Source organism: Pantherophis guttatus, chromosome 3, assembly GCF_059756535.1.
Source record: "Pantherophis guttatus breed Tessera chromosome 3, ASM5975653v1, whole genome shotgun sequence".
Lineage (NCBI taxonomy): Eukaryota > Metazoa > Chordata > Lepidosauria > Squamata > Colubridae > Pantherophis > Pantherophis guttatus.
Window position 1 is genome coordinate 75,179,044 of NC_142065.1, and position 125,535 is coordinate 75,304,578.

Genomic DNA, 125,535 nt, shown 5'->3' on the forward strand with positions numbered 1-125,535 from the left:
AACCTTGAGCCGGTGAGATTTGATCCGCTGATCTGCTGAACTAGCAGTCAGCTGAAGTAGCTGCAGTACAGCACTCTAACCACTGCGCCACCTCGGCGACATGGGAAGGATACTGCAAAATCTCCATTCCCACCCCACTGCAGGGGAAGGATATTGCAAAATCTCTATTCCCACCCCACTCTGGGGCCAGCCAGAGGTGGTATTTGCTGGTTCTCTAAACTACTCAAAATTTCCACTACAGGTTCTCCAAATTGTTCAAAATTTCTGCTACCGGTTCTCCAGAACCTGCCAGAACCAGCTGGATTTCACCCCTGGTTCCAAGTATATTTCACCCTCCTATCTTTGTACAAAGGCCTGAAGTCATGGCCCTGCCAATTGGCCTGGGGACCCAATAGGGGAGTACATCATTAGAGATGGTTGCTGGACTAACTTGCTAATCTCACCTCCCCACTGCACATCTCACTTCCCCTCTGCTCAGCTTTGAAATTTCATATTTAATGCAATACTTCATTGTACTTTCAATTTAATTTTATTGTTTAATTCCTTTACTATTGTTATTTTTTACATTTTTATTATTTTCCCCCATTTTATTGTTGTAAGCCACCCAGAATACCCCTACGGCAAGATGGACAGCAAATAAGATAAATAAATTAATTAATTTCATAAGATTAATTTTAAATCAATTTTTGAATACCAAGGAAAGTGCAAATTAGTAAGAAGAGATTTATCATTGCTTCTCTATTTGTGTTGTGCTAAATAATTATTTCATAATTATGTTAGTTTTAATGTATTGTCTGCATTAATATGCCCTCTTTTTGTGGTTTTTTGTCATTTTTAATTTATGAATGAATTTGATTGATTCTTTGTTGGTTAGTAAATACGTTTATGAAGAACTTTTTCATTGTTTCCCTTGTATTTCATTTAAATCGCACTAGCACTTAGACTTTTATACTACTTCACAGTGCTTTACAGCCTTCTCTAAGCAGTTTACAGAGTCCACATATTGCCCCCAACAATCTGGGTCCTCATTTTATCGACCTCAGAAGGATGGAAGGCAGAGTCAACTTTGAGCCACTCAGTATTGAACTCTTGGAATGGCAGTGAGTTAGCCCCACAGTACTGCATTCTAATCACTGTGCCACCAAAGGCTCATAAATATCTCTTTTGAAAGCAAAGGTCCGCTTAGACTAAACTAAACAATGGATTTTGATTCAAATTTATTTTTATAGTTGTGCTTTCAGTCGATTTCCAGGTCAAATTAAAAAGTTTCATTTTCTAAAAGTTTAGATGTATTGCATTCTGAAACTTTTCTTAGCATGGTTATATGCAAATTGTACAAGTGTTCATAGACAAAAGAAAAATAATTTAAAAATAATTTCTCCAGTTTTAGCTTCCAAAGAACTTTCACTATTTTAGTACAAATATATCTGCACACACTTTTACAAAGGGGTTAGATCAGAGGTGGGTTTCAGCAGGTTCTGACCAGTTCTGGAGAACCGGTAGCGGAAATTTTGAGTAGTTTGGAGAACCGGTAGTAAAAATTCTGACTGGCCCTGCCCCCATCTATTCTCTGCCTCCCAAGTCCCAGCTGATCAGGAGGAAATGGGGATTTTGCAGTATCCTTTCCCTGGATTGGGGAGGGAATGGAGATTTTACAGTATCCTTCCCCTGCCATGCCCACCAAGCCACGCCCACCAAGCCATGCCATGCCCACACAGCCACAGCCACAGAACCGGTAGTAAAAAAATTTGAAACCCACCACTGGGTTAGATGTCTCAATGCTCTTTGTTTCACAGTCACTATGTGTGTCTAATATTGTACCGATATTCTAGCCCAGCACTGCAGATCAAAATAGAAGCACTGAAGATCCCAAATCTTTCATCCTTAATAATTTTTAACTACGAGTCATCTTGCTATCTTCGGGGCTCCATGTTTGTGTTAGTTTGCAGCAACATTATGGTTCTAGTGACCAATCAAATCTGCAGAAAATTGGTAGCAATTATAACAGAAATAAAATGTATATGGAGTAGTTATCAAATCTGAATAAAATCTAAACGGAGCCAGATATGCATATACCTCACATGCATCCACATTTCTTTCTCATTGCTGTCTGGTTGATCTTCTTTTATAACAGTCCCAAAATTTGTCAACCTTCATCTGCAAATTTTTTGCATTATAACTTTGTAACTATTACCATATAAGTCATTCAAATTTTCCTAAAACAATAGAATGTTTGGATATTGTGATGTTACTCATTGAAGTCAAGAAGAACTTCTGGGTTATGTTCATTAATTAAAATGACAAATATAAATTACACAAATATTAGGATCTGGCACTTTGTGCATTTAAATATTTGCTTTAGCATTAAGAGTTCATGAACCTGGATTTTTTAAAAATGTATTTAGGTGTCTCTAGTGATCAACTGAACATTTGCTGCATAATTTAAGATAGGATTTTAATAACCCCTAATAGAACTTCCATTAAGTACTGCAGTTGAACATAAATGTCTTCAAAGAAACATTATGTCTTTCATTTAGCTACAGTGGAGAAAAATGTTCTGCACATATAGATAGTCCTCAATTTATGACCACAACTGAGCCCTGGATTTCTGTTGCTAAACAAGTGAATTTTTGCCTCATTTTACAACCTTTCTTGCCACAGTTGTTAAGTGAATCACTGCAGTTGTTAAGTTAGTAAAATGGCTTTAAAGTGACTCTGTCTTCCCCATTGACTTTGCTTGTCAGAAGGTTGTAAAAAGTGATCACATGACCCCAGTCATAAATAAGAACCAGTTGCTAAGCATCCAAATTTTGATCAGGTGACTATGGGGATGCCGCAATGGTTGTAAATGTGAAAAATGGCCATAAGTCACTTTTTTCAGTGCCATTTTAACTTTAAATGATCACTAAACAAATGGCTGTAAGTCAAGGGAGACAGGAAGATTGCATGTTGGCTGGTAACACCATTCTCTTCTTTCAGGGCCTACACTTGACATTAGTTACCATTAGTCACGACCAGTGGTGAAATCCAATTTTTTTACTACCGGTTTTATGGACATGGCTTGGTGGGCATGGCATGGAAAGGATACTGCAAAATCTCCATTCCCACCCCACTCCAGAGGAAGGATACTGCAAAATCCCCATTCCCTCCCCATTCCTGGGGGAAGGAAATTGCAAAATCTCCATTCCCACCCTACTCTGGGGCCAGCCAGAGGTGGTATTTGCCGGTACACCAAACTACTCAAAATTTCCACTACCGGTTCTCCAAACTGCCCAAAATTTCCACTACCAATTCTCCAGAACCTGCTGGATTACAACCTTGGTCACGACAGCTCTTGAAAAATGGGCTTGGGTAGAGAGCACGTTTTGTTGTTTTCAACCATTTAGTTGTGTCTGACTCTTGGCGACTTTATAGGCTAGTGTTCTCCATGCTACCTTCTCCAGCACAGCTTCTTTGAATTGTTGGATGTTCAAGTTCGCATCAGATTTGATGCTATCAAGCCAGCGTGATCTTTGCTTGCCATTTTTTCTTTTTCCGCTAACCATTCCTAGCATCATTGCTTTCTCTAATGAATTCACATGTATAACGTGGCCAAAGTAAATCAAGTAAACGGTATCAAAAAGAAAAAAAATTGGAAAGACAGAACAAAGAACAAAGAAGGAAGGCTAAAAAGCTAAAAAGAGCTGGGAAGATACCCACAGAGAAACAGATTGCCAAGAAGTCAACAGCAGGTCTTCAAACATTGGCAAATCTCTTCAAAATGGCCAGTGCCTCAATTTATGAGCAGTTTGAAGTGCTGGCAAGGGCTAAAGATCCGGATATCTCTAAACAGCCGAGAAATCTTTCATTCTTATTTTTCTTTCAAATCAGCTGACCATAATCATTCTACTTTATTAATAGCTGTGCTGGGACCAAAGGACTTAAGGGAATACTTAAAATTACATTAACTCTGTACATGCACTGTGCAACTGATGAAAAACATGTGCAAAACATTATAGATGTTTGCAGCGCAACATTAAATAAAATTGCCGGAGCAGATGTCGATGGGAAAATTTGTTTTAACTCTTGGTTACAGCTTTCAGACAGATGAAGGACTGTTTGTGCTTCTTCAGTGAACTTAGTGGCCAAATAATACAAACAATAATTTATATTATTATTATTATTATTATTATATTATTGGAATATTGCATTCAGTTTTGGTCGCCATGATGTAAAAAAGATGTGGAGACTCTAGAAAGAGTGCAGAGAAGAGCAACAAAGATGATTAGGGGACTGGAGGCTAAAACATATGAAGAACAGTTGCAGAAACTGGGTATGTCCAGTTTAATGAAAAGAAGGACTAGGGGAGACATGATAGCAGTGTTCCAATATCTCAGGGGTTGCCACAAAGAAGAGGGAGTCAAACTATTCTTCAAAGCATCTGAGGGTAAAACAAGAAGCAATGGGTGGAAACTAATCAAGGAGAGAAGCAACTTAGAATTGAGGAGAAATTTCCTGACAGAACAATTAATAAGTGGAACAACTTGTCTGCAGAAGTTGTGAATGCTCCAACACTGGAAATTTTTAAGAAGATGTTGGATAACCATTTGTCTGAAGTGGTGTAGGGTTTCCTGCCTGGGCAAGGAGTTGGACTAGAAGACCTCCAAGGTCCCTTCCAATTCTTTTATTCTATTTCTATTTCTATTTCTATTTCTATTTCTATTTCTATTTCTGTTTCTGTTTCTGTTTCTGTTTCTGTTTCTGTTTCTATTTCTATTTCTATTTCTATTATACTACTGTTAACTCCCTGTTTTCTCTTTAGGATTTATTTTCGGGGTGGGTGGGTGGGCTTGAAAACAATAATCTCAACCCTACATGGCATGGGACTGAGTTATTTCACAATCTCTCCCCAATTACATTTTTTAGTCCCTCGAGATCTAATAGAGAGGGCATATTGTGGGTTATTTAGAGTGGTACATTTAGTGAGTCCCAGATGGCAGGCCTTCCTAGGCATGGCACTCACCATGGCCCAGGTCTAAAAAATGCATATTGTAATATTGACTTATATAATTCAATATAACACAGTTGAAACAAGACCTGAATGGGTCTTCTACCCATTACTTCTTTTCCCTGCCTTAGGGTGCTAGGCAGAATAAATTGGGCCTCTCTTTTCTGTACAGCCCTTCACGTATCTTTAACAGGTGTTGTCAGGTCTTAGGGAAACCTAAGCCTTAACAGAATAACAGAGATGGAAGGGGCTTTGGAGGTCTTGTCGTCCTGGCCATGGCACCCACATTATGAATATCTTCCCTCCTAAAGTGAGGTTGGCACTAGCATTCCTGATTTTCAAGAGGCCCCTCAAGATTTGTTCCTGTCAGAGAACAAATCTTGAGGGGAAGAGAACTGGCAAATTAGTAAGGTGACTCTATTATTATTAACATCTCCTTACCCATTGTTTTTTTTTTAAAGTTGCATTATATATAGTTTTTAATTTGTTTAATACTTGTTATTTGTAAAGTGTTGATTTTTTAAAACTCTGTTGTACACCGCCCAGAATCACTTGTTTTGTGACATGGGCAACTATATAAATTTGGAAAATAAAATCAGAACCCAGGAGTAGACCAAAGCAAACCTTTGAAGGGTTGCTTTGGGTTGTTGAAAGTTTGTGCAAAGCAGCCTTTTGAAGCTGCTCTCAGAGCAATGTGATCCCTCACTTCTGAAGTCTCCTGTGGCATAGCTGGAAATAGAGGCTTTTACATATGCACAAGTCCCTCCAGTTATTGATGTGCTAGTTAAGTCTGCAATGGAGTGCAGAGAACCTCAGCAAGGTAATGTATATCACCTCCATACATCAAGTTATCTCTGTCAAGTGAAACCTCCCGTTGTGGTGAATTGCAGCCACCTCACAGACTTCAAATAAAAAGGACATCTAAAAAGGAACATAAAAAAAACGTGACTATTGTACGCATTCATCCAAGTTCGACTATCATTTAGGATTTAATACCACTTTAAATTAGCATCTAATTAGAGTTAAATTAAATTCACAATATCATAACTAGAAATCACACTTTTGTAGACTGTTATAAAAAAACAGATGGCATGGAAATTAGTTTGGACATTCAGCACAGCAGTAACGAAACATGTAGATTCTGGAGAAGAAATTGTGTACTTTGAAATTTGTAAATGGATGTGGTTTTGAAAGATTTTTAATCGGTGCACACATAACTGAACCCATGCATTATGAGACATGTGTCCTCACATTGGCCTCCTCAAATCAATTACTTTTTAAGATTGGCAGCTGCTGATGCTCCACCATCCTGATAAGAAACCTGTTGTTACTTACTCTAATGTTTCTTCTGGAAAAAAAATGAATCAACTCTAATCAGATGCTGTCCTATATGGGGTCTCCTTAGGCCATTGTGGAATATTAAAATGACGGTGCATGTAATTGAATTGCTACTATTCCAATCTGATATAGCCAAGGCAAAGTGAATGGAAACAGCCAACTGCTATTGCGCAAAGTTCTAACATTTTGAGAAGCATTATAGATAGACCCATAAAAAAAAGGAATAGATCAGAACCTTTTCAGTTATAAATGTGCTGCCCCAATGAAAGAAGAACCCTGATCAGGAATTTCAGTTTGCCATGATTAAAAAAAATAAATCCAAAGTTTATGTGCCAATGAAAATATTTCTTTTTTATTCTTCTGAGCCATGCCCAAGAAATACTTTATGATTTTGCAAAAAGCAATGACATTTATTTCAGTGTGATGCTTAGACAGTGTTTTCTTTGGAATTCAGGAAGAGATGCTGAGAAATGTCCCTTATAGATTCCTGGCAATATTGCTAGTTAAAAAACAGTAAAAAGTTAAATCAGGAACGAATTCCCTAAATATATTGCTAATATAAGATACAAACACAACAAAACCCCAAATATGGAAATATGAATTAGTAAGAAGGGGAATGGATTACAAGTAATTCCTGTAATAGAATTGGAGAATGATTCTTCAATCATTTAGCTAAAGTTGTGTAAAGGACATCTGGCCACTAAGTCTTTCTATTCAGTGAAGGAATCCAGATTAAGGTATCTTCAGCAAATGTCCTTCTAAAATCCTGAACATAAGGGGAGCATTTTCCCCATATCTTTTCTCTGAATTTTTTTTTTAAAATAGAGTTGCCAAATATCGAAGACAGGTTAAGCAATGTTGGACAACTGTCCCCCCTTTCCCCCCCAAACAGGATGCACCCAATTTAAGTTGTAAGTTTTGGATTCAACCAGATATATAAAACTTTCTTCTCTTGGCAGTATTCTGGAAGAATTTTTATGAGGCTAAAATGCATATTTGATGTTATGAATCACTGGTTAAGAATTAATTCTTTCACCAGATATCTCGGTTTTGTAAACCCATTATGAAAGATTTTGAATCCCAAATGAAGAGCAAAGATAACAAGAAAAATTATTAGTTTACTGTATATAATAATATTATGCTTCCCTAATGGATGTTTATATTAAAGTTGAATAATAGATTTTATTTTTCAGAAGAATTATTGTACATAGTCCAATTGTTGGAGTCATTTATTTGCATCTTTTTTTAAAGCATAAATTAATGCAAACCTAATGTGCAAAGTCTTCCAGTAGCAAAACACATCAGATATCTCATCATTTGTTTTGCATACAACTATAAGGGGTAAGAAGGCTCATATTCTGATCAGGATTTGCCCTTTATTTACCTTTACAAATCTTCCAGAAAATTGTTACGGCATAAAAGATATCCTGTTTCCCCCAAAATAAGACATCCCCTGATAATAAGCCCAATCGGACTTTTGAACGCATGGCAATAAGTCCAAGCACTTATTTCAGGTTTCAAAAATAAATAAATAAATAAATAAGATAGGGTCTTATTTTCGGGGAAACACAGTATCTCACTTTGACTGTTAAAAGTAACTTCCAGAAACATATTTAAAGAAAAAAAAAATGTAATTGCAAGGCTTCCCAGTGCACGTGTATGTGATTACAAATATAACCACACAGTGTGTGCAACAAAAGAGCAAAAATGTAGAATTACTCTTTTCTAGTGTTTACTATTACTATAAGTAGCATCGCTGATAATACAATTTATAAAAATTTGTATAATGCTTCCAAGTGTTTGATTCCCCGTCCCCCAAAACATAATCTTGTGTAAAGCCTGCTTTACTTATGGTGCTGTATCTGAAATATTATTACACTCACATAAGAGTTTCTGCATATCTCAACTGATTTATTATCTTACTGGAAAAAAGATTCAGTATTGCAGATTTTGATAGTGGCTTGTGATTTCCATCTTGTGGATAAAACATAGCATGCAGATAATACGCCAGTCTTTTTCTTGTAATGATTTTGATTAAAAACCAGGATTATATTTGGTTTCATGGAAAATCAAACAGTTGGGAGCCACAATGATGATCATTAGTTGGGGGTGCTCAATTTGAATATTCATAAGCTTTAAGAAAAAAAAAATCCTTTCAGCAGATTATAATGCTTCATTTGAAGGCAAGAAAAATCTTATGAACTTTGTACATTAAAGCCCTCTTATTCTACCACCTCTTACAATATTAGACAACACAGTATCAGCAGTAGAGAGTTTCTGGGTTTTCTAATCCTAAAAATGGACACCTAGCATTAAAACCATAATTTAAAAGGCACATCAAAGAATGTTCTTCCTGCATCAACTCAGAAAATTCAGATTGCCCCAGGAGCTGTTGATACAGTTTTACAGAGGAATTATTGAGCCTGTCCTTTATACTTCTATAACTATCTAGTTTGGTACAGCAACCGAACAGGACAGACTTCAACAGATAGGACGGCAGAAAAAACACTTGTAACCACCCTGACTTCCATTGAGGACCTGTGTACTGCATGGGTCAGAAAGAGGGATGAGAAAATATTTACCCCTCACATCCTGGACATAAAATGTTTCAACTTCTCCCCTCAGGATCCGCTATAGAGCACTGCATGCCAAAACAACTAGACACAAAGACACTTTTTTAACTTGTGCCATCACTCTGCCAAACACCTTATTACCACAGTACTGCCTTATGTCGAAATATATTTATCCATGCAGTAGGGCTATATTACTATTACTATATCTTTTCTACTTCTACTGCGAACCAGTAGTAAAGGTAAGTAGAACTCCCCCCTGATGCAAATGTGAGTAGATAGATAAGTATCACTTTGGTGGGAAGGTGACAGTGTTCCATGCACCATGACGTATAGTCATGCTGGCCACATGACCATGGAAATGTCTTCCGATAAAACTGGCTCCCTCAGCTAAGAAATGGAGATGAGCACTGCCCCCTAGAGTTGGAAATAACTGGACAGAGGAAAGCTTTACTTTTACCTTTATTAAGGGCATGGGTAGACAAAACATTAAAAAGGGAGGGAGAAAGCTTACAATCTAGATCAGGGGTGTCCAACCTTGACAGCTTTAAGACCTGTAGACTTTAACTCCCAGAATTTCCCAGCCAGCCATGAGAATTGAAATTGAAGTCCACAAATCTTAAAGTTGCCAAGGTGGACACCCCTGATTTAGCTAGTAAGCGGAGACCATCAAAACTGTGAAAAACCAAACCTTGGAGTACCATTCAACAGGAACAGAAAAATTTCCCTCAGATAAAAGAAAGACAGAGTCACTCCATTTTGTCTTCCACCAAAGCTCTTTCTGCCAGGTGCCTAAAATCAAATAGCAATAGTAATAACACTTAGACTTATATACCGAATCAAGATGCTTTACAGCCCTCTCTAAGTGGTTTACAGAGTCAACATATTGTCCCCAACAATCTGGATCCTTATTTTATCAACCTTGGAAAGATGGAATGCTGACTCAACCTTGAGCCGCTCAGAATTGAACTCCTGGAGTGAGCAGTGAGTTAGACCTGTAATACTGCATTCTAGCCACTGCACCACCATGGCTTTTATGGTGCCATAACAGAGGTGGGTTTCAGCAGGTTCTGACCAGTTCTGGAGAACCGGTAATGGAAATTTTGAATAGTTCAGAGAACTGGTAGTAAAAATTCTGACTTCCCCCACCCCCATCTATTCTCTGCCTCCGAAGTCCCAGCTGATCTGGAGGAAATGGTGATTTTGCAGTAACCTTCCCCTGGATTGGGGAGGGAATGGAGATTTTACAGTATCCTTCCCCTGCCATGCCCACCAAGCCATGCCATGCCCCCATGCCATGCCCACCCACAGAACTGGTAGTAAAAATTTTTGAAACCCACTACTGTGCCATAAGTATCGAGGCCCAACCCATCATGAGTAGCTGACTGAAGGAACATATTCTGAATTATGTTCTCAATTCTTCTTTTCTTTTTCCTGTTTCCGTATGTGCCTCTTAAAAAAGTACAGAAGGAACAAGCATGATTTCAAAAGTAATCTTCAGTCAAGATCTTCCGAAAGAGAAAAACGTCTCTTATGAATGGATATTCACAAACAGTAGCTTTCATATAAACACTTCTGTCTTCAGCCAGACTTAATTTGAAAACAACATTTGCAGACCTTACGTATTTTTTTTCTCTTTGAGGAAGATTCAGTGTGATATTTTATGATGAAAGCTTTGAGAGGTGGATTAGATGAAGAGAGACAATGTTCTGTTAAAGACTAGCCAGTTTCTCACGAGTGATAATTCCCTAACCTTGATGGATGGAATGAAGGTTTGATTTTATTTATTGAATCCGCCTCTCATTCTGAAAAGATTTTCATTTTAGCACATCACCTACCATATTGACAAAAAGGCAAAGGAAGTTGCTACTTCTCTCCTGATGAGTAAATTGATACAGATATATATATATATATTTGCAATAAAATAGTTGGTGATCTTTCCAACAGTGTGGGGGAAGACAGTAAAAGTTGTGGGAGAAAATGCTTCAGAGGCACTGAAGGGCCAATGCATCATAAACCATTAAGCCTTTTCTATTTCAAAGTTAATGGAAAATATTTCAGAATAACTCAATGCCTAAAATCTTAGGTAAGAAAGGTATCCTTTTATTTCTCCAGGGCTCAAGAAAAGCATTGGAAGTAATGGATAGGATGAAAATAATGGAAGTAAGGTTTAGTGTCAATTTTTCAAACATTACCAAAATAATATTACCCAACTTGTGAAATAGGAGTATATCATTTTTTTAAAAAAATCCTTAATATTTCCAGTGTTTGTTTTCAAGGACCATCTAGACATGCCAGGAGCAAAATAATATCCCTGCTTTTTACAGGCCTTCAAGACAGTGAAAAACAAGTGAGAATATATCCATAAATACAAGCAATGAGTATTCAAAAGCTGCAGTGAGTTTGGAAACTGCCAGAGGAGAATGAAAAGTATTACTCTCTGGGTCTTAGTTGTTGTTGCTTGGAGAGTATAGTGGCTGATCTATAAAATTTGTATGAAAATCAAATAATGATAAAGCTACCAGTTCTCCAATATACACAAGCAACCAATAATATAATACCAGATTTTCTTTTCACTTTGGAGAAAAGGGGTATCTCCTACGGATATTTTGTGATTCTTGTACTTTCCTGTGCCAATGATGAAGGCTGTAGTATGTTTGATGAGGATGGTAGTGATAGCGGGGGCAATGATAGAAAATGGCTATTCTTCAAATGGTATTTTTCCCCCAGATTGCTAGAAAATTTGCCAGCTAGTCAGTCAGCCTGTCATGTTCTAAGGCAGAGGTCTTCAAACTTGACAGCTTTAAGACTTGTGGACTTCAACTCCCAGAATGCTATGCTGGCTGGAGCTAGGCTGGCTGGAGAATTCTGGGAGTTGAAGTCCACAAGTCTTAAAGCTGCCAAGTTTGAAGACCTCTGTTCTAAGGCTTGCTAAGCAAACACTGAACGTCACCTCATCGTCACAAAGATCCACGAAGATCTAGGAATGAACTTTGCAAAGCAAACAACTGGATGACCGGCCTTCCATTTGTATACTTCCTATATTTTCCCAGTTTTTCCCATTTTTTATTTAACCACCAAAAAGCTCTTTTGAGGAAGAACTGTTCAGGCTGCACAAATCCTTCTGATGAAAGCTGAACATCTAAAAGCATCTTGCATCAGACAATGCATAATGACATCTCTGATGTAAAAAGTTGCCTACCAGTGTAAGACAGGTAATGTTAGATGAGAATGGTATCAAAGTGGTACAAATCAAAATAGCATCTGATGTTTAATTATTTAGTCACATCTATACATCACTAATTGGTGCTTTTGAAGAATGTACAGATGCATTTTAACCATCCCAATACCTAAGACACTTTTGGTTTGTTCATGCTTCATCTATATATTTGAGTAAGTACTCTTTATGCCATTGATGATAAAGATAGAGTGCTGCTATTTGGATAAATTTTTAATTACATGCCTTGTTTGTTAGATACAAACTGGATTTTGTTTCCTTGATATACTGTAATTCCATCAGTTTAATCTGTAAAAATTTGCTAAAGTAGACAGTTATAATGCAGTTGCCAAGTGTTCACCTGAATTATGCCTAATATAGATTTTAAGACATTGCAATAGAAATTTCTGCTGTGGTATCCATGCTTCATTCCTTACTAATATAGGATTTGATTTTCAAAATGTATAAACTTCAATGTGTACTCCAGTCCGAAAATTTACAATTTTGATAGGCTTACCAAATGCAGCTACAAAACACAATAAATGTACAGAAATATATTGTGCAAAAGAAAGTCCAGTGAAAATCAACAATTAACTATATCAAACAACTAAAACAAGAGTCTATCAACCATTCCAGACAAAAACTTGGGGATAGAAAAATATTTTAAAGGCTCATTTAAACAGGACCACAGTGAAGGTTGTATGAATTTTGCACCCAGTAGTGTTCCTGAAGGCAGGTACCGAAATAGAAAAGGACCACTTCTTGGATTCCATTAGATAATGTTATTTAATCTGTGGAATCTGGAACATGCTAATTCTGTTGACCATGTTAAACAGGCAGAAATTCAGAAATCCTTTTGTTGCAGTAGAACCAACCAACCAATACATAGAAATTTTGCCCAAGAGAATTATTGTCTAATGAAACAATTCATAAACTTGTAATCACAAATTATATTCTCCAGATAGCATCACAAAATCCTTTTTTTTTTATCATAATGATGATCTAAATCAGGGGTGTCAAACTCGCATCATCATGTCATTGTCATGTGACGTATTGCAACTTTTCCCCCTTCGCTAAACCAGGTGTGGGCATGGCCAGTGTGTGACAGATCCAGCCCACGGGCTGCAAGTTTGACACCCCTAATCTAACTAGTGTGACTTTCAGACAGGCTACATCTGAATATTATTGGATTTTAGACAATATTTAAAAGCTTGGCAATAGCAACAGCACTTAGACTTATATACCACACCATAGTCCTTTACAGCACTCTCTGGCCAGTTTGCAATGTCAACATATTGCCCCCAACAATCTGGATCCTCATTTTACCAACCTCAGAAGGATGGAAGGCTGAGGATGGAAGGCCACTGTCAGACTTCGATGCTATCTCAAAATAAATAAATTTCCAAACTGCCAATCTTTAAGGAAATCTTTTCTTTAATTGAGCACAGCCACCAGATCATGATTCGATGCGGACAAGACTGACCTTTTGCCCCTCAATCCCTCCCTTTCCGATCCCCAAATCTCTGCTTTTCATTGGCTATCTTCCAAGTCATTCTTCAGACTTCTTGTCTCGTCATTTCCCAGGAATGTCTCCCCCCTTCATTTCCACGACAACCCGACTTCAAAGGGATTTAGCAGGCAAAAATTCAGAGCTTATCTCTCTCTCTCCTCTGATCTCTATGCCAGCGTCGAAGCGCTGACAGCCACTGTGCTCCATTAGGACTGAATTGCAGATCTGGGTAGAGCCTACAATACTGCATTTTAACCAGTGTGCCACCAGGGCTCCTTACCAAATAAAAAAAAAAACTTTAAATATATGTGATGACAATTACTAAAATCTACGTTAGTTAGAAGAAAGAATCATATGTTATGCCAATGTTTTTTTCTCAGTATTTCAAAATTTGGGATACTTTGGTGAGGCATTGTTTTACTGCTTGACTAAGTGTAAACTAACATCCTTTGGGATACCGATTCATCTTTAGCTCTTATTCATCTAAAGTATTAATGTCTTTTCTTCATTAAATCCAGATGAATTATGACATATCGAGAAGATACATGAAGAGATGTTATGCATACATCTGGGAAATACAATTTTGCTTTACTATACCATTGGCTTAATGTCAAATTTTAAAATTGGTAACTGCTAAAGAAATATTGATTGCCCTTTATCTGTATAGATCAGTTATGGCTAACCTTTTCTGTACTGAGTCTCCCCCACACAAGCACCGCCCCCGCGCATGTGCGGCAGAGACCCGATGACCAGTTTGCTGGCGGGAGTCACGCACACATGGATGGCACAGCTGAACTGGAATGACAGCTCGTGTGACCACAGAGAGGATGCTGCGTTCGCCATCACAGGTATAGACAGTAGATTCTCCTTTTTTTAAAAAAAAATAAAATCCAACGTTAGGAAGACAAGCCAGGAATATGAATCCTGGTGAGTGGGATAGGCTGTGTGACAGAATTTTCTAAATTTGGATTCATATCTGAGATTATGATGTGGTACAGGAGTGTAAATACAAGCCTGTGTTGAGAGGGCCATCATGTGGCAACTGAATAAAATATTTTTCTATAGAATCAAAGTTCAAGCTGTGTAATAGACATAAGGATTAAGGATTTAACATCTCTATGGTACAAAACTTGAGTGTGATAAGTCTCCAATAATTTGTTCTGTATATATGAAAGATAAAAGCTAAAACAGTTTAAAAGATAATTAAAGGACATCAAGCAACAAATAATTGCAAAATCCACTGAAGGAGTACATCTCACTCAGCTCTGATGATTTTTACCTGAGGACTCACAGAAACGAACTGCAGGCTTATATTTATTTAAAGCATGTTGTTTGCATTTTATCTGCTCTGTGATTCTGAAGACTAGATTTATATGTAGAGAGTGCATTATATACATTGCTTGCTGATCAATAATTGCCAAAAGAAAACATAGTAATTCAAAACAGTGGATTGTAAGACACACCATAAAGTTTTATACTAGGTAACTTGATACTTGATACAATAAAAGTGAAAAACCAAAGACTCATTCCCTCAGAAAACTTGGCCATGGTATCAAGAAACTTCCGAAACTGGTTACCAAATTATAATAATTTGATGACACTAGAAAAATATTGTATGCATGATTGAGGAATAACTGAAGAATAACCATATGAGTAAATTTAATTTTATATACATTTAAATTTAAATGTAAATGAAATGAAATTTTTGCTTGTTATCCAAGTTGAGGACCATGTTTGGGCTTTAATGATGTATGGGAAGAATGCATTCAATCAGTCAAAATTAAGTGTGGTCCCCAGATCACAAAGTAAGCAATTTATAAACTAAAATTTGTGACCTATGGGACAAAAAAAAAATCTACTATGGCAGCAAAATATATATACTTCAAGTTTACTTAAACATACATACTGCTGAGTTTACTTAAACATAACAGAATCTATTGTGGATTTATTCTCATTAGAGCCAGAATATACATCAAGAGCTAATGAGGAAAGTTTTAAAGAAGATATCCAAGCTTAAAATGAGAAGTTTTATAATTATCATAGTTATTAAGCAGTAGACCAGCTTGCCTCTTAGAATCATAAGGGAGCCATGACAGACATTTGCCTGGGATGGTATGAAGATTCCTGCCCTGGGGAAGAGGGTTGGACTAGAAGACCTCCAAGGCAGTGTTGGGATTCAGCCAGTTCAGGAAGGTTTGGGCAAACTGGTTGTTAAATTGCTGGCTGGCCACTCCCGCCCCTTACAGGAATCCCCACATGAATGTTTTGGCTCCCAGGAGGCTGCAGGGAGGCCTACTAGGCCCAAAATGGGACATGTGTGTGTGTGCAGCGCAGCCCCCCAGCACCTCATTTTTGCTCCCAGGAGGCTGCAGGGAGGCCTACTATGGGGCCCAAAATGGGGCACGAGGGGTGCCCCTCGTGGCCCGTTTTTGCTCCCAGGAGGCCGAGTGCTGCCTGTCACACCCCCTGGCCATGCTCACCATGACTACGTGCACACAGCCAGTCATTAGGACAGAGAACTGGTTGTTAAATTATTTGAATCCCACCACTACTCCAAGGTCCTTTTCCAATCCCATGATCCTTTGATTCCAAGTAAATGATCATACTAGTCTTATTAAAGGTGTATCCTTTCAGGATTGCTTTCCTTTTTTGCTTGATTATTCTCTGAGTGTATTTTATAGAAAACATGAAGCACATTGGAGATCTTTGCTAGTGTGTCATTTTGCAATACATATGAATGACCCAGGAAGGAATGGAGGAATGATAGGAAGGAGGGAGGGCAGGGTATGGTCAAAGAGTAACGAGGCTTTCTTTTCCATATTGTCAATTGCCATTTTCTCTTGCAGTGCTACATATATATTTATATATATATATATATATATATATGTATGTATGTATGTATGTATGTATGTATGTATATATGTATATATGTATATATGTATATATGTATGTTTTTCTTCTAGCCAGGTTATATACCTAGCCAGGTATATATGTATGTATATATGTATGTATGTATGTATATATCAATTTTCTTACATATATATATATCTTCTGGATATGCATGATGAAATGTGTGGTTTTGAGTCCACGCAATTACCATAAGGACCATTCTTGTTAAAGAAAAAGAAATGGTTTGAGAAGGTAATTACTGCCGATCGGAAAAATGACTGCCAAATTCACAATGCTCAGAGTCGATCGAATAAAGGGTGCAACTATTTTATACAAGTACACTTGTTCTTTCTCGGTGAAGAATAACTACTTTGTTCTTTTCTGTACGCTGCTTCCTGTATAAAAAAAAGTAAGCACTCTTGGAAAAGGATGTGTGATTATCCAAGCCATGGATCAAAGTTGTGTGATTCTTGAATGTTCTGCTGTATGTTCAAGGATCAGGAACACGTTGTCTCTTAATTATTACATTGGAGGGATAGGAGGCAGAAGTGGATGAATAAGCCTGAGATCAGCACAAGGAAAGGGAAAGGAGATAGCTATGGGCCTCATTCCAAGAGGTCATCTAAACAAGTTAAAGCAGAAGAAATGCATCGTGTACCTGATAAAAATGATGCTGGTGTACGGAAATATAAAAATGTAACATAATGGCCTCAATAGCACCAGTATGTACTTACACCTTACATCTTTCTTCTAAATGCTATGCATGTCATTCTCAATATCTGTTTACTGTACCCAGGAATTGATGACTGAATTTCTCTTGAATGTTGTTTATACTATGGTTTTCTACTGAACTAACAGAGCAATTCCACGAACTACATTACCAGAGAATGAGTGTGAGATAATCAAAGAATCTTTTTCAAAATATCTTGTCCTGGATGAGATTTGTGGAACTGGCTGTGTATTTTTAGGTTAAAAATGAAACATGCATATACCGAACTGAAATCTCATATCCTTTCACATGTCCATGCCTCCTTGATTTTTCTTCCCTAATGTAGTCTTTTTCAAAAGCTTCGTTTGCTTTACGAGAAGGCAGTGTTGCCTTAGTAGCATCGTTAGACTAATATGAATATAAAATCCCTGTTGATTTGTGTCAAATAATTCAGGAATCACTCCATAGAATTAAATTCCTTCCTCTCCCCTCTATTTTTGGATACTTGGAAAAAAAAACCCGGACATTTTGAAGCTCCTTCCAATGCTTTGGTGTCTGATGTTTTATGACTGAATTGTAAAGCAAATATTTTGAACCTGTGCTTGATTTTACAGGCTGATCATGAGCATAATGTCATTTTGTGAAAATGCCCTTAGCATCCTATAGAATGCTTGTTGCTTTATCAATCGTATCTGGATCCATTCCAGTCAGGCCTGGGTACAGCACGGAAACGGCATTGGTCGCGTTGGTTGATGATCTCTGGAGGACTCGGGACAGGGGTTGTTCCTCTGTCCTGGTCCTATTAGACCTCTCAGCGGCTTTTGATACCATCAACCATGGTATCATGCTGCACCGGCTAGAGGAGTTAGGGGTGGGGGGCACCGTCCTACGGTGGTTCTCCTCCTTTCTCTCTGACCGGTTGCAGTCTGTGTTTACAGGGGGGCAGAGGTCGACCCTGAGGCCCCTTGTATGTGGGGTGCCACAAGGGTCGGTCCTCTCGCCCCTTCTGTTCAACATTTATGTGAAGCCGCTGGGTGAGATCATCCGTGGTTTCGGGGTGAAGTACCACCAGTACGCTGATGATACTCAGCTGTACATCTCCACCCCGGACCACCCCAATGATGCCCTTGAAGTGATGTCCCGGTGCCTGGAGGCCGTGCGGATCTGGATGGGGAGAAACAGACTCAGGCTCAACCCATCCAAGACCGAGTGGCTGTGGTTTCCGACATCCCGATATAGTCAGTTGGTGCCATCACTGACTATTGGGGGCGAGTCACTGGCCCCCACGGAGAGGGTTCGCAACTTGAGTGTCCTCCTGGACTCACGGCTGTCTTTAGAAGAGCACATGACGGCCATGGCCAGGGGACTTTTTATCAGGTCTGCCTGATTCGCCAGTTGCGTCCCTTTCTGGATCGGGACTCGTTAAATACGGTCACTCATGCTCTCGTTACTTCCCGCTTGGACTACTGCAATGCTCTCTACATGGGGCTCCCCTTGAGGAGCACCCGGAGGCTCCAGCTGGTCCAGAATGCGGCCGTGCAGGTGGTTATGGGAGCGACGTGGCGCTCCCATGTGACCCCCCTCCTGCGCGAGCTGCACTGGCTCCCGGTGGTTTTCCAGGTGCACTTCAAGGTTTTGGTTACCACCTTTAGAGCGCTCCATGGCATCGGACTGGGGTATCTACGAGACCGCCTTCTGCTACCAATAGCCTCTCACCGACCAGTACGCTCCCATAGAGAGGTGCTCCTCAGGGTGCCATCGGCCAAACAGTGTCGACTGGCGGCCCCCAGGGGGAGAGCCTTCTCTGTGGGGGCACCTACCATCTGGAACGAGCTCCCCCCAGAGATACGGAAGATCCCGGACCTGTGCACGTTTCGCCGTGCTCTCAAAACTTTTCTATTTCAGCAAGCTGGCCTGGCCTAACTCCCATCTTTTAGATTTTTAAATTTTTTAATTCGTGATTTTACAAATTGAGTGTTTTAATCTGTGTTTCGGCCGAAATATTTAATAATTTTAAGGGATTTTTTAATATTTGTATTATCTGTATTTTATCTTGGCTGTTCACTGCCCTGAGTCCTTCGGAAGTAGGGCAGTATAGAAATTTGATTAATAAATAATAAATAATAATAAATAAATCCATGGACTATACTGATTCAGATTATAGACAACAAATTGGCATGATTAAATGTTCTTCTACCTAAATTATATTCCATAGGAGAATCTTCTGATATACAAGTTTCCATCAATACTACTACTTTATCTGCTGATTTATACAGCCTCACCAAATTTTTACCTCTATGAGAAGCTTCTGCAATGTTCCCAGGTCTCTAACCAGTGGTGGTTTGCTACCAGTTCGCAAGGGATCAGGTGAACTGGTAGCAGTGGTGGCGGAAGGCCCTGCCCACCTGCTCGGATGCTTCTGCACATGCGCAGAAGCGCCACTTGCGTGCACGAGCGCAGGCGCACGCACGAGCATACCGGTAGCAACGGGATTTGGAACCCGCCCCTGTCTCTAACCACGTCCTTTTAATTGGTCAAGAAATCCCTGCTTTGTTATTTCTTTTATTTGCTTTCTAGTGATGCAGTCTTACTGTATAAAACTCCTGATCAACCTATCAACCTATCACGTTGCTATGTGATTCATTTGCCCGTCTCAAATATATCTTTTTACAGGGTCACTGATGATCAAAAACATCCTATGTCATCTGTCTGTCTGTCTGTCTACTATCTATCTATCTATCATCTATCTATCTATCTATCTATCTATCTATCTATCTATCTAGTTATCTATCTATCTATCTATCTATCATCTGTCTGTCTATCACTGGGAGACATTACAAATGTCTATCATCTATCATCTATCATCTATCATCTATCATCTATCATCTATCATCTATCATCTATCATCTATCATCTATCATCTATCATCTATCATCTATCATCTATCTATTTTTCTCCACAAAGCTGCATTAGTGATAATTTGAAGGAACTCAGGTGATCAGCCTATTTTAAGGCTGTGGCAGATGCTGGTAGGAGAGAGAAGAGTTGCACAGCTGCTTCTTTTCTGTTATGGGCTGAACACACTGAGGATTTCTCCCAGGATGGATTTGATTTAAATCGAGTTGATTTAAATCACAATTTAAATCATGATTTAAATCACTAGTAAAATGGCTTGATTTAAATCAACTCGATTTAAATCATAATTTTTAAAGAGCAACTGTCATCTCTGCTACTCCTTTGACCCACTGTTGACTCACCGATAGTCCCAGTGTTGCAGAATATACAGCCTCATGCTATATAACTAAGCTCCATTTCATGCTGAATAAACTAAATTATTTATGTATCTTAAATAGAAAACTATCTTACGATAGATTTTTACCCCAAAAGTTTTTTATTAAAATAAATTCGATAAAAATAAAAAAACTGATTTAAATAAAAAAACTGATTTTTTTGATTTTTTTAAAAAAATCATTGATTTTTATCCACCCTGATTTTTCCTGACCTTTTTGTAAGATATCTCTCCCTCAAGTGAGGAAAGGCGGGAGGGCAGACTGGCAATAGTGGATTGCCAATGGAATAGCATTGCTTCTACTATCATTCTATTGATAGCTGATTTGAGAATTGTAGTAGGGAAAGTTGGGTCACAGCAGATGAAGAAGTCACCACATGGCTCTTCCTCTACCTGTCTGCCTGTACTATGGAAATTGTTGTTTCCTTGGGAAGCTTGTTAGCAGGAAATTACTTTGATTTTCATTCCCAATCAACTGATGGAAAAATTGATTAAAAAATAGAATTTACAACAAAGATGCACAGAATGAAATCAATATGGATTTTGCAAAAAGAATCTATGTACTTCCAACCTTCAATTTAACTGAAGTGGAGAGAAGTAAAAATGCTGGTATTTTTTTTAATATTTGGATTTATTTTCCAGTAAAAAGAAATTCAATGAAAAACTCATGAAATATGTCATTTTAATTAATACACCGCTTTAATGAAACTTTAAGTAATTTCAAGAGAGATAAAATAAAGGAAATGAAAATATGGTTGCTTTTTTCATTAGCTTCTAGAGTGCAGTCCTTGATAAATGAGATACTTATTTTGGATAAGATATGGCAAATTAAAAGATTTAACTAACACAACATGCACATGTTGTAGTATTTAGTTCAACTGAATTTACTCTGTGTTTTTTTCCCTCTAGCTTGGTTGCAAATCAGGATATTTTTCTCCCCAGAAATCTTGTTGACCTGTTGTTCTAACCTTTCTTTCTTACTACAAATTTATTTGCTACATATTTTCCAAAACAAGCAGCACTGTTTATATCAATTGACCTTTAGAGATGTAAATAAGAAAGACAAGTGGATGGAAGTATACTTCATTTCTGTTTAGTTCCTTTGAAAGAAAATGACAGGATCTATCAAATTAAAGATTGGCAATGAAGAAAAGCTAGTACCCATAATTTTCAATAATGCTATAGGACACTAGAAGAAAAGCAAAGATTGGGTTTAGATATTAATGAAGCAGTCAATTTTATGAAAAAGTCTTATTCCTCACAAATATCAGGTAGACTACATCATCTAAAGCTCCAAAGTACAGTCCGGCCCTAATTCTTCAGTCTTAGCCTATAATTGACTGAAAGTATGATTTAGACCTCAGTCTGTGTTTGCAGTGGGATTTCTTTTGCAGTCCTTCACATTTTGATTGAAATACTTTATTACATTATGGTCTTGATAATAGAAATATACTTTAATCAGTGTGCTGCTGTCTTTTCTTATCCTCCTTCCCTTCTCTCTAGTTTAATTCTTCCTCAGCCCAATCTACTTCACTCAAAAGGATACCATCAACTTAAATTTTGAAAATCAGTTCCTATCAGAGGATGAGAGAAATCACTAGCCATTGCAATATTCTGTACAATATTGGCATCAGGACAAAAGCCTATTAGGAATTTTAGCCCCACTTAATGCAATAACATTGCATTGTTAACTGCCATTTATATAGTATCATACTTTGAAACTATAAGAATAAGTCCTTGTTCTCTATGAAATTCCACAGGGGGAACCAGACAAGAAGAAAAGTATAAACAAGAAAAGCACTTGTATTCAGTTGTTGTACTTAATACTTAATTGTACCTAGATATCAATAATAATAGCATTTGCTTCACTTTTTTAATGTATATCTGTAGCTCCAATGATTATAACATGCGAAGATTGTTTTAGAAGAAAACTGTTTCTACCTAAACCTTTTTTTCATTAATAGACATTTATTTAATCAGCACTTCTCCAGATTCCTCTCATATAGTTTGATTCAACTGCTCCATAATTGCTACAGTATCGGGGTAGGTTCCACTTACCTTTACTACCAGTTTGCAACGGGAGCGCATGTGCGTGCTTGCTTCAGAGTCAGCATATAGCCGCCAACAAGCTGGATCCTCATTTTACTGATTTCAGAAGGATGGAAGGCTGAGTCAACCTTGAACCTGGTGAGATTTGAACTGCCAAATTACAGGCAGCTGGCAGGCAGCAGAAGTAGCCTGCAATTCAGCATTCCAACCACTGCGCCACCATGGCTCTTGAAACGAATGTTGTTCTGTCCAATATTCCTGAAGAAGAGGTGAAATCCTCCATTCCATGGAGCTAATCCTCCCTATCTACCTTCTTCCTTTAGCTCACCGAAACTTGAGGGAGGCCCATCTCACAAGCTTTCAGGTTATCACTGATTGCTAAGAAGTTTGGCTTTGGTGCTCCAATTGCAGAAGATGCAATTGGTCTTAAAGCCTGAATGACTGAACAGGCTGAGAAGGCTACAGTCATCTGTAATTTATTAAAACAAACATTCCATTCAAATCGTTAGACATAGTTCCATGTTAATATGCATCATGTTGCATGGTTGCTTTCATTTCTGGGTGTTCCTTGCTCTTTTCAATGTCTTCTCCTCCACTACCTTCTCCTTGATCTTATCTCAACTACAATTTGAAAGGCTGCCACATACCTTTGCTTCCTGGAAAGCATCTAATGTTTTCAAATCAAGCAGTTTTGGGGGAAAATAGGAGGAAGAAAAAGCATGATGTATCTTTGCTACCTTGAGTTACTTATAAAGTGATAAAAATGGGATAAAAATATTTTTTAAAAAAAGGGTTGAAGGAGCATCTTTGTTACGTTTTGTAAAAATCAAAAGAGGATCTATTTCCCACACGAAGCTATTTACACCTTTAAATGATTTCTAAAGTCACTTTTCTGTTTTTGTAATTTTATTTTTGTCTCTATCCTTCAGCACACCTGTGAATTGTATTGCTTACAAGGTTTCTAGAACTGTCATTCCAAATAATGAAAAATATTTAATAAAAATGAATATATCATATTTGAGGTATAAATCAGAGGTACAAGACAAGCAGGGTAGAAAAGCTTTTGGCCACTGTGGAGGGAGGGAGGAAAGGAAGAAAGGTTTATTGAAAAACTGTAATTTATCATTAAAAATAATATTCAATAAAAAGTTACATGTACCCGTGAAAAAGGAAGAAGGTAGATAGTATATATATATAGACTACTTTTCAATTGTCCTTGTAATGCTACCAATGACTACCAATGAAACGGCACAACCATTTTTGGGGTGTGTGCATATCAGAATGTATCATAAATGAATGACATTCAGTTTTCGCAGCTAGTAAGTCATAGTAAAGTACACAGTACATTCAGAAATGTTACAAAAAATAATAATTTGATAACAGCAACAGTTCCAAATGATGTCAGGGTGCCTTTTTGCCTGGAGCAATACAGCAGGAAAATGCAATTCTCTTGATAGCAAATTATGCTTTATTTTCTGTACAGATGCAGTTAGCAGATAGTTCTGGTTAAACATGACTCTTCAGAACTGAAATACAGATATCAGATATTCCTGGCAGTGAACCAATTTCTGAGTTTTGCTAAAAACTCCCATGATAATTTCCCTTTAGTTAAATATTGCATGCTGGAGACTTACTGTGACAATCAATTGTTTGTTTCGAATTAGCCTTTTATGAAAAACTGAAAATAATAAGTTAGGTGACCCTAGCTGTGAACTTTAGATTTTATACCATTTTTATACTTAAAAAAGTATTCTGTGCTTTAAAGAGCAACATTTTTGCTCTTTATTTCTGGATCCTTCAATGGATCATTTCTCTTGAAGAGAAACATGACCTGTTTCTCCAGACTACTTCTGGATCCCTTCAATGGATCCAGAAATATTCTGGAAGAGACAAATCATGTTTCTCTTCAAAGACTGAGCAAATGCATATCCCCATGATAGGGAGCGTTTAATACTCACTTGCTATATATAATTATATGTTGTAGAGGGTAAGAGATATTCCCATGAAAAAAGCTTTTAAAGTAGAGGCCCATTAATTTATTACAGTTGCATTGTTTAGATTTATTTGAATTTCCTAAACAGAATATTACTTCCCAGTGATGGAAAATTGATCTTGATTCACATACTAATGGCCCCTTGGCAATTATAAAGTTATAGCCCTCGACAGGAGATGGATATGTGTTGTTTAAGTGAACTATTTCAATATTAAAAAAAGTAAAGATAGTATCAATAGTAATTGACACCTTGGGTGCCATGTTAAAACATCTGGAATACTACCTGAACATTACTGAAAAACTCACCATCAGTCAATAGCAAAAGGCAGCTGAAGTTACCAAGTATAAAACTTTATGTTGTGTTTTTATATCACATCCTGTAATGATATCTGTAACAACATCAAAAAACTATCTGCCTGTCCTGGAACCTTGGCAAGGATTTGATATGTAGATAAAAATGTTAAATCCAATCTAAACATCTGCGCAACCAGTGATAACAATAATATTCAAAACTCTTTCCCAAACGACTATTATTTGGAAACTGTAGCTTTGACTGAAAGACAGAACCTCCCAATTATTCTATTTCTCTCTCCTTCCAGGATCCTTCCATATATGGAGAAATGCAAATAAAGAAGCGCATTTGTGTCTGAATGCGAAAACCTGTATTTCACATTCATGCAACATTATCAATGTGATTTGATGGCATTACTATCAAAGAATTTCTGGAAGCCGAACGCTGCTTTAATGATATTCCTCAATATGACTTTGTTCATTTTTGTTCATGTGTAAAACATTTTGGATTGCTGGAACAAAATAGTCCATCAGATTTTTATTTTGTTTTCTATTTATACAGAAAAAAAACCACCCCCCCTCCAATAGTGAGATGCCTTAAAACGATGTAAAAATGCAAATTTTACAAAATTGCAACTAATAAGCACCCTTGATCATCTTTTTTGTTAAAATGTTCTTAAATGCCACAAAACGGAATCGGTCTTATTATTCAGTAAAGATATATAAATGCAGCATCTGCATTGCTAATTCTAGTTTAGTATCTGTATGGTTAAATAAGACATTAAGAAGGAATCGGAGTAAAGGCAAGCAAATTTAAACAGTCTTTGCCTTTGATAATAAGTGACAGTGGGCAGGATTTTAGCAAGTCCAGAAAACTAAATTTTTGCAGTTCAGTTGCTTTTCCCCTTAAGACATGCACAGATTATTAGGTCATTGTTGGAGGTTCAAAAGCCTGATAAAAATAAATCAGCTAACATCTTTATATTTTCAAGCCAGTGAAAAGCAGTTAGATATTATAAATAATAAATACAATTGCTCTAACCTGGGATCTCTCTATACTAAGTAAAGTCTTTCAAATACTAAAAATAGTATCTAGTCTCACAAGGAAGATTTTTTCTAGCTCCATTTTCACTTATAATAGATAAGTTGTTTTGAAGACTGATGATCCTTTGGATGACTCATCTTCTTCTTTGGGAGAAAAATTTCCAATAATTTATGTTAATGAAAAGCAGATATTTACAAATAAAAAAAGTCTGCTGAAAATGAAGCTTGCTGCATTGAACGGTCTTTCTAGAGACAATAACTTCTCCAAGTTATTATCTCTAGAAAGACCGTTCAATGCAGCAAGCTTCATTTTCAGCAAACTTTTTTTAAATTTGCAAATCAATATCTGTTAACTATGAGAACTGTGACTGATGTTTTTGAAGAAATCATTTTGCTGCGCAGAAAAATAAACTTATAAATGACGTTGTCAGGGAACTTGTCCAGAACTTTGCTGAACACAATTTCTGTGAGAAACCCATCTGTGATCAATTACCACCAGACACAAAGTTCAGATAAGCAGGAGAATCAACCTACTGTGGGAATCCAGCCAGTCTTCTTCTGATCCTACAGCTGCTAAGAAAATGGGGATTGTGGGTTGTAATAGGACACTGCAAGAGGTTATGCTCTTCGTTTACCTGAACTGTATTAACAGAAGCCATTGGGAATCTCGCTGAGAGATAATCTGTATTCTGAATCAATTTGGTAAAGTGAAACCACGATCTCTGGATCTAATTCTATTATGCCCAGCATATTTTATATACTATCCCACAGATATTATTTAAATAGATATTCTGGGTGACATCACCCTGATCCAAGTTAGTAATGATAGGAAAGCTGTAGAACTAATGGTTCCAAACCAATCTGTACATACTAGGTTTCATGAGATTTCCTGACGGTGTGTGAGTGTATTTCACATATATCATCTGGCTGCATGGTGTAACTCTGATCAGGATTGGTAACCTAATCTACAGTATATGTTTTGTAACTTACTAAAATGCATTGTCAAATTGAGGTGGCCCGGTTGGTAGCTATATCTAAGTGGGAAGGAAGGAAGGAAGGAAAGAAAAAAATATGTTACCTGGTATAAAGGCAAGAAACTCACAAATAGAATCACAAGTAGATTAAGAGAGTTGGTCTTCAAGTCCAACCCCCTGCTTAGGCAGGAGATCCTATACCATTTCAGACAAATGGTTGTCCAATCTCTTCTTAAAAACTCCAGGGCTGGAGCATTCAGAACTTCTGGAGGCAAGTCATTCCACTGATCAATTGTTCTAACTGTCAGGAAATTTCTCCTTAGTTCTAGGTTGCTTCTCTCTTTGATTAGTTTCCATCCATTGCTTCCTGCCCTGCCCTGCCCCCAGGTGCTTTGGAGAATAGATTGAGAGAATAAAAAGGATAGACAAAGGTGAAGATATTCAAATGCTAGTAGAAAGATTGTGACCATGATGTGGTCAATGGCAAAGAAGAAATGCTTGTTGAAAGAAGTAAAAACAGCTGTTTATAAGAGAATGCTTTTGCCAACGTTGTTATATGGAAATAAGCATTGGGTGTGTTAGGAGAAATATAGTGTAGTGCACAATGCTTTTAAAAATTATGTGTGCTAAAACAAGACAAGATGTGGGTAAAAAGGGAAGGATACTGAGTGAATATGGATGAGCCTTAAATCAGTATGAAACAAGCACATTCGTTTGGTTTGGATCTATAAAGAGAATGAATGAAAGGTGAACTTCAAAAGAAACACAGGCTGTACATGTATACTTCATAGTTGTCATGGTATGGCATTCATGATTATTTGCATAATGCTACTACCTCTTACAATACTAGACAACACAGTATCAACAGTAGAGACCTTCAAATTTCATAGAATTATTGAGATAACAACATATAAAGCACTGGTGAAGAGCTCCAAAAGGTTTTCTCAAATTGTATGGAAAATAAAATAGCAGGTGATAATAAATACAAAGGTCTTGAAGTGTACAAGTGTACATGTCTTGAAACAAGAATCAGATATAATAAGTTCTGCAATGGTAAAGTGGTAAAATATTTTCTATATTCTATATTCAGTTTAGGATTAAACTGAGCAGTACAGTTTGTACATTAAGAATGTTGGAAAATTGAATTGGAATGCCCTTTTAAATTTGTGTTAGTAGATATATTTATCAATGACACATATAAAAGATAAGGAGAAGTATACTGTAATATCATGCAGGGTTTTTTTTTAAAATAGCACCGGTTCAAAATGGAAATGATGGAAAGCCACGATTGATCATTTTTTGTGACACTGAGAAATTGGAAGAATAATAAGGAGGTAGTCTGCTGTTGATGAAAGGCCTATTCTATTAAAAGGTCACATTTCTAATAGATTCCAGCTGGAATCCATCATTTTAATGCTCAAGCTTGCTTGAGTTTTTAAAATCTCTTATTTATAATTTTAATTTATTTATGCAAGAATGCTGACTTCATCATTTCTTTGCAATGCTCTCAGTGTTTTAATGTTGTATTTCACATGCTTTTTAGTATAAAAGAGTTTCACATCAGTGATTCTAGGGCATGGCAGCTAATGAAAATACAGATGCCCAAAAGTTACTCCAGGTTGCAAGGTATTTGTTAGAAATAGACTTCTCTGAAGTCAGTTTCCTCCATAACATCTATACTCTTTTCTCTGTAGATGATATTCAAGTAATAAAGTTATTAGAACCATTTGAAATCATAATAACAATACACAATATCATGCTGAATTGCTCAGTGAGCCATTATTTCTTGGGTGAATTTGTTTTACATAAACCATTAGTGTAATGTTACCAGAGATGTTTTGAGTTTTTGAAGTTTTGAAGTTTCCTGAGTGACATATTTATTTCTAGGATTTAAGTCACAATATTTATCTTTAAATCACCAAGGCAAAAAGAGTTTGTACATTGTACACAGTACACTTACTTAATAACAGTAACAGCAATAATAACAATAAAAAAGTTGTTGAGTCAGGTTCGACTCTTGGATGGACAATATGGACAAATTCTTGCCATTTTAATTTATGATGTAAGTCTTAACTCTGATGACTTAGTCCAACGATAATCCAGAATACACTTCAAATCTATTTTATCTATTGACATGTTCTCCATTAACAATTTTTGCAAGTATGATGCATTCACTTCACATACCCAGAGTGAGTGAATTTTTGCTTGTAAAGTATTTTCTTAACATGCCTACCTAAACTATGCATGACCAGGAAGAAACTGAATCATCTATTTAGGACAGCTGAAATGACTCAGGTATTAATTCCCTCTTGTATATTCTTTCTAATCCAACATTTACTTATTCATATCTCCTGACTCACATATTTATGAACAGGTAATCTATCTATCGAAGACCTCACTATGCTCATTCCATGAAGAAAAACTAAAGAATTAGTTGTTCTCCTACTCTAGAAAAGAGTCATCTTGAAGAAGATGCTCAGCTATTGCTGAGCACATTGTAAGCCGCCCTGAGTCTTCGGAGAAGGGCGGCATATAAATCAAATTAAAAAAAAAAAAAAAGAATACTTGATAGAGGCTTATAGAACTACAGTATTACTTGCTTGAACTCAAAGCACAACCAGATATGTGGTCTGTTAGAAATCCAGTTCTCATAGAAACAGATGTTTCTATACCTTTCAGTATGGAATATGTGTAGACCCATATTATCCACTGAACTAAATGCTGGAGAAATTCTGGCTACAAGGAACCTTGAAATCAGATGACTTTCTACCTGGCTCTGATTTACTTGATAAACTTTGGATTATGCTTTAACCTCAATGGTTCAGGCTACAGGCTGCCAGAAAGGAAGTGTCTTACATTGCGGAAAGATCGTTTTTCTTAAATTTTAGTAACAACTGAACAGATTCCAAAACATTAACAAGCATGAATTTGCTTTAGGCCTAGGATTAAGTGGAATATGCTTTAAGACAAAAATGATTGAACCTGTGAAAATATCTGGCCTTGTAAATAACTATGTAACTTGTTTAGGAGAGAAATTGTGGTCTAAAATCTAATATAATGTTCCTTTCAAAAGAGTGCTGTATTTTAAAGTGCCATAGCAAATAGAAGTGGATGCTAGGTTTATTAGAGTTGTATTAGGCTATTTTATTTCATTAAAAGTGCATGGGGGAAAAAAACAGACTTGGCCAGGTTTGTCCTGTTGTTTGAGGGGTGGTGTGGGGGGGGAGGAGGAAATTAAGGTGACCCATATTGACTGTATTATTTTATACCCTTCAGTCTGGCATAGAGGTTAAGGCATCAGAGTGGAAACTGGGAAACCATGAGTTCTAATTCTACCTTAGGCACAAACGAAGCTGGGTAACTTTGATCTAGTCATTTTAGAAGGAAGCAGTGGTAAATCACTTCTGAAAAACCTTGCCAAGAAAGCGAGGGGAGCGTGGTGTGGTGTGTGTCACACGCACGTGTGCCCACATCCATAATTCTATTTGCCCCAGCCCCCCCCATGCTCCCCCTGCTTTTGGCACACAATGGCATGGTGGGCCCAGTAGGCCCATTTTTCGCTCTCCCCAGGCTCCAGAGCCTTTCTAGGAGCCTCCTAGAGGCCCTCTGGAGGCCGGAAACAGCGTGTTTCCTGACTTCTAGTGGGCCCAGAAGGCCCAAAAATTAACTGGCTGGTGCATGCATGCGTGCTGGAGCTGAGGTCGCGTGCCCACCAATATGGCTCCACGTGCCACCTGTGGCACCCGTGCCATAGGTTCGCCATCATGGTATTAGAGTCTAGTCTAGACTAGTTAAGTTTGAGTTTATGGAGTGGATCTTCAATGGCCCTGCTTATTACTTGGGAAGCACACAACTAAAATTCTGTTGCGAATTAAAAACATGGCTGTTCATATTGCCCAGCCTGGACTGATGGGGTTTGTATTATTTTAATATGTTTAATATGTGTTTAATATGTATTTTAACATGTTTTATCTGGTTTGATTTTAATTGTTGTGAGCCGCCCTGAGTCCTATGGAGATAGGGCGGCATACAAATCAAATCAAATAAATAAATAAATAAATAAATTATTATTATTATTATTATTATTATTATTATTATTATTATTATTATTAATAATAATAATAATAGTATTCATTGTCTCCCTCTGCTGTCCAATACAACTGTACTTACATTCCTGATATATTAGAGCAAAAATTGATAGCTCTACACCTGTTGACAAATTCAAAGATTCAAAACTGTACTCATACTTTTATACAAATTAAATAAAATGAAATGAAACGAAATAAAAAGACATTACTCTTTCCAGAACCATATTCTTATAGATATTAAACCAAAACAGAGTATTTGTGGAACAAATTCACATCAAATGTGTAAGTATTCCCCTCATTTTATACACCCAACCAATTTTTTTTGAAAATACATTCTGCCATAAGATCAATAAATATGAAAAAAAAATTAAGATAATTAGAACAATGCTATTTTTTAAAATACCTTTAAACCATTCATCAGTTTTAATGTGTGCCATTGTGTACACAGAGAATGTGTACACAATAAAGGTCATCTTATCTTTAAACATGGAATATTCCAATTCTACATTCCAGATTTTTGTAACTAACTAATATGTACTCTTACAGAATATTTTTTTTTGTTTTCTTTTAATAATACTACAGAGCTTTGGAATTTTGGAAACATATTTCAAGACTGTGAACAATTCCAGGATTAAATGCTGCTGATAAGGATGGGCTAAAGTATGAAATAGAAGATAGTTTAATTGACTATAATGCCACTCTAACTGAAATAATTTAAAAACACAATAAGCCATGAACTAATCTGAAATAGTAATACTTTTATTTGTGGAAATAAATATAGCTATGGGATTTAGTCTGGTTATATGGCCTGGGCGCCTCCTTGTGGCGACCACTGGATAGTCTTAGGTCTGGGTTTTTTGAATTGCACCTGAACTAAGATTTCCACCGTCCTTCTGTTGGGCTAACCAACAGAAGGGAGTTCTTTCTGTTTATTTCCAAGGAAACAAAGACTGAAATATGTTGGTCCTTCTGGAATCCAAGACTACAGCAGAGATGGAAACAAAGCATGAATGACCTATCTCCTAGCTATGAAACTGGTTCTAGTCAACTTCTCTGCTTCGGTGGTGTACAATTCCCATCCAAGCGGAGTTTTAGTATACATAAATTTCACCACCAACCTGAGGAACTGGATGCTGAATGAGTCATGGCTCTTGTATCAAAAAGACAGACCTGGTCTAAAGAAGTTGATGAAGCACTAACGAGACATGTAAATCAACTCTGGCATGAAGGGATGCTTAAAACAGAGCTTTTCCAATGGATGTGTTCCCTGGGCTTTCTTCAGAAGCCATCAAGAAATGTATTTAATATTTCAAATAGCCTCCTTCAGTACAAGCTTTGGAAATCTCAGAACCACCTTGCCAATGGACTCTACACCACCCATAGCTAGCCCCACACATCTAACTGGAGGAATACAGTATTATACATGCTATTAAACATTTTCAGGGGCCTAAATCAGGAGCAAAAACTCCTTATTTTGTGCACCATCTATTCTTGCAAACTTAGCTCACAGTAAGGTGCAGAGCTTCGGAAATATCATGTCAAGCAATTTTCCCATAAATGGAAGCTGACCATTATATGACATCACACCGTATAATTAGACATTGGTCTAATATATTAATATAGAAGGCAAACTATGCAACTATACAGCATCTGAATAAACTCCAATAAAAAGATGATGCCTGCAGTGTATTTTCCATTCTTATCAGGGGTTGTATTTACTTACCTTCGCTACCGGTTCACAAATGTGAGTGCACGCGTGTGCTCGCTCTGCTTCCACATACCACCTCCGTGCATCGCAGGAATTTCTGTGCTTGAGCTGAGCATAAAAAATGGGATATGATGACATCTGGGCAGGTGGGCGGAGCCTCCTGCAGCCACCGCTACCAGTACTCCCGAACAGGTTAGAACCGGCTGAATATCACCACTGATTCTAATGCAAAAATTAAAAAAAATCATTTTCTATTTCTGCATGTCTTGGACCTAAGAACATCGCACACTGTTCAAATTATCACTGCTTGTGTGTGTCTGTTCTAGCATTCCAAAACACTCAAAACACTACTTTTTATGTTTTGCGTTACTTCTCAACTGTTAAAAGTTTAGGTTTATATTGCAGGATTTGTGTCAAGCTATGTGTTATATAATGCATGTACTAAAGGGTGAGAGATTGAGAAGGAGAGAGGAAAAGGGAATGGGAGAGACATTTTTTACTGAAAAGAAAGGAATTGGTGGACTTTGGGATCCTCCACCTACCAATTGCTTTGTTTCAATCAGTTACTGATACACAATACAGCCCCCAACAGATAAACCATACAGAAATTCACAGGAAAAAAAGAAAGTTCACTTTTGATCTTATGCTGTGGAAAAATAGGAACCACAAAGCAATCCCTGAAGTATAGAGAAGAGAACAGCAAGTATAGACTACTAGCATCATTGGCATCTTTCAGTCTCAAGAGACTATGATATCGTGCTCTTGAAAGAGGTCCTAAAACAGTATTTAGTGTGACTAAAAGGCCAATTCGAGAGTGGCAATCCCTTCCACACTGAGGGCAGATACAGTCTGTCCCCTGCCCAGCCCCCAGATTTGGCTGGTTCTGGGACTGCCTCTTTGCCTCAGCCTGCCAAACAAGTGTCTCTTCGAATTGGAGAAGGCCATGCTGCATCTTTAGCCTCCAAGCTGAACAATCTGAGGTCAAGGTTTCCCAGTTGTTAATGTCCATTCCCAGGGCCTTTAAGTCCCTCTTGCAGATATCCTTATATCGCAGCTGTGGTCTGGCTCCGAGGTGCTTTCCCTGCACTAATTCTCCATACAGGAGATCTTTCGGAATTCGACCATCAGCCATTCTCATGACAGGCCACCACATTTTCCAGACTTACAAAGAGAGTATGGCTTAATAAGAAGCTGATGGAACATACAAAGATCCAAGTCTATAGAGCCTGCGTCCTGAGCACACTCTTGTACTGCAATGAGTCTTGGACCCTTTATGCACGGCAGGAGAGAAAGTTGAACACCTTTCATATGTGCTGTCTCTGACGAATTCTTGGCATCACCTGCCAGGACAAAGTTCCAAATAGTGCAGTCTTGGAACGTGCTGGAATTTCTAGCATGTATACACTATTGAAGTAGCGACGTCTATGCTGGCTGGGGCATGTCGTGAGATAGACTACTAAATTTGCAAGTTTTTAATGTGTGATCTTGAAAATCTTCATTGTTTTTTCAAAACAACTCTATTCTCTGTTACAACAGAAAGTAAGCTATATCCTACTAAAGTTCTCTGGTTAAGGAATACCTTTCTCTAAGTGACATAGTGTGCTGGCAAAACATCATGGTTCAAAATGTAGTGTTTCTGAACTGAAAAGTATTGGAGAGAATCAGGGGTGAAATGCTCCTGGTTCAGACCGGATCGCCCGATCCGGTAGCGATGGAGGCGGGTGGTTCAGAGAACCGGTAGCAAAAATCCCTCCCTCCCCATTGCCCAGCTGAGCCGCGGAATCATCAGAGGACTTTTTTTAATTTTTAAAAGCATTTTTTCTACAACCTCTTTGGCTGAAGAGGTTATTAAAAAAATGTTTTTAAAGGGAAAAAAAGCCTCTGCCAATCAGGCAAGTCAGCTGGGATCATCAGAGGCTTTAAAAAAAAAAAGCTTCTGCCGATCAGGCAAGTCATGTGGGATCATCAGAGGCTTTAAAAAAAAAAAAGAAAGCCTCTGCCGATCAGGCAAGTCAGCTGGGATCGTCAGAAGCTTTAAAAGCATTTTTTTTTTACAGCCTCTTCAGCCGAAGAGGTTGTAGAAAAAATGGTTTTAAAAGTTTTTTAAAAAAATGTTGGCCACGCCCACTCAGTCATATTACTACCCCCCCACCAAGCCACGTCCACAGAACTGATACTAACAAATTTTACATTTCACCACTGGAGAGAATATGCGTCAAATTACCTGAAATGCTTATAAATCTCAGTGTTTATAAATTCTCAACCAGCAAAAGTTGAACTAAAAAAAAAGGCCACTAGATGGCATGAGGGACTCATGATTTAATATTTAAAAAAAGAGAATTGCCTAGCTTCAGCTGATTTTGTTGAATGCACTGGTGCTTTGAAAAGTGATAGCAAGTTGGATATTGCAAAATATCCTTGTCAACCATTTCCCAGTGAGAGGTACATTTGCGTAAAGGCTAGACAGCCATCTGCATGGGATACTTTAATTAGGATTCTCACACTGAGCAAGGGGTTTGACTTGATAGCTGCAACAACCACTTTCAACTCTATAATTCTGTGATATTTCTCTTTCACATAGCCAGCCAAATGCTGCACATGACTGTGTTACAAGATCAAACTCAGTTTAAAGTGAAGGTAGCTGAACTGTTTATGTTTTAATTTTTAAAAAACTGCTGTTATATTTAGTAAGCTGCCAGACTCCACTAGAATAGGCTTACTTAAATTTAAGTATTACTACTACTAATACAAAAGGGACGTGCTGGCTCACTGGCTAAGACACTGAGCTTGTTGATCAAAAAGTTGGCAGTTCAGCGGTTCGAATCCCTAGTGCTGCGTAACAGGGTAAGCTCCCATTACTTGTCCCAGCTTCTGCCAACCTAGCAGTTCGAAAGCACGTAAAAAATGCAAGTAGAAAAAATAGGGACCACCTTTAGTGGGAAGGTAACAGTGTTCTGTGCGCCTTTGGCATTTAGTCATGCCAGCCACATGACCATGGAGACGTCTTCGGAGACCGCTGGTTCTTCAGCTTTGAAATGGAGATGAACACCGCCCCCCTAGAGTTGGGAACGACTAGCACATATGTGCGAGGGGAACTTTTACCTTTACTACTAATACTACTAATAACTTGTGTTATACATTTTCTCTGGATATAAAAATGGCTATATATTTTAAAACCCTTAGTCTTTCTCAACATGGGTGACATTTAACATTAACCCAGTCAAATATTCTATCAGCTCTGTTGCTACAAGGAAAATTTCAGTGTATCCCCTTTGTTTTACATTCATGATGCCATAAGATGAGCGAGTCTGTTTAAACAGATCTTATATTATCCTGCATATTTTGCTTAAATGTCAGATTGAAATCTTTGGTAGCTGCAAGGTAATTATTCTTAGTTAATTGACTATGGAGGCTTGCAAAAAGATTGAGAAACTATTGTTTATTCAATGTGTTTGGAATCTAGAGCTAAAACTAAAACAGGTTGTCCTTCATCTTCTCAAAGAACCCAAGATTTCAAAAAGGCCGTTTAGGCCATGAAATCCAACCAGATGCAGGAATTTAAATTAAGGCAACTCAACAAATAATAGTCTTCCTTCACGCAAACATTTTTAATGAAAGTGAGTATATACTTGCCCACATTCTGGAAAATTGATCCTACCCCTCACCTGATTTTAAAAATTCCACTATTGGATTAATTTTAAGTATGCTAGAATGCCTCCAATCTAATGTCTTATTTATTTGCTTTAGTTATATACTGCCAAATTCCTTATGGCATAGCAGTCCCTTGTAGCACATTAATTGCCACTCAATTTTGGGTCACCTGCAGAATTTATAAACATTCCCTGTATCATTTCAATTCAAACATTAATAAAATTTTTGAATAAATAAGGTCCTGAGACTGAGTCTGGTGATACCCCATTCCATTGAATGAAGATCCACCAATGGGCACTCATCGAGTATGATGTCCAAACTTGCACCTGAAGATAGGACAAGAAGCAATGGGTGGAAACTAATCAAGGAGAGAGCCAACCTAGAACTGATGAAAAATTTCCTGATAGCTTGATTAGTGGAATGACTTGCCTTCAGAAGTTGTAGGTGCTCCAACACTAGATGATTTAAAGAAGAGTTTGGACAACCATTCATCTGAAATGGTATAGGATTTCTTGCTTGAGTAGGGGGTTGGACTAGAACAGGCCTGTCAAACTGGTGGCCTACCATGCTCACCCCAGCTCCGCAAAAACAAAAAACATCATGATATGTCATGATCCGGCCCATGATGTGATTGAGTTTGACACCTGTGGACTAGAAGAATAACTCTGTCATTCTTTTATTCTGTTGTTCTGCAATGATCTACCTACCGTGTTTTTCAGAGTATAAGATACACTTTTTTCCCTCCTAAAAGAGGCTGAAAATTTGGGTGTGTCTTATATTCTGAATGTAACCCTGCGCGGTGCCCAAAATGGCTACCCGGAACAGCTGCTGCCTTCTCTTACCCCTTTTGCGCTTTGCCTGCTTTAGTCACTGGAGCTCCCTCCGAGGATCAGCTGTGCTTTTGAAGCTGTTTTTCAGCCCCAACGTGAGCGAAATGATCTTCCGTGCTTTGCCTGCTTTTCTAATCACTGCTCCCTCCGACAATCCGCTGTGCTTTAGAAGCACAGCCCCGACCTCAAAACCAGCAAGTGAACTAATATTCTGAAGCTGATGCCCCAACTAGCTCCAACCTCAAAACCAGCGAGCAAACTAATGTGCTGGGATTAGCCAGATGAATACCTGGTAGGCAGAAATTCCCCTCCCCTATTTTCCTCCCCAAAAACTAAGATTCGTCTTATACTCCCGTGCGTCTTATACTCTGAAAAATACGGTAATCATCATGACCTCCAACCTTCATTAGCTTTTAGTAGTAAAGTTCAGATATTCAGATGTAAAGCAGAAAAAGTGTTTGGGATCTGATGGTCATACTGAATTCATTTCATCTGTTGATCCTTCTTAAAGAAGCTTTTTCTGGAGTTGAACAATAGCTTCATAGTCTCATAGAGTTTGAGATAAGGAAGTCCAATATCCTTTCCCCACTTCTTGAAGATAATATTTGCCTCATCAGTTCTCTAAGACTTCCCAACAGAAATGCATCAGCGTTTGGCCAGTCAATCACCAAGTTCTTTCAGCATTCTAAGATGCAATTCCGCTGGCCTGGAAGGTGCGAACTAATTCAAAATAAACAGATATAGCTTGGCCATATTTCTGTCAGTCCCAAGATTAAATCTTCTTTCCTTATCCTGCATTTTACAGCTCTCCACAAGACACCTATCTTCTTGTTGAGGGAAGTTGAGTCAAACAGGAGCAGCTCTGCCTTTTCTTCCTTCTTTTAGCTATTTGTCATTTTCCTGGATCAGCTAATTCTTTCCTGTTTTAATTTTGAACATATTTAAAGATCCTCTTGTTGTTGTTCTTAGCAACCATCATCAATATCACCTTTAGCTATTCTGACATTATCTCCACAATTATGGATTAGTTATAGTGTTTTTTTCTTAGTGTCTTCGCCTCTTCCATTTCCCATATGTGTCTTGTCTTGTTTTCAAATCTTTACTGAAATTGTTGTTAGATAGTCACTACCTTTCTGTGTTTCTGTTACTTCCAGTTTTTGGACTCAGGTATTCCCAAATGAAGCACAGCTGGTACCCTCTGCCATCCTCTGAAGGAGAAAGTTGCTAGCAACACAAAATGGGAACTTATAATTTTAGCAAGGATTGTGTACCACTAAATGCTGTCATAGTTAAACATCTACTTTTTAAAAGCATCTTGTTTGATGGATGGATATTAGCATACAACTGAATTATTTATGTTTCGTCATGTATTTTTTTCCCCTAAATAAGTGCCGTCTACAAGATTACAGGAGTCAGCCATTTGGATTCCTGTGAATGTGTGCTTAATCTACAATAAAATTCCTTTTTTATAACCTATAAAAGGTAAAGGTAAAGGTTCCCCTCGCACATATGTGCTAGTCATTCCTGACTCTAGGGAGCAGTGCTCATTTCCATTTCAAAGCCGAGGAGCCAGATCAGTGGTGGGTTTCAAAATTTCTTACTACTGGTTCTGTGGGTATGGCTTGGTGGGTGTGGCATGGCTTGGTGGGTGTGGCTTGGTGGATGTGGCAGGGGAAGGATACTCTAAAATCTCCATTCTCTCCCCACTCCAGGGGAAGGTTACTGCAAAATTCCCATTTCCTCCCAATCAGCTGGGATTTGGGAGGCAGAGAATAGATGGGGGTGGGGCCAGTCAGAATTTTTACTACCGGTTCTCCGAACTACTCAAAATTTCCGCTACCAATTTTCCAGAACTGCTCAGAACCTGCTAAAATCCACCTCTATACCAGAGCTGTCCGAAGACGTCTCTGTGGTCATATGGCCGGCATGACTTAAACGCCAAAGGTGCACGGAACCCTGTTACCTTCCCACCAAAGGTGGTCCCTATTTTTCTACTTGCATTTTTTACATGCTTTTGAACTGCTAGTTTGGCAGAAGCTGGGACAAGTAATGGGAGCTCATTCTGTTATGTGGCACTAGGGATTTATATTTATATCCTATATATTTAAACCAATTCCATTCTTCAGTACCTATTCTAGAATACGAGTCATTAAATTGTATTTGCTTCCTTGTATTAATGGTCAGGACTGGGATTATTTATTTTTCAGGATATTATGGTAAAAACAGAGAAGGGCTTGGATATTATGAGCCAATGTTCTGATTCATTATTAAGTCATTTCATAGACTCATTAAAGGAATCTAATGTTTTCATAACATGACTAATTTTGCGATAATTTTTTGCAAACTATACTCTTTGTATCTCTTTGCCAGTTTAAATGACAATCAAATGTTCCAAGCAGAATAGTGGGTGCTGAGCCTGCAATAATCACAATGCAGGCAAAAGAATCTGGTTGTGTTAATGTTAGCTGAGAGAAAGTAATATCAGAAAATACGATAAGGTGTTATTAGATTCAAATGTGACACAGTAAGTGTAAAGGGAAAGTTTAAGAAAATAAACCAAAGACATATGGTTTGAAACCAAAGAAATATGATCTGCAAATATTTAAATATAAAAATATGGTACAAACATGCACACACACACAAATACAAACACAACACCAAAACCAATAACAAAAAAGAACACCACTTAGGAAGGGAGGGCGAAAGCCCTACTAAGCAGGTATATACAAAAGTATGAAGGCTATTGCTTAACGCATTGTAAGCCGCCTTGAGTCTCTGGAAAAGGGCGGCATATAAATTGAACCAATAATAATAATAATAATAATAATTATATATATATATATATATATATATATATATATATATATATATATATATATATATATATATATACACACACACACACTATTCAGTTATTATAGTTTAAAGTTGACTGTTAATAATATATCAGCAATATTTTCCAACTACTTTATTATTTATTTATTTATTACATTTTTTAAAATTTATTTTTTAGAATTTTTTTTATCCCAACTATTACTTTATAAGTAACTCAAGGTGGAGAACATATATAGAAATAGGATAATAGAGTTGGAAGGGACCTTGGAGATCTTCTAGTCCAACCTCCTGTCTAAGCAGGAAACCCTACACCACTTCAGACAAATGGTTGTCCAACATCTTCTTAAAAACTTCTAGTGTTGGAGCATTCACAACTTCTGGAGGCAAGTTGTTCTCCTTCCTCCCCTTATTTTCCCCACAACAAGAATCCTGTGAGGTTGGGCTGTGACAGAGCTGAGAGAAATTTAAAGTTTGAATGCTAGACATGTGATTCAAGCAACGTTTGTAAAGCATTATTAAGAAAAAAAAATGAATTTAAATGTATTGATGATGCCAACTATCCAGTGTAAATTATAACTTTTGAGGAAGTTTTCTCAAAACTGTTTTCTATATTCTATGTGTATGTGTGTCTTTTGTATTACTGGAATTTACAATATCTGCTTTCCTAGCCAGTAGCCTTGGTAGGATGTTTTCTGTCTCTGAATAGACGCTCTTATGACTGAACTGTAAAAGAATACAAATTGTGTCTTTAATAGCTGAGAGAGAGAGAGAGGGAAGGAGGGAGAGAGAGTAAGTAAGGAAGTAAGGAAGGAAGGAAGGAAGGAAGGAAGGAAAGAAGGAAGGAAGGAAGGAAGGAAGGAAGGAAGGAAGGAAGGAAGGAAGGAAGGAGCTTCTCTTTAAAATGGAAGTAATACAGTATACAATGTACCCAATGGTGGGATTCAAATTTTTTTACTACCAGTTCTGTAGGCATGGCTTGGTGGGTATGGCATGGCTTGGTGGGCGTGGCTTGGTGGGCATGGCAGGGGAAGGATACTGTAAAATCTCCATTCCCACCCCACTCCAGGGGAAGGTTCTGCAAAATCCCCATTTCCTCCCAGCTGGATCAGCTGGGACTCAGGAGGCAGAGAATAGATGGGGGCGGGGCCACTCAGAGGTGGTATTTACCAGTTCTCCGAACTACTCAAAATTTCCGCTACCGGTTCTCCAGACTGGTCAGAACCTGCTGAATACCACCTCTGAATGTACCTAATCTCTGTCATTAATGAAATCAAAGAAAGTGAATTGTCCTGCTCTTCCCCCTCCTTTCTTGAAGGGAGTCTTATTATATTTGAAGCCAGTTTGGAAGCAAAACTTTGCTTGACTTGGAATGAATCATCACTCTTCTCTGTGCTACTAAAGATAAAAAGCAAGCAACTGCTCTATCCTTCTTATTTCTTTTCAACATGTTGGATGTCAGTTCTCTTCTGGAACTAGTGGGCTGCAGCTGAGAGTACCAGATTACATTTAATTCAAATGTACTGGTTTAGTCTTTGAAAGCACTATATAGCTGGATACAGGTTCCTCTTGATGTTGGGAAAAAAAAAAGAATTGACTTGTTCTCTCTTTTTTTTATATGGCAACTGGGGAAAAAAAATAAAATCAAACAGAGAATATTTTTCTACCTCGCGATTGCATTTCACCCGCCTTTATATTATGCTGTTTGGTGGGAGATAAAGAAACTTGTGGCCCATTTCTAAATTACAGAGAAAGAAAGCTTTGAAAGTTACAGCACTAGGCAAAAGAAAAAAGGATGGGAAAAAAAAAAGAATTAGAGACCTTCAAACTGATGTGAAACAGGGCATGGCATCCATTGAACATGAGGCTTAAGTTAGGAAGAAGATACACACTTTCATTAAAAGAGCTATGTTCCAGGAGGAATTGAACTTTTCACGATGAAACTGAAGATGCTCAGTATATTTTTCAAGTCATAGCTGGGGTCAACGTGTGTTACCATGGCATAACTCCAGGCAGTCTGAAAACTGCCTAAAAATATACCTGGTTTAATTAGACCTATCCTTTCTATGACTGGGTTCCTCTGAGGAGAATAACAAGGGCTGGAAGATGTTACAATGATCAAATGACATATGCATTTGCAATTTTAACAAGAAGCTGTGTGTTCGAGAAGCCGATGCACCAGAAATATTGAAATAGGGATATTGCTGGTATCTCTGTTCACTTTAATCAAAGCCTGGTACTGAATATCCAATGAGCAGCAGGACTCTAAGAAGTAATTCTTCTTTTGCAAATTCAATTAAAAGAAAATAAAACCTTTAACTGTGAACAAATAAAATAGCTTTACGACTTGCATTAGAGAAATGCAAGAGAGATAGATGAGCAGTATCACACTGGTACAAGGATAAATTTAACAGCACTGAGCTCTTGGATGCATTGGGACAAATCCTCATTTTCTGGTAAAGAGGATTCACTGAAAACTTAGCAGTCTGTACAGTACATATCTAACCATAACCATAAGGGCATGCAGTGGCCTAGCAGTTAAGATACTGGGTTTGCTGACTAGAAAGTTGGTGGAATGAGCTCCTGTTCTTACCTCATTTCTCAAACTTATGGTGAGCAACTGGGTTGCGTATATCATAGGGGTGTTCTCAGTGTAATTATGACACAAAATTGGAGGAACAAGATTTCTGTAGCATTTCCTTCTTGATCTGCATTCCCAGCTCATTAAAACCCTCTCTGAGACTGTAGTCCCACATTTGCTTATAGGCAAAATCTTCTTCAAGTCAAACTCATCTCCTAGTGACTTCCTGGCAACATGGAGAAGTAGCTTAGTGCTGTATTTACTGGAAAAAAAAAACAACTTAAATTCCCAGACTATAGACTAGTATTGTTTTTGTTTTTGTTTTTTTTTAAATTTGATTTATATGCCGTCCTTCTCCGGAGACTCAGGGCGGCTTACAGTGCGTTAAGCAATAGCCTTCATACTTTTGTATATTTATACAAAGTCACCTTATTGCCCCCACAATGGGTCCTCAATTTACCTACCTTAGAAAGGATGGAAGGCTGAGTCAACCTTGAGCCTGGTGAGATTCAATCTTACTTTAATTGCAGACAGCTGGTGTTAAATTACAGTGCTACTGTCTGTTGAGCTAAACCAAGGTTACCCATCAACACAGTGTTGAGGCCTGACCTGCTTAGCTTCTGAACTAAGACAAGTTAAGTTGGATGATATAGATTCTGTATCTATATGCTTAAGGTAAAGGTTTCCCTCGCACATGTGTGCTAGTTGTTCCCGACTCTAGGGAGTGGTGCTCATCTCCGTTTCAAAGCCGAAGAGCCAGCACTGTCTGAAGACATCTCCGTGGTCATGTGGCCGGCATGACTAGATGCCAAAGGCGCACAGAACACTGTTACCTTCCCACTAAAGGTGGTCCCTATTTTTCTACTTGCATTTTTTACATGTTTTTGAACTGCTAGGTTGGCAGAAGCTGGGAGAAGTAATGGGAGCTCACCCAGTTACACGGCACTAGGGATTCGAACTGCTGAACTGCTGACCTTTCGATTGACAAGCTCAGCATCTTAGCCACTGAGCCTCTGTGTCCCTTCTATATACTTATTTGTGGTTAAATGCAATGGAACTTTTTAGTTATGAAATAGATTCTATGACCATATAATCACAACTGGTCATTGGAAGTCAATCTAGATCAGGGGTGTCAAACTCGATTTCATTGAGGGCTGCATCAGGGTTGTGTTTGACCTTGGGGGGGGGTTTGGAGTGGGCATGGTCAGGGTGGGCATGGCCAGCTTGATGTCACTCATGTCAGGGACACCTGTGGGAAAGCAGTCCTCCTGAGCTCTGTTTTCATTTGCAGAGGGTTGCAGGAGGCCTTGGCAGGTAAAAACGGAGCTCGGGAGCCCATTTTCACTGGCAGAAGCACTGTGGACAGGTCCTTCGCTGTTTCCAGGGTGGCCCCGTTGGCCAGATCTAAGTACCCTGCAGGTTGGATCCAGCCCCTGGGCCTTGAGTTTGACACCCCTAATCTAGATTAATCCATCTTTAAATATGGCAGCACTGATATTAGGATCTGGTGTTCATTGCCCCTAGTTTTACAAACACAGCCATTTGATAAGGCTAGATCTCCATCCTCGCCATAAAAAAGTCTGATGGGAACAAGATTAATAATTTGCCCTGTTTATGTTTACTTTCATCTGGGATAGGCTTGGCGTGATACCTAATTTCTTCATAGAACTCTTCAACACATTATGGATGTCTACTATGATGTATGTAGTAATTCAAATGTTAACTTCAAAACTTATCATTTTGACAATCTGTTTTAATAATTAAGCTGGCTTCTCGCTAATAAATAATGGTGGTATTACTTTATTTTCAGCTCTATATTTTCTGGGGATAAGAAACAATAAGAAAGGCCCTGAAAATTTATTTAATATGATGTGCATTTATTGAGACCTTCATTCAAAGATTAGCACATTTGATTTTTTTATTTATTTCTAATTAGCATAAACTATTCACATTACATAGGGCTTCCACATCTCTCAAATTATTTAGTTCATCTATGGACTAAAGTGTTTGTCTGAAAGAGGTTATCTGGGAAAGATCTTTCCTGTCTTCAGTCAGATCTTGCCAACAGGACCTTCTTGGGTTTTCTTGCATCATCTTGGGTCTTCTTGGATTAAATCAAGTCCGTTGCAGTTTCTGCCACAAAAACACAATCAATATTAATAGATAATAGAATTCAAAGTAAACACATTGAAGACAATTTTTGTAGGCCTTTTGATTATATAAAACAGTATCATTCTCCATTTGAGTTAGTAATGAATGTCAAAACAATTTTTGAACAGATGTGGGATTACAAAAAGCTAGAAATTTCATTTTCAGGATTTTGTCTATAAATGCAATTTTCAAATAATCAAACAATTATTATTTTCAGGCTGTTTTTTTTTTTTTGCCAGATACAAATGCTGTCTGTTCACAAATCCCAAATCCCATAAAGGAAAACAATTCATCCTAATATTTCAAGCTCCCAGTTGCTAAATTAAGGAGCAGAGCATTTCAGGAAAATAGCTGATTTCCCCATTTTAACTAGAATGTGACAGAACAACAAATCCTGGTCAGAAAAGGGATAAATCTTGGTTTGAAGAAAATAAAATCATATGGCTGGAAGGGACCTTGGATGTTTTCTAGTCAAACCCCCCTGCTCATCTTTCTTGAAAACTTCTAGCAATGGTACACCCACAGCTCCAGAAGGTAAACTTTCCATTGGTTAATTATTCTCACTGTCAGGAAGTCTCTCCTTAGTTCCAGGTTGAAGCTCTCTTTAATGAGCTTCCACCTACTGCATTTTGTCCTATCCCCAGGACTTTGGAAAATAAGCTCACCCCTACCTCTCTGTGGTAGTCTCTAAAGTACTGGAAAACAGCTATCATGGCACCCCTAATTTTTCTCTTTAGTAACCCCAGGATGTGCAGAGTGATCCCCTTAGGAAAATAATGTGTTTATGAGCTAGATGTATTTTATTCCTCTCTTCCTCTTCCTGTGACCAAAAGTTGTGATCATTACCAAACTGGTATGGAGGCATATGGTCAGAGGTTACTCCTAGTATGCATTCTGTAGATGGGATACAGCTGCTATAATTAATTAGAAACTTCTGAAGGTTGCCCTATTTCTAGCTATGGATGTCTACCACCACAATCTTAACTTTATATAATTTCTTTTCATGTTTGGAGAAACCATTGAATGACAAAGATTATGTGCCAGTTCTTTCTTGAGTTCTCTAACTAGATTTGTGTTTGTATCCTTATGAAACCTATTCACTGGCAACCTTCAGTCTCAAAAGACTATGGTATTGTGCTCTACAAAGAGGTCCTAAAACAGCATCTGGTGTGACTAAAAAAGCCAATTCGTGAATGGCAATCCCTTCTACACTGAGGGCAGATATATTCCATTCCCAGCCCAGCCCCCAGATTTCACTGGTTCCGGGACTGCCTCTTTGCCTCAGCCTGCCGAACAAGTGTCTCTTCGAATTGGAGAAGGCCATGGTCTTTAGTCTCCAAGCTGAACGATCAGAGATCAAGGGTTCCCAGTCATTAATGTCCATTCCCAAGGCCTTTAGATCCCTCTTTATGAAACCAGGAGGAAGAAATAGAATAGTTTCTTTCAGGTTCAGCATTATGTGGACATTTTAAAATTGAAAGCACCATTATTTTAACCAATACATGCTGCTTCAAACATTTATAATTAATTTCTATCTTTAAAATGTTCAAACTTTAGAAACCTGCAATGCATACCTGAATCCTGCTGAAGTTCAGGAATTAAAAATCAGTATTGCTCAGTGCCAGCTTGATTTGCGATCAGGTATTCATGTTTCATTTCTCCGTTGTAGTCCCCGCAAAGTCCACAGGTTTTGCCTTGTGCTTTTGCAGAAGTTTTTATCTACATGAACAAATGAGATGTTGCCATAGAAGTTCAAGTGAATTTTCTTGCAGTATCATTTTTTAAAGTAAAAATAAGAAATTCTTGCACAAAAAACAGCAGTCTGACTTACTCTCAGTATGACACCATCATATGCCACGCTTTCCAAGCCATATTCAGGAGCCTTGATAATAACATTGTTGGTTGTTCTCAAAATTTCAATGTTTTCTACAAAGAGAAAGCATGGCTTTAAAAGGCTGGCTGTTTACTTCAAGAGTTTTCAAACCCTTAAAGATAGCCATTGCATAATTCTATATGATTCTTGCTTCAGGATTCTTTCCATGCAATCATGTTTTCTATCAGGTGGGTGGGATATTCAGCCAACCCAAAGGAGTTGCCCCATTATTGATAAATGCTCTCTTCTTTTCAAGTGCATTTTGCTACATTCTTACAGTACGTAGAAATTACTACTAAGTAATTCAAGTTTATTTTTTAAAATAATTATTGAAAAAAATAAAGTAATTGAGCCAGAGTACATAGACTAAATGAGCTGATTCCTATTATTTAAGATATAAAATATGGTATCAGATGCAGTACCGCTGTTGTCTTCAGATCGTTCTCTATTTGTTGGTATTGGTGCTTTATTATGTAACACATTCAGCATCCCTACGGAATCTTGGATTGTGATTTCTCTGCCATTGGGAAAAAACAAAAAAATGCATTTTGTTAGAAAGTTAAACAAAGAAAAAAAGGATAATAATTAGCAGAAAAGAGTCAGCCTTTCTCTGAAGAAATGCTTTTGCTATACCCACTACGGCTTGAATAGATGAAATTTGGTTCAAAGTACTAAAGTTGCCGTGGACTTGTCGATCTGGTAACATGGAAACAGATACCATTGTTATTTTCTTTTTATGACCTGTAATCCCTTTTATTGGTGTGGAATTGGGGCGACTGAATGGAGCTAAGTGTTTACTGGTCGGATGCCCTTCCTGATGCCTATGTAGAGTTTGCAGCAGATATTTTTTATTACCATCCTGATAGAGAAACATCTGTTGCTGCCTAGGATTGAAAAGATGCCATATTCTTATATAATTCAGATTGGCCTGAAAAGATTTCCCACTGATGATCTAGCTAGAGCAGAGGTGTCAAACTGAAGGCCCCTGGGCTGGATCCGGCCCATGGGATGCTTAGATCTGGCCTGCGGGGCTGCCCTGGAAGCAGCAAAAGACCAGCTCACGATGCCTCTGACAACAAAAATGGAGCTCAGGAGGGCTGCATGCTGTCTTTCCAAGCGCCGTTTTGCTGACAGAGGGCTGCAGGAGGCCATTGAGGCTGAAAACAGAGCCTCAATGAGTGGTTTTGAGTTGGTCATGCCCACCCTAGCCATGCCCACCCCCTGGCCCGCCGACGTCAAACACAACCCTGATGCGGACCTCAATGAAATTGAGTTTGACAACCCTGAGCTAGAGGAAGAAAAGGCTGTTTCAATGTCACAAACAACCAACACTGAAGGGGTCTCTGGTGCTTTCTTAGCTTGGTTGTTTTCTTGCAGATGTTTCATTACCAAACTAGGTAACATCATCAGTGCACAAATATTCTCTTTTATTGGAGCTCACACTGAGTTACTTCAAATCAACTAGAGCACTTCCCCTATACCAGGGTCAGCAACCTGCGGCTCTGGAGCTGCATGTGGCTCTTTCACCCCTCTGCTGTGGCTCCTTGTCACTCAAAATATGCGTCACAACCGCCAATGTGCGACACCCACCGGCACATGATTTATTGAGGTTTTCAACCCCGGGTAGGCCAACCATAGATAAATCCAAGAAAAAAAAAAGTTTCAGAAGAAAACAGAATGTTTAATTCAACTACATATGCTAGTTTTGTGGCCACTCAATAAATAGTCAGGCACGGAAAGGGTTTTGTGGCCCGGTGTTTTCTTTTCTGTGGGAAATGGGTCCAAATGGCTCTTTGAGTGTTTAAGGTTGCAGACCTCTGTCCTATACCATGACCAGTCCTCTTCAACTAAAACTAAATGTCATCAACTGAAAGAAAGAAAGATTCTTCCTCTGTTCATGCTACCTTACAATCTCTCTATTGTTTTCCTTATTTAATTTTTTAATTAATTTATTATATAAATTATAAATTTATAAATAATTCATTTATCTAACCCTGTTATGTCCTCACATTGTTTGAAAAATACTTGTATATAAATAACACAATAGGTATCAGTAATTTCATAGATTTTAATGTAACAGTATTTATGACCAGTCTATGGATAAAAGATTATCAAGCACCTGAGCTACTGTATGTGTAAGAGTTCTAGAAGCTCTGTTTCTTTTTCTTTATTATTTTTTACTAATTAATTAGTAAATTAAAAGTATTTCTCTGTAACCCACATTCATGGTTATAAGCTTGTTCAGATGATAGCTATCCTGTAATTCTTTAAAGGCGGGAGACAGCCATATTATATTCTAGAATATATGTTTAGGGAAGGCAACTAGTTATTGATAGCAACACTTTTGTGCTGGGTTGACTTTTTGAGAAGTAATTCTGTTATTACCTTATATACTTATGAAATAAGCTAGTATGAGATCCCATGATTTGTATGGATCACATGTTTTCCAGCTTTAATTAGAAACCAAAACAGCATCACTACCAGATGATGGGAAGTACATTTTACTCTTCACCCCCAAAGAACCACAGATTCCTCATTACATTTTTAAGCTTGCTAGGATTTCCATGAATGAGCTGAGTTTTGAATGATCATGTTGACATTCATTCTTGTAAGTCCCTGTAGGGCTGTGTTAGTTGAAATGTTCAAACTTAATAGGATTCTATCAGGCCTTCACTCTTTGTAAAACCTGGCCATTTTTGCATGATTTTACAGAATTGAGAAATTTAAAACCCCAATTATAAGAAACCTCTTATCAAGAATGACAGAATAAGGAAGCCATTTTTTTAAAAAAATATTGAAAAAGAAGCTATTGGAAAGAAACTTGAAATAACCGTCCATTTGTTTAAACTTACGCTGAATTAATGGATATGTGAATTTCTTTAGGGAAACCAGGTTTGGGATTGGGGATCCATATTTGGAATTGTGATTTATAACTGTCAGATGTGGTACAATCCTTAACTATCAGAAGGTCGCATTCTCTGTTGCCAATACTCGCGTTGAATGTCTTGTTGTCAAAGGTTGTAACCCTTTCATCCTGCACCTCACACACAGCTGATAAGAAAATAAATAGTAGGGTCAGAGTTAAACTTCAGTCCTACCTATTGGAAAGTGAAAAACCTAAACAAACCCTCAACTTTTGTCAAATAATTAATTATATTAAGCATGGCAACATTTATAAACTTATCCTGCTACATAAACAAGTAAGATAACAATTTCAAACCATGTTGAAATGATGTTTGCTAATATATTTACCTAGGAATAAGGCTTATTTAAGAATCCCTAGTTGATATGAATAGGACTAGATCAGTGGTGGGTTTCAAAATTTTTTACTACTGGTTCTTTGGGCATGGCTTGGTGGGTGTGGAATGGCTTGGTGGGCATGGCAGGGGAAGGATACTGAAAAATCTCGAGGGGAAGGTTACTGCAAAATCCCCATTTCCTCCCAATCAGCTGGGACTTGGGAGGCAGAGAATAGATGGGGGTGGGGCCAGTCAGAATTTTTACTACCAGTTCTCCAAACTACCCAAAATTTCCGCTACCGGTTCTCCAGAACTGGTCAGAACCTGCCGAAACCCACCTCTGGACTAGATGTTAAGGAGCCAAAGCTCAAAAAATGGGTTGGATCATTATTGATTATATTATTATAATAACCATTATATTATTAAATAATGTTTAATCATTGTTATATTAAAGTGGATACATTGAAATCAACCAGACTTAAATAACATAATAATTACCTTACATCTCAGTGATTTCAACCAGCCTAACTGAAACAATACTAAGCTTAGATTCGGCTCTATGCTAACCAAAAAATTGCCACAAAAAGATAAACATAGTCAATACTGGTTAGTCTATTAGGTAGGTACTGCCTTTGTGTAAAAGCAGCATTTTAATTTACCTTCAACTTCTTTGGACAGCCATAAAGCTACATTCAATTTGCTTAATTTTGGACTCTGATAATATGGACTTGGGATGGCAGTGGGAAGAAAATCGGGATAGAAATCATCCATGTAAAAGATTATCTAGAAAGAAAAAAAAGACACAAAGACTAATGCTGCTACAAATGCATTTTGATTTAACATTTCATTAAGAGAAATGTTTATCACCTAACACCATTATTTTATTTATTGAGCCATAAACAACGGATTGAGACAAAACACAAGAAAGGAAAACACATTTTCTTCCATTCACCCAGCTCTACTTGGTCACAAAAATTTTGTATGGATTATAAAGGGGTTAAGAATGCATGCATAAAATAGTCTCTAATATGCAGATGAAAAAGCAGATGATAGCCATGGTGGCACAATCTCCCAAGTCAAGTAATAGATAGTATTAGGATTTCCAAGTATAATTAAAGCATGTTTAGTGATAAACCTGCTCAGATAGGTGACCAATAGACCAACAACAGAGAAAATCTTCTTCACAGGTTAAAATGAAAGGGGAAATGGCTTATATTTAGGTCTCTTAGTCTAGAAAAGCATACATACAAAATAATTAAGGACAGGAACTGATCTAATCTACATTTTGAACTTTAAATGATCTCAGTATCATGTCCTTTGAAATACCTGCCTGTGGCACTGTCTATCCTTTTCACTATACCATTCCATTAATTAGCCAAATCCAAAAGTGGAATTGTATTAGTAATTTGAGAAAATGGAAAAGGATCACCTACATCAGGAATTATAATGATGGCAACATGAGCTTCTGGAGATTTTTCAATAATTCTGACTATCATCTCACGCGCAGGATTCTTCTGATAAGTTGTGGAAAAGCCTAAACGATATGCAATTCCGGGAAGTAAATACCTAGGGAAAAATAAAGCTATAGATGTGATTTATTTCAGAGAAAGGCAACAAACCTCTTTTCTCCTGAAACTACCCCCTATAATTCAGCAATGTTCTCTCCCTCCCAAAATTAAGGGTGGAGTTAGAAAGCCTTAATTCCTTTTCCATCACTCCAAATATAACAGTTCATTGTTTGAAGTTTCAAAAGCACTGGAAAAAGTGACTTAGGATCATTTTTCACACTTATGATCATTGAAGCACCTCCATGGTCACCTGATCAAAATTCAGACGCTTAGAACTGACTCATATTTATGATGGTTGCAGTGTTCCAGAGTCATGTGATCATCTTTTTGCGACCTTCTGACAAGCAAAATCAACGGGGAAGCCAGTTTCACTGAACAACAATGTTACTAACTTAGCAGCTGTAGCAAGAAAAGTTGTAAAATGGGGCCAAATTCACTTAACAATAGAAATTTTGGGCTCTGTTGTGGTTGTAAGTCGAGGACTTCCTGTATTTTCTGCTAGGAAATTTAACTCACATCCATTGAAAGAAACACTTTAAAAATCCACAATTGGAAGAATGAGAAGTTGCAGAGATCTTACCGGAAATAATGTCCATCTTGTAAGAAATGAAGTTTGGTCCATTTCATTTTCAGTTGGAGAGCTTTATAAATTGCAACTTTGCCTGTGGACATCTTGAGTTGTATTTTGTAATCCTTGCATTCATGTCCCCAGCTCAAAGAATACTTGAAGAGGATGTAAACACACAAATGTGATAGAAATTAAAAGAAAAACAGTGTGTAGGGATCACCATGGGATTGCATCACTTCATTAATGGACTTAGTGTTGCAATTTTGTGTAACCTAAGCAGAGGTTCACATAATTTAACAACTGATTCGCCCAGAATAAAAAAATGTGTGAGCACATGAGCACCATGTACACGGCATCAATACCACGGTGATTGTATAAGACAGGATAGCGCCGGAGAAGGTGGGGGGCCCGGCCACTGGCCTTAACTATTGGTTCACCCAAACTGGTCCGAATTGGCTGAATCCCACCCCTGAACCTAAGTCTGTTAGCCATGCCAAACTGTACCAAAGGATTTGGAGACATATTTTCTGCTCCAACATAATTCAAGCCTGCTACCAAAATGGATAGAGGTATGGAGTATATTTAAATTAAAAGAATATTTGCAGTTTTTGCACTTTGATTCTAAAATTTCCTCCTGCTAAAGATCTGATTACCATTTCCCCCCCCTTTTTTTTACTCTTTGAATATTAATCGGGTATTGGAGTCCTTTCAAGAGCCCTTGAGAGCCTTATTTGAAAATACCATTGATTTTAAAATGACTTAGATTTAATATAAAAATCTGGATTAACTTTAGGCTAGAAATGTAGCCCAAAGTTTTGCAATACATTGGATTCTGTAACAGAACCTAATCATTTAGTAAAAAAAAAAAAAAAAAAAAAGGCAAAAGAGAAATAGTAAAATAATCATTAGAAAGATTTATGATTAATAATGGACTATCTATGGAGATCCTTAGTCATCCAAGTCATGGTTGTCCCAATGGTGCTTTTTCAAGAGGCAACTGGATTTCTGGCTTTTCTTTCAAGATGTTTCGCTTCTTGGATGAGAAGCGAAACATCTTCAAAGACAAACCAGAAAGTCCAGTTGCCTCTTGAAAAAGCACCTTTGGAATTAATAATGGAGCAATTCAACTTGTTCAGTATTTTATTAGGTACCCATTTACTAATGAACATTAAAAATTGGAGCTCATTCTTCTAGATGTACAGTTTGACTGACCAACTAAGATACTATGCAGAACTCTGAAATTCCCAGGCAGCTGTAGAGGCCTGAGATTGAGAAAGACATAGATCACAGAGGTGAGAAGGGTTTCTAAAAATATATATTGTTGTATAAGGCAATGAAGTTTAGCTACAAAGCAACTTTCACAATGCAAATTTTTTAAAAATTACCTGGAATTTGGAAGGTAGCACAAGGCTATCAAGACATGCCCTCCATTTAGTTTGGTTGAGTTGACCTGCAACTACTTTGAAATGGTTTTTGTGGTGGTCACGCTTTTTATACAAGGAAAAACTGTAGCCCTGGTCTTTGCTGTCACTCCTAACTGCTTCAAACACAACAGTGACATATGGCAGAACACCTCCAGGTGTTTTTACCTAAAGAGACAAATAAAAAGATATGATTTTAATCCATGTTTTGATTAGGTAAGATTCCAAAATCATTTCTTTGGTGAATTGTGTAAGCAGCAATTTTTTGAGCCTTCTTATGTTTTTATTAAAAAGGGCTTCTATAACAGTTCATTTGATATTCCAACTAGAAGATGGTACTGGAGTAGGAACTTGGATAAGTGGCTACTAATGTTAGCAAAAGAAGGGACTTTGGTTCTTCAGCCACCTATATAATTTTATTTATTGGTATCTTAATTCAATTGCGTTTTTAAGAATTTTGCACATTTACAGTTTACCCTGGCTAGCTTTAGATTGATATCTTTAAACTGTAGCCCAACACATAAAGTTTTGGAATACATTGGCTTCTGTAATGGAACCAAATCATCTAGTCAAAAAAAATAAAATAAAAAGCAAACAGAAAGCAAAAGAAAAATATTTTAAACCGAGCTAAAAATAAATAGCTATTATTTGTATCTACAAATACAAATTTGTATTTGTATATAAGCAAAACTTTCAAGCTATGTTCATTCCTAAAGTTGGATGGATCTGGGTTATGTAGATATCTGTATATACTGTATATATCATGTTTCCCTGAAAACAAGACCCTGTCTTATATTTTTTTGAATCCCAAAATAAGTGCTTGGCCTTATTTTCGGGGAGGTCTTATTATTTTGGGGTGCGTGGAGCAAGATGGGGCTCCTCTTGCTGTCTTACCTGATTTCCAGCTCTGTCTCCCTAACCCTAACCAGAGGAAATGGTGGGGACCAGCTACACATGCATTTTAATATTTTCGGGGAGAGCTTATTTTAGCACATGTGCTCAAAAGCCTGATTGGGCTTATTATCCGGGGAGGTCTTATTTTCAGGGAAACAGGGTATGTACATTTCATTTCCCTGAAAATAAGACCTCCCTGGATGATAAGCCCAATCAGGCTTTTGAGCACATGTGCTAAAATAAGCAAACACACACATGTATGTAATACATGCTTCTCTGTATTATATATTCTTTTTCAGGGATGATTTTTCACCCACACCCACCTACCCACCCATTTCTGAAGGAAGGCGGACCAAATAATCTATGGATTGTGAGGAAAACTCTACCCTTGCGTCCCACTCTGGTGTGTCCCCAAAGGCCATCTCCCTTCCACGGAGGAACTTAACAACAGCCAGCCTGATCTCACCAGCAGGCATCTGTGTCACTCCCTCATTTGTCCCTCACTGGCCACTGCCATTAAGAGCTTTAAAATTTCAGCCTTGGTTCAAAAGCAGCCAATGACTATTTGCTGACTAGGCCTTGCTGCCAGCTGATTGGGCGCAGGGGCCAGAGGGAGAAGGGAAAGAGGCTGGAGATGTGTCCCTCCCATGCAACCTGCATATTTCTGGGACATATACCTGGAAGGCGTAGTGGTGCTGAAGAGGCCACAATTCCCCCCAATTTTCAATCTCATGGCATGTGTCCCAGCATTGTGTAAATTAGCTTATTTGAGTTACCTTGGTTCTATAGTTGTTGCCCTATACTTTCCAGTTTTGTTTGATGTTACAAACAAACAGGGATTAGAGCTTTAGTAGTGTATATGTGCCTATCTATTCTCTGTCTATTTCTGTCTCTCTCTCTCTCTCTCTGTTTCTGTCTCTCTGTTTCTCTCTCTCTCTCTCTTCCTCCCTCCCTCCCTCCCTCCCTCCCTCATCAATCTATCTTTTATTTGTCTATTATCTATCTATCAATCATCTATCTATCCCAGGCTAGAAATCAGGAGACTGAGAGTTCTAGCCCTGCCTTAGGCATGAAAGATGGCTGGGTGATTTTGGGCAGTTATTTTCTCTTAGCCCACAAAATTAGGTGCGGATGACAATCCAGTTGGCAAATTCCTGTGATATCCAATGGATCAACATTCGGTCAATCTGAAAAGTGGACTCTGAACCTGGAGAAAGTGTTGAAGTGTTAAAGTACTTTTCTGAGTTGAAATTGGTTTTGTGCAGCCCTCTACCAACTGCCAGAAGAAAGCCTAAAGCAAGATATAATTGGCTATTTGAGCCAATATTTTAAAAAATGTTGGATGAACAAGAGGCTGAAATACCAATTCAATTCAGTTCAATCCATTTCATTTTTAAAAAATAATCAGAAATGTATAAAAAGGAACCAGGGTTGTTGCTATGTTGCCTTTCCTTCCAAAGTAATAGCCACGTTATCAGGGAGGGAACATCTTAACTTTGGTCACCCCAGTCCTAATTAATCTCTCTAACCTAATGAGTTATCAGCATAATCTAATAAGCCTTATCTCAACTGGTACATTATTCCTTACTCTTTTTCTGAAAATACATATACCATTTGATACCTCAGATTCTTTTTAGAAACATACCAATTTACTTTCCTATTAATTCTTTAAAAACATACCTCTTCTTCCCAGCTGGACTCATTTCTGCTGCTTGCATCAGAGTAAGACAATGGACCGCTTGACTGCACCATGTAATATAATATTTAAACAGAATTAGAGATACTGAGTGGCAGAGGACAAAGGTAGAAGAATGGAAAGGAGTGATGAAGGTCCATCAAAACACAGGTTGTGATATCTATGCAAACAGCAGCGGTCTTTATTTGTATGTTTTGGGGGAGGAGATGGCAACAAAAAATTAAAGCAGTCATATCTACATGCAATATCAGATATTGTGTTGATTTAACAATTGGTTTGTCCTTTCCAAAGTACCATCTAAAATAGTGTAGGCTTAATCTTAGGGATTGAATCCCCAGATTCCAGTCTTGTACTTTTTGGAAGGTCCTTCAGGCAGCTAAAAGAAAGCTTTTCTTTAGAAAGCTAAAAGAAAGAACTGTACTTTTTCAAAAGGTTGGGATATTTTAAGACACAATTCTGAAAGTCCCTATGAAGCTAGATTGATTTTATGTACATCAGAGGAGCATGCATGCTGGTGTGGTAGCACAGTGGTTATAATGCAGTACTGCAGGTCTAACTCACTGCTCACTCCAGGAGTTTAATTCTGAGTGGCTCAGGGTTGACTCAGCCTTCCATCCTTCTGAGGTCGGTAAAACGAGGACCCAGATTATTGGGGGCAATATGCTGACTCTGTAAAACTGCTTAGAGAGGACTGTAAAGCACTATGAAGCAGTCTAAGTGCTAGTGCTATTGCTATGCATGGTTTGAAGTATTATATAATAACTTTTATTTGTGGTCACAGACCAAAATACAAATATAGGGTTTGAAGTATTATTATTCTGCGGACTGATTGTATCAGCCCAGGATACTCAGTACTGCTTGTCTCACACAAATCAGGTGAGAAACCTGCAAAAACCCTAAAATGAAAGACATGGAGTAATATATGAAGCAGGATGAAACAGTTGTATTATTGGGGCAGAGATTAAAATCTATAAACAAATGCAAATATTAACTACAGCCAACTTACACAAAGAAACCTGGCACATGTTCATTGGCTGAAACTACAATGAAATGATGCCCTGACCACTCACTGACCATTTCAGTTATATGTGGTGGTGGGGTTCTTTTTTATGGATTGGATTGAAGGAAGGTCACCACTCATTCCAGCATTTAGAAGCAGGTCTCTCTTTGCTTCCAAGCAGACTTCTCTGGAAGCTTCTCTGCAGCCACTTCAGAGCTCTGCCGAGCCTTACAGATTGACTGACTGGCTTATTTATTTATTTAGACAACTTGTACGCTTGCTTAAATATAATAGCAATTATATGAAATACCTTGCTGGTAAATCATAAAAAAACAGTCTCTGCTGGTTAATTTATGAGTGTGAACTGGGAAATATTGTCTTCATTCTCTAGCTGACAGATCTGCTTGAGTTAAATTATTTTCGCATCAACTTGCACATTCCACAATCATGTCTTATTTGGATTCCTTTTCTCCAAAGAAGAATGGAAGTATCAAGCATTGGCATCTATCCACGTTAATATAAAGAAAGGTCAGTTAAAAATCATAATAATATATTGAAACTCACCTGTTCAATCCGGCTTTCCCTGAAGGGAAGCTTTGCCAGGTCTCGGCCTTGCAACTCCTGCAAAATGTCAAAGAAGAAAAAGCAAAGCAAGGGTTACCCAAATGCACACGGCTGCATGCATGCATTCATGTTGGAAGCACCGAAGCCCTTCTGGGTTGAAAGGATTAGTGAGTGACGTCACCATCGCCCAGGGATGCCCAATTGGGGACTCCTTTCATGCACCCATTGAAGTGGTACCTATTTATCTACATGCATTTACTCGCTTTTGAACTGCTACGTCAGCCAGAGCTGGAGAGAAAGACAGGAGCTCGCCCTGTCACACAGCAGCATTTGGGCCTCAAACGTGGGCTTGTTGATTATCAACCCAGCGTCCTAACCATGTGAGCCACCACACATGTAGATGCACATTTCTAAAGGAAGAGATAAAGCACATCCCAGCCAACAGAGATTTTGAGCTAATGCGCCCTGCAGGGTAAGATTTATCCTAAGTTAGAATTGATGGGTACCTTCTCATCTTTGTGATGTGACCTCTTGCCGTGCTTCTTTTTATCCCCATCTTTCTCACCACTTGGATAACCCTTCTCCTGTTGTTGTCTTCCATAAATATGCGTATCATTTTGGGTGCTGTCACTGCTATCGCTGCTATCGCTGCTGCTGCTGCTGCTGCTGCTGCTTGAATCATCAAGTTTTTGCTTTTTATCCAAAGGATGATGCTGTTGGAACTGAGGTCTCTTCTGATACGGTTCCTGTTGTTCTTGATCATTATCTTGCTGCTGGCTGGTAGGAACTTGTTTTAGACTTATAATTTTCTTCAAACCACTGTCACTGCTTGATGAAGTTTCAGTGCTCTCATCACTCTCGTCTAGATAGATCTAGCACAGGATATACCCAGAGAGAAGAATATCTGTCATCTCATGTAGTCCTAAATCTTAGGCAAATTGATATGTGGAATTAACATTGCAAGAGCAATATCGTAAATGCTAACAGCACAGATTTTTCTGCACACTTGGAGTGCATATTGAAGAAGTGAGGGCACACATTCAGGCCCCACAGTTAACTTTCCTAAAGAGTAAGATTCTTCTGAAGATACTGATGTGTTGAGTAGAAGATAATATAATTGCATTTTGCTTAACACTAAATGGTCATGTTGAGATTTCCAATCATATGTTTCTGACTTGAGTAGTTAGCATGTAAGAATGGGCAGTGGGACAGAATTAGTAAAAAATACTCCCCGATTTCTTGGAAATGTGAGGCGGATCTAGGGTCATACTACCATCTGTGGTGGGAGTGCTCAAAAGCAAAAAGTTTCTGGCAGCAAATAAGCAGCTGGTTAGAAGAGATGTTCATGTTCAAAATAGAAGTGAAGTCGGAATTTTTCTTACTGGACATGACAGATGGCAAATATGACAAAAATGTAACCTATTTAATATTGCATATACTTACCGCGGCAAGACTAGCATTTGCTCAAAAATGGAAGTGTAAAGAAATTCCCTCAGAAGAAGAAGTAATACACAAAATTTACAGCTGTGCAGAGCTGGATAGACTTACTTTAGAACTCAAAAACAAAAAGTGAATCAACATGCAATGAAGTCTGCAATAAATTTTATAATTGGTTAGATAAGAGGAAGAATGCCAAAAACAAGGGATAACGAATGTCTGGAAATGTATATATCAATGTATATCAATATATCAAGGTATATTGAATTTGTGAATGTAATATAGGTTTACTAAATATATGTATAGCTGTTAAGAAGTAAAATACTGTATACTTGATATATAATGAAATAGGAGATATGTAAATTTGTATATAGATTAAGGAATATATTACTTATTAACTTAAATTTGACTCAAATATTAGAAACCAGAGACGTTGAGCAATGTCCATTGTTTTACTTTTAAAACTAATAAAATATTTTTTTTAAAAAGGGCAGTGGGACTATCGCAGATTGGCTCATATATGTACCTTCACTTCTTCCAGATTTGAACTTGTCTGGGCAAATGGACCTCTTGCAGAAGGTTGCTCTCATAGAAGCTTATAATTCACATTCCATGAACGGTAATGGCACTCAATCATATTCATAGTCCTAGCTATGCTGTTCACATTAGTTGGCAACTTGTCTACACTATAATTTATGGAATTAACTGCATAGTTCACAATGGGAGTGAATTTTAGAGCTGGCAATATGAAATTTGGGAGTATATTAATTTAGGGTTTATTTATGATTGTTAATCATTTGAACCTAATAGCCTCTCTCTTCCTAAGGGATAAAAACCTGTTTTTGTGGAATAAGGCCATGATTTTTCTTCATCCTCACATATAGTCTCTGTGTTTAAACAAATGTGGCTCAGCACTATATAAATTGTGTTTATTACTCTGCGGAGCAAAGCATTTGATGTATTTCTTTCTGAAGAAATTAGAAGAAAGAATACAGTTAACCAATGCAGCTACTTGCACAGTAAAGCCCTAACAATCCACATTGTATTTTCAAAGTCAGAATAACTTGATATCTAAGCATATTATCCTAACAGTATTCACTGTAACTAATTATTTATGTGGTTTTTTATGATACTTTAAGACATTGGTGTAACCCATAATGTTTAAAACAACACCAGCAGAACATCAAATGTTTACATATAGGCCATGTATGATGTTGGGAGGGAAACTTGGATGGTTACTATCTTACTATCCCCCTCCCCCAAATAAATACCTTGTTAAATTCGTCAATCGACATATCTTTTTCTTCATTTTTTAACAAATGCACCATCTGATCAGCAACACGAGCACCTCCTCGAATGGTGAATCGTAGCTTCTCAATTGGGACATTTGGATCAGCTGAAATTATTTTTATTATTGTAAGTGGAACTTATTGATACAATCATTGTTCACATATATATGAAAACACACACACACACACACACACACACACACACACACGTATGTATGCACACACATATAAACACTGTACTTTAGTGACATAGTAACACATAGAACCAGTGGCGAAATCCAAATTTTTTTTACTACCGGTTCTGTGGGCGTGGCTTGGTGGACATGGCAGCGGAAGGAAACTGCAAATCTCCATTTCCACCCCACTCCAGGGGAAGGATACTGCAAAATCCCCATTCCCTCTCCACTCCTGGGGGAAGGATATTACAAAATCTCTGTTCCCACCCCACTCTGGGGCCAGTCAGAGGTGGTATTTGCTGGTTCTCAAAATTTCCTCTACTGGTTCTCCGAACTGCTCAAAATTTTCCATTAATGGTTCTCCAGAACATGTCAGAACCGTGCTGGATTTCACCCCTGCATAGAACCATTTGAACTTTGATATTAATATGAGTTTAGCAATAGCAGGTAGCGGTGCCTACCTGATTTTGGCTACTCTTAAAGTAGTCATAGAATTGGGGCTGCTTAATACTTGAATATGAAACCACCAGGGATTCTAGGACTTTAGGCAAGCGTGGAGAGTCAAAAAAGCATATTGAAGAATGTATTGGCTAACCACTACCATATTGTTGCTGAGAATAATGGATATGTCATTATCAGAATCAACCTTGATTTGAGGGCACCTTTATCTTTGTCTAAAGATCCTACTAAGAACTAATGTAGTTCTAGGATATTATCAGTTTACTAGCCTAATTATCACTGTTCTCTCCTAATGCTATTTTTATCTGTTTGTGAAAAATAACAAAAAGTATAATACAGTATGCTGCATTATTAAAAAAGTTCTGGATTAAGGCTCAGCAATAGAGAACAATAACCCAGAACAGTAGTTAATTTAAGTCAGCAAGTGCTAAAAGAATTATTGCTAGGTTAACCAGTAGAATTTCACCATCTTTTTGAAATATACTACTGAATTTATGTCATTACTATATCATTTGCTTAACCTAATTACTATGAGTAAGTGTCATGTATTCTACCCTGCACTATGTGTCACAGTGAGATTTTCACAGATTAGAACACAACACTTAAAAGCACCATTTATATTACCTTTTTCCTGTGGCTTTTAAGTTTTTGATGTAAACTAGAAATTTAAACAAAATATATATACATATAAATATGACTTACATTCCTTGAGGGAGAATTTAAAAACATGTTCTTCAATGAAGTTGTGTACAGATCTTCGTGCAATACATGCAGTATTCATATTTGCCCAGTGAAAGCAAGCCTTACAACCAAATGTACAGGTTTCAAAGCACTTTGTTTGGTGAACTGATTCTAAATACTTTTTCAACGGTGCATCGAGATTTTCAGGTGATTTTTTTTCTGATGGAAGCGTGTCCTGGTTGGATAATGAACATATTCAGACACAAACTCGACATTAAACTTTGAAATGTTATTTCTGTTTTCCTTTTAGGTTTTCTAACTGTTTTTTTTATTGTTTTAATTGTTTTTAACCTGTAAAAATGAAGTTTTAATACTGTGTGTGACCAACCATACGCTAAATAAATAAATCAGACACATTTCTCCCCTCCACAGTTTATTTATTTCCCTGAAGGTAGCCATGTTACTTTGCTGTGTTTTGAGCAAAAACACAGTGTAAGTGATAGCTTAAAAGCTAACTATCTATTTAATTATAAAATGAGTTATATTACATTGGTTAATCTTTAAGGTACCATTAGATTCTTTCATATTTCACTCCTTTTGGTAAAGATGAATAATTCAAATGTGCCATGATTTAACTTGATTAAATATTACAGTCATTTTCTGGATGTTCATATAGAAGAAATGCAGCTATTGCGTCAACAATATAAATGATATGGGTCTAGGACTTTTCGTCTCTGACTCTTCATTCTCCTTGAGCGTTTCTCCCTGGGCGATTCTCTCCCAATTTATCTCCTCAGCTGGCACACCTCCAGCTTTCACGCTGGGGGATGGCTCACCATCCACAGGAGATAAGTCGGGGGAGAATCGCCTGAAGAGAATGAAGAGTCGGAGACGAATAGTCCCATTCCGAAATGATATCTAATTTTCTGTTCTTGTAGCCAGTAATGGTCAATCCAGTGCTATCAATACTGATTAGTTATTATTAATTTCTTAACACAATTAACTCTGAATCAAATCTTGTAGGCTTTAATCACAATTAACCTTAATTGGATCAGAATGTATTCAATTTATTTATCGTTAGGTACTAGATACCTGAATTCTTGATCTAAGAAAATAAAAAGGCTGAGTGTTCTTAGAAGTCTCTAGGTTAATATTATATTATGTGTAATACAGGTTTAGTCCTCGACTTACAATAGTTCATTTAGTGATCATTCAAAGTTGCAACGGCACTGAAAAAAGTGACTTGTGACTATTTTTCAACTTACAACCTTTGTAGCATCTCCATGATCATGTGTTCAAAATTCAGATATTTGGCAACCGGTTCATCTTATGACCTTTCCTCTGTCCCAAGGTCACATGATTTGCAACCTTTTGACAGGCAAAATCAATGGGGAAGCCAGATTCACTTAACAACCGTGTTACTAATTTATCAATTGCAGTGATTCCCTTAACAAGTGTGGCAAGAAAGGCGGTCAAAACTCACTTAACAAATATCTCACTTAACAACTGAAATTTTGGGCTCAATTGTGCTTGTAAGTCAAGGACTACCTGTATAATACAATGCATGCTTTAATTATTGCTAGTATCTCGGTGGGAGACGGGGAACAGGAAACAATAAAAATAAATTATTTCATGCCATTTCTATTGCATATAAGATCAGCAAACAAATAAACATTGGGAAATCCAATATGATTTACCTTTCTTTCATCCCCTTCTGTTGTTGACGTATCAAAGGACTCCACTACTGTTCTAGACTGATTTTCAGGGAAGGAAACAGGAGTTGACACAGCAGCTGCCTCTTCTATATTGCTTGTGATAGCAGATGTCTTCAATCTGCAGGAGAAACAAAAACATAGGGAAGGTTGCTTTAGAACAGGGCTGTCAACCTTGTGGCCCCTGGGCTGGATGCATCACGTGCTGGTCACACCCGGTTTAGTGAAGGGGGAAAAAATCCTGATAGAGATAATTCAGATTAACAGAGTTGGAGGGGACCTTTGCAGGTCATCTAGTCCATCCCCGTGCCCAAGCAGGAGACCCTACGTCTGCCGCTACCTAGGATTGAACTCACAACCTCCTGATTGTGAGGCAAGAGCTCGACCTCTAGGCCACAGCAAGAGATACATCTTATAAAACCGAACTGATGACAAACACCCTTCCTTCCATTTTGCTTCACCAACTCTTAACATGACCAGTTGTGAAAAATTAAGTTGGCGTGGCCTGAAGTTGTTTTTAAATTTAGGAATAGAAATGGTTTCTCGTTCAAACTTCTAAGAGATTCAATCACAGCACTGGGATTTCACCAACCCTTGCTTTTGTAATTATAAAGCAGAGACTGTACAATCCAGGCAGAAGGGGGAAAAAATGATGAGATGAAATTATTTTGCTCGGTTAAAAAAATAGACATTAACTCATCACAGAATTCCCCATGATAATTCTCTGAGAATTTCCATTATTGCAAATTAGCTAATCTGGTTGCTTGGTCTACAGGATCCCATGCTGTAGATCAAGTTCTTTATTCTGCTATAGTACAGTAAATGACTCTTTGTTAATTATTTAAATAGCTTAAATAATTAATTCGGATGTTGCCTGCATTATATTAGGACTCTCAGAACTTTTAGCCAGAATTGCTCTATTCTGCAGCCATGACTGTATATGGTTTATACCCTTCATATACAAATATGGTTGATTAATGTTATCTAAAAATTTCAAAAATATAGGGCAAAAGCCTATAATGTAAAAAAAGTTCCGAAATAACTATAGATTTAAATGTATAATGTTAAAGATTTGCAAGATCGATTTCAGCACCACAAAGAAGAAATCAGCTCCATAAGAAGTTTATAACTACTTTTATTAATATTATCTATACTAAGAGAATCTTGTAAGTCTGACTGTGATTTCCTCCTCCTTCAAGTATCCCCCCCGCCTATGTACATGAATTAGGGAGGTATTTAGCTAATTCATGTACATATGGGGGAGGGGGGATACTTGCCTGAGTTGCTAGCTCATTCCTTCATCGTGTTTTGAATTTAAGCAATGTTCCCCCCCCCTTACTGCTTTGGTAATGAATGTGGCCTATCTCTGTCATCTTCCTTCCTTAGTACATACATGGACATATTCTCTTTGTCTCTCTCTCTCTCCACTTATGGTGTATCTTGAAAGCCACTGATGCCATTGCCTTAGGCTTGTTTTAGGAACAAAGACTGATGTTACCTGTCTGGCTGTGAACCGAGAGGCGATCCTTGTTCCCATGTTGAATGTGAAGTATTTCACATTCAGGGAAGAAAACTCAGAACCCCTCATCCTTTCTACCTGAAAAGTGGATTTGCATTCCTTTCATCTCTTCCTTTTCTCAGTGCCATGCTTCTGAATTCATAAGGTGTGCCGCCATTGCAATAAATAAACAACAGAGAACAAATAAGCTTTATTTTTTTTCTCCAAGTTCTCTCTTATTCATAATGGATATGATAACCACACCCTGCAGTAAGCTTAGCTAGAACATTCAGGAACTAAAAAAAAAAAATCCCTTAACTAAGATATACTTGGGAACAAGTTGAAGGGATCAAAGAAACTACAAATCAACTTGCATTATATGATGGCTCATCCAGGCAAAATAGATTAAAAGGAAGTGGCTTTCACATTTTTCACATTCAATAATTTAAACCATCCTCAAATCACAGGGTGTATATCTCCAGGCACAAATCATTGGCATTCTCACCTTCCTACTCCTGCTGCTTTTTCTTCCTTAGTCCTTTCTAATTTTTTTTAAGCCAATAGCCTAGCTTTATCACTTAACAATACTTAATGATCAATTCTTCCTCACTGAGAATGGGAAGCCAGCAAATCGAGTTGCATCACAGGGGACTCTAGTTGTTTTCTGCCAAATCACATAGCACAGTAAGAACAAGATGCCTGAGAGCCAAATATTACTGTTTCTTTGTGCTTTAGCAGAAAGAAAAAAAGTTACAAAGAAGGCCTAAAGGTAGAGTATGAAAGAGGATTTGTGATCTGTGATCCCGAGGGAGATATAAAAAGGGAACAATTGTACAATTCCTGACTACAAGAGGTGATTCTTTTTTCTTTTTTCTTTTAAAAATAGCAGTAGCATTTTGGATAGATACAATGCTGTGGTTTGCTTATTTTGTATTTATTCAACTGACCTGGTGGACTTCCAAACATTTAAATAATCAGTTCAAACTAGCATAGATGCTATGGCTGCTGGATTACTTTTGCTTGATGTGCAAATGACAGTCTGTACCTCAAAGAAGTGGCAAGATGAATAAATCTAAAAAAATAGTCACTGAATTTTGATGAGCCTTTATACACTCCATATTTTTGACAATGACTTGAAAGCTACAACTGGCACATCATGCAATGGCTGTAGAAATCTGATACTCCAACGTTATGGACTTTACAGTCCCTGTGGGGTTTACCAGAAAGCTTTCAGGGTCAATTCCTAGTATTGGTTGTTAGTTTTAAATCTCTCTCTATATATGTATGAGCTTTGGTGTCACAGTGGTTAAAGTGCAGTATTGTAGGCTAACTTTGCCCATTGCCAGGAGTTAGATCCTGACCAACTCAAAGTTGACTCAGCCTTCCATCCTTCCAAGGTTAATAAAACTGAGGATCCAGATTGTTGGGAGCAATATGCTGACTCTATAAATTGCTTAAAGAATGCTGTAAAGCACTATGAAGCAGTATATAAGAGCTATTGCTAATTTTGTTGCTTGTATCCTTGCGATTTATATTGATATTGATTGTTTCCTAGTATGATTTGATTGTTTATTGTACCATATGACTATCACTGGGTGTTGTACCCTGTGATTCTTGATGAATATATCTTGTCTTTTTATGTACACCAAGAGCATATGCACCAAAGACAAATTTCTTGTGTGTCCAATCACACTAAATAAAATAAAGAATTCTATTCTATTCTATTGCTATAGTGCTCAGATATATAAAGGACTGCTTGATCCAAATCAAAACTGTCTGCTTTATGAGAATGTCTACAAAAAGTGCTTTTTCAAAGTTGCACCCTGGAATGAAATGAGAAAAGAAATAGTAATCTTCTCATTATGCCCCCAGAAATTTGATTGGCTTCTTCTTTAGTGGCATTCAGGAAGACCTTGAACATTTGCCTTAGAAAGGATTTTGGTGCTTCAGTTGTATTTAGGAGTCACCATGTATTATTGTAGCTGTATTTTAATTGGTGAAGGGGACATGATGGCTCATGCTGAGCTTGTTGATCAAAAGGTCGACAGTTCAGCAGTTCGAATCCCTACTGCCGCATAATAGAATGAACTCCCGTTACTTATCCCAGCTTCTGCCAACCTAGCAGTTCGAAAGCATGTAAAAAATGGAAGTAGAAAAATAGGGACCACCTTTGATGGGAAGGTAACAGTGTTCTGTGCACCTTTGGCATTTAGTCATTCTGGCCACATGACGACGGAGATGTCTTCAGACAGTGCTGGCTCTTCGGCTTTGAAGCAGAGATGAGCACCACTCCCTAGAGTTGGGAACAACTAGCACATATGTGCGAGGGGAACCTTTACCTTATTTTAATTGGTATTCCAACTGGAATTCCAAACAAAGTATAATATGTTACTTGCTTAAATTACATTTCTTAAAATACCTGACATTATGCTTCAAATGCCTAGGAGATGATTGGTTGTAAGAATATATAAAAAGTTTCTAATGGCTGGGATCCAGCGGAGATCTCTCCCAATGACATGAAAGACATAATTTAGTCAAAACTAACCAAAAGGATAACTGATTTGGTTTGGTTTCCATTAAGTGACTATAGGCGAATAAGATATATTTTCTAAAATTAAAAGAAGTTTAAACTCCATGATCAGGTCTTGGAAGTAGTCAGAGGCAGAGTGAGGGGGAGGCAGGTAAGTAAGGGGAATTGGAAGAAGCCCCTAACCTTACTGAAGCTCAAGCTAGGAGACCAAAACAGATATGACTTAGATTGGAGTGTACGGTCATATAATAACATGAAATTCTCAGTTAATGACTGCAATGCGAAGTGCCAAGATTGCTGTCGTAAGTCATTGTGACCATGTGACACCTCATTTTATGATTGTGACAATGTACAGTAGCAATCTGTAGCCATAAATCAAGGACTACTAGTATCTTATATCATACCACCCCACCATATATATCATCCTATGATACCATTTTGTCTCATTTGCTTCTTGCAGAAATGAAGGAAGGTGTGTATTTTTCAGAAGTAGCCTTTCATGATGATCCATTTAGGAATGAGATAATGGATTGGATTGAAAACAACTCTAGTCCTTCTTTCTGCTATAATATATGAAAATATTTTCTGAAGAAGCAGGACACATTCCAGACATCATGAGTTTTATAACATGAAGATAAAGGAGAATATAGTAGAACCTGTTTCCCAGTCTTTCCTCTAATGGGAATTGCTGGCTTTCACGGAAGGAAGGAATTTTATGGAATGGAATTTTTGACCCAACAAATACTATGTCAATTATAATGTGTCTCCCAAATCCATGTACTGCTTTTTGAAGATGAAAAGGTCTGTGTCCAAAGTGGTTAAGAGAAAATACAGAATAAAATTTCAACACCCTCTTGATGTTCTTTTTTTTCATAAACAAACTTGACTCTAGTTAAGTTAAACTCTAGTTAAATTCTTAACTCTAGTTTATTTAAGAGATCTTGGAAAGCATAATTAATCACATTTGTGATCAATAACATAAACAAGACTCAGATGTGAACTGATACCATTTTAATGGCCTTGCAAACAAGATTTTAAACACTAAAATGAAAGCACTGCTTAAGTGTATTTCATGTGTATTTTTCAACAGCCCATAAACTGAATTTATTCTGGATAATTCTACCTTATTAAAACTGATTTCAATATAGCTACATCTAAATTTGCATACAAAAACTAGAAAAAGCAACAAAAAGTTTTTACTCATTTTTAGGCGTAACGTAACCAGAGCCTACCTTAGAGAAATTATGTCTGTTTCCTCTTTGCATGGTGGAAGTTCAAGTTTGAAGGTGTTTTCTTTAATATTCATAGCAACATCCATATTTATGGGGACATTTGCTGTCACTGTGGCCTTGCTTTCTAGAATGGCATGAATTTCAGGTGTAATAATTCCCATGCTTAAGATCATGTCCTTCGTCATCCTGCAACAGTAAAAACAACAACAGATTTTTCTGAAACATTGTAATGGTGAGGAATAAATGATACCAGGCATTTTTGCACGAGGTTCTTTTTACATGATGACTTTAGGTAACATTGATTGTACTTACAAAAGTCTCAGTCCAGTTTTCAGTTTGATATCACTGTTAATTATGTCAGGCCATGTGATTTGGGATGTTGGTTCTGGGGTCACCACTAACTGAACTGTTTAAATGAAAGAAAATAAATCAATGGATGCATTAATATTTGTTTTTTTATATATACTGCATATAAAAAGACTAAGAGGTAGTAGAATGGGATGGATTTCCTTTCGTATCCCTGCTCATAATCTAGCAAAACCAACTGGCTGCATCAGGTGATTGTGATCTGAATTTTTCTTTACTTTTTCTTTTTCTTTTCTTTATTTCTTATTGTTTCTTCTACCTTTTCTCTGCAATGTTATTGTTCAAAATCTTTAACAAAGATGGTAGTGTATGCATATGTACATGTACATGTTTGTATGTGCATATACATAGGTATATGTATTTAATAATGAATAAAACATATTGCCTTACCATCTCCAGCAATTTTTGTGTGAGCAATATGGACCAAACCTATTTGCCAAGGTAACCCAGTACAAGTTGGCACAACACGCTGGATTTCTGCAGACATGAAATATTTCTCCCACTGGATAGTTGGAAGATTTTTAAGGACATCTGTAACGTATTTTACCCAAGGAAGAGGGGCTTTTTCTTGATATGCCTGCAAAAAGTAGATTTGATTCATTTAAACAAAATCTGATAAACAGATGCAAATGTTATGAGAATAATTGCTTCCCAAAAGAAAAGCTTGCCAATAGTAGTACATCATAAGTCAATAATATTTAGCTATTATTAAAATAGGAATGTTAGATAATATTTAAAATATGAATGTTCAAGACCTTAAAAAATAGATACTAGTTCAATAGTAAATATGAAAACAGTATGTAAAACAGGCACCTGTAACATTTGTCGAATACTATCACCCTCTATACATGTAGTTCCAATTTCCTGTCCAAATATTTTGACATATCCTTCTAGATCAGGCAACTTATCTGTTGTGATTTTCTGGCCAGAAGGCTGTATGATAAGAAGTAGAAATTAGAATGTTTATTATTTACTTGACTCTGCATCCTGATTCTGCATTTATGTATACAGAGCATCATACAATAGCCTTTAAAAAAAAATCCGGTAGAAATTAAATAAAAATAAGCATCACAATAAACATAGATATTTATGAAAGGACCTCTATGGAAAAGCAGACTGAAAAAAAAACAACTGCAAACATCTGTGCTGACTTTCTTGCCTCCTATTTGAGCCCTCTCCTCAGCATCAACACTACAGAATTGCTTATAAAAGTTGCAGCCTTGAAAGAGGTGGGCAGAAGACATGGACGCCAAATAGAAGACACTTGTGTATTTTGGTAGCTCTGCAGTGGTAGAATAACAAGAAATAGAAAATAGCCAAATAAAATGAGGGTTTTTTTGACAGAGGTAAAAGCATCCATAAATGTATGTATGTATGTATGTATGTATGTATGTATGTATGTATGCATGTATGTAGAGGCACCAGGCTAGAAAGCAGGAGACCATGAGTTCTATTCCCAACTTAGCCAGGAAAGCCGACTTGGTACTAGTCTCTTTCCCTTAGCCCAACTTGCCTCATAAAGTTGTTGTTGTGGGGAAAATAGGAAGAGGAAGGTGTATGGAACATGTCCACTGCCTTGCATTATTTGTACAAATAATAAGGATGGGAAACAAATAAATAAAAGTATAGCAGTAGTAGTGATATTATACTTGCAGCAGGAATAGTATAATATAGCATGGAACTGCAGGTAATAGTATAGAATGCAGTATGATAGAAGCAGACGTAGTAGCATATAGTATAGAAAACATTGTATTCAGTGGTGGGTTGCCCCGGTTCAGACCGGTTCGCAAGAACCGGTAGTAAAACCGGTGGGAGGCTCCGCCCACCGCCCTGGATGTCATCATCGGCGATCTATGCATGCGCAGAAGCTTTGATCCCATTGCTAACCGGTAGTAAAGATAAGTAGAACCCACCCCTGATTGTATTGCATAAGTAGAATAGAGATAGAGTATAGTATAATGCAGAAGACATAGAAATTTTTTGCAGATATATGTTTGTATCTTTCAGCAATTCCTTATAAGGAGATATAAGAATCCAACTGTCTACAGTCTAGTCTTTTTGAGTTTGGGTCAATCAAACAGGATATATAGTTTAAAAAGAACCTGTGACAACCCCTTACTAAAGAACTGAGAACAGAGCTGCAGAAGGCAAACCTTACAGGATTTTTAAAAAAAGAAGACAAAAACTGTCTGATTTTGGAAGTACTGACTAGTCTTGAAAATTCCATTGATGGAAAAACAATAGACTCCTCTACACATTTTAGGTAGATTAACATGGGAGGTATTATCCTTAGGAAAAGAAAAAGCCATTAGGAAACATTCAGAGCATAATTAACTGCTGGCCATTTACCTCTCTCTGACGTTGCTGTGAATCATGACCTTTGCTAATTTGATGCAGAATCTCTTTGATTTCCTTTATTCTTTGTATTTGAACTCCGATCTATATTGGAAAGAATAATACAGCTGGGACAATAAATCTACATAAATGTGAACAGTGTATTGTTTTAAATAAAATATTAATATTAAAAATATTAAATAAAATATTTTCATTTGCACTTCTGAAAGTGTCTGGTTTGGCACAGCAACCAAGCGAGACAGACACAGATTCCAACGGACAGTTAAGATGGCATAAAAAAATAATTGCAACCAGCCTGCCTTCCATTGAGGACGTATATACTGCACGAACCGGAAAGAGGGCTGTGAAAATATTCACACACCCCTCACATCCTGGACATAAATGGTTTCAACTTCTTCACTCAAGATGACCCTATAGGGCATTGCACACCAAAACAACCAGACCCAAAGACAGTTCCATCCCACCGCCCATGCTATCACTCTATTAAACAACTAATTCCCACAACACTGTCTATGCCCTGAGATGTCAAACCACTTAGTAGGGCTTTATTACTTCTTATTCTTCTCACATGTCCTATTTCCTTAGATTGTTATGACTGCAACTTTGACGCATCTCACAATTTATGTTGATTGATTTTATTTGTTATCCTATTATGATTTATGTTGATTGCTTTAGTATCCTACGACTATCACTGAATGTTGTATCTATGATTTTTTATGGTTGAATTTTATGACTATGATTATCACTTGTTGCTTGTCTGTACACTGAGAGCTTATGCACCAGAGACAAATTCTTTGTGTGTGTCCAATCACATCTGGCCAATAAAGAATTTCTATTCTATTCTATTCCTCCAGCTCCCTAATCATTTTTGTTGCTCTTCTCTGCACATATTTGAAGCATTGTCACATGGAAGAGGAAATGAAGTTATTTTCTATTTTTCCACAGGGCAGGATTCTATTCTATTCTATTCTATTCTATTCTATTCTATTCTATTCTATTCTATTCTATTCTATTCTATTCTATTCTATTCTATTCTATTCTATTCTATTCTATTCTATTCTATTCTATTCTAAATAGATCCATAACCTGCAGTATATTTAAAGACTCTACAATGTCTCTGCATTTAGAAAATCCCACAAAGGGAGACATTTTTACTTAAGAATGGCTTAACTGAAAATATAATAAAGAAAAGCTATGTATAGGTTTTGAGGTCCATGCATCTCCCCTCCTACTTTTTAAAACATCAAATAATGCACAGATGAAACCAATGCTAAATAGGTTTTTTTTTAAAAAAAGAATAAATACATGAAAGATTCATTAGTAATATACAGGTCACTTAATGTTGACTTCAGAAGAGTACAATTATCAGTTGAAAAACAAGGTACAGCTAAATAAAAACAACTGTATTTTCAGTATGAATTTCAGTATAAGAAATGAACATTAAGAAGTATAGGTTACAGTTTTTATGTTTGTTGTCAGCATTCTCAATACATTAGAAAGAAGTGTGGGTAGGAAACAAAAAAAAAGCAGGAACTTTAATTTATAATTCTGTTCAACAGATAATTATGGTTCTATATTTAAATACCTCCAATGGAGAAAATATGCTGCCCATGAAGAGTGCCTTGAAATGGGTCATTATAAATGTTGGTTGCGTATTCTCTTCTTCATGAAGAAACATTGAATTCATTCCCAGACGAGCCTTGTAAATTTCTGACAAGATAGATAATCCAGTAAAACCAATTATTCCAAAGTCGAAAATAAATACTTAAGTTTGGGCTTTAATTGCTGGGTGCAACTTATGAAATGGCCACAAAGTCTATAGCATGTATAAAACAGTCTGTTATAACAATGTTGGACAAGTGGAACTTCCACGCATATTCCCCACTACTCTGCCCTGGTTAGCCACCATTAGCAATACTATAGTTCAAAAAGGTTAGGGACAAATCAGAGCAAATTCAGAGTAGGAATACCAAGATAGTGAAAGGCTTAGACCAAGCACAAGGAGAAATAATTAGAGGATCTAGGTATGGTTAGAAAAAGCAGGGGAGATATGAAACCAGTCTTCAAATAACAGAATAACAGAATTGGAAGGGACCTTGGAAGTCTTCTAGTCCAACTTCCTGCTCAAGCAGAAAACCCTATACCATTTCAGACAAGTGTCCAATCTCTTCATAAAACCTCCAGTGTTGGGTAGGAAACAACTTCTGGAGGCAAGTCATTCAACTGATTAATTGTTCTGTCAGGAAATTTTTCCTTAGTTCTTGGTTGCTTCTCTCCTTGATTACTTTCCATCCATTGCTTCTAATTCCGCCTTCAGGTGCTTTGGAAGGTAGGTTGACCCCCTTTTCTTTGTCGCAGCCACTTAGGTATTGGAACATTGCTATCATATCACCCCAAAGTCCTTTTTTCATTAAACTAGATTCCTGCAGCTCAGTTCCTGCAACCGTTCTTTGTATGTTTTAGCCTCCAGCTCCCTAATCATTTTTGTTGCTCTTCTCTGCACATATTTGAAGCATTGTCACATGGAAGAGGAAATGAAGTTATTTTCTATTTTTCCACAGGGCAGGATTAGAAACAAAAGATTATTAAAACCACAAGGAAGTGGGATTAGGTTAGATCTCAGGAAGAACTTTTGTACATCAGTAAAACAGGCTGCCATTATACTAGACAGCTTCAAACAGAGGCTGGATGGTAGTCTGTTAGATATGCTTTAGTTGATCTTGTACTGAATGGAGTGTTGGATTAAATTACCTCTAAAGTCTCCTCTGACTGTATGATTATATGATTTGGGCTTGGCATTCTCCACTAATGAAGGAGAATATATTTAAATCTCATAGTTATTCTGGATGAAAGATGGGAAACTAGTTATAAGGGCATGATAATGGAACATATTCTCTATTTCTAGAATGGCATAGATTTCTTGATGTCTACATTCCAAAATGCCTTGGGATTGTTGATTTTTGCAAGATTTGGGACCTGAGTTGTGACCAACTGACATGTATAATATGGCATAATATTCTCTGAATCCATACATTTACATGTACTAGTGGAAAAATATATCCATTATTCTTATATTATACATACATACATACATACATACTGTTGATCATATTTATATTATATTGTGAATATTAATAGAAGGGATGAGAAAACCATGATAGATTTACCATTTTTGCTAATGCTTTTCAAGCCATAATACAAATGTTCTGGTAAAGATAAATGGCATTGCTGAGCCAAATGATTCTTAAGAATTTATGTTTCTAGTAATAAATGCTGTACAGTCAAAGACATTGGCATTAATAGTTTAACAATCATTATCAAGCAAAAGCTCCTGATTATGAAATAGGTGGTGTATCAGTGGTGGGTTGCCCCCGGTTCGCACCGGTTCTATAGAACTGGTAGTAAAACCAGTGGGAGGCTCTGCCTACCGACCCCAACGACATCAAAACGCTTCTGCGCATGCGCAGAAGAGCACGCATGCACTCTCAATTCTCTCACGCATGTGCACAGTCCTGCTGCCAACCGGTAGTAAAGGTAGTAAAGGTAACCCCTGGTATGTCACGAAATATCCAGTATTCCTAATTGGAATTCATTTTTCTGTTTCCTTTCACAGACTTGGATCCAGATAATGTTAGAAGAGCCCCATTTTTTTAGAAAAAAGATAGAGAAGGTAATATCTATATAACCCCTTCCTATATTTGGGGAAAAAAATACCTTTTGGAGGGTTAGAAGCTGCTAGTGTTGTGTAAAAAAAAAATGATTAGGATCTGCAGGTAGAAAGAAGGAACCAATCACATTTTTCCCCTGCAGCAGCTCCACTGGATTCCATAAAAGAATAGAATAGCAGAATAGCCGATCTGGATCCAAACCATACTTAGTTAAAGGAATAATAGAACTGTACATGGCTGATAAAGTTACATATAAAACGCAATGTTATTTCATGCATATGAGCATTCTTTAGAGGGCACAAAGGTCATCTGGCTTTGGCATTCCTGAAAATACAGCTGGGAGAAAGCAGGTCTGAATAATGCAAATAACGTTGGTCTCAGCTTTATGTGTGCTACTTAGTTTTATATCATGAAATTAATGAAATGGTCATGTAATGTCACTCCAGAAAATCTGTAATGTTGCCTGAAATGGCACTAATTGAACTACTTGAATTGTAATAATGAATTCCACTTCTAAAAAAAAAAAAAAAAAGGCAGAGAGAAGGTTTTCTTAAGCTGCATGTGCAAAGTTTTCAGGTATGTTTTGACCTCTTTCTTTCTCTGGATGTAGGTAAATTTCTGGGATTTTCCCAACAATTTAGTGCTATGAAAGTTCTTTATATGCAGGGCCTAGTAGAGCTTCCTTTTCTATAGATGGGTTGTGTCCATATTGTGAAGTGCACTGGTCTGAGACTGGCACCATTCCTGGTGTCCCAACGTTGTTATGACCTTGGGTATAGTTTGAGAAGCTAAACCATTAACTAAGGGTTAGTCTTGGTTCTAGACCAGTGGTTCCCAATGTGGGGCCCACTCCCCACAGGGGGGCAATTTGATTTTTAATGGGGGAAATTTGAATCTTGTTTAAACCAAGTTAATGGCCTTTTAGGCTTCCTCCACATGGGTAGAGTTCATTTTTTGAGTAAAGTAAGAATTATATGTCATGGGGGGGGGATCAGGATTTTAGAGATGCTTAGGTGGGGCATGGCCGAAAATAGGTTGGGAACCACTGTTCTAGACAAACAGACTATTCACCTTTGATTTTCCCTCTACTGCTGTAGCAAGAATTCATTCCTCATCTCAAATCATTCAAAACTCAAGTAATTTTTACCATGCCTTGGTGGCCCTGACATCTGCCAACCACTTGGAGATTTGCTAAATTCCTTTTTGCTGCTATTTCAAGTATTATTATTTTTTCTGGAGACAAACAGCAGATGCAGTAAGAAAAGAAATTGACTATTTATGTTCCACTCTTCCATTGAGTGGAAAGAGTGCTGGCTAGTGATACTGGAAGACAGAACAACAGGCACAATTATGCAGTGAGACAATCCTGCAGAAAATGATGTGATAGACCTGAATGGGTTTTGTGCAGAAAGGCTTGGTTGATTGACCAAACTTTGTCAATAAAGGAGAATATTTGTAGATCAGGATTGAAATGAGTGGTCCTTGGGGCTTTCTGAGCTTGCTTGTTTTCTTGTAGACATTTCATTACCCTTACTAGACTAGCTAGCACTGATGATGTTACCTAGTTAATGATAATGAATCGTCCGCAAGAAAACAAGCAAGCTCAGGGAGCACCAAGGACCCCTAACAGCTTTATGTTCAAGAAAAAAAAAATCTAGAATTAGAGCTCCTTAATATTACCCTTATTAAAAGAAACAATTTTAGTAAATGTTGTCAAGACTGCTGCACTCCAGTGTGCTAACTGTAGGCTATACAAAGGTGCTCAGGGGTGGGAGGGTGCCAGTTGCAAGTTTTAAAAAAACTCTCTGTCATTCAGCCCTAGGAAGCAGGCAATGGCAACCCATTTTTGAAATCTTGTCAAGAAGACTCCAAGGACCAGTCCAGGCAGGTACCCACCCACCAGGAGTCAAGATTAATTTCAAAGTGGCAAAACCAAAATCAAAACCCTACAGAGAGGCATTTTAAGTCACCGTTTGGTTAGCGATATATAATAATAGAAGACGATATGTTGCTTACCATCAAAGTACTCAATGTTGGAATATCTGCTGACCAAATAACCAGCCCATCTTTGACTTTTTTCCGATAGTATTTTGAGAGCCATCCTGTAAGAAGGAGCCCTGAAAGAAAAAGGATAGATCCACCAAGGTTCACATTGAAGTCTACTCTTTGTCACTTGTGGTTAAAAGCATTTTTTAAAATGAGACTTACATCACTAGGAATTCAGGAGATCTGCTATCAGCTATTGTGCTGAGGTACATGAAGACAAAGTTTTCAACCTGTATACTAGGCTCATGTAACATTGCATTAGCTAAGGTCATCAGGACTGGGAAAGTAGGTTTTAATTCCAGAAGGACAAAGGCAGCACATGTGCGGACAAGAGGAGCAATTTTGTAATTCTTGATTATTGGAAGTAAAATTCCTTGTACCTGTGCAAAATAGATAGGAAATATTAGAGTTGTGCAAAGACCATCTGATACATTCATGGTCCTTGAAAATAAACAGATACATTTTATGTTAATATGGGGTTGGGAGCCCATTCTTGCTTGTTCCTGATTAAGGGCTTCAACTGGAAATGCCATATTTGACTTCTCCTTATCTAGAATGGGGAAAAAAAAGACACAGTGTTGCTGTACTGGAAAGAGAGACGACTAAGGGCACTAATATCTTTCTTTTCATTACTAGCAAGTTGAGATGCCTGATGCCACTTTGTGTCATATGTTGAGATGGATGAGTCTAGAAATCAAATAAATAAACAAACAAAGAAAAAAAAATTTTTCCCAGAAAAGTTTTCCTCCTTGGGGTGTGTGTGTTAAATTTCATAGAAACTTGTGTTGAGAATTTGTGTTATAGTCTATATTTTCGCTTACTTTTCTTCACCAGAAAGAGATGAAATTTACAGAGATGTATAGTTAATACAAGAGGATGAAATAAGCCCCAGGAAAATGTTGCAAGGTTTCCAAGTTGCACTATTTTTGACCATAGCGAGGATTATTTTAACAGCAAGAGCGAAGCTTTTTTTAAAATTTGATTCGTTCTCCATTGCCATCTGCCAACTGTACAATTTTGTACAGTTAATAAGAAAAATAAACAAATGATTTATGAAGGGGTTTAGCAAGCACGAGAGAATTCAGCAGCAACTAATGCCACAAAGTAAAAATGGACTTCGACCAACATAAAATAGTGGCATTTAATTGTGGTACTTAATGTAAGGGGAAGGGAGGAGGAGAAAAGATAGGAAATGGGTGGAGAAAGGTCATGCTGATTAGACAAAAGGATTGTTAGTCCCTGAATTCAATATTTCCTCTTCTTGTCTTTGCCAAAGATTTATATAATCAAATGCTTTTTGGTGACTTAGTACAACTTTCCCCATCTTTTGTCTATCTAAGGCATAAACAGAAACAGAATAGAAATCACCCAGTGTGACTCTTCCCACTAGGCTGAACTGTTAAACTCCCTAAAGGAAGTGAGGATTTTGAATGAGATATGAGTTAGGAAATATTTTCCTATCACAAATGAGTTAAAGAGTATGCAAATAACCGCATTCCATGCCTGGCCTAAAGCAAGTATGTAGTTGGGGCACAGTCCTGTAGTTGGCAAGAAACATGGAGGTGTTTTGCGTAAGAAACTATGTGTGTTCAAAAATCATACCCAACTAATATTTAGGTGCTATTCTCTTTCATTTACTGAGAAAAGAACCTTCAGGATATTTCAGCTCTTTGGGGGAAAATGGCAGAATAATTCAAAGTGATTGTGTTGCCTTCCTCTAACATTATTTTTTTTCCCGTGAAAGCAGGAATAATGGCTTCAAACTTATACAAGGAACCCCAAAGGTGACTCCATCAGCGAATTTGTCTTTTTTCCCCCATTCACTTTTTTAAGGAAAATTCCCAGGCAATGTGGACAGAAGAGACTTATATGCTTTGTTTCTCTCCACTGGAAAATATTTTGGCCTAATACAATAAACTACAACACATAATTATGGTACATAATTACGGGTCAACTTATGTTCAACCACTTGCTCCATGATATTGTTAATGTAATAATCAAACAAAACCAAGCCAATTAACCATCCTCCCCTCCTCCAAAAAACAAAAACCAAAACCCACACTACTTACTCGTATAGGATCTTTTTGGCCAGGATTTCTTAGAGCCATGATAGCAGTCTGTTGAACTCTAACATCAGAGGGAACAGCAGATTGCAGATACTTCATAATGGGTTTCAAGACAATTATGTGTCTCACATTTCCAAATGTTTTCAAAGCCAAGACACTTGCATCTATGTCAGATGATCTTATGGCTGTAGTTGCAAAATCAATCAGAGGCTGTGGAAAATATTGTGTTATAGTAAACCTGGTGCAGTGTTATGGATAGTTAGTAGTTCCAATCAAGAATACAAGTGCACAAGGTACTCTTGTGAGTATCTCCACAAGTGGGAAAGGCATAGCTATTTCTTTGAATAACATCTGGATGGAGCGATACATAAAATAATAGTCATCTATTATTATACGCTCTTGGTTTAGATGAGTTCATTTGGCTAAATGTAGATACATAATTCCAGATAGTTAAATTGGCCACTACAGGGTATCCTTAAAAAAATGCAATATGGTTCTTAAAAAGTAAAGGATTTACTTATATCAAATGTTAACTTGATGTGATTTTACAATCAAGTGAAAAATGGTATTGTAGCACCAGATAATAGATGCCCATAACTGTCTCTTCTAATAACTCTAGAACATATTTTATATATGTTTACAAACATACGTATATATGTATGTATGTATGTATACAGTATATGTATATACATACATACTGTATGACTATTTGTAAACATATATAAAATCATGCATAAAATCAGTATGTTTCCAATGCTAGTGTACAACAACATAAACTTCAATATAAATTAAAAATGTATGGAAAGCAGTGATAATTATTTATTCTAGCTGCTAACAATAATATAGATGTCCTACAAAAATAGCAAAATTCTTCTTTAGAGGCAATATTAAGGCATACATAACTGGCACATTTACTATTGTTTTTAATTAAGCAATGGAATCTTATATTTATTTTTTAAAAAAGAGACAATAATAAGAGTATTCATAAAAATACTTTATAAAAGAAAAGAACAAGTCATATAAAACTTTCATGAAAACTTATTAGGCAAATATGCCATATAAATGTTAAACGTTTTCTGCTGTTCTCACATTACCCCCCTCCCCCGGTTCTGGTTGGCGTTAACAATTCTGATGCCAGTGAAGCAAAAATCTCATTTTAATGTTTTGTAGTAACCCCTGAAAACTATTCAACAGAGGTATTTTCATTTGAAAGTTCCTTCATCTGAGCTGAGTTAGCACTCTGGAGCTTAAGGATTTTTAGGTGAAGAAACAGAATTGAAACTGGGCAATGTACCTTGAGATATTTGTCGGGGATTGTGTTTGAGACAGCATAGTATCTGGAAAGTAATGATCCATAGGAGAGACAGATGGAAGTACGATAGAGGCTCTTTGGACCTTTAAGAACGTCTATCATAATGGCCTGTGGAAAGAATATTCGGCTGTTACTATAACTGAGTAGCAAAGGCAGTTGCAATTACAAAGCGGAAGGTTTGCTTCTATTTAACATGTGGCTCTGTAACTTTGATACAAGTACACATGAGATCAGAGTCAGAAATGAAAGATCAAAATATAAAGCAATTACGCTGCTTAGCATCTGTAAAATTGTCTATGGTGTTTATATCTTACCACGTAAGATATCTTACAATGTATTATCCCAATATTTCCTGTAAGAACTGATCACTTTTTCCACATCACAGATGAGTGGCTTGCCCAAAGCCCTGATTTATGAGTTTATGACAAGGCTTCATTTAAACAGACAAACAAACAAACAAAGAAAAAGATAATCTGGCTCAGTTTCTTGAGCCGACTCAGATATAAGTCAGCAAAGTATTTCCAAGATCTGATAAAGAGACTTGAATACAGTTAAGAACAATTTCAGGACAAATTTTCTGCAATATCTGCAGCATTTTGAAGAACATTCCATTAGATGGTGTCAGTGCCCCAGGCAAGCATGTCAATAATTACAGACTTATACATGGAGAATCACCATAGTTTTTTTGCAGAGAGTATTATCATTTTAGAAGGATAGAATATGAGTTTCTTTAGAGTGACAGCTTTCAGATATGTTAGAATTGCAGCTGCTATAGTTTCCAGTCAGCATAGTCAAAAGAACGTGCTAAAGCCAATTTAAGAATAAAGCAGAATAAGCTTTAACCATATATTTTCTTTTTCGTTTCTTTTTTTTCATATTTTGTATAGCACTCAGGTTTCTGCATTTCACCTTGCAGTTTGCCTTAGCTTTTACACAAGATAGAAATTCATGATTTGGTCTATGATGGTGGAAGTGCAAATTCTAATCAAATTATTAGGAAAGTTTGTTTTAGATGAGTTGGTTGACCCTTATAGCCTTACAGATGATCCATTGCAAAGGCTGAGTAGGGAAGCTGGGAAATATGGTTCAGCAACAGCTTCGGCATCTGCACTGAATTTCATTCAGGCTAGTGTCACTCAAGATATGGAGAGTGAATTTAGAGGCTAGAAGTTATTTGTAAATCTGTGGGAAAGCCAACATGCATGCATTGTCACATTTTAGCATTCCCCTCAATTATTCTATTCAATCTTCCACAAACAGAGTTTTGGTTGTAAGTGTACTACTGCTTATAATAAACAGTTAACAACTTTAACATCATCATAATAGCAACAGCAAGAACGACTGCAGTATTTTACCATAGCTTCTTCGACGACTTCTTCAGATGCATTGCAGAAATGGAAGAAGACAAGCAATGTTTGGGCTGCTTCAATCGTGCTGATCTCTTGTTGAGCTATTTTGTGCCCCACATATTTTAGCCCCTTTGAACTACCCGCAGCAGAGATTAAATCCAAAATGATGGGTCTGTGGAAAAAGGAGAAATAATGTTTGAACTGTGATTATTTGGATTTAAATATTCAAATTTGGTTTTCAAGAGTAAAATAACTTCCTGTTTTATCTTACCTATATATTGCCTGGCCATAATAGTGGTCAAACACTTCAGAATAATTAATTTCATTTTCTGTCCGCAAAAGGTTGACCAGATGCAGGAATCTTTTACCATCTTTTGGGACATTTTCATTTGCCAGGTAATGCAATCCATCCTCGATCTGTTGGATAAAGGTTTTTTGGGGGGTGGGTTAAAAAAAGCAACCACTAAACTTCAAAACATTTTCAGTTATTGTTTCATCACTGAACCAAGAATATTTACATGGAAGCAGAAACCCATTTGCATTCTAACCTTTAAGCTTACCTCCTTGTTTTGGTTCTTGATTTTTGATAATGGAACAGGAAGTAGAGGACCATTTTTAAAACTATATAGAAGTGACCCGTATTTCTTCAAGTTAGAAGGTATTTGTGGCAAGCGGCTGTGGGCTTCATTGAGTTCCAGTTTTTGCCTAAAGAATGAAGATACAATGAAATTAAGAGAAAACAAATTATGAACACTGGTTATGGTTTTGTCCTTGGTTACCAGCTGGTTTTTGTTTTGATAAAAATCAAAACAAAAATCTAGGTACTTCGATATTGCGCTCATCTTTTAATACAAATAGTACTTGATCTACAGGTCATAAAATATTGCTGAAACTTCAAAACTATGCTATTATGAGATAGCAGTTCACACAATGTATATAATTTTAGTGGGTCTGTAAATCAACATGGCTCTCCTTAAAAATTAATTCTAAGCCACAGAATTAAGGTATAGTAATTTACCTTAATTAATATTGAACCAGTTTTGTATTATTCAGTATTTATTCAAAAAAGAAGTAGATGTGTCATGTAACAGGGTGGGCCATTAATGTTATCCTTTAGTAATCAAAATCTTTGTACATCAGCCAATACTTTCAACATTTAAACTTGGTTGAACAAAATATTCTGTACAATGTTATAAAATTTTTCAGGCTGATATTGGCATATGTTAACTTGTCCTTTTTGAATCTGGACAGATGGTGTCAAAATGACTCTTCTCATTTTACTGAGAATATTTGTTATTGGATAGATAATGATCAAATAAATAAACAAAATATTTCACTTTTATAGCTAACCATAATACTCTATGATAATTTGGGATTTAACAAATTCAATTCTGGAAACACAATGGAATAGATGTTAACGGATAGGGGAGGTAGCCAGATAGTATCATAAAATAAAGAAATTCATAATTTTGGAGCAATTATAACAGAGGTGTAAGACCTGGACTCCATTATGACACTTTCTTCAGTTCGTTCTCTGAATGGTGAGAATTGCCGAATTTCTTGAGCAGTGAGTTGTACGATTATTTTCTCATTCCTTTCCTTCAAATCCTTCATTCTGTAGTTGTATGTACTTGTGCCTTGAAAATTCTTATTTTTCTTTACAAATATATATATATATGAAAATGTTATTAGAAAGCAATTTATGCAATAGAAATGATAGCATGACTACTCATACAATAAAACATAGTAAGTTTGCTTGGATATAGTTAACAATAAGAGTCCCTTTCATGGATCACTGCCTTATTGTGGTGAAGGGGTTTGCACAGTGCAAGGAAGCTATGAGCTATGCCGTGTAGGGCCATTCAAGATGGACAGGTCATAGCAGAGAGCTCTGACAAAACATGATCCACTGGATCACGTTCTTTTCTATTTTTCTTCTACTTTTTTTCTTTTTCCCCTTAAGTTTTCTTTGCTATTTCTTCCTTGTTGTTTTTCTTTCTTTCTTACTGTTTCAGTTTATATTAATACTTACTCTTGTTTTAAAATCTTTCATTAAATTTATATTAAAAAGGATGCCAGTAATGTTTAATGGACATAATTGATTTGTCTCTTTCTCTTTGGCAATTTGTGATTGCACGTTAAAATGGATCAAACCATGCGATGAATTGTAGTACCAGATAAAAATGTCTAAAGCAGGGGTGAAATCTAAAATTTTTCCCTACCGGTTCTGTGGGCGTGGATTGGTGGTGGAGGTGTCCTGTGACTGAGTGGGTGTGGCCAACTTGATTCACTCACAGCCACGCCCACTCAGTCACAAGACCCCCTCCCATCAAGTCATGCCCACAGAACTGGTAGGGAAAATTTTTTACATTTCTATTCTGCCGGCGTGTCCTTACCTTTCTCCCACGGCTCTGCCCACCTGCCCCATTCCCTGGAGTCGGGAATGCACCATTCCCCGACTGCGGCCTTGCCGCAGAGCCGCTGCCTGCTCGCCCTTCGCCACGCGGCTCCACCCACCCGTCCCATTCCCCAGAGTCGGGGAATGCACCATTCCCCGACTCCTACTGCTCACCTTTCTCCTGCGGCTGGCTGTCAGGAAAGGCCAGTGTCCGAAAGATACTGGAGTCGCTCACTCTCCTTCTTGAATGAGCTGCTCTGGTCCATGCACCGGCTATGCAAGCTCACACCCAACCTGCCACTGAATTAAATAAATGGTGTGCACTTGCGCAGCCGGCGCATGGACCAGAGCGGCTCATTCAAGAAGGAGAGTGAGTGACTCCAGTAACTTTCAGGTGCTTGCCTTCCCTGACAGCCAGTCGCGGGAGAAAGGTGAGCAATAGGATACACCGCGTGGCGAAGGGCGAGCATTCCCTGACTCTGGGGAATGGGGCAGGTGGGCAGAACTTCCAGCTGCCATTGCTACTGGTTCTCCAAACTACCACCCATCATTGCTACCTACTCGCCTGAGCCGGTCTGAACCAGGAGCATTTCACCCCTGATCTAAAGGCATTTCAAATTCTTGCCTGAAAGGTGAAAAACAAGAAGGAATATTTTTATCATGCTTGGTGGACATGTAAAAAAGCTAGGAAATTCTAGATTCAAGTACATATACTGATTTGCATGATTTTAAAGATTAACATACAAGGAGTCTTCTTTTGGGACAGTTGGACAAACAGTTGGGAAAACTCATGAAACTTTGTTTTGTGCATGATAACTGCTGTAGGATTATTGTTTGCACAAAGATGGAAAGATTCGGCAGTGATTTTTATTTCTTACTTTAGATTACTTTAGATTTAGATTTCTGAATAATTTTTATCCCAGAGCTATAATTGCACTCAACAATGAACTAAAGGGCCACCATCAGTGAGCTGTTGGACAGCATTACTTGGTCTGTTGTGTGGATGTTTGGATGGTTTAGGGGTGGGGAATTGTGGTGGGTGGCAGTGTGTTTTTTCGGGTTTTTTTATTTGATTTATATGCTGCCCTTCTCTGGAGACTCAGGGTGGCTTACAATGCGTTAAGCAATAGCCTTCATACTTTTGTATATTTTATACAAAGTCAGCTTATTGCCCCCACAATCTGGGTCCTCATTTTACCTACCTTAGAAAGGATGGAAGGCTGAGTCAACCTTGAGCCTGGTGAGATTTGAACTTGCAGTAATTGCAGGCAGCTGATGTTAATAACAGTGCTTTAGTCTGCTGCACTATCAGGGCTCTTGTGTTTGGGGATTGTTATGTGTGTTGGACCTGGTCTTTGGGTGTTAAGTGAATTTTGTTGTATGGGTATACTGTGTATACATGTACAATGACAATAAAGTTATTATTATTAGTTTGTATTAATTTTTAATGTTCTTTTAAAAACTTCTAATAAAATTATACAAATACATAATGTATATCTATATCTATGTTTAATAACAATCATTTATTAAAATTATTTTCTTTCTTCTCTGTATCTCCATAGCTTCAACATGTCTTTAACATCTCTCTCTCTCTACACACACACACAGAGACACACACATCCATTAATGGTACTGACCTGTCTGCAGAACTCACATGGAGTAACATAGGCAACACCAACAATCTTTCTAGCCATGTTATCACAAGTAGTTAAATCTTTGGATTTGGTCATCAAGAATTCATCTGGGTTTTCAGTGTTTTGAAGGAGGTAGATGGTGTCACATCTACCTTCAATGCCATTCTGCAAAATAAATAAATGTAAATCAATGAATGAAGGAATAAATAAATAAAATATTTATTTATTTCTAGAAGATAGAAAGGAGAAAGGAGTAGACGGGAGGAAGAAGAGAGGGAGGGAGAAGAATGGAAGAAAATGAAAAGGAGAGGAAGGAATGGTAGGGGATAGGAGTAGGAGAGAAGGTGAGTAGGGGGAAAAGAAGAGAGGAGTGGGGGAAAAGAAGGGGAAGTAGGATGAGGTAGGAGAGGAGAAAGTAGGAGAGGAGAGGAGGGAGGGAGGGAAGGGAAAGAGGAGGAGGAGAACGGTTGTTGTGAAATGAGGGAAGAAAGGGTAGAAAAGCAACTCCGAATGTAATTAAAATGCCTTATTTTAATGCTTTCTTTAAGGAAAACATGTATATGTAGGATTAATTATGTATAAGAAAATGTACATTTTATATTATGTGTATAAGAAATAAAACTGAAAAACGTTTCCAAATAAATAAATAAATAAATGAATGAATGAATATATTAATGTATACAATGCAATACATACAATATAAAGGAAAAGATACCTATGAAAAGTATCAATTCACTTGGGGAATTGCAGTTTCCTTTCTAATTCCTAATGCCTTTGATCAAGTCATCTCCCTCCTCCTCCTCCTCCTCCTCCTCCTCCTCCTCCTCCTCCTCCTCCTCCTCCTCCTCCTCCTCCTCCTCCTCCTCCTCCTCCTCTTCTATCATGCCAAACCTCTACAGTCCTTAGTAAAGACCTGGCAGGTTCCTTTGCAAAGTTCTTTATTCATTTTCAATTAAGGCTTATTTTATATAAAGCATAATTTGGAATTTTTTTAATAATTTTTTTTTTGAGAATTACACCTCAAAAGCAAGACATTTCAGAGCTAGAACTGGCATATTATCCCTAAAAACCTTATTATCCCTAATCTACAATTCACACATTCCTGTGTTAGAAGCCTTGGAATTGTAGATGAGCAGATGGACCATGAAAGCAGCAATAATTAGCTCACTTGCTAAAGAAATGTGATCTTTCTTTCCTATATTAGCCGAGTTCACGCAGATCTCTAACATTATATCGATTTTTTTTGGTATTCATCAAAAGTGAAACCTCAGTACGTACTTAGAATTTCTAAGTTTAAATTTGTTTTTCCAACCCAGACATTTCCATGTGCTTTATACTCGCCATTAGCTTAATGAACTGCTATTCATCGTTCCACATTGTAGCAATACCTTCACATAATTAGCCCGATATGAAATGAAAGAGGAAGAATTTGTGTTGGAAGGCTGTGATTCAAAAAACCTACAGGTGACCTTCCATGATTTTTTTTCTTTCCCCCACCCTTCCTAAAAAACAAAGGCCTATGGATGAATTCTTATGAGCAGGAATGCCATAACACAATATGACATTTTATGTGGAGAAAAGCAAGATTTTACACTTAGGCAGGAAAAACCAAAGGTACAAGTTCAGATTAGGTGAAACCTGGCTCATAAACAGTAACTGTGAAAGGGATCTTGGAATTCTAGTGGATGATCATTTAAATATGAGCCAGCAGCGTGTAGCAGCAACCAAAAAAGCTAATACAATCCTTGATCGCATAAACAGAGGCATAGAATCAAAATCATATGAAGTATTAGTGCTGCTTTATAAAACCTTAGTAAGATCACACCTGGAATACAGCATTCAGTTTTAGTCACCACATTACAAAAAGGTGGTGAGACTTTGGGAAAAAAAAAATTCAGAGAAGAGCAACTAAGATGATTAAGAACCTGGAGACTAAAACATATGAAGAATGATTGCAAGAACTGGGTATGGCTAGTCTAGAAAAAAGAAGGACTAGTGGTGACATGAAAGCATTTCAGTATTTGAGGGGCTGCCACAAAGAAGAGGGGGGTCAATTTATTTTCCAAAGCACCAGAAGGCAAGACAAGAAACAATGGATGGAAGCTAATCAAGGAGAGAAGCAACCTGGAATGAAGGAGAAAATAGTGAGAACAATTAACCAGTGGAACGGCTTGCCTTCAGAAATTGTGGGTGCTTCATCACTGAAGGTCTTTAAGAAGAGACTGGCCAGCCACTTGTCTGAAATGGTATAGGGTCTTCTGCCCGGTCAGGGGTTGGACTAGAAGACCTCCAAGGTTCCTTGTAGGCCCCTTGCAGCTCTTCTGATTCTTAGTGATCAGTATAATAGTCTTTTTTTTTTTGACCACTATTTTATTTGTTTATTAGGTACTGTACATGGAATGGTATGCTAGATAATTTAGATATTGTGGAATATAGCCTCCAATAAAAACAATGATCCTGATTTCAACTGATTTGGACTAATTTAATGAGAGGAAGATATGAGCTAAAAAAATAGCATGGATAGTGAGTAAAAAATTTATACAAATCAGAGATCAAATATAGTCAGTAGACAGTAGATGCCAAGTAAATTCCCAAAGTACAATATTCCCGTATTCAGATAGTTGTTTTCTAAATTAAATTAATTATATTCTGCATTTTCTACAAAAATATTTTAACTATTTTACCAATATCAGTAGACACTTGAGATATATAATTTACTTATATAAGTAGAATTAATTTTGGATTTTATTATGAGCCGAATTAAAATTTTGCTGATTTATTTTGTAGAAGTTGAAGAAGAATTATCTTCTTTTATTTTAGCTCTACCAGCAAGTTATTTCAAATGTGTATTTATATAGTATATGTACACTATGGAGAGAGAGAGAGAGGGAGGGAGGGAGGGAGGGAGGGAGAGAGAGAGAGAGAGAGAGAGACCACAGTCCAATACAGAGGCAGTCATTCATGAGCCCAACCTTGTGTTCAAATTCCATTGAATGTAATAATCTATGCATTTCTATCTATGCTTTAGATAGGCATAAGGTTGCACTGTTAACATTTTAGTGGGACTTGAATACATATATTATGCTCTGGGCTATGCTCTAAATATTGGTTTTCAAAACTTTTCAGAATGCGGAACTTGTACATTTCTGGACTCTTCAATCGAGAAACAAAGCTGTAGAGATACAAAATGGGGTGTTCTTAAGTGAGCGTTTTTTTGCCTAGTCCTCTCATCGACCCAATCAACTTTTTGCAGCGCCCTAGAACAGAAAAAGGGATGCAGTGGCTCAGTGGCTAAGATGCTGAGCTTGTTGATCGAAAGGTTGGCAGTTCAGCAGTTTGAATCCCTAGCCCCGCATAATGGGGTGAGCTCCCATTACTTGTCCCAGCTTTTGCTAACCTAGCAGTTCGAAAGCATGTAAAAAATGCAAGTAGAAAAATAGGGACCACCTTTGATGGGAAGGTAACAGCGTTCTGTGCGCCTTTAGCATTTAGTCATGCTGGCCACATGACCACAGAGATATCTTCAGATAGCGCTGGCTCTTCGGCTTTGAAACTGAGATGAGCACCGCCCCCTAGAGTCAGGAATGACTAGCACATATGTGTGAGGGGAACCTTAACCTTTACCTTTACCTTAGAGCAGAAAAACCTTGCTCTCTCTAGATGATTTGAAGGTGCGATTTGGAAGTTCTCATTGATGCTAACATCAATGACTACACAGTAACTGCGGTGGATCTTCAGTTTAGGGCAATCGCTCCAAACACAGTAAACCTAAAGTTGGTTGCAGATAAAATCATACTACTGAGACATCATGTTCATCTTCAAAAATTTTGCCTGGCACAGTAATGTTGCTTACAACCTCAACAGAACTGTAACTGTGTTATTGGACAAAAGGAAAGCAGAAGGTCATAATGCCATACCACAAATAAAACTGGAATTATGATTTACCTCTTTTATATTATATGTTTTCTGGTCAATCTTGATGGTATTTTCATATAAATTCAAAATTCCTTTGCAGAGGTTTAAAGCAAGTTCTGAGACATAGACTGGGACCATTATGTCATCGACATGCCCATTTCTGTGTTGAAATGTAACAATTACATTCTTCAGGTGTTTCTGAAACACTGCAGTTAATTTGGGTGATGAAACAAACTTGATCCAGGGGTATATGCCATTGTAATCCAGTCCTTCAAAACAATCAAGCTGTCATACAAAGAGATTAAAAAAACATACATAGTAAAATTTTATTCTTCCTAAATCTCCCATCTGAATTAAAAAAAAAAACACCTTTAAAGAAAAGAAGCCATAAATTCTTTCTATGTGGATATTAAAAATAAAGCGATGTAACACTACTTTAGCATAAAAATCTTAGTATTTAAAGTAATCTAAAATGGTGCAAGAGTTATTTAAGTTAGGAGTCCATTGTTCCAAGATAGATATAAATTTTATGTCAGTGTAGATCAGATGTCTCCAAGGTTCTCAGAAGAATGAGCTGTTCCCTTATAAAGGCAAGAGAAAAGAATTTGGAGTTTAAATCCTGGAGTATAGGTAGACCTATAGAAAGGCAGGAGACAAGGCTCCTGTGTAGACAGGGCTAAAATCTTGCCTGAAATAATGAAATAGATTGTTGTAGCTGAATCATATGTGAATGCCTTCTTTTGAGCAAGCCAATTTCTGAATATAGGATTCAGACTTCTGGAAAGTCAGAATTTATAGCAGAGTTTAGACTAAATCTGAGAACAAATAAAGATGGGTAAAATGTTATTTTTGTTGTTCAGCCACTAAGTCTTCTCCAACTCTTGGACCACAGCATTCCAGGCCCCCTGCATCTTCCAGTGTCTCCCTGAGACTGCCCAAACTCATGCCTGCTGCATTGTTGACACTATCTAACCATTTCATCCTCTGCTATCCCCTTCTCTTTTTGCCTTCAATCTTTCCAAACAGTAGGGTCCAATCAGGGGTGAAATGCTCCTGGTTCGGACCGGCTCGGGCGAGTAGGTAGCGATGGCAGCAGGCAGTTCAGAGAACCAGTAGCAAAAATCCCTTCCCTCCCCCAGCCTCCAGCTTGCTTACCTTCGCATGCCTGTCTTGCTTCGCTTGCTGTAATCTCTGCAATCCATTGCATCAGCAAGCAACTGAATCTCCCTACCTGCAATCAAGCTCATTGGTGAGCAGCTCTTTCTGCCTGCCTGTCTGCCTGCCTGCCTGTAAATTTTTTTCCCCTTTGGGAGCTTTAAAAAAATAGTTAATTGGGATTTTTTTTAGTTGTTCTTTTTTTAGACCTAGCCATTTAAAGTTTAGGAAGTTTTAAATTTAGCTGCTTTTATATAAAAATAAAAATAAAATAAAATAATATTTGTGCAGCTTTCTGAGATTTTGTGTGTTTCTGTAGTGTTTCACTCTAACTACACAAACACACAAAATCTCACAAAGCTGTATGTGGAATTTTGTGTATGTAAAGTGTGAAAGTTGGTTTTTTGGACTTTTTGTGGCTGTGTGAGGTTCCTGCTTGTTGCAGGGGCCATTTTGGGTCTAGCACAGCTGCTTTTACATTGTGGGTGAGCCAGTTGTGTTGTGTTGTGTTATGTGTGTGTAAAGTGTGAAAGTTGGTTTTTTTGGGCTTTTTGTGCCTGTGTGAGGTTCCTGCTTGTTGCAGGGGCCATTTTGGGTCTAGCACAGCTGCTTTTATATTGTGGGTGAGCCAGTTGTGTTGTGTTATGTTTTGTAGGTTAAAAAAGGATAAAGAAGTGACATCAACTTGGCCACACACCTGACCAACAAGCCACACCCACCCAGTCACCTGACCACTAAGCCTGCCCACTAATTAAGCCATGCCCACAGAACCGGTAGCGAATATGTTTAGATTTCACCCCTGGGTCCAATGAATGTTCTATCTTATGTCATAAACACAATTAATGCTATTTCACAGATAGGCAAAATTGTGAAACAGAAGGTTGGAAAGGGTCTCCTCACCTTGAATAAAATTTGTGTAATTTCTAAGCAACTAAACTAAATGTGGTCCCTCACCTCCCCCAAAATGCAGTAGCTATATATATATATATTTAAAAAATATTGTCTACCTAGCCACAGTGGCATGTTAAGACTAGAGCAGATGATGTGACAGGGAAAATTAAGACATATATGCTACAGAACTACCCAAGACTCTCAATTTTTCTTTTGGATTGTAATTCCCAGGAATATTCAACCAACAATATGACTAGGAATGGAAAGACCTTCAATCTTTACACAACTGAAGTCTACTCCATGAGGAAGTTGGCCTTAGTACTAGGAAAAAACATCTCCCCATCCTTCTTGAAGGTAACCAAATGATAATGGAAGAAAATACGAACTCTTTATATAACTACTGATCTGTAAATGAAAGTATCATTTTACATGGGAGGGCAGCAAATAATTGTGTACAATCAAATCTTTTAATATGGCAGACCGTACAAAACTTGCAAAAAAGAGTCAGTTTGGTCTGGTAGTTAAAATTTCAGGTTAGGAGACTGTGACTTCTAGTCCCACCATAGGTATGCCTATGGCTATGAAGCCGCAGCTGGAGACCTTGGACCAGTCAGTTTCTCTCTGCCCTAGGAAGCAAGTAAAGGCCAACCAATTCTGAAATATTGTCAGGAAAACTGAGGAGATTTATCTAGTCAGCTTACCAATAGTAACTCAGATACAGATAAAAGAAAGAAAGAAAAGAAAGCCATTTTGCTAAGTAAAGCCTTAGTAGTAAATTTCATCCTGCAAGTAATGAAATAGTCACGTGAATTTAAGTATTTTTGCTTGCCAAAAAAGAAATCATTTAATGAAGTAACATTTTTGGGGAAAAAATTAAAATTAATCTAGCAAAAATAACCATGGATCTGAAATTATACTTTGCCCCTGTTTAGTTTGAACTAACTATAATTATCTGATAAAGTATGGTAAGGCATTTGCTGTATATCAGGAAATAAAGCCGAAAATATATTCTAAACTGGAAAAATGGATGTCTTTTTTTCCCTCTTCCCAAGCATGTAAACAGCACAAACTCACTTTCAAAGTGGATTTCTATCCTTACCTTTAGAAACTTCCGGTCTTGTTCAATATTTCCAATTTCTACTTTACATTTAGCTTTTAGTCCAGCACTTGAAAAGCCATTTTTGGATATTTTGTTCTGAACTTCAAATTCATAATCATACAATAAAACTTTATCAGGACTGAAGACAGTTTCTGTGAAAATTCAAACACATGTTAAGGTAATGTGTGGACAATATACTGCTACATATCTATAGACTCATAAATTGGCTTTTAAAATTCTATATAATTAAATAATGCTAGGCTGGGAAAATACTTACTATCACTTTTTTGTTGGCAACCTGAAAGATAAAAATAGAAGTAAAAAATGCTTTTATTTCTGCGAGGAAAAAGAATTCAAATTCTTTAAAATACCCAAGTATAAGAAACATAAAAGGGTTTGAGGGATTTTGGATTAATGTTGCTGTAGTCATACAGAACTTTTAATGTCTCCATTAATGTGCAGAAATGTTTCCCTTATTTGTTCTGATGAAAATGGACTAGTTTCTTTAAGGTTCAATATTTGAAAGATTATAAATTAAAATGCTTACTTACCCACAAGGGTCAATGCCAGTGCTAAAATTACAGCTTTCATTATGGTAGGAGAATGTCAACCAGAAAGTGCAAGTACCTGTTTTATAAAGAATCAAATTTTGTCACATGACCATCTTGGAAAAGTTTTTTGGATGAGTAAGCACATGTTTAGTTTAGTATTGATTGGCCAAACAAGAAATATTTCTTGATAAGAGATACTGATGTCACACAATCATGCAATGGCTTTATCCAAATCAATATTTAGAGCCTTATAGTAGTACAGATATAGAGCCTTGGTAGTACAGTGGTTTAAAGCACCCTGTTATTAACACAGCTGCCTGCAATTACTGCAGGTTCAAATCTTACCAGGCTCAAGGTTGACTCAGCCTTCCATCCTTTCTAAGGTAGGTTAAATGAGGACTCAGTTTGTGGGGGCAATAAGCTGACTTTGTATAAATATACAAAAGTATGAAGGCTATTGCTTAACGCATTGTAAGCCGCCCTGAGTCTTCGGAGAAGGGCGGCATATAAATCAAATTAAAAATAAATAAATTAATTAAAAAAACATATTTAAATATTCAGTAATTCTAGTAACTAGTAAATGCTAATGCAAACCTCTAAGGCATGGGTGTCAAACTCGCTCACATCACGTGACGTATCGTGATGTATCGCGATGGGTTTTGCCTTCGTGGAGCAGGGTTGGACATGGCTTGTGCATGATGCATCTCGCCCATGGGCCACCAGTTTGGCAGGCCTGCTAAGGGTTTGACTGAGATGTAATAAACATTGAATTACAATTTTCTAAAATGGGTATTTTACAGTAAAATACGGAGAGCAATGCTGTAATGCAAATACAAAGCATGAAAGAAATCCGGTGGCTTTCCAAAACTCTTATTCTGAACCACTTATTGGAAGACCCAACAAAATACTGCCTCTTTTCTATAACTATATTATTTCATTTCGTTGGAGTTGTGTCACCCAGCTTCAATAAAAAAAGGAAGTTATTTGGGGATTCTTGATGGTCTTTGAGCTTGACTTCTTCCAAGCACTGTTTCTTGCTTATATGGGTGTTATGCAGGGGTGGGTTCTACTTACCTTTGCTACTGGTTCGCATCACGCCCACACGCAGATCACCTAGGATGATGTCCAGGTCAGTGGGCAGAGCCTCCCACTGGTTTTACTACCGGTTCTTGCGAACTGGTCTGAACCGGGGGCAACCCTCCACTGGTGTTATGTGATAGATGTGTGATATGTGTAGGAAGAAGATTTACACTTACAGTGTTTTTAACAATAGATTGACACCTTCAAACACAGTTTTAGTAGGGAAACTGTAGATATTTTAGACCAAGCCAGATCCAAATTTGCAATACAATTCCTTACAAGCTTGGCATTCTGACCAGTCAGTCATTTTATTTTTTAATTTTTTTAAAAAATACAAACATAGTACATATACATCTAATTACAAAAAAAGAAAGGAAAAAGGAAAAAAAACAAAAACAAATATTACAGTGCACCCCCACCCCTGGAGACCATTTCCCCCCCTTATATTTCTTTGTCTATAACAACTAAAAGATATACAATATATTCTGAACGTGTTCTTATCGACTCCAAAACAACATATATTCTTGAATAGGTTTATTCCCTTTGCTTTCCACCAACACTGATTTTATAAAATCCCCCCACATTTCATTATAATTATTTGCTTTGATCATCCCTTTTTAAAATTTTATTTCTGTTGTTAATTTATCATTTGTTGCCATACCCCAAATTTCATTATATCACTCATTTCTTCGAATATCCCAGTCAGTCATAACAAACACATAGAGGTAAACTATCTACAAACTATTTTTTTTAAATAAAGAGCAACTAAAGCCTTAAGCATATTTTTTTTAAATTTTTAATCAGTAGCCAGATAGGTATGTCCTGAGCTTGGTTGTTTGCTTGCAGAAGTTTCATTATCCAGTGAGCTAATCTCATCAGTGACCTGATTAGGTCACTGATCAGGGCATTCAGGATGATGCATCAGGGCAACAGTATCAGGGCACTGATGATCTTACCACATTAACTAATGAAATGTCTGCAAGCAAACAACCAAGTTAAGAGAGCACCAAAGACTTGACAATTCAACTCTGAGCTACAGATATTCTCAATAATCCATTCAAGACTGGTAGGACAAGCTGACATAGGTGTATACCAAGCAAAGTCATCTTCCCCATAAACTGACGATGGTACCCTCCTGGCAGGACTGAAATTCAACAGGTTCTAACAGGTTGTGGAGAACTGGTAGCAGAAATTATGAGTAGTTCGGAGAACCAGCAAATACCACCTCTGGCTGGCCCCAGAGTGGGGTGGGAATAGAGATTTTGCAATATCCTTCCCCCAGAAGGGGAGGGAATGGAGATTTTGCACTATCCTTCCCCTAGAGTTGGATGGGAATGAAGATTTTGCAATATTCTTCTTCTGCCATGCCCACCAAGCCAGGCCCACAGAACAGGTAGTAAAAAAAAATTGATTTCACCCCGCCTCCTGGCAATGAAAGGAAGAAAAGCATGCGTCTGCAGGAAGAAAAGCATGCTCACAGAGTTGACACTGACTTGATGGCACATAATTAATCATTTGTAAAGCATTCAAAGTCTTCAAAAGTAGAGTAGCATGTAAACACTTTTATCTACCATTGATACTTAGCATTAGAATGCAATGCATTAAGCTGAGAAAAGGCAGAAAAAGAGACAAGAGTTTGAATAATGAAAAAGAGCTGCCATTTCTCTCTCTTATCATAAATGTATCATAAAGGTTCCACATTAACATGATCTGCTGAGTGTTGGTAAAAGTCAACCCAACTCAACCCTTCTGAAGGAGATCATCCTGATAGCTGATTCTGTTGGCCACCATAATACTGATGAAAATCAAAACAGTGGTGTGATTCAAATAATTTAACAACCGGTTCGCCCAGGGTCAGATTGGCTGTCGTGGGAGGCGTGGCCTATCCAGCTCCACCGCACATGCGGGATAAACCTTCCGCAATGGCCAACCTGACCCTGGGTGAACCGGTTGATAAATTACCCCCTGCCCATCAAAGTGGATCCTGGGTGCTGCGCTGCGCTGTAATGGAAAAATGGGCAATGGAGCGGCCGGCACGAGGGAAGGAGGAGGGAAAGTGGCCTTCTCTTTCCCTTTTGCCAGCCACTCAGTTGTCCGTTTCTCCATTGCAGCGCAACACAGCACCCAGGATCTACTTTGATAGTGGGGGGTGGGGGGTGGGGGTAGGTAATTTAAGAACTCATTTGCCTGAACTGGTACAAACTGACTGAATACCACTACTGATTCAAAATGCCTAAATATGGAGTCTTCTCCATTTCTCATTTGGATTATAACTGAGGTTTGAAACAGGATTTGTCTGCTCACTCTCCATTCTTCCCATTGATGATTCAGTGCTGAGAATGTTCCATAAGTCCCAGTGGTAGAACTATTAGGACTTTCTGGATGGACTCTTCATCCTGCTCCTCGATTTACAACCACAATTGGCCAAAATTTCTGTGGTTAAGTGAGACGTTTCTTAAGTGAGTTTTGTCTCAATTTACGACATTTCTTGCCTCAGTTGTGAAGTGAATCACCGCAGTTGATAAGTTAGTAACATGGTTGTTAAGTGAATCTGGCTTCCCCGTTGAGTTTGCTGGTCAGAAGGTCGCAAAAAGGGATCACATAATCTTGGGACACAGCAACAGTCATAAATATGACCCAGTTGCCAAGCATTTGAATTTTGATCACATGACCCTGGACCCTTTCATAACTGGGAAAGATTGTGATAAGTCACTTTTTTCAGTGCCATTGTAACTTTGAATGGTCACTAAATGAACTGTTGTGAGTCGAGGATTACCGGTATTCCAGACCTAATTCCCTTCTATTAGAAGAACTTGAGTTTTTGATCTCCTGTTTTCCAAACCTATAGAAAAGGTGCATAGAAGTGTCAAAATACATTGTGTGAATTATGGGTATATAGATGTTGATAATGATACATGTATGACTAATCTCTGACAAGTTGGGAATGTTGATGCTTCCAAGGATGTGCTCTGGGCTTGTCCTTTTTATAACCTTTGGGTTTGGGTATTTTTTTGAGTGGCATGACCTAATTTGTTTTTATTATTTATTTGTTTATTGGTTTGTTTCTTCATTCATTCATTCATTCATTCATTCATTCATTCATATTTATTTATTTGATTTGATTGATATGCTGCCCATCTCATCTAGAACAACTGTTCCTTTGCTGATCCTGTCTCTAATTCGATCGTCATGACATACAAGCTTTCCTTCCTGAAAATGGGTCTGTAGCAGTGTTATATATTTTATTTTAAAATGCCTGGAAAGCCAAAGAAAAGCTTTATGAATTCACAAAAGACAAAACTGAAGGTGGAAATTCCTGACACTGGTAGCTGAGAGATAGCTTTGAATGAATTTGCTCAAACATTATGCTGTATGGTATTGCAATCCATAAAGGGCAGAGGGAGAGGAAAATTACTGCTTGCAAATGTTTAATGGACTTTAATGTAATTGAAGTGGATACTTTGAATTTGCAGGATCTTTGCTGTATAAATGAAACATGGAAACAGCCTAATTAACTGTAGGAGAATGATTGTTTGTATTTGTATTGTCTCTCTCTCTCTCTCTCTAACACATTCTTTCTGGGTAATAGGAAGCACCTGATTTATTGTTGAATGTTGCTGATAAACTAAGTTCTTGCTCTATATTCATGTTGTTAAATTATTGTACAATGAGACCAATTTCATACTGAGATATATGACCTAACTGTAAAGCATGGTTTAGGGAAACAGTTCCAACAAATAACAATATCTTCACACAGTATATATAACAATCCTGTCCTTAAGAAAAGTTAAGGGTTTTTTTTTTTAAAAAAACATACATTACCACTAGATCTTAGAAAAGTTTAATACCAATCCTTTAGTGGCAGAGACATACTTTTAGAATTGTTAGGACAAATTCTGGGTAATAGTTAGATTTTTTAAAATTGTATTCATAAAGTTTGTATCTTTTCCCACATTTAAGAATAGGAAATCTGATCTGTTGGATTTAAAGAGTGAATGGTAGCTGGGTGTGCAACTTATATTCAAGAAAATGAATTCATTTATAGAAACTAATGAATATATACATGATTCAAGCTAAAGTGCTTTTTTTTCTATCATAATATGGTTATTTGTATGCTATGTTTCTATGACAAATCATACTAAGGATAATTTATAAAAACATTGGGAGGGTTTTATATTTAAGGTTGATTCACTAATAATTACAAGATGACAAAAATTTAAATAATGAGGATGGTACACATTTTAAATAATCCATGATACAGAACAAGATCTACAAAAATAATAATGCAGCATACTCTAAACAGTGAAACTAAAAAAAAAAAAACACACCTTCTGCTGGAAGTTCTGAAACAGTAATATTGCTAACTTAAATAAGGATATTATATACAGTAGTTGTGCTTTGATGTCAACCCTATAAATTAAACAAGACTAAGAAATCAATGCCACTAGGTCAGGATTACTCTTATTGTAACAGTTATAATAACAGAATCTTGCAACTCTGAATGTACTTCCTCCCTCCGTCACAATTTTACTGTGAATTAGGAGGAGTCTTAGGCATTTATTCAAACAAATTTCTTCAAGAAGACTCAAACCAAGCTTGCCTGATCATTGATTTAGTAGAACTTCTTCTTCCTATTCTTGAAGGTCCTCTACATTTGATAAAACAATCAATTTTATGCATTTTAATTGACATATATTGTAGTGATTTTAGAAAAATATGTTTTCCCAATATAGGATTGCAATATTTTGTAAATCCAGCTGAATAATAATAATTCTCTATCATTTGTCTCAGGGGTGGGTTCCACTTACTGTACCTTTACTACTGGTTCTCAGAGGGAGCGTGCATGCTTCTGCACATGTACAGATCACCCATGATGATGTCATGGCGGGTGGGCTGAACCTCCTGCTGGTTTTACTACCAGTTCTATAGAACCGGACCAAACCGGGAACAACCTACCACTGATCTATCTGCCTATCATCTGTCTGCCTATCATCCATCCATCTATCTATCTATCTATCTATCTATCTATCTATCTATCTATCTATCTTTTATCTATCTATGTATCTACATAAAGCTTTCTATTTAGGAAGCAAACATATTCTAATCTATGATGGAATCTGTCTACTCAATTACATTCCTACGCTTGCTTATAGTTCTGTGTAGTCCAGGGATGTCAAACTGGATTTCTTCAAGGGCTAGATCAGCATTGTAGTAGTCCTCCATAGTCCGGCCGGTGGGGGGGGGGGAAGATGGGATGGATGGCAGACAGGATGGATGCCTCCTGCAGCACCCTGCCATCCAAAATGGGGTGTGGGGGGGGGCATGCAGAGTGCTGCAGGAGGCCGTCCAGGCTAAAAATCGGGTGTGGGGGTGGGGTGCACGTGGCTCCCCCATGCCCCATTTTTGCTAGCAGAGGCACTGTGGGCCAGTCCTTTGCTATTTCCAGCACAGCCCCACAAGCCAGATCTAATCACCCGCGGGCCAGATCCAGCCTAAGGGCCTTGAGTTTGACACCCGTGGTGTAGTCTTACTTGGAACCATACATGTTCAAAAATCTATAAAATCAGTTGAAATAAATGGACACATTTATTTTCACTAAATATAATCCTACATGTAATTATTGTAACTATAGAGGACTTCTGCTTGGCATGATTCCAGCAGGCACATAATATATCACATATTAAGATACAAGAAGGTACATCCAAATAATTTAGAAAACATTTGTTTCCAGTTAAATTCAATTTATTATTCAATTGCTTGGTGGGCTTTGCAATGATTGGTTTCAGCCATTAAAAGAAACCGTTGTTTCTTTAAACATGGTTTGTTTCATAAACTATGATTGGCTAGATTGACTTATGTTATTGTAACAAACTATGGTTTGTAAAGGATGGAAGAGCCATTTGTTTAATGAAAAGCTAAAAGAATTATGGTGAGAATACCCTGTAAGTAGAAAAGAACTGTAATCATAAATCTGTTACTTTACCTTTTAAAACTGAAAACGAATAAGATACTCCATCTGAAATAACCAGATACTCTTTTAACTAGGATGCTTGTCAGATTCAATCTAACACGAAAACTTCTGATTATCTGCAAATAATTATTCCAGCAATAATTATTTTTGCTTCCATTTTTTCCCCTCTAATTTCTGATTGAATTCTAATGGAATTAGAGTATCTCCATATAATCAATTACCTGTTTCTTTTCTATTGAATTGTTACATCCTCCATTAAGAACTTTGAAAACTCTACTCAAGAAAAAAAAAAGCTTTAATCACATATTTACTGGAAGTTGCTTTTAGCTTGATGTTCTGGTCCCTACAGGCAGAATTACTGTCAGCAGCAAATAACATTTGTGCTTACTAGCTTTTTTGTTGCAGAGACTTTTAACTTTACACATTATCTGTTTTTATCATTGTTAATGTATGCCCAGTATGATTGTTTTGCCTAAAGGCACCATATGATAAATAAACTTAGAGCATTAAAGTGAAGAACAGTTAAGAACCAAACAATTATATGCATGTTTTTCAACCCCCCAAGGAAATGTTAATCCATACTCTCAAATAATAAATGGATTATATATGATTTGGGGGAGTTTAGTAAATAATAATCAAAAACTCTGCGACTCAAGCTTTCTGTCTCGTTCGGTACCACTGTTACTTTTGTTACTTTTGTAACAAGTGTTGAAAGTGGTACAAGTAAATAAAAGGTGATATGATTTCCTTTAAAAAATGCCTCTTTTTCACTGGGATGTAACTTCTATTACACAGGGATGCATTCCTTTCCCTCAAAAGGCTTTTAAAAAAGTTTTCTTTCAATTATTAACAAATGGGTGCAACTCAAACATGACTTGGGTCAGAGTCTGCCCCAGATCAAATCTGGATCAGGGCTTTCCTAATCAAATTTTGAGTCCTTCTGTCATCTCATCTCTTTTTCCTTCTTCTCATTCCAATGAGTTTAGCAAGCCTATTTTAAGTACACACCAACTCAAAGGTGGCAAATATTCTTCCTTTCTGCTGAAAAGAGGCTGGGATTACAAATTTTAGCAGTGGGAATGGTATATTAGATGCATCTTATTCTGTCAACGAAGGCAGTTTCCATTGGAGTCTTCTCCTTGCGGAAGAGAACTTTCTGCTAAAAAAGCTAAAATATCTATTGTTTCCTTCACCCACCTTACATGCTTCTGGTAAGTTTGGTGAGATCTTGTTGGAGCAGAGAAAAAGAAGAACAATAAAAAAAGGACAAAAAATTGAAGTCTGTAAATTCTGTTCATGTTCTGTTGTGAGAATGGTCTATAACAGTGATGGCTAACCTTTTTGCCATCACGTGCCAAAAATGGGGGAGCGCAGGGGGGTCATGTGGGTACGTGCCCACACCCAAAAATTCTATGCACCCCGCCCCCTCATGCATGCACACGTGACCCCCCCGCACTCCCCTCTTTTGGTATGCGATGATATGGTGGGCCTGGTAGGCCCATTTTTCACTCTTCCCATGCTCCAGAGGCTTTCTAGGAGCCTAAGGAGGGCAAAAACTTCTGACTTCTGGACCAGAAGTCAGCAAACGGGCCATTTCCGGCCTCCGGAGGGCCTCTGGGGGGGTGGGGAAGGCCGTTTTTGCCCTCCTTAGGCTCCTAGAAAGGCTCTGGAGCCTGGGGAGAGCAAAAAATGGGCCTTCTCCCCCCCCGAGGCCCTCTGGAGGCCAGAAAAAGCCTGTTTCCCTATTCTGGTGGGCCCAGAAGTCCTGAAAATCAGCTGGCTGGTGCACGTATGCACGCCAGAGCCGAGCTCAGGTGCCCACCGATATGGCTCTGCATGCCACCTGAGGCATGCGTGCCATAGGTTCGCCATCATGTCTATAAAATCTTCAACTGATATAATGGCAGAAATATATCCCAAATTCAGCCTCAACACACAAATGTGTGAAATAATTAAAAACTTCTGATGACGGAAACCTTATGCTTTCTTCAGGAATATACCAGGAATAATTGACCTGTCCCACAAGATAAATTTAGATCAGTCCAGGTCCTATAAACCAATATTAAATAAAATATTAAATTCCTCCCTTGATTTTAGTGAAATGGGGGGGGCGGGGAACCCAAATGTCCACAGGGTTAATAAACTGCATAGACTTTGTCATGTATAAACTGGGCACTGATATGGAAAGAATGGATTCTCCACTGTTTTATTCACAGCACCTGTTGCCAAACCTAATCTGAATTTCTCTCCTTATTTTATGCTCTTTTGTAAAACCAGGATAACTGAGTACTGATCTGAATAGTTACATCAATAAAATCTCCTTTAAGTCAAGATCATTTCTTGAGTTCAGGGGCACACTGAAAGTAATTTTCTTATCAACAGTGTTGAAGTGATTTTCTATTGCTTTCTTCTAACATGTGGGATGTTCTTTAGTAGTCTCCCACATAGCTTCCAGGCACAGACACAGCCAGATACTGCCTCCATGTTTTATTTTATCTTGCAAGACTTTTCTTTTGAGAAGAAGGTCAAACACCAAAGTGAGTTTACACCAACAGGCTAAATGTTCATTTTAAATTTACTTACAGACAAGACAGATTGTAAATAAACTTTTGATCAGGTCACAGTGACTCAGTTGATAAGAGAACCAGGTTATAATATCAAGAGAAAAACAAATATATCTCTGCCAATGTAAATAATGAGGACACTACTTGCAGATGACAAATCAGAGAAGACCATCAATGTAGATTATAACAAAACTTCCAGAACATTATGCATCTTTACATGGGTATGATATGTGTCACCAGGCTTACTGAAAAATAGTTAGAGGTTTACTACAGTGCAGTAATAAATGTAGGACTCATAAGTTATAACTTGGGATGTCATGTACACCTACAGGAGCATGGGGCAAAGTTCTGACAACCCAGAGTTTTCTCAGAGAGAGGCTGTACAATCCCGAGTTGGATGGAAGAAGGGGAAAGAGATTCAGGATAGTCCCATTCTAGAATCTTTCAGGATATATATATAGTAGGTTAGAAGATTATAACTTTAGTTTGGCAAGATTCTGTCCATTAGATGCAAGCAAATAAAAGACTGAACTCTATTGAATATTGCCGTGTCGACTCTGGGCTTGGGCCCAACATAATTTCACATAATGGGATTTTATTAATGGTTGTCGCTCAGTGGCTAATCCATGTTGATTATAATATACGCAAAGGAGGAATTTCTGAACATCATTATTATTACTTTATTCCTTATTGTGTTACAAAAAACCAAGATCACCCACATTTTTCTAAAAATCCCAGACATTATCAGTAAAAGTAGATTTTCAATAATTTAATTTAATAAACACCAATGTCAGGCCTGGAAGCCATCTTTTACATTGGATCTTCAGGCCTGCCACATTTAGTGCTATGGGAAACTGGAGGGGGAATTGTATGGAGCAGGGGAGATATATAGTCATAATAACATTCCTTTCTCTGAAAGTCAAGGACTTCCTGCCCTGCACCCGGAGGGGTGTGACTGGGAGGTATTCCCAGTTGGAACGGTGCATTGATTGGGCCATGTGATGGACATGTGGGTACTGGGGCAGGGACTTGAACTTTCCTTTGGGTGGGGAAAACTGGAAGCTTTCAGATTCGAGTTTTCCCAGATGTGCCAATATGACATCTCTAATAAAATGGAATTTTGAGGAACTTCTGGCTCGAAAGGAAGGACATTTCACTTTAGGAGCTCCCGTTTGACTCGCTCGGCTCTTGGGCGTGGAGAGGGCTTAGGCAGCAGTGGCGGTGGCTCCTCACATTGCTGGGGAGTGAAGTCATTGCGACCATTGTCTGCCCTAAGCTGCCTGCTGGGCGGTCAGAGGGGTGACCAGCCGCAAACTGTGGTGTCCGCCTTGTTCCCCGAAGCTGCCGGGCAGATTCCCACCCCCGGACCATCCCAAAGAGGGTTATTCCTCAGTCTATGCCCCGACCCAGATCCCCGCCGCCTGGAACTGCCCAAAAATGTCCGATGGGTGGGGGCCGGTGGGTGGGCGGGGCTACATTCGGAGTATAAGACACACCCAGATTTTCACCCTCTTTTTGGGGGTAAAAAGGTGCATTTTATACTCCGAAAAATATGGTAATCCTACATTTGGCAGTTTTATTTGTTTCAGATGTTTTATCATGAAAACTGGTTTTGTGCAATCTTGTTTTACATTTTGTTAGTGGATAAATGAAACTTGGGAGATACGATACTCTGGATCTTACAGAAGGAGTCACAGATAAGAAAATGATTGGGTAGAAATATTATGCTCTTTTTCAGATTGTGCATATTACTGGTTTTAACTAAGAAAAAAAAATAAGCATCTTGCTGTGTTTCATCACGAGTAAGATTGGCAGAACTTGTTTCTTAATTTCATTGAAGTTTGCTTAAAATAAACCTCAGCTACAAAAGATGCAAGTTCATAATTTCTCAGCATGATCCTAAGTAGGCTCTGTTGATCATTAATTCATCCAGGAAATAATTCAGATCTCACTTGTAAAAGGTTGCATCAGAGTACAGTAGATACTGGGAACTGGGATCCAAGGTTCTGAACCAAGTTGGATAATATCCACGTTTAAGGGAATGACTTGGCCAGATGCATCCAAGTCAGGAAACAGGAAGATAAAAGGGACTGGAATGTTACCCTTCTAATATATTCCCTATGACTTGATTTCCAAAGCCATTCCTGTCATTCATAAAATACAGTCTACCCGTTCAGCTCATAGAATTCAGCTCATAGAAGTCAAGATGGAAAAAATAAATGTTAGTGAGAGGAAAAGTAGGAAGGCAAGAAGGAAAACGATCAAACAGTATGTGAGAATATTGATTGAGAAAATACAGACGTAATGAAGCAATACCAATTCTGCAATCATTTATTAGCACTGGTGATAAAATATTCATCTTTTTTTTCCTGGTTTCAAACAAGCAGGATGATTCCAACAAAATCCAGCACACAAAATAGTTATGCGCACTTTCATTCCAAAGATGAACTGTATTTCTATGCGGCACACATGAAAAAAACCAATCTCATCAAACAATCTGGATATAATACAGGCATTGCTAATCTTAAAATAATCATGTATCATAAGAAAACTGTACATAATGCAAAAAAATAATAATAATACAAATAACATAAAAAATAATGATGAATACCCTTAGTACAAATGGCACAAACAATGATCGATTTTATTTAGATTTCCATTACTTTCTTTACAACTCTCTGGAGTGAATTCTAGTGCTTCCCGCATTCGTCTAAGAGAACAAATTCCTCTCTAGTTATGTATATCGTATAACTCAAAATTTGTTTACTTGTTTCACCACAGGAGGAAAAAAAAACTGAAACAAGTAAACAGACACAAACAGAGAGACACATAGAAGAGATACAGAAACACAAACACATGCATGTGCACACACAAACACACACTCCTGCCTACACACACACACACACACACACACACACACACACACACACACACACACAGTAAATTTGAACACTGCTGTCAAGCAAATGGAATCTTACTGGGTTTAAGCTCTATGGATTCACCATGATATAGTTAGAGCAGCTATTCAAAGAAAGAAAAATGTCAGTTTTGGAAAGCTGTAAAGATTTTTCAGATTTTGTTGTTATTGTTATCTTTCTTGTGAAGCCTCACTGAATTATCCCATCCTGTTTATGTCCTGTGAAAATGAGTGAATAAGGCTGATCTAGACTCAATTGGTGACTGAATGTTGGGAGTGAGATGGTGGCACTGTGTCATCTCTCTTTCTCTCTCCCTCTCCCTTTCCCCCTCCTCCACCTATCCCTCTCCCCCTCCCTCCTTCCTGGCCTCCTTACCTCCCTCTCCCTCTCCCCATTCTTTTCTCCTTCCCTCCCACTCTCTCCCCCCCTCTCTCTCTCTACTGGTTCTCAAATATGAGTGCTTTGTCTCTCTCTTTCTCTTTCGCTTTGCTTGCACATGCCACCTCTGCGCATGCGCAGTGCCTTCCACTCATGCGCAGAGCTTCAAAAACGGGATGTGATGATGTCTGGGTGGGTGGGTGGAGCCTCCCGCAGCCACCGCTACCAGTTTGCCTGAACTGGATAGAACCGGCTGAATACTACCACGGCCTCCCTTCCTCCCTCCCTCTCTCCCTCACACACACAATTACATGGGCAAAGGTTTTTCAAATGTACCCCATTTTATCCTATAATGGCAACCTTGTCTTTTAGAAAGGGAGTTGTGACCGGCTATTTCACTAAGGAGTTAGCACCAATTGTAATAATTAAATGCCATTACAAGCTGTTTACAGGACAATGCTCTCTGGTTTTTTTTATCTTCAATGCCGATAAAATATGCAATGATAATTTCCTAAATCCAGCAGTGGGATATGTTCAGCGTTTGCTTTGATCCATTTGTTACCTCTGCATCATTCAGAATGTAACTGGAAGCTACCTAGGCTATAATCTTTCATTCTTGCCTTGCTATGCAAAACATAAAGAAATGTCACTTGAAAAAAATGCCCAGGGCATCTCATCTTCAAGCTGAGAAGTCACTGCAATTGACTGGGGAAAGAAAGCCACTTGGATGGGAAAAGTCTTAAAGAAGATCTGTTTTACATGAAAGCACATCAGTAACTCCTGTCATAAATTTCCATTCACCTATGGGATATATATATAGGAAGAGATAAAATGGAGTGATCATAGCACATATACAGATACCTAGATGGCTTCTGTGCAAAGAAGAAGAAATGATGTGTGTTAACGAAGCTTGGAAAACATAGTTATATTAAAAAATCATTTGTCAAGCCAGAATAATCTCTTGAGAAAATAGAGGGGGCGGGTGGGAAGAGACTGAGGTTTCAGACAAAACCACAAGAAGTATTCACCATATACCGGTACAAGAATCCATGTATTTGCATGTCGGGATTTCAAAAGCCTTAAAATCTATCAAGTAGTCCAAAGTACATGAGAAAAAAGCTGAGATTCCAGGATAAAGTCAGCTAAAGCTACAATGGTTATTAAAGAGTGAAGGAAAAGCAGCATTTCCCATACTTTAGAGAAAAACATTTTATTGTTAGTTTTCCAGACTGCAAAGACTGCCTAACCTGCTACACTGTTAAAGTCTGGGCAGAATTGGTACTGGATTGGGGTGAATACATTCATTATAATGTATTCAGAGAACATGGCTGATAAAACTCTGTTCAGACATCCTTTCTCTTTGAAAGAAGAGATTTTGTATGAGTCCTTCCTTCCTTCCTTCCTTCCTTCCTTCCTTCCTTCCTTCCTTCCTTCCTTCCTTCCTTCCTTCCTTCCTTCCTTCCTTTGCCCTCGCTCTATCATCTCTCTCTCTCTCTCTCTCTCTCTCTCTCTCTCTCATCTATCTATCTATCTATCTATCTATCTATCTATCTATCTATCTATCTATCTATCTATAGGTTTTATTATAAAAACTTGTCATTATACTTGATAGTCTTCCTTCTTATTTTCTCTGTGAGTCCCACCCTCCAACTCCCAGTTTATGATCTCTGATCTACATTTTTCCTCAATTTAAATAAAATAAATACATTAAATTAAAACAGATCCATCTGATGTTATCCCCCCTCTTTTTTTTATCCTTACCATTTTTGTTCTTTTCTCTATATTTGGCCCTGCATAATGTGGCACCTCCCTCCTTTCCTCTTCTTTCTCTTCCTGGAAAAACATCACACAATTCCACATTTCTGGACCTTGGAGCTCAGTTAAATTTCAGAATTGCTTTCCACATGGGGTTGGATTTAGTAGTTCCTAAGCAATACTTTCTTTAGATCAGAATAACTTTCAGATAACAAGCTTTTGTTCCCCAGGCAGCTTCAGTTACATACACAGAAATACACAAAAATATCAGAGTCCTCCTTTTTGATACTATTCCTGTGGTTCCTGGATTTCACTATTTTTTTTTTAAAGATTTCATTTTTTTATTTTTTCAAACAAAAAACAACATAAAAGCATCATCCTTTCAAACAATTACAGACAGTGTTTTGGTCGGTTAAAATCTTTTCGTGCTCACAAACTCTTCAAGATATCAATATATGACACATGCTTCTTTTCCACTAAGAAAAAAACAAATTTTTACACATTTTATCTTAATTTCATTTCATATATCATATTTCATCTCCATGCTTTATTATCTATCCATTAATAAAATAAATCCCATATCAAATAATATTAGTTATTATTGATATGAACTTTGATCAACTACCATACATTCATGACCCCAAATTTCATCCCTCAGGGTCACATTGGTGGTATTCAGCCGGTTTTATCCAGTTCGTGTGAACTGGTAGCGGCGGCTGCAGGAGGCTCCACCCACCCAACCAGACATCATCACATCCCATTTTTGATGCTCTGCGCATACGCAGAAGGTCCTGCACGTGCACGGAGGTGGCGCGGTCGAGCGAAGCGAGCGCGCACGCTCACATTTGCAAACCGGTAGCAAAGGTAAGTGAATACCACCCCTGCATTGGACATACACGAGACATGGCACGTGATAGATTGACTGCATGGCAATGTTTTCACAATGGTAGGTATGATGGAAAATGAAGGAGCTAGGCAACTTTCAAAGTTGGTAAACTGGCAAGAAATTTCCTGGGGATCAGCCTCAAATGTCAGACTGTGTATTATTTCAATATGCTTTTCCTCAAACAGGGTTTCAGCATGTGCTCATTTTTAGAATCTGGGAGTTAAAGGCCACACATCTGGGATATACTGGTGAGAGAAGCCTTTTGAGATCTTTTGTCTGGCAATGAGAATGAATTATCTGATTTTATTCCTCTGTTCTCTTTCCCTAGCCATACCTTATTAATAAGAAACTCTCTTATTACGATATATATTAAACTTATTACAGAACAGGTAGGATTTCCCAGGGGGCCTCTCTTATTTCAGTTGTTCGTGACCAAGAAGGATGCAGCTCATCTTTCCTCTCATCTGATTTTATTCAATTTCATCAAAACCTGGCATTGAGTAATGAAGGATCACTTTCTATGAGCTCATTGAAGGAGAGCTAGATAGAAACTTTATAGTCTTTCACCTTTCACAAAACACAACTGGAACCTTTGGGGCACATTTTCCCTCCTTAAAATAGAGGCCTTCTGAAACCATTTCCTTCAGGCTGGAATCAAAGGGTTGAAGTAGAGAAATTGTCTTTACTCACATAAAAATGAAGGACTTCTAAAAGGGATTGATAGCTACATGACAGCAAACCTGCATTTTTTTTTTCCAGTACTGCAGGGAATCTTTTAATAAGTTACCAAAGAGTTCCATTTGATGAGTTGAGCCTTGATTCTTTTCCAGACACATTATAACTAAGGAGGGGCTAACCCAGTACAGTGGACAAGGGTGTATAATAGCAATTCAATAGAACAGACTGAGTTATTTCAATGTTGGAAAGAGAGGCTCTTCATGCAAACAATGAAAGGACTGGGATGGTGAAATGAGAAATGTGCTCTATTATAAGTCATATTTGGGATTCCTAGATACCGTACCATTATCCTAGTACTTTAATCCAACAATTGATCTGTCCAAAAAAAAAAAATCTTTACTGGCAAAGTTAACAGCATAAATTCAGAACATCAGGACGATTAAATTTAAATAAGAATGGCTTCTTTATACATCTTACGTCAAAAAACAATGTAAACCCAGAGTATGATTTTAAGGATGAAATGCTGTAAAGGTGGGAAATAGAAATAGAGTTAATATTCAGTCAAGTAAAATGGAAGAGAATTTAAACTATGTGGTTTTCCAATAGTATTTTTATTTATCTTTTATCTTTTAGTTTTTTAAATTTAATTTTCCCCTTTCCCTTTCATCTCTTTTTTCTTTCCCTTCACATACCTACATGCAGCTGCCTGTGGAATAATGACAAATAGTGGTGATATCAATATCAATATTATAATTTTGTAGTTATTTCTTAAAATGCCATAATTAATTTAGCCCTATACATTTAATTAATCAATTAATGATTTTTAAAATTCATGATAATTATGAAATCTGTTATGCACAAGGTTTGTTTCAATGTTTTTTTTTAAATTTCTGTAGCTATTTTTTCTGTTTCTTTAAAAGCTTTGTAAATAAATTATAACAAAATAATAGTTACGTTCATGGCTGAATCCATAAAGCATTCATATTTCAATTTATGCTTATTATGAATGTTTTGATGCAGCATCTACTGCATGAAAAGTCCTTATTTAGAGTTATTAGAGAACTTTTGGGTATCATTGTAACCAGTGGCGGGTTGCTCCTGGTTCGGTCTGGTTCTTGCGAACTGGTAGTAACAGCGGCGGGAGGCTCTGCCCACCTGGCCGGTTGTCATCATGGATGATCTTTGCATGCGCAGAAGCGTGTATGCTCCCATTGCGAACCGGTAGTGGAGGTAAGTAGAACTGGCCCCTGATTGTAACTGTGATGTTCTTATTGGGATTGTGACTATGTGTTCTGAAATGAGGGACTATTGATGTTTCTCTTGTCACGGTCAGATCACAAATCTATTTTTAGCCATTGTTACTGACTGGATTGGTATCTATCACTTAACCCACAGGTGTCTATCACTTAACCCACAGGAGGTCCCGATCTCATGTTGTTGTCATGTGACGTATCATGACTCCCCCCCTTCGTTAAACTGGAGTTGGGCATGGCCAGCACATGAGGCATCTGGCCTGTGACCCGTGAGTTTGACACTCCTGACTTAACTTATCCTACCATACCATACCTTGCCTGACCCTAACCTACTGGATTATTGTAAGAAGAAAGGAAGAAAGAAAAAAGACAAGGAAGACAAAGTCCTGTATTGTAGGCTGAGCTCAGTACTTGGAGACAAGGTAGGATATAAATTTAACAACAACAGAAATAAATAAATAAATTTAAGAATGAGCAATTTAAGAATGGGTTTATATGTTTGAATACTGTAAGATAAACAGTAGATATCTCTTCCAAATATATTGAATTAAATTTCCCTTAATTTATTATAATCCAAAAAGCCAGGAAGAACCAAGGCCCAATGTTGCTGGATCTTTAACCTCTTCCAGCTGTTCCGATATTTCTGACAAAAATCATTAATGAGTAGAGTGAAACTCTAAAAGAACAATATCATTTGAAATCAATATATTTAAACAACTGAAAAAAACATGTCCATATCTTGTCCTCTTGAGTTATTTATTTTTCATTATTGCAAATAATGGTTGAATGACTTTTTCTTCATGTCTTTATGCATGGCAATAAGCACATGGTACATTTATTCTATTTACTGTAACAGATATATGTCAGCCATTCCATTTCATTAATGCATAGGTAATATCGGACAAGTAAGTGAACATTTAGGGATGAAATTATTTTTTAAAACATCTTTGTAACTGTTTATGAGCTCAGCATTCCTTGATTCATGTTTAATTAATATAGAGATTTATATGCCACAGAAACATTCCCTTCCTGCAGAAGATGAATGCTAGGTATAGAAAAAGAGAGAGAGAGAGGGAGAGAGATGGGTTACATTTTTCTTGAAAAGTGTTATGCAGTCATACATTCCAGGTACATTCTGTTGTCCCTTGGAGTGCTCATTTCCATTGATAATTCAGGCAAAATATATTCTGCACATTTTGTGGGCTTGACTTCATCACAGATGGACTTACTGGCAACTTACAAAGTCGTACAACCTCCTGCTTATTCTTGATTTAAGGCACATAAAATTATTGGCAGGCGACCCCAAAAAGGAACAAGATGGGAAGGAAGAAATGGAAGTGAATTATACTGAAGTGTCAAATTCAGTCAGTACTAAGAGAAAATAAAATATGGCTTGTTCCCTTCCTGACTGCTGGAATGGGAGAAAAAAATGGCATGAACAGTCCTAAATGTGGTATTCGGCATCATATTCAGGCACCTTAATATCATCTGAACTTTTGCAAATTACTTTGAGGTCTGAAGAAGTGAAGAAAAGATAGCTCAGTTCATTCATAATTAATGAACATTTTACGCAATGATAGTTTATTTTGTTTATAGCAAACTCCCCCCCCCCCACCATGTGATTGGAGAGCATACAGAATTTATTATAGATTATTGGAACCTATAAACTCTTGGAAAAAAGGTAATAATTATATATTGCTGTCACACATTCAAGTCTGTTTTGCTTCCTGGCAGCCACCTAGGCAAGTTATCTTGACAATAATTTCAGAAGTGGTTAGCCATTGATTTTTTTCCTAGGACTGAGCTAGAACGACCAGTCCAAGGTCATTCAGTTGGCTTCCACATCTAAGGCAGTTAGAATTCTATTTTGCAGTTTTTCTTTTAGTACTTTTAAGCACTGCGGAAAACTGGTTTTCTGCTACTCCTTAAATTCAGTGAATACCATATTATTGCTGTTATACTGTTTTTCTCACATAGCATTCTTATAATGTATATTATTCTCTGATACCGAGAAAGAGGTTTTATTTTAATTGAACCGAGTTACAACTGTGATTTAACTCTGATAATTCTAAACATTAGCATTATCTTTTGCAATGAATCAGTAAGAATCCAGACCTAATCTTATATTTTACTTTATTCTGCATGATTATTGTATTGCTAAATTTAACTCATAAAGAAGAGCTTCTGAGATTCCAGTAGGAAATACAGTTTGATATAGCATTTATAATGCTAAAAAAGGGCTTTTACTGCCATGAATGAACCTTTGGTGTATGATATAATTACTGATAGAAGAGTCTTTATGCAAAAAAGTCAATTGAAAGGCATATTAAATAAAATAAGTTAGTAACGCTTCATAATATATCAGACTGTTGGCTTTCATAGAAATGAATGAGAATTAGTGAATAATAAAATTTGGTTGGGACATCAAAAATGTAGTAACCAAACTATCATGATATTCCAGATGTATCTCATTGTATCTACAAAAAATGTTTTTCCCAAGATGATATTGTATTTTCTCTTTGATTTCCCTGAGCTAATCCAAAACTGTTTTCTCTTCAGAACTTCTTTTTGTTGTTCTCTTGCCATTTTTTTTTATTTAAAAAGTTTTAACAATCATTACAACAATTTTTTTACATGTCCACCAGATATGATAATACGTGGCATCATCACATTCACATCTCCAACACTTAGGTTGCACACTTGGATACATACAGGCTAGCTTTTTAGGATCCAGATGCCATCTATAAAACATTTTATAAAAATTCTCTCTTAAGTTTTGGGCTTGCGTGAACTTCACATTTCTAACCCGTATTTTTTCCCATGTTTCCATCATTATTGGTTCTTCAATATTTTGTGCCCACTTTATCATACAGTCCTTGACTAACTCCGTTTCTGAATCTATTTCTAGCAACGCATTATACAATCGTTTTATATGCATTTGACTTTGATCTCTAATCTGTTTTATCAAGTTCTCCTCATTTTGCAGAAAACCAATTTTCTGGTCTTCTCTCCATCTAGCTTGCAACTGTACATATTGAAACAATGTTCGAATTGTCCTTTCTTCTCTTAGTTGATTCAAAGATTTTAATTGTAGTATACCTCTTTCCTTGTTAAGAAGCTCTTTATATGTAATCACATCCTGCCTTTGCTCTACACTTATATTCTCTATCGCATGTCTGGGTATTGCCCACAATGGTAACTTCTTGTTTAATTTATACTTGTACTTTTTCCAGACACGCAATAGAGCATTCCTTAATATGTGACTTTTAAAAGTCTTGTCCAATATTCTTCTAATGAGAATGAGGGTGAATGTTCATTCCCAAGCTTATGGGTTGGTTTCAGGATGTTTCATTATCAGGCTAGGTAATATCTTCAGTGGAGTTTAGGGGATGTCAGTGTCAATATTCTTCCATTTATAAGGGCTTCAGGTAAAATGTTTAGTGCAACTCAGAAGTTTTGTTATCTTCACGGTTATTTTAACTCTAACTTGCCATCCAATTTAAAACCAGACCATTGAAATGTCTAAGTGATTCACTCCACTTTGCATGAATGTTAAGCTATGTGAATCCTTCTAGCACAGTGATGGCGAACCTTAGACACCGAGTGCCCAAACTGCACTTAAGCACATGCCCAAACTGAAAGGTGGGCGTGGGTGTGGACATGTGTGTGCATGCACGGACATGCGTGAACGTGCGCATGCATGGACATGCATGCATGTGCCATGGAGACCTGAAGACCAGCTGGCCGGCGGGGCATCCCAACACCGGCAGCATGGCAAGAGGTAAGGTCTTTTTCTTTCATGAGCTTCTGTTTCGTCGTTTGCAGGGAAATAGAAGCTCACAAAAGAACCACCACGGAGATCTGACCTGGGGCGACTGCACATATGCCAGCAGAGAGGGCTCTGTGTGCATCACTGGCATGTGTGCCATACATTCGACATCACGGTTCTAGCATCTTAGTTTTTCCTAATGCTGAGTGCAATCACAAACTGGAACCTTGCCTGCGTGTTTATTTTTTAATCTTGTGATTTTTTGGGAACACTTTTCTCAATATGTTAAATTAATTATTTAGTATATCATTAATTATACATTAGCAGTGGAATAATATCCGTGATATCACCTTGTCCCACTAATAACTCATTTTGTGTCCTAAAGGGCAATTCACACTTTATCCATCAGTTATCTCCTTGGCACGAAGCAAAGTATATAAATGCTGGCTTGCTTTCTGTTGCTTTCTTTTTCTTTTTTTCTTTTTATGCAGGCAGTAGAAAGCATGAAAATTGCCAAACTCCTAAGAGTTCCTGTTGTGCTTTGCTGTATGAAAGCTGGAAGCTATAATTTTGGGATAAAAATAAAGGTTTGTTTTTTTACCAGCCAAACCATCAAGGACCTAGTACTTAGCCAGATGTTATAGCATCTTCTAGAAGATTTTATCCTATGTACATTTTGTCATGGTAGGGCTCAAAGACATTCTGTAGATAAGAAAGGGGACCAAAGATTATGTTGCAATTAAAGATGATGAGGATATCAGAAGATTGAAGGATGTAAGATTGCTTGGCTAGAATGAAAGGCAATTTAAGCAGACGTTCAAGAGGCCAGACCTGCTTAAGGCCAGCTTTGTTCAGGTGGGAGTAGAAGTACATGTTTTCAAGATGTGACTTGGACTCAGTAAAGTCTCTGAAACAATGTCAGTCTGTACAGAACTTTAGGATTGCCTATTTGTAACATATTTTATTGCTTGGATGAACAAAGAGGGAGGGGAAAAAAAGGAAAACAGGAAAAAGAAAATCAGAAAGCAAAAGCTTATTTATTGCACACTGAAATGAAATAGCTCATTTTGTAAAACATATCATTAAAACTTGATTGCACAGAATGGAACTGATTAATCTTTTCATTATACTAATAATGAGCCAGTTCATAAACGTGCTTTTATGCTTCTACATATAGTAATAAATTTAATATTTTGGGTGGTTGTATAGTTCCAAAGTACAGTCATATCTTCAATCTGTATTAATCTTTCTAACACAGTATTAACAAAGTTAAGGCTATTAAACCAGAAGAGGATAATTGTGGCGTAAAGCCACATCATATTTCTCCGTCTTGCCTAGAGAAAGTTGAAAAAAACTTTATATGAAAAAAGCATCATTATAAACCTCCAAAAATATCAATATATATCTTGTATCATTCAATGGAATTGGGTGAGGATTAAAACTTGCAAAGTAGGAAATTAACAGCCTAATTGTTAGAGACCCGACACACCCACTTTACGGTCTGTTTCTGTTGCTCCCCTCTGGGAGGAGGTTTTGAAGTATTTCTACCTCAGGGGTCTGCAACCTTAAACACTCAAAGAGCCATTTGGAACCATTTCCCACAGAAAAGAAAACATTGGGAGCCACAAAACCTGGGTGGGCGTGGCCAACTTGACATAACTCACTTCCACCAGTCACATGACCCCCCCTAGCCATGCCTACCTAGCCAGTCATTAGAGCAGAGAACTGGTTGTTAAAAAACACCGGGAACCACAAAACCCTTTTGACATCTCTCCCTCCCTCCTTCCCCCCCTCTCCCTCTCCCGTCTTCTCTGTATCTCTCTATGTCTCTCTCCCCCTCTCTTTGTATTTCTCTGTCTCTGCCCCGGCTGCTTCTCCATACCCTGCTGTCACCCTTACCTTTTCAGGCCAAGTGAGGAGTGACTGGGAGGGGAGGGTGAGGGACGGGGCCAACCAGTGGTGGGATCACCTGACAGGGAGCCACAGAGGGCCCAAAGAGCCGCATGCGGCTCCGGAGCTGCAGGTTGCTGACACCTGTTCTACCAGAACTAGCAGATTCTGTAACAGCTTTGTTCCCTATGCCATCTGTCTGGTAAACTCACAAGATTCATTTTTCTCACCATATACATATATACATCTGAACTAGGCTGTGTTGTTTCTCTGTGTCATATAATATATGTCAGTATGTGGGTATATGCACATTTATTTATTTAGTCATGTTTATGTAGTATATATTGGAGGCAGTGACCGTTTAAAAGCTGTCTGCAACGAAATTTCATTTTAATGTATGCTGATTAGTGCACATTTAAACTGACAATAAAGTTATTCTAAGTTCTAAGGTCAGACAAGACAATTTTGGTGAGAGTTGTGTGAAATCGACTACAAGCAAAAAGGTTAGGTGCCTGAGTTCAGCACTGGACCCCATTTTTCACTTCCCTGAAGTTGCTTGCTTCTTATCTGTTCAGGTCCTTGATTGTTTAAATGATAATTCTGAGGAAGGAACTGGTTTTCCTTGCATGCCCATGATCACAAGATTTTAAACCTTGAGACTGTTGATGCGCTTATAGAAATTATAGGTCTTCACCAAGTTACATCTCAGAGAAGCCTATAGACTCAAGAGAGTCATGAATATTTAACTGTCTTTCCAATCTGATATGAAAACATTGAATATATGGCCGTCTTATTTTTTTTTCAAGTTTATAATGATTGATTAGGAAGAACTGGACACACACAAAATGCAACCATCAAAAACGTGGCCAGTAATTTCATTAATATAACCTGTATGCTAATCTGGAAGGGTATGCTTCAGTTTGCCTATATTTGAGCTATCACATTTCCATAGTTGGGAACCTCAGTCTGAATAAAGTGAAGTCACTTTTCTTTTGGGGACCTCTAAGGGATTTACAGTATTTTGTTCTGTTGTAAAATTTGTTCCTATTTTTTTTCCTGGAGTTACCAAGTTATTCACATGTTTTAGTAAACTAAGTATTCTTGATGGATGACAGAACACAACCACTTTCATCCTCTTTGAGATTTTTTAAAAAACATACATAGTCACAGATCTTTCTTCAGAGTTCAAATTCCGCTGATAATTGAATTGATAGATTGTTGCACTGTAGGAAACTAGGTACAATACATAAACTTTAAGAGTTATCTCAGTTTAGGAGCATTGTAGAATGGGCTAAGTAAAGTCTATCTATCATTAGAATTATATATTGCAGTGATGGCTAACCTTTTTGCCATCATGTGCCAGGAAGGGTGAGCGGGGGACGTTTGTGTGCACGCATGCCCACACACATAATTCTATGCACCCTGCTCCACACATGTGCGGGCGACCCCCCTCCCCCTGCTTCTGGCACGCGATGGCCCGGTAGGCCCGTTTTTCTTTCTCACCTGGCTCCAGATCCTCTCTATGCATCTGGGCAGGGTGAAAACAGCCTTCCCCACCCCCTCGGAGGCCCTCTAGAGGCCCAAAATAGCCCATTTCCCAGAAACTCCCAGAGAGGCTCTGGAGGCTGGGGACAGCAAAAAAGTCACTTCCTGTCCAACCGGAAGTTGGGAAATGGGCCTCCAGAGGGTGAGAAAGGTGAGAAAGAAAAATGGCCGTTCTCCACCTTCCTTGGCCCTCTGGAGACAGGGAGCAGCCTGTTTCCTTACTTCTGGTGGACCCAGAAGGCCTGAAAATCAGTTGGTCGGTGTGCGCATGCGCCGGAGCTGAGCTGGCATACTAGGTGACACGGTGCCATAGATTCACCATCACGGATATATTGTATGTAGCCCAACTTTTCTTAAGTTCTCAAAGTATAAAGATACCCAGACATTATAGAGAAGAATCAGGAAAAACAAACTGACAAAAGCCAGGAAAGTGCAATGCAAAGAAAATAAAAAAGGGAGATTGCAAAAAAAAAAAAAAAAAAATCCCTAACAGGTCCCTCCCTCAACCATTACTACTGATATCTGATGGGACATTTATTTATTAAGGAAGTTTATATTGGAAATATCCACCCAATCATTAATAAGGACAGCTTATTCCCATCAAAAAAATGGACAGAGAGATAGGTAGATGAGTTTAATTTGGAAAAGTTTTAGAGTTGTGATTTCATTTTCTCACTTTATCAACTAGAAATCCATTTGTGGAAATTCTAGCTGCAAAGTTTCCATAACTTTTCTCTCACTTCTCTCCTGCTGATGATTCTGCTTATCTATACAGGACAGTTGGATTAAATGTATAACTTCAAGATAACCCACATAGATTTACTACACTATTAACCCAGATAGTAGCAGTTGTTCATGAGACCAGGAGACATGTGTAGCATCAGCACTGCAAGCCAGTTATGATGATTAAATTTTTCATCAGCTCCACATCCTCAACTTGACATAAGAAGGTTAAAGAAGTAGATTTGCTGAAGTATTAAAAAGACATACATATGAAGTTTTCCATATAACAAGATCCTAGAATGCTGCACACTATATCTGAAAAAATTAAATCTTGCACCCTTTTCTCTCACCCTTTTAATTTGTATTTGTCATGTATTTTGTCAACAGTATTTTGTCAAGCTATCCAGAATCCTCTGGAATGGGGCAGCTTACAAATTCTTCCTTCCTTCCTTCCTTCCTTCCTTCCTTCCTTCCTTCCTTCCTTCCTTCCTTCCTTCCTTCCTTCCTGACTTCTTCCAGTTATTTTTTTTAGCTTGAAGGTTTCTGCTGCCTATCTCTTATTTATAAAATGTCTTTTTCTATTGTGAGAATGAGAGATTCCTGCCTCATAGCTCAAACCCTTTCACACAATCTAAAAACATCATGGATCAGCAAATTTATCTGGAGATAACTGATAATAAAAGATATATATGTAAATTATTATATTTCTATTGGGAATCATGCTTTCTTCTATATTTTTTCAACATACATATGCCTGAGAAATAAAAATCTGCTATGTAGTTTCATTACGTCTATTTCTATTTCTGTTTGTTATCTATGTTTATCAGAACATTGAATAGAGGCCTTGATTAGGATATAGACATAATAAAGAACAGTGAGCCTCAATTTAAACTCAAGTAAGATGGGATTTGGAAGATAAATGGTTATCTAGTCTGCAACTAGATTTATAGAAATATGAATGAATTGGTCCTTCATTTACACAAGCTTCTTTAAATCAATAATACATTAGTCTGTTCTTTTATCTATGAACCATCCAAAATACCCTGACAGATTTTTGAATAGATACAAACTTAAGACTAAAATACAAATTCCCTATAAATTTTAATAGATTTTATGGCATGCTTTCCATGTTAATGGTGCTTAAATGGTTAACATTTAATTGTTGGGAATTTAAAATATGTATTAGTTGATTAGTTAATATAACTTGAATCTTCATTTCCTGTTTTCTATCAACAGCTTTGTCGAGTGACAAAAGTAAATTATTTGAATAGAATGCAAAAAAACTAAGCAAAGGAAGCAATTGTTCTGGGCACCCTGAAAGAAGAAATAATTCTGACAGATAGACAGTGAACAGGTCAAAGTTTGATAAGAAGGTCTGATGAAAGTTTGCTTAAAAGCAGAATTTGCCAACAAACAGCCTTAAAAAAAATAATAATTCAGGGTGACCCACCATTTTTCACAAGTTTAAAGAGAAAGCAATCACTGACTTCATTCACAGACTTAATTTCTGGTTTCTTCTGTACCGATGACATTTTGTTGAAAAACTATTTATAATAGAGAGTGGGTGGACAGAATTTTGTTTGTCTTTCTGGCACAAAGTGTATGTGCTCACCTTGCATGTGGCAGTGACCACTGGCTGACTTTCCCATGCCAGCATCCTTCCTTCAAATTGATGTTTAATTATCTTGGTCTGCCTTAACATCCTATTATGATAGTAACTATCATTTATAAAGGAAAAACTGTATTAGGAATTCCATAGGCTACCCTTTGATACAGTGACAGCCATATGGTTTGGGAAAAAATGTTGAATCCTCTAAGTTGTTCTGCCCCAGCTCCAGATTCCCGAGGATATTGACACACACTAAGGGTCCTTATCAAATTTATTAAGTAGCAAGAATAAACCAAAGTCCGGCAAAGGTTGGCAACCATCCCAGAAAACAAGATACGATAAGACTTTTCCAACAATACTCTGATGATAATTACAAGTTGTTTCTGGCAAGAAACTTACTAACGGTGTGTGACTTAAATAGGCTAAGGGAGTGGCCAATTATCTTCAAGCCTTACTCTCGAGGAGACCTCCTCCTCCTGAGTAGCCACTCCTGCCTTTTGGCAGCCCTGCATGCTCGAGCATTGAGGAGAGGCTCCTCCACTTCGCTATCTCCACTTGAAGGAGCCTCTGGAAGTTCTGTAAACCCTGACTGAGTCTCTGCCTCTGGCACCACATCCTCTTCAGCCTCCTCGCTGTCCGACGCGAGCGCCGGCTGCGCCGGCTGCTGGCGCGACACCACACCAGCCTCCTCCTCGTCGGGATCAGCCACGATCTGCGCAGGCCGCTGGCGGGCCATACATAAGTGTTGTCTAAGACTCTGTGCCTGCAACCCCTTCCACCTCTTCTTTAAAGCATTTAAGATAGCCAAGACTCCATTAGAATATTCTATATGATCAAATTTAGATATTGTATTGGGAAATAACAGAATAACAGAGTTGGAAGGGATCCTGGATGTCTTCTTGTCCAACCCCTGCTCAGGCAGGAAATTTTATACCATTTCAGACAAATCTCTTCTTTAAAAACTTCCAGGTTTGGAGCATTCACAACTTCTAGAGGCAAGTTGTTCCACTGATTAATTGTTCTAGCTGTCAGAAAATTTCTCCCAAGCTCTAGGTTGCATCTCTCCTTGATTAGTTTCCATCCATTGCTTCTTTTCAATGAGGTTCTGTATTGCAGGGGTATCAAACTCATGTCGTCACAGTGGCGTCATGTGACATATTGAGACTTTTCTCTCCTTTACTAAACCGGGCATGGGCGTGGTCAGCGCGTGAAGCATCTGGTCCACAGGCTTAGAGTTTGACAACCCTGCTGTAGAGCAAAGGTTTCCAATCTTGGCAACTTTAAGACATGTGGACTTCAACTCCCAGAATATCTGACAGGTGCTGGGGAATTCTGGCAGTTGAAGTCCACATGTCTTAAAGTCGCCAAGATTGGGAATTCCTGTTCTGGGGAATCAAACCTCCAATTCCCCTGAATACTTTTTCAGTTAAGTAGGATTATCCAAATTTTTATGGTTACCCAGCAGTATGAGTAGATAGTGGTAAGCAGGACCGATGAGGTAAGCTTTGATATGGTTAGGTTCATTTTAATAATTTTGACTGGACTTTTCCGATGTACCACAACTGAGCACATTTTTGGAGAGAAAGAGAAGTGTTTTCAAAGTTCAAATGCCAGTCCAAAACAAACTCCAATAGTTTTCAGATTGGACAATGTTTATTTGGAGGAGTTTATCTTGAAAAGCCATATGAACAAGAATATTTGGTCATAGGATTAAGAAGAACGTTTGCTTATTCTCTGCTTCACTCTTGAAAATATGTAAATCAAGTTTCTTTTTGTGAAAAGCCACAAACCCATGAAAAGCTGGCCTTGCCTGTAGACTCACTCATTACTCTTTCTTTGGACAGAAAAGACACTGGATCGTAATAAGTATCTCAGCTGCTTCCTGTGGAGCTTCCTTCTTTAATATGTGAACGAAGGAAATTAGCTGTTTTTCATTTAAAGGCAGACCTGAGAAGCCTGCTCACAAAATTCTGCCAATGTTTTCATCTCTAAAAATCTGCATGTTTCTTTCCTGCATGACTGAATGGTAGTTTTCCCAAACTGTGCATATGGGCTTGTGTGTGAAGGTTACTCCAGTTTTGTTTGGACTATTCTCCTAATGATATCATATCTTGCTTGTTTTATATACAATCCAGCAGATGGCACTACAATATTATGCCATGAGTTTATAAAATTGCAGAAAAAATTGCATTCATGAACAAAGAATCAGGCAGAGAGAAACGAGTGAATACACACACACACACACATACACACACACACACACAGACAGACAAACAGACAGACAAGTCACAGGTATTAAACATTTTTCAGTAACTCTCCAACTTATCAGTTATGGTGTGGAGAAAAAAAGAAAAAGAAAAAGAAAAAAGAAAGCAAGCAAGCAAAGTAAAGCAAATGATGTTTAAAAAATGATGTAAGTTATACTGTATTGAGGGTGCATGTATACTTTAGCAAAGCATCCTGTGCAGAACCTGTGTGGAATCAGAAATAATAAACCAAAGGTATAACTTGCTATTCTGAAGCAGGAACTTATTTCTTCCTGATAGTTTGTGGTTCTTTGTGTGAGGAGAAGGTTATTGCAGGCTAAATATAGTTACCAGTGTTGATGGAAATTACATATGCAGATTCCAAATTCCAGATTGGGAGGATTGAACTAAAAACAAGCTGCTGAATATCCCTCTGCCTGTAGCAGCTGTATTCTTTCAAAAGTGTTATTCATCTGAAATGAGCTCTAAGTTTATGCATTTCAGAATTAGTTTCTTTTTGTGTATTGATTCATCATAGTTTCTGGTTAAAACGTACAATAAATATGCACTGTAAACAATCAATAATACCAAGGGGCTTAAGCTGTGTTTCTCCATCTTGGCAGCTTTAAGCTGTTTGGACTTCAACTCCCAGAATTCCCTAGCCAGCATTGTTGACTGAGGAATTCTGGGAGTTAAAGTTCATATGGCTTAAGGTTGCAAAGGTTGAGAATTCTGAAGCTATATTATTAAACATATCTCACTGTCCTAAGGTTTTGACTATGAAAACTGTGGATAGATGTACTGTTTCTTCAAATATTTCCAGTTGGAGATGTTGTTTTAGTAAATATGGTATGCTTATGTGAACTATTTTTCATGTCCTTTCATTGCCACATCTAAAATATTTTGATTTCTACTGATTTGTGTAGATCAGCTGTCTAAATAAGCTAATTATGTAGATCTTAATGTAGATCTACACCTTACCTTTGATACTTTTATACCATTGAAGTGATCAATCCATCAACCCCTTAAACCCATGTGCTATTCAAACTTTCAAAAACATGCATTTAGAATGTTTGTGGAAGTGGTAACGTTTTTGAATTCAGATGTGAGCTACAATTGTTTCCTTCCTTCTGTTGTCAGAAACAACAGAAAAAGAAGTGCACAAAAATGTCTCAAATTCTCCATCCCTTAATTTCAACAGTGCCTCTAATTTCTATTAATTGGGGAATCTTGTGGGTCAAGTCCATTTAGGTGCAATTGTTAAATAATGAATGAAGAATAAAATATAATCAGTTAAGTAAAGGGCAAATCAATACTACCTTGGAGACAGAGCATGTAAATGTTACCCTGTTCTGGATTCTGAAAAGCATCCTGCAGACTACCTAAACTTTTTTAGGGGTGAGTGAGTGGGTAAAACAAAATATTTATCTTATTCTTTTGCCAAGCTTTTCATAGATGACTTTAGCATGCAGTTTACTGTTAATTCTATTATTTTTTTCTTTTTAAAATGTTATTAGCCACTTTGAATGCAAGGTATGAAGCAAGCAAGCAAACGAATAAATATTGAAAGTAAGTAATCTAAATGTTTTCCTAGGTTGCAGTTTCGGTAGGGGGAATTTTCAATCCCCTCAGCTCCTCACACTCTGGTTCCTGACCAGTAGAGATAAGAGGATGAAGTTGCATCAGTTCAATTTATTCCTACCAATTTTTATTGAAAAGGTGGACAAAAATTTACTAAATTGAATACGTGAGACCAGGTGCATGTATATAAAATGTTTCTTTCGTTCTTTAATATTTAAAAGTTAGTTATTTTTTTCCCTTCACGTTGGTGGTCACCACGATCTGTCAAAAATGGTGTTGGGTCACCTGCTTGGGCGGGGGTTGGACTAGATGACCGACAAGGTCCCTTCCAACTCTGTTAATCTGTTAATCTGTTTTCTTAAGAAGTGTCAGAGAAGAATCACTGCTGTAGATTTGCTGAGTTTGAGTTAACAAAAGTTAACAAAAGGTGAAAGCGATAACAGAATAACAGAGTTGGAAGGGACTTTGGAGGTCTTCTAGTCCAGCGGTCACCAACTGGTGGTCCATGAGAAAATGTTGGTGGTCCGCAGAAATATTATTTGCATTTTTTATATTGCACTAAATCAGGGGTCCTCGAACTATGGCCCCTGGGACAGGTACGTGCAATGAACGTTTTGTTCACACAGACAGACAGACAGACACACACACTGCATAGTCCAGGCCATTATCAAGAGTAAAATGATTCAAAGGCACCAAAAATGAAACAAAAAAGGGAACAGCCACATTTACTTCTGTCTAAGTTTTTGTGACTTGCAAATAACTTTAAGTGAATTTTAAATTTAAAATCCCTATTTATTCTCTTAATGTTTTCAGTGCATTTTAATTGAATGTTTGTAAGCCATTTAGAATCACTTCAGCCAGAGGGGTGACACATAATTTGATGAATTAATAAATTAATGAATGACTGTCTATCCAATATAAATGCCCAGGAGATCTCAACTAATCAATTTTCATATGGACAATAATGTCAGGTACCACATAGTTTAGTCAGTGATGGGATTCAACCCATTAACAACCAGTTTGCCGAAAATTCTGCCACTCTACGAGGGTCCACCAAGCAGCCTTTCAGGGCCTACTCCACTCCATCTCTGCTCTTTGGGGCAGTGGCTGCTTCTCTCTGCTGCTGCTCTTGCTGGGAGAGAAAGCGTCTTTTGTGCAATTTAGCAGCTGTGAGTGCTGCTTTCCTCTAAGTCCCATCCAGAAAGTGCTGGATACAAAGAAGCAGCATTTAACATGGCTGCTGCTTCTCTGTGTTGCGCACTTTCCGGATGGGACTTAGAGGAAAGCGGCAGCTCACAGCTGCTAAATTGCACAAAAGACACTTTCTCTCCCACCAAGAGCAGCAG

The 125,535-nt window shown here is 37.6% G+C and overlaps 1 protein-coding gene across 1 annotated transcript; it reads right to left on the reverse strand.

The window, feature by feature from the left end:
* Positions 1 to 44,416: 44,416 nt before the first annotated feature.
* On the reverse strand, positions 44,417 to 93,383 carry LOC117677330 (vitellogenin-1-like). The gene is made up of 34 exons (XM_060689581.2): positions 93,344 to 93,383; positions 93,070 to 93,090; positions 92,793 to 92,944; positions 89,678 to 89,932; positions 85,736 to 85,897; positions 83,199 to 83,356; positions 82,261 to 82,405; positions 81,972 to 82,117; positions 81,707 to 81,872; positions 80,334 to 80,459; positions 79,043 to 79,249; positions 77,136 to 77,353; positions 76,944 to 77,044; positions 72,845 to 72,969; positions 71,254 to 71,343; positions 69,718 to 69,837; positions 69,295 to 69,481; positions 68,851 to 68,944; positions 68,539 to 68,724; positions 63,264 to 63,399; positions 61,588 to 61,801; positions 60,233 to 60,357; positions 58,031 to 58,396; positions 57,525 to 57,581; positions 55,945 to 56,007; positions 53,335 to 53,538; positions 51,962 to 52,104; positions 51,247 to 51,379; positions 50,473 to 50,596; positions 49,427 to 49,625; positions 46,997 to 47,091; positions 46,533 to 46,627; positions 46,276 to 46,420; positions 44,417 to 44,683 (listed from the first exon to the last, which is right to left on the reverse strand). The coding sequence occupies exons 1-33, from the start codon at positions 93,381 to 93,383 to the stop codon at positions 46,307 to 46,309; spliced, it is 4,767 nt and encodes a 1,588-aa protein (XP_060545564.2). The 3' UTR covers positions 44,417 to 44,683; positions 46,276 to 46,306.
* Positions 93,384 to 125,535: the final 32,152 nt, after the last annotated feature.

What these genes read in the sequence shown, in the direction of transcription:
- LOC117677330 (XM_060689581.2), bottom strand. Translation starts at nt 93,383, where the DNA reads ATGAAAGCTGTAATTTTAGCACTGGCATTGACCCTTGTGG. An exon ending in TCCCCGACAAATATCTCAAG is followed by an intron (nt 79,250 to 80,333) that starts GTACATTGCCCA and finishes TATTTTCCACAG; the next exon opens with CCTCTGATTGATTTTGCAAC. An exon ending in AAAACTGGACTGAGACTTTT is followed by an intron (nt 68,725 to 68,850) that starts GTAAGTACAATC and finishes TTACTGTTGCAG; the next exon opens with GATGACGAAGGACATGATCT.